The sequence below is a fragment of the Enoplosus armatus genome, chromosome 20 (assembly GCF_043641665.1).
Source record: "Enoplosus armatus isolate fEnoArm2 chromosome 20, fEnoArm2.hap1, whole genome shotgun sequence".
NCBI lineage: Eukaryota > Metazoa > Chordata > Actinopteri > Centrarchiformes > Enoplosidae > Enoplosus > Enoplosus armatus.
In genome coordinates, this window is record NC_092199.1 from 5,209,797 (window position 1) to 5,353,975 (window position 144,179).

General features: G+C 41.4%; 5 protein-coding genes across 6 annotated transcripts; all 5 read left to right on the top strand.

The window, feature by feature from the left end:
* Nucleotides 1-3,761: 3,761 nt before the first annotated feature.
* rpl38 (ribosomal protein L38) lies at nt 3,762-6,858 on the top strand. The gene is made up of 5 exons (XM_070927110.1): nt 3,762-3,790; nt 3,997-4,023; nt 4,651-4,711; nt 5,367-5,489; nt 6,789-6,858. The coding sequence occupies exons 2-5, from the start codon at nt 4,021-4,023 to the stop codon at nt 6,812-6,814; spliced, it is 213 nt and encodes a 70-aa protein (XP_070783211.1). The 5' UTR covers nt 3,762-3,790; nt 3,997-4,020; the 3' UTR covers nt 6,815-6,858.
* A 976-nt stretch (nt 6,859-7,834) lies between these two features.
* On the top strand, nt 7,835-59,552 carry ttyh2 (tweety family member 2). Of its 2 annotated transcripts, none has more exons than XM_070926758.1 (14): nt 7,835-8,258; nt 20,464-20,636; nt 28,634-28,745; nt 37,051-37,271; nt 41,468-41,563; nt 47,535-47,607; nt 51,012-51,081; nt 51,220-51,275; nt 54,074-54,166; nt 54,272-54,364; nt 54,770-54,916; nt 56,732-56,913; nt 57,015-57,093; nt 59,472-59,552. In XM_070926758.1, exons 1-14 carry the CDS (start codon nt 8,130-8,132, stop codon nt 59,550-59,552), a joined length of 1,605 nt encoding a protein of 534 aa, XP_070782859.1. In that variant the 5' UTR covers nt 7,835-8,129. The 2 variants fall into 2 exon arrangements, with proteins under 2 accessions (XP_070782859.1, XP_070782858.1); XM_070926757.1 differs by having other exon boundaries at nt 54,770-54,912; nt 56,728-56,913.
* Nucleotides 59,553-61,963: 2,411 nt separating this feature from the next.
* Nucleotides 61,964-93,413, top strand: kif19 (kinesin family member 19). The gene is made up of 20 exons (XM_070926756.1): nt 61,964-62,002; nt 63,701-63,781; nt 81,142-81,252; nt 81,360-81,447; nt 82,433-82,569; nt 86,358-86,483; nt 86,605-86,799; nt 88,431-88,577; nt 88,676-88,798; nt 89,104-89,260; nt 89,352-89,526; nt 89,885-90,083; nt 90,288-90,558; nt 90,744-90,868; nt 90,973-91,136; nt 91,236-91,338; nt 91,893-92,016; nt 92,372-92,760; nt 93,018-93,186; nt 93,286-93,413. Exons 1-20 carry the CDS (start codon nt 61,964-61,966, stop codon nt 93,411-93,413), a joined length of 3,051 nt encoding a protein of 1,016 aa, XP_070782857.1.
* Nucleotides 93,414-97,657: 4,244 nt separating this feature from the next.
* Nucleotides 97,658-100,178, top strand: LOC139303597 (uncharacterized). Its single transcript, XM_070927445.1, has 4 exons — nt 97,658-98,051; nt 98,419-98,619; nt 98,711-98,840; nt 98,928-100,178. The coding sequence occupies exons 1-4, from the start codon at nt 97,658-97,660 to the stop codon at nt 99,397-99,399; spliced, it is 1,197 nt and encodes a 398-aa protein (XP_070783546.1). The 3' UTR covers nt 99,400-100,178.
* An 840-nt stretch (nt 100,179-101,018) lies between these two features.
* Nucleotides 101,019-105,063, top strand: LOC139302880 (rap1 GTPase-GDP dissociation stimulator 1-A). The gene is made up of 5 exons (XM_070926510.1): nt 101,019-101,088; nt 102,864-102,971; nt 103,682-103,804; nt 103,947-104,072; nt 104,591-105,063. The coding sequence occupies exons 1-5, from the start codon at nt 101,019-101,021 to the stop codon at nt 105,061-105,063; spliced, it is 900 nt and encodes a 299-aa protein (XP_070782611.1).
* Nucleotides 105,064-144,179: the final 39,116 nt, after the last annotated feature.

Consider the following 144,179-nt stretch of genomic DNA (forward strand, 5'->3'; position numbering starts at 1 on the left):
GAGAGGATTTTGGGCCATAAGCCTGATGATATGGGGTCTAGTGGTTAATTGTACTCACATGACATCTTATACAATCAATTGTGTTTGTTTTAATACTTGAAAGCAGTAAACAGAAAATAACATTCAGTCCTGCAAATCTCTCCCATTACAAAACACAGAGAACTGGTGACTGCTGGAGTCCATTCCTTGATACACAGCGTCTCCCATTGTCACAGCGAGGAGCAGACGCAGTTCAACCCCGTATGAGCGATTACTCGCTGCCCTCTATTGACAGGAAACCAGAACTGCAATGGTCAAAAATGATATTCAGAATCAGGCTGGGCCTCTACAAACAGCTCGGCACGGAGGATCACGTTTGTTGCTGTGCAAGCAAATGGAATAAAGATCATCCCGGTGCAGAAGAGCTTTAGTCAAACCGAGCATGGTCATTTGTTGTAATCCATGAGGCTGAGCTGATCCTCCCCATGCACTTTTACTGTAATCCATCCGCCCCTCACAGATACGGATATTCAATAAAGATAACAAATAACAGTGGATGATAAAATATAAATAGGAGAAATACAGAAAAGGCACACGCTCACTTACACACTCATACACATGAAATGTATACTCAATGTATACTCAATACACTCATATAACTCATGTTCTGTCTGCGTCCTGTGAAACAGCTCAAAAACATACTTAATATTGTTTTATCAGCTTCATGCTTTATGACTTTTCCTAATTTCATGACAATTGCTTATAAACATGATTTTGAACCGATGACGTGAAGTCCACTACAGAAACTGGCACATTACTTCTTTTTAGGGTCTCAGAGACCATAGCTGTAAAACATAGTTAAATATAATATATGTGCATATGGTCTGTATCTGTGGTTGATATTGACAGTACTTTTTTGTGGCAAATATGTCTATAAATATCCTTCAGTACTTTTCTAAATATTGGGTTATAACAGTCACATTAATAATTATTCTTATACCTAGAGCAGTGGGACCCCAAACAATAAGAAGTATAAGATCAGTATCAACAAAATCAGGTTGAATCACTTGAATGAATAAATATTCCATCCTGTCACACACTGTGAACAGGGATCAAGGAGAGTGCAGTAAAGATCCAGCATCCTTTTATTGAAGGTAAGAGTTCCCCTCAGGTTCCCTCAGCTATGCCGAGGAGCGGTGTGCCTGATGTCAGTTGGAAAAATAGAGTATAATCTTCTTGGCAGCGAGGAGTACAAAGCCATGCTGAGATAAACTGTTCATTAAGTTCCTGTTATCGTGAGGAAAATGGTTCAAGACTGTAAACAAGTATACAAAACAACAAGGAATGAAGGGATAAAAACATACAATCTGCAGTGCGGAGTTCTAGCCTGTGCTTGTGTTGCAGGTGAGTGCAGACAAGCCGTGGTCCTCCTTTGAAATCTTGAACCATTAGTGAAACAAACCGCACTCCATCTTTCACCTTGATTGACATGAGACTGCTGAAAATTTAAAAACCAGAGTGAAACGTGCTCAATATCACAAGCACTGATTGAGTATCTAGGGGTAGATGGCCTGTGGACACGGGCAGACAGGTAGATAGTAGGTTAATTAAAAACGACTGATCTGGTGTTTCCTGTCTTTATGAATTAATGCCATGTCAAAGTAGATCTCCATGGAAACGGCCAAAGGTGTCACTCAAACTTTAACGACCAAATGTGCGCGGCCCGCGCAGAGCTCCTGGTGTGAATTATTGACAGAGATCGTCCACCGTATTTGAAACTTGAATACTAAAACAGCAGATGGAGCTCATTAACGAACTCAGTTCCAGGAGAAACATCTAATGCCAATCTGTATTCAATAATGTAGTGAGTATATTGCCTATTCCTAGGACAAACATTACCTTAAGTTAAAGAAAAGTAAAGGAAACTGACACCCAGTGCAGAGGTGTGTTTCACAGCATTGACTATAGCAGGATTGGCCCATTAACTGTTTTTTGGTCAATTATTTTTGCCAAGTTGTAGGGATAATAGATGTGAATTTCTTCTGTGTGAACCATTTATGTACTTAAAGCCTTATTATGCTGGCACCTTTTAGATTTGTCTGTCTTAACTGTAAAAGATAATTGAACCCATAAGTCAGCATGTACGGTTGTAATGTGTGTTGTCTCCGAGGTGTCTCGAGCAAATCTTTTTTGAGCAACCATAATTCACAGTTAGTGTGGAACTAAAGAAATTCGTGCCAGAATATATAGAAGTAAAACAGACAACACAGCAGTCGTGCAGAGGAAACAAATTGGGCCCCTGGGCTTACAGCCTCTCTGTAGCCACAGTTCCTTCAGTTTAAGAAAAGAAAATGAGGATAGATAGATAGATAGATAGATAGATAGATAGATAGATAGATAGATAGATAGATAGATAGATAGATAGATAGATAGATAGATAGATAGAACCTGCTGTGTGAATATAATCCTTTTTAGGAGAAGTTTATTTCCACCTTTGCCTTCCTTGCTGTGAAATTTCCTAGCAAAATCTAGTGTCAGTTCTGAAGAGGTTTTATTGTCCATACAAGAGGAGCTATAATTGACTTTTGAACCAGCTCAGTGGTACAGCTTTTTATTGCCTGTGTATTTATCCTCTTCTACTGAATATTTCACTTCCACTGTTTACTCAGGGTCGTAGCTGCTGAGGGTTTGTCCTCTGTATTTACTTCTGGGCTGGTTTACTGACCTGAGCAGGAGTTTATGATCTAAAACTACACAGAAAGTACACTCTGATGGGGTTTTTTCTTAATACACTTGAAATTAAACTATTTCAAGGATGATATATATGTGTAAATATGGATGAAATACAGCCATTACATCCTGTTTCCTGATGCTTGGTCATTTGACCTCTTCTGGCCTTTTTGGGCTACATGAATAAACTCGGCTTGACTTAACTTGACTCGAGAGACAGGTAAGGCTCACAATACAGACCCAGCAGGGGGGATACAGTGAAAATAAACATTGGCCAGTGTTACTATTCAAAGACCTCAGTGCAAGACAAAGGATGGAGCGCACAAACTGTTCCTCAATCCCACCAGGAAGGACTGTTCTTGCAGCTTCTCTTGTCATCCACTTTATGAGAGAATATACTCTGTTTGGCCATCAACATGCAGTATGTGCTGTACCAGGAAAAAGAGAGGGTGAGGTTATATGATCACTGTTCACTAAGGCAGAGGATCATGAAACAGTCTATGGCATATTGGTTCACCAGAAGAGCTCAATGAAAAACAATGTAATGAATTGGAGGATGACAAAAGCTCCTTACAGAAGGTAAGGAATTGCCTTCATACATAATAATCATGCTTCACAGGCATGACTATAGGTATTCTCAGAGCACTATGTCCTGTATGATGCATGTTGTGTTGAGCTGAAGAGCTCATTTTTATCATCTGTGTTCACCAACTGAATAAATTCATAGTTTGACTGTGATATGCCAGAAGCAACAAATTATTGAGGCTGAGATGAACTGTGGGTGAAATTATCAGGACAAAAACAATAAGAATATTAATATATCAACATTACACTTTTATATGAAAACATATATTTCTATTTTAATGTGAATTTTGGTGATGCTAGAGATATGTACAGAGTGGCAATATGTAACACTTATTTATAGTAAACTATTCTCTACGCAAATTCTCTTGATTGTACATTACAACGGGTAATACGCGTTTTCTTCTTAACATTGGCCCTCTGTTCTCGCCGTAGCGCCGTATAAATGCTTCCTTAACCGGAAGTTCCACCCCTTTTCATCCCCTCTCCGGCAGACTGAGTGAGTTTCACGTTCACACACAAACAAACTCACAATCTCAATCATCATCCATCCTCTTAAACTCTAATATTTACATCAACGTGTCTGCTAAATTAAAAGTATTTCTTTTAGCAGCTATATTACGAGATAATGATTTGCTTCCCAACACTTTTCTTCCCGTTGTTATAACCCATAAACTGACACCGTCTTTCTCTGCTCTTCCGCAGCGCTCAGTCCGCTGACACGGCAGCATGGTAAGGACATGTTCTCCTTTAAATACAAGAATGGCAAATGTCTGCTTAGCTGATTAGGTCGTATTTTATGTATGTTGGCATGTCGTAACTTGAAGTGTGTGCTTATGGTGCTGGATCAATCGACAGATATGCTATTAAGCAGCTAGCATTTGTGATTAGCATTAGCTTAATGCTGCTAGCATGGGCCACCCGGCTCTACAGCCTGTTTCTAAGGTTAGATGTGTTCATCAGCCCATAGCAGTGTTAATTAATAATATAATTATGAGATACTGGTGTTAATAACTCCAAAACTAACCATAAAAATGATGGAAGCTGTTCCGAACTGCTGCAGACTTAAGTTATCTGCAGTTAGCTATGAGTGGTTAGCTTAACGTTAGCATGAACCATCTTATTACTTGAATAAAGACATGCTTCTGCCGTCAGCAAGACGTCCAAACATCTCAGGCTGATGTGCTCGTGATGCATCACAGTCTTGCAAGAATAATGATGGACCTAGTGCTGAGTTTCGACTTTCAACAGAAACCTCAGTTCCACCGGTCCCCTAACATCACTTCACTGCTCAGTGTCAATCTGTTGGTCCTGTTTAGTTGTCTGAATATTAATTATGCCTGCTGTTTTTATTTGTAGCCTCGCAAGATTGAAGAAATCAAAGATTTCCTGCTGACAGCCAGGAGGAAGGATGCCAAGTGTAAGTTAAGCTAAACTGTCTCCCCTGAGTTGATGTAAATTAAAATCATGTATGTCTCATATGAGCATGTTTATATGTGGATATGTAGGTTACAACTTGCATGTTTCTTGCCACTGCAGGAAAATCAAACAAGTACATGTGAGCTTTGTTCAAGTTAAACCTGACAATGTTTATGGGTCTGTAATTTCCTATGACGTTTCCAAATAAAAACCATGTGATTTGGCCTTTCTTACAGAAGAAAGGAGACAGTGTTGATTTTGTACTTGAGTTATTACAAGTAATGGCTAGTCTAACCTTGAGCCTGGAGTCACTGCGCAGCATGCCAGCTGAATATGCCAAAATGTGTCTACAGGCAAGCATACAAGTCAAGATATATGGAAAATAAAGTTTCCCATGTTACACTGATAATGGATTAACTTTCTTGGCCTTAAATGGAGCTTTTTTCAAGGAAAAGCCTATTTTTTAATAACAAGCTCTGCATTTCAGAAGTGTATCAGGAGACTCATTTAAAAATGATGGGCCTGTAAAATAAAGCCTTTTGGAAATTGTACAGACACTCACACATCCATCAGTGTCACTGGGAAGTTTTAAATTGTGATTGTAGTCCAAGATGATGTCTCCTGAGTTGAATCTGAACTGGCTTGTCTCCCTCCAGCCGTAAAGATCAAGAAGAACAAGGACAATGTTAAATTCAAGGTGCGCTGCAGCAGGTACCTGTACACCCTGGTCATCACAGACAAGGAGAAGGCTGAGAAGCTCAAGCAGTCCCTGCCCCCAGGTCAGTATGAACAAGAACTCAGCTTATGAAGGCTAAGACAAAACAGTCTGGAAAATGCAGTCTTGGTTCAAAGTGGTTTCTGCATCTACATAAAATATGTACACTTGACTTTGAACATAGTCTTGGATTGTTCTGTTTTTAAGAAGTTTGCATCTTGTTCACCTGGGTTTGATTTAAAGGTACCCTGTGGCGTTCTGGACCACTAGGTGCTAAGGGCATGTTCCTATGAACATCCCTGAATTAATCTCATTTCATGTGCAGAAGGACTGTGTGGTACATTTCTGATGGTTACAACACTAATTGAAGAAAGAATGTGCCCATATTAAAAAGAAAAAAAAAAGCTCAAACTGATGTAAACAGGGTTAGGGTTTTCAGAGCACTCATAAAAACACATTGCAGATGTTTTACAATGTAGGAAATGGATCCGGTATGTTTATTGGGCCTAAGGAACATAACTAGAAGAAAACTGTATAAACTGTAGTTTATAATAAAAACTCAGCTGGGTTTCGTAAGCTTTAGACGTGAAGAGTCCACGGGGGGGTAGATGGTGAGGTCCTCGTGGAAAATGACTGGAAGTTAAAGCACAATTTCAGACAGTTTTTCGAAGTCTCGAGGCTGAAGACCACTGAAGCTCATTCATGAGCAACAGTCAGAATACTGTAAAAATGGTCCAATATGTTAAGGAGAATAGTCTCATATCATTGCAACGTATGCCAAACGAAGGGGAACAGCATTGTATCCGACCGGGCTATGGACGTACACGGTGTATAAAATATTTGAACACCACAGCGGTTGTGATTATCTACTTGGATGGCTTTTTGCATTTAAAGATCACCTGTGAACCCTGGTGCATGTGGGGTTTGGCAGTTGAATCTTTCATTCTGTTAATCTGAATGAGTGTGTGACAGATGTTTCCTCAGATTTTAACTGTTGTATAATTTAGGTGGCTGTTTATACATTATCAAAGTGAAACAATGAAGAGGGTTTGAATAGTGTGTGTGGGCTAAAACTGCATCTGAAAATTATTTTACATTAAATCTTGTAGCTTTTTGAAACATTTGAATCAACTTGCTGGCCATTTTTAGGGTAACTGACTGAAGCCTGTCTGATGCTCAATGAAGGCAAACGTGTATAGTATTTCTCTTAACAAGGGATTCTCAAACGTGTCCATTAGTGAGAAGTCATGACATTCAAGTTTACGCCTACATCCACAAGAGGGGGGGAAATAAGGGTCCCTGTCTTTGCAGGTGTGATGTTTTATGCCAGAATATTTTTCTCACCTGTTTTCTTTCTTTGCAGGTCTGGCTGTGAAGGAGCTGAAGTAAATCCGTGATGTACAGAGAATTGTAATAAAAAATTGGAAAACTCAGTTATTTGTCTGTGGTGTATTTTCATCCCATGATTCAAACATGATGTATTAGAAAAACAGAACTATATCTTAAAGTATTGATCGGGTTTGTGTGAAGTCGCCTTGTTAAAGTAGGACAGGTCATACATGGTGGTTTGCCGTCTTTCAAATACCTGTTAAAGTGAATGCCTTTTTAAATAAATTCCATTTACTCATTTGTCCAGCATATTAATTTGAGCCTCTGTATACTGAACTAGTTCGGCCTCCCACTGTCAAATGTGTGTATTTGTAAAATGTATACAAAAGTGTTTAATTTACGACAGGCTCGTCTGAATAAGCGACAGCGAATTAATCCTGTTACATTGTGTAGCAAGTATATATAAATACAACAAGCATAAAACATGCTATTAAAACATTAGTATATGCATGCTCCTGTCTGGATGCTCATAAAACCAGTGAGGACAGGATCTACATGGTGGGTGAACAGATCTGTGAAACCCCTGTTAACTGGGATGAAATCCAGCAAACAACCAATACTCTGTGGTTTAACTTCACTAGTATAGTTACTGAGTGTCTGCAAATATAAAGACAGCTGCACAGAGACTCGACGCCCTCTATTTTTAAAAGAAAAGTTCCTGTTCTTGGACTCGGACGTCCCCTAAGAGGACAGGCGTTACACCCCTGCTGTAGGTTAAAGTTGTCTGTATCTGCCTCAGTTGGCCACTAGGTGGCAGTGCAGCAGCGAATTCCGCAGAGCGACTAACGGACCGACACTTCAATAAAGAAACATGTCCAGATTAAAATGATATCACTATCACAGTGAGCGTGTGTTGTGTTTACGTTTGAACAGTCTTACCTCAGACAGTCTGGGTGTTTCTAAACTCCTCAGAGGGGCGTCTTTGCGCGCCCCCGTGTCTCCCCATGTCCTATCAGCGCGCGTCCCCGCCGGTGACTGTGTTGTGTGTTTGGAGCGGCTGTCGGTCGGATAGGAGCTGCGGGTCCACACAGACACGGAGACATGGGCGCAGTGTGATTATCTCCTCTTTCATGAAAAAAACAAAATCTCTGTCGGATTCCACTTTGCAACAACAACACTGCTGTCTCTGCAGGACTTCTTGGACGTCTTCTCTCATGTGTGGCTGAGAGTGTGTTTCCACAGACGAGCATGCTTCTATCATTGTCTTTGTTTGATATGAGACGGGATTAAGATCTCCGGCAGCGGACCAAGCGGCTCGCTTTAGTAAAGGGAGGCTAATTTAGGCGTGTTGCCCAACTTTTTTCTCGGGGCAGGGATGTCTTCGGCTCGGGTGGATTACATTGCGCCCTGGTGGACTTACTGGCTTCACAATTTTCCTCATATCAACCTGAGGTTTCAGCCCATTGACAACAGCTTCCAGCCTGAAAATGAGAACTACCAGCAGGTCAGTAGAGGAGGAAGATGGGACATGGGGATTTATCAGGAGCCCAGTTATCAAGAGCACAAGTAAAACAGGGACACAATATGCAATAAGTACCCAATAGTGAGTTTATAATGCTGTTGTGACATGTTGTATCTCTCTTTCTATAATAATCCTTTAATATACCATTTCCCTGTGGTATCACTGAAATCAGTTTATCATCATTATGCTGCCTTCAGATTCAGATTGCATTTTGCATTATTGATGACAAAAGTGGCCCATAATGTCTCTGTGGGTGTCATCCAGTGCACTTCAGTGGTAGACACCTTGAGAGCTATATCCAGTCCCATAGACCAGTGAACCAAGTCAAAAACGCTTGGGTTACTGATGCTACCTGTTTTAGGTGTTGTCAGCCTTTACTCCTCTTTGCAAAAATGCTCTTACACCATTGAGTCACTTGTTTTTTTTTTCAGTGAATATTACAGAAATGCTGTTTGCCACCAGAGACAGAACATGCACATCTTGTAAATGCTGCGTTCAATCGGCCTTGTTAACAGTTTTCATTTATTTTAAAGTGAGAATGATAAGTTGTCTTTGTGTCTGTTGGACAGACACAGAGAGAGGACCAGGAAGCACACACTTGTGGGTGAGTCTTGGCAGAGATGTGTTTCACCCATGGGAGTGAAACAGTGGTTCCTATCTAACTCCAGAGGCGGTGACAGGACTGTTTCACACAGTTTTGAAGCGGGCTGGGATCAACGTTGGATGACTAATGACCTGCATGTGAACACATGTCAAGTCCTATGAATGTTTTATTATTTCAAGGTTACAGCTCAGCCTCTGCCAGTGCACGTAGGTACATCATGCTGAGAATATATGACATTAAAGTTAATCGCTGCAGCGTTGTAGCACAGTGGTTTTCAGGTTGAGGTCAGGGGACCTTCGGGGTCGTAGGGAGTCGGAGAGGGGCCTCATAAAGATGTGGAAAGGGACAGACAGCGGAAGAATTAGTTGTGGGAAATACTGCAACATATAAATGTGTGTTTTCAGTCAAATGTAAAAGAAAGATGAAGGATAAACCTGCAGAAATCAGTTAAGTTTAGACTCATAATGCCTGGAGGAGAGGAAGGACACCATGCACTAGTATCACAAAAGACTACAGTGTCAGATATCACTTGATAGTACTTTACAATCACTCCTTCACTTTTTCCACCATCGACTGTACAAAAATATGGCCAACAGGGTGGAGCTGAGGTGGGGCAAGCAAGCAGCAACTGCTTTGATAAGCTTTAGTAATGTCAGTTACACTGTAAAACCTAGCTGAAGTATGCCAACATTAGCCACCATAAGCTACTGGTCATACCAGACCAAGTAAGACTGCAGCAGTTAAACCCCTGTGTCCTCATATATATAAAAACTCCTTTTTCACAGACGGTATTTTGACTTGTCATAGCAGGAAAAGCACAGTATAATAACAATATACTGAACACAATGTTACTTTCCTTTTAGCTCATTTTTGGGACTCACCCACCTACGAGCATGTGGCCCTCAGCTGCTAAATGCTCCATCATGTCCGGAGGCTAGCCAATCACAGCACAGTAGGTTGTTACTTATCACAAAATGGTCATTGGGAAATAACATGAGCAGGTAGCTCACGTTAGCTACAAAGATTGTAAGCTGTCTTAGTGTCTGTGGCCCAATACCATCGTAAACCACTGGCCTCAACATTAGCTGCGATGCTACCTTTTGCTTTTAGCTCCTTTTAGTGCTGAGAGACGGAGAGAGAAGTGAAGGAGATTTTTTCTTCTCGTGCTGCCAGTTTCCATTCTCCGTGGCACAGTGGAAGTAGAGCCGGGGCCACGGGGTGTGGGGAGGCAGGGTGGTGGAGTCTCAGCAGGAGAGCAGCACTTCCTCCTCCTGAAAAGACTGTCAGCCACAGGCAGGCTCTCAAATCAGGGGTGGGAAACCCCCATCATCGCAACCGTCAACTTCTCTTGTTCTCTATAACTTGTTTCTCTCACTACCTCTTCTCTGACACAGCCATGCTCTCTTTTATCTGTCTTCCACAGATATAGGTCAAGCCCTTCATGCTCCCACGTTGTAGCACAACTTTGTGCAAAGCACCAAAGCTAATGACACAATTTCAAGCTGATGCAAGGACTATTTAGGCCATTACATTCCCTGTCCTTTGTGGGCTGGCGAGCTTAATTCTGATCACCACCTTCTCTTTTTGGATTGCATTAGTAGCAGTGATAATATGCTGTATATGCAATGAAGGGATGCAGATCTGAGAAAACAGGTGATGTATTGCCCCCTGGATGCACTTGCATAGTTGTGAATTATACGTGAATTATTCAGGGCTGGTGTTAATGCTGCTAATGAAGTGACTCATATCATGTATAATCAGTTTCATATGGTGAGCATATTGTTGGTGCTAGTAGCAGTACTGTAAGGCAGTAAAACTTCTATTTGTATTGTTTTGTTTTGTAATGCTGCAAAGCATTAAAACATTCATTCACTGAGGTGAATGAATGTTTTATCCAGGTTCTTTCTGCGCTGGGATGATTAACAGCCTTGCAACTGATATATTTGCAGCGTTTAGTAGTAAAGAATTCAGCTTAACGAAACAAAAATTAAGCTTTATAATCGAGCCGTGTGTAATGATAGCCACTCTTTTGTAAATGGATTTCTGTATCGATGTTTAGATGTCTGCTGCTGCGGAGAGTATCGAGCAGCCATGCCTTTTTAGAGGAAGTGTAATTGGCTGGTTGTAGTGTGGGCAATCCTGGTGAATTCCTTTTGTTGGCTTTGGGCCAATGAATGTGATGGAATGCAAGGGGTTGTGATCTTCCACTGTTCTTTGTCTACATGTGTTAGTGAGTGTGTGTGTGTGTGTGTGTGTGTGTGGTAGTAGGTTCCTCACTCGCTGTTGGACACTGGTATTGTTAGCAATGGAATTTCCATCAGCTGAATCACCTGACTTGGAGTTCTTCCTCTAATTTCTGTCTACTGACAATAAGCAAGCTATTCTTCTTTATCTCACAGTCACGTAGTTTTGGACAATCTCATCCAGTGCTGCTCAAAACCGCAGAGTAAAGGGTTCTGTATGCTTGAAACGAACTACAGTAGGTCATACGACTTGTTGTCTGACTACTGCTGAAGGTGTTTGTGTCTGTGCATGAAGTCTGCCTTTATAGCTGCATCACACTGCCTCCCTGTGTCTCTCTAAGAGCTCAGGACAGTCTCTCCTCGAAGGAATACACATGAAAAGTGACGAAATGTCTGTGGAGAGAGGCCTACTTCCACTCCTCCACCTGACCAATCCCTGTGTGAAGTAAACATGATAATTGTCTGTTTGGGAAAGTTATGAAGATTGTCAGACACAGACTCGTCCACTCCGATTCCGCTATTGAAAAAGGGGTTTCAGGAAGATGTTAGAAGATCCGATAAGCACTTTGATTTAAGCGTGCCAAGGCCTTTACTGACACGCCATCGTTGTTGATGATTGCTTCGGGGACGCACATGCTCCTCAGATACTCTGCTGATCTCCTCAGCGATCACTCAGCCCTCCTCAGCCAGGTCTTTCTGATGTGTTAAATAGTATTTCTCTGCTCCTCGTCTCCCTGCCCCGAGGCCTGGAGGAAAGCAAACATTTAAAACTGAAAAAGCTCACCCAAAAATAGGACAAGGGCATGGTTTTTCTAAGATTTATGTGTGTGTGTGCCCGTGTGTGTGTGTGTTGTGTATTGAGCCAGACATCATGTGTAGGTCAGCAGGTCCTTGTGCTTCTGACTTCTCCTCCCATTTCCTGCTTTGTGTCCATCACATGTAGTGCTGTTCCTCATGCCCATCCAGCCGAGGCACGCTGACACTATCCGAGCAGCCGGGGTCACGACGTTAAACTGGTGAATTTGTAGTTATTATAAAGCGTCTGAGTGACATAATGTTAGAATGTAATGCTGAGACAACAAGTAATAGGGAACAAGGGGGAAATGTGCATTACAGTGTTTCTGCTTCTGTTTGCTTCATGGTGTGTTTATGTTGTGGGTGTCAGTCATTTTGGCCTCTGAGTCGGCAAGCAGTGTTATTGCTATTATCAGGGCCAGCTCCGCTTTTAATTTAGGGGAAAATGTTTACTCACAGTGATGTATCTTATACTAATGAGGTCCTTTTGATGAAAGACAATACAACCACTATTCAGAGGTCATAGCTGGCCCGTTTTTTTTTTTACGATCATTAAATATTTTCCTATTATTATCTGTGGTTGACACAGTAATTACTGTAAAGATTGTGGATGTATACTCAATGCATGCTCAGTCAAGCACAAGAAATATCAAAACACGTGTTGTTACGCTATTGCTGAAGGGAAATGTGCCATGTTCTGTACTCTCAGTGCTAAAACATGGAGCTGCTGTAGTGTAGTGTGCTTTATGTCCTGAACGTTAGAAAGAATGCAAAGCTTTTGTATTTTAAGGTAGAGATTTATCATGTTCGTGCTTGTGCTTGATGCAACTTCAGGTTTATAGAACTGACAGCATTAGATACTCAGTAAGTGCAGAGTTTATTGCAAAAATTAATCAGTTTTATTACCTTAGATTTCACACTTCCTGTGTATAATTACAGACGATTAAAGCACATTTGTCTGTCCCCCAGCACAGGAGAACGAAGACTTAATAGCGGCACAATTTGTCCTTGACGGAGCAGCATCCACTTTTCTTGTCTCCTCCACTGATCATTTTAATGTCCAACTCAGACAAGTTTCTGTTGAAAGCTTTTATCTTGCTATTACCGTGCATGGCCTAGAATGATACGGGATAAATGAACAAGCCACAGACATACTATTCAATTACAGGAGCAAACACACACTCTTAACACACTTGATCTTTCTGCTTCAGTGGCTCTTCTTACAGTGATTCCTCGGGAACAGTGTTCCACCCGGGTGCATGTAAACAGCCTCCTCCTCCTCCAGACCTTTCTGTTTCTTCTGTTGTCTTTGTTTTCCCCGTTTCTTGCTCTCTCACTCATTTTTCTGCGGTCATCAGCATTTCCTTCCCCTTCCCCTCTTTGTTTATTGATGTTAGACCTTCCTATATCTAAATGGATGTGCTATTGTGTGAGAGCCGCTCAGGTGTGGAAGCCTGAGAGAATATGTGTGAAGTCATGAGGATAAAATATGTATTTTCCCATTTTTTGAAAAAGATAATGTTCTTCAAGTGATGCACTTACTTTGATTGCACTGCAGCCATGATTTCCTACTTAAATTACGTTTTTATTTCATTTGTTACATTTGGAAATATTCCTCATTTTGTGATCTCAAATATTTGATTGTGTCTTTGCAGCAGCCCATCGTCACATAATGCTGTTTGTTACAAGCAGTTTCTTTCTGATTTTACAACTGAATGCATACGCTGTTGTCTTAGCTGTGTTTAGTGTGTGTGGTAGAAAATGGAGCATGATGCATACCAAGGGCTGAACTATCACAACCACTCTTGATTGCATTGGATATTTACCAGCTCCTATTGACTCCTCCTCTGGAAAATCAATCTTAAATCTGTTATTCTTGATTTCCACGCCGCTTGTCCCACCTCAGCCTCTCTCCGTTTGTGTGAATGACTGGGTAACCTTATTGTTAAAACAGTGATTCACCTCAGCTCAGCCTCCGCAGCAGTCATGATGTCTTCTTTTTTTTTCTCACGCAGCCACTACTTAGTCCTCGTTTGTGTCATGCATACACACAGAAAGACGCACTCACCAGTGTCGCCTCTGGCTCTCCAGAAGGTCATTAACCCCAATCTGTCTCGATAGTGCTTGAAGCCAGTGATTAGCATCACCTGATTGGCTAGATTGTATGGCCAAGGTCTGTACTAATAAAGCATTATGACCATCCCTCATGCTGATCTTACAACATTTAAACAGGATATGGCAGCACTGAATTGCTATCCATGGTGCTGCAGGGTTTATGATTGTTTGTGTCATGATTTTAGTTGGTGATGAAGAGCACAATGAGAATCTTCAGCAAGTCAGATCAAATGCATGTACCCACCAAAGCTGCGTGAACTGGGACAAGTGGATTCACGCAGCCACATTCCCCCTCCAGCAGAAACAACAATGAAAGTCTGCTCTTCCTTGGAAGTTGGAGGGGGTTGGGTGTCCTTTGTTGTGGGGGTGTAGCATCAAAATCACGACCCCTGACTCCCCTGAGGGAAGGGTTTGGGCTTTGGGTTCACAGAGGGTGTCAAGGAAATAGGGAGATAACACACTTCACCGCACTCTAAAGATGTCCCAGTAAGCATGGCCTCCACAGAGGCAGTTACTTGACAGAGATTCATGAAGGTTGTTCAGAAAAACAGGAATAAGCCAAACATTTCTCTTTACCAAAAAGCTGAGAAGAAAATCTTAGGAAATGAGCAAGCACTACACCTCACAAAGCTCCTGAGACCTTCAGTTTGTAAAGGCAACAAGGCAGTGCAGCGTAACAGATTTAAAGGATCCTTTAGCAACAACGCCCCTTCTTCCTCCCTCTTCCTCCTCCTCTCATCCATAACTCATGGGTCGCTTTGCTGGGACTTAATGGCATCCCAGCTGTGAACATGGGCAGGCCCAGCCGAGTGCACTCTGCCGTAAAGAGCCCTGGTCCCTGGGGCGTTCACCCGAGTGTCAGAGTGGGACAGGCAGCAGCGTGGGGGAAGACAGTGAGCCGGACTGCTCCATTGATCTTTGGGGAGGGGGGCATTTCTTCACTGTGATGCCATTTCTCAAGGAGCTCTGCAGCCTACATTCAACCCTTCATCATACAAATTCATTATGTAAGTGTTGTATTACACTGTGCAGCAAGTTAAATGTATCAAAGAAGGAAACATCAGAGGAATAACTTCACTATAAGCTTTCTTAAAGGAATCTGCCTTCTGTCTATTTTTGCTCTTTAAAGGGGAACTCCAACACATGAAGATCAGTTTATCATCATGTACTGAAAGCGGTCTTACAAAGTCTCCTGTGGCTCTGGGGGAGCTTTGTTAAGTCTGAGAAAATAACTCTGATCACGTCATCAGGGTTATCTCAACTCCAGCTTGGGGATTTTAAATTTCAGTGGAAACCCAGTGTTACAAACTGGGGGCGAGGGATTTGAGTGGTTAACAAAAAGTTCCAGTATGGGAATTGTAGGATCCAGTATTTTTGGAGCTTTACTCACACTGCAAGTCCTCCAACTTTATGGACGTTCAATTCTAAATCAGAGAGAGAATTACAATAGTTAAAAGATAGGTATAATGCTAAAACCATCTCTACTGATTTCTAATAGCACGAAGAGGCTCCTGCTGCTCACTAGTCTTTGACTTTTAAGGTGGAATTTCTTTCTTTGCCCATGTCTTCTTCCCTGTCTAACTGACCTGACACCCGTTTAACCCCTATCATGTTGCAGGAATGTCACTGTCCATTCAGGCCACCTACACACACACACGCACACACACACACACACACACACACACACACACACATATATATTGTACATGAGTGCACACTGTGCCTGGAGACCTTCTCCACCTCCGCACAGCTGTCTGCCACCTGCTGTGGAGAAGCCATGCTTGCGGAAGACACTTCGTGGCGCTTAGCGTGCATTTAGCACCACTCCAAGCTTGTGGAATTCCTCTGTTACATGCCTTACTCCTGCTCAGCAGATGCACTGTAACAGATGGAGGTCCTTTCCATCCCTATGTATTAATTATGGTCACTACATGTGTATTAAAAATTGATTTTTAATGGGCCCTCAGCATAAGGCACGAATTATATACCACTCAGACTCTTGTTAGTTTGCATCTGCCTTGACATACAGCACATCGTCCATCTCCTCTGTTTTCTGTCTCTTTCCATTCTGCTCCAATAAAGCACCTTTATTTTTTAACAGCGGAGTGCTCATCATGAGGTTATATCCAGGTCGGAGTTACTGGGTAAAACATGCCATACATGGACACTGAACATTTGAAAACAGTTGGAAAAGTTGTGTGACTGTGAAGCTTTAAATATGGACTTATTTAAATGAGGCTTTTGTATTGGATTTAGCACTAAAATGATTAGTACTTCAATCAATTATCAATCAGTCAATCGATTGACAGAAGAATGGCAATTATAATCAATTAATTGTTGGATTTCTTACATTTTATAGCTCTATTAATTGAAAAAAATCAAAGATTAGAATAATAATTACTTGTAGCCCTAATTGGATTACATTGGATGTACTTCATGAACTGGCAGCTTTGCATTTTGTAAAGTTCACACAGGGGCCACATGAATATTTGGGAGTCACAGATGGCTCAAAAGTTCCTTTATAAGATATTCCTTTTTTTTTTTTAACTTTCAGAGTTCACTTATGTGTCATCCCTTAGACGTCCTGTGGGCCAGAGCACACGGCTGATTTGTCTCGTCACGCACTCGTGTGTTTTTTTCATTTTTTGTACGTTACGTACAACAATGAGATTCTTAGGTTTGCTCACTATTTTGGGAAAATCGTAGCATTATGCAACGTTCCAGCCTCGGGGCGAAACCATCTACAATGGGCTTGTAATAGGAGAGAAACTGGGCCGTGCTCTGAGTAATAAAGAGTCTGTCTGAGGTAGCCATGTGGATGAGGTAGCTGTGTCTTTGTCTTCCCTTTACCGACACGTGCGAACACACACTTTGTCATTCGTTTCCTTCTTTTTCTCTTTCACACTTTCTCATCCACACCCTGCCGTCTCACTCTTTTCATTAACTACAATATTCCCTCCATCACTCTGTCACCCTCTCTTCCTATTTCTCTTTTTTTTCTCCCTCCCCCTCCACATCTCAGGGATTGCCTTTCCGCTCAGCTAGATCTTCCTTCCTTTTCTTTCCTGTGTCATTGCCTCCAGCCTCATGCTCACCCCACCCCCTGTCTATAGGGACAATCGGGAGGAAACAAAACAGAGAAAACAGTGGAGTGGGTCTCTTGAGTTAGGAATGAGTAAGTAAGGAGAAGGGTGTTAACATATGGAGTCTGCTTTTATGGGAAACTACTTAGATTTAATTTAGGTAGCAGTTAAGTGGTCAGACCTGCCAATTTGATTTTTACCAAAGAGCGAATGTGTGCACACTCTGGTCGGTAAAAGATAAATGGTGTTTTTAAACTTAATGGAAGGTTGGAGCACTTGGGAAGGGATGGCTCCAGGATGGGGTTGTGGTGTTGTGTGTGTGCGTGTCTTCGTGCACGTTCAGTCTCTGTGTGCGACCTTCCACTGAATGGATGCTACATAATTCAGAAGCCATTATTTTTGAGCCCTACAACGAAGAAGAAAGGACAGTAGATAGAGAGAGTGATAGACGGAAAGAAAGTGGAGAGCGTTGTCTTGGCCATAACTGCTTTAAAAGCAACCTTGGAATAAATGTTTCTCCCAAAAAGAATAGATTTGTGAGTTCCCTTTTAAGCCCCATGCAATTCTTTAATTATACAATGAGTTTTGAGTGGGCCCAAACAAATGTGCCACTAAAAGATAATATAAACCAAAAGTTTATTCCTTCGATGGTCCATGTGAGCCCTAAGGAGCCCCAGCCAGGACCCTGAACTGTCTTCCATTTTCCTCCCTGGTTCTCCCCCTTCTGCCACATTCCCCCCTTTCTGTGCACTGCCTGGCTGCAGGGGAATCACAAGACAGAGGCATGGCAATTCAAGCAGGCCTGTCACATGCTGCTTTAATTCTAATAGGCTGTGGTAATTCGCCCTTTCACTCATCCTCCCTCCCTGTCGCAAGGGCACCAAACTAACCTGCACGTTACCATGACGATAAGAGCCACTGGGTGGCCCAGGGTTTCGACCCCCCCACCCCACCCCACTCCCTTTTCTTCACTGTCAAACAATCTGAGGCCCCATCCCCCCCAACGTTCATATTATCCACCTGCGCCCCACATCTCCTCTCATTTACTTTGTTCAACTCAATTACACCTAGTTTACGCCGACTCTCATCACTCGATAAACCCCACCCCGCCCCTCAGAACGAGACAAGGAGCTTCTCCCTCGGTCTCTTTGTCTCACCTTGGTGCACACTGCCATACATCTGTCTGAGCACACCCATTAACGCATTTACAATCCCATCTCTTAAACTGCGGCGCTACATTTCCGCTCATTTCCACACCAATTTGATGGGGCACTGGAGAATATGAGGAAGTCGAAGGGTCAGTGAGTGGAGATTGCCCCGTCCTTCCTTTGACACCTCTTCTGCATTTTCTTTATTCCTTTTTTTTTTTGTCAGCAGATGTGCAGCCTTCTACATGAAAGGCATGTAGCCGTGAAATGGGACAAGATGAGGCACCTCACCCCAACAGATGGAGCTAGGGAGAGGAGCGAGAGTAGAAAGAAAGACTGTGTTCAGGGGGAAGGAAGCAAATGATAAAAACAACGATTCATGGCGTAGAAAGTGCAAAATGAGTGAACGCACACAATAATGATATCTGTATATATCTTGCAGTTGTATTTTTGCTGTTTTATTAGCAAAGTCTACGGAGGGGGGGTGGGGGGGGTGGGCTGTGTCAGATGATATAAACAGCTGTTTTGAGGTTTCTGGAGGATTTTTCAGTTTGCGCTTTACCTGGCTCTTTTATAGCAGTCGTTGACATAATCCAGCAGATTCTTCCATTTTTGAATTTTAATCCTACTACTTGACTTGTGGGACACATAACATCACAGCATGAGAACAGATGGCTCAGCACCAAAAAGATTTCAGACAAACTAAAAAGGAAGAGTAAAGGGGGAAAAAAAAAAGAAAAAGAGAGGGACCGAGCTTGAATAAACCCATCTGCTCACAGATGGATGCAGAATTCATTTGAGGCTGTTAGGACAGTCTTGTTGCTATTTTTGTCACGGCACTCACATCTCTCACAGAAGGTGGTATGGGGGCTAAAGAAGGAATGAAAGGGAGAAGTAGATGCAGAGATGGATGAGGAGGCGTCTGCTCTCCTGCTGGAGACTGTGGATGCAGCTGGCCTTGTTTGTGGGGTTGGTGCAGACAAACTCATATTGTGGTTTTTTTTTGTGTGTGTCTTAATACCGCACTAGTCACAGTGACTGTTGACTATAGTTTGAAATTGTTTGTTTGGAGTCACAGAACATCCTCAGCCTACATCATGATGCTCTGCTAATAGAGAGACATTTAGCAGAGGACAAAGGGATCGGCTTTGTAACGGCTTTTTATATGATGAATTGCCTTTTTGAGATTTGGTACAGTGGGACAAATGAAATAAAAAAAACAACCTGTTCATTATCATTAGAACAAACACTATAAAGGCATTAATTCGTCTGTGGTCATTCGCGTGGTCCGGTGCTTCATGCTAACACGGTATGTTAGCTTAAATTATCACAGGGAGCTAGCATTGTCATATTAGCACATACTATAAGAACGTCTTAAAGGCTAATTGGTTATTTGTATTGAAATACTGTATCTCTTGGCCACGTGAGGGTAGAATAACTCCAAAACAATCTGACAAACACAGAACTTGACATATTATTGCTATGGCTAACATGTTACGGCTAATGTGTTAGCAAACAGTTGCCTATTTACAAATCCAGCAGACACAGAGCAGCATTAGCATTCATTTTGAGTTGTGTTTCTGTTAAGATTCACTTGTTTTGCTCTTCACTAAATCCTGGGAAAAGATATCTGTGTCATAGCTGCTAGTTGTAGTTTGTACTAACAAAACAATTAGTTAAAAGACACTAAAAAGCCAGGTAAAAGACAAAAAAGGTATCATTACTCAAGGATACTCAATGCAGGTATTGTTTTGTGTATGCATGCAAACACGACCAGCTTCGGCATCAAAACACTGTTTACACATTAATAGTAATAGTAATAATGATCCAATAATATAACATTCTTGATACAGCCATTCTTCTGTGTAATGAGTAATTTTACTTTTGATACTTCAGTACATTTTGCTTATGTGTAAGTATTTTTACATGGTGATGCTGCATGCATTTTAATGTACAGCACAATTTGTAATTAAATGTGCTACATACATGTATATAATATAAAACTGCATTGTTTTGTCTTTAACAGGTAACTGAATCAACAGACACATTTCCCAAAAACTATGTTACATAAAACTTGCTGGGAAGCATTAGTCATAAGTGACCCATTTCAGGTCAAAGTGGTTGTTCGTAGCTTAAAGCAAAACATGAGCTGATACCACTTTTTGTTTCTGACTCCCCCTTCCCTCTCTCTCTCCGTAGTCTCTCATATTCCTGGGCTGTGTGGCGGCTGCAGGGCTCGGCCTCAACCTGCTATGTCTGGCCATCTACCTGAGCTGCTTGTGCTGCTGCCGCAAAGACGAGGAGGAGGAGAGCAAGAAGCCCAACTCCTGCTGCGTCACCTGGTCCGCCGTCGCTGCCGGCCTCATCACATGGTGAGAGAATCAAGACGCGAGACGAGATGTTATGACTAACGGCTGATTATAGTGCCCACACACTCTCTGTTGATGTCTGCCACTCTGTGTGTTTTCCCATTTTCTTTATTGGTCATTCAGTATTCCTCATGGGGAGCTGTAAATGGCGCGATGTTTTCACTGCAAAGACTCTCCGTCTGTTTCTGCACATTCTGTTTACACACATGAGATCCAAAACTTATAAGTTCACAGTGCATAGGCTCTCTGTATATTTGTCCATATATTGTATGTGTGTTTGTCTGCCTGTCTCTGTTTTCCCATTTGTATTCTAGAGGTGTTCAGGGTCTCTCTTTCTGGTCTACATACCTGTCAGTCCACCTCTCTTTTGGAATAAGCTTAAGCTTCTATTTGCAGTTCTGCAGCTTTGGTTTGGGTTCACAATAGCATTGGCAGCCTTCTTTATTTTGTTCCTTTTGATGAGATCATTCTTTGATCTGTCTCTGCCAAGTCTCTTTTAGCCCTGTGAGACATTGATCAGGTTGATGTTGGATGAAATCTCTCTGATAACCCTTACCCTTTCTACATTTTTGTATGATTTGTGATTTAAAAATGCAGAAGGGAGAAAGGTTTTTGATTTTTACGAGCAGTGCTTTCCTTGAACATCAGTCTGTACATGTTACCATGCCAAGAAATGGCTTCTGGTGTGGGGGGATATTGGCACAATCATCTTATAATTCACCAGCTCTGGCATTAAACAAAATAGCATTAGTTAGCATTCTGACTCTCCCTTTGTTGTGGGAGAAACCATCCTGATGTGGGTGTATTATGAATATTCTGCTGACAAAGCGTGATCATGCATTACTGCCTGTGACAGCCAACAGGCAGAGAAATCTCTTCACCTTGGTGCCTTGAACCTCTGAATAGGACGCGCCAACTCAGTCTGCAAAATAAAATGGAAAAACAAATGTAGGAGGATAGGTTACCATACAGAACACGATATATACGTTTGAGACAAATGCAATAATCACTCTGCTGAGCAGCCTACAGTACTGTATGCCACTTTAGGCACAGACTAACAGACAAGAGAGTATATTATAGGGATTATTATATACATTTCATGTGAAAAAATAAAGTACATGAAGGTCATTATATCCTACCACTTGTCTATCACTACAATTTAAGTCTTGATATGAATATTACACAGGGCTTGAAACAAAGTACAGCTCAGAAATTATAATGGATTTTTTAAACTCTTACTATACTTGTAAATAACATTTCCCCCAGCTTAATGCTCGCCTGAACTAGCAGACTATAAAGTTGATCAAGCGTAACCTATTTATTTTGCTTCAATAAAAAAAACCCTCTTGTTTATATCACTGACTGGATAATACAACCTAAATATTGGAAAGCAGGTTGCAGGTTACTGAAGGGGAGTAAAATTACAGTTTTCATTAGTCCCATTAGTATAGAATTTGCGTCACCATCACAAGACAGAAAAAAAGAATCATCTATAATAAATTTCAAGCTTAAATCTCATGTCTTATGCATGAGGAATGAGTTCAATTAACCACTTTAAATTGTTAAAATGAGACTATTTAACAGGAGGAGAAATTATTCCTTATTTTGAAGATGATATCTGACCCAGTGTTACACCCCCCTGATTTAACAGCGGAGGAGTGATGAAGTAGATGCAGTGATTTGTTTTGGCTGGAGGCTGCTGGATCTCATCAAGTCTGTGGTGAACTGAAAACTTTCCTGATGTGAAATGACATTATGTTTAGCTGCGGTAAAGATGAATGATATCAGTATTATAGCCTTTAGCTGGTACACAGACAACCTAGAGCAGTCTATTATTTTTTACTTAGATCCAACTTTTCATACAGTAAACATTCTGCTGCCGTGTCAAACTTGAAAATCAACCCTTAGTGCTGCTGACAAACATGAACCTCACCACCCTCAAACTACAGGGGCAAAGGTTCACCTCCAGTCTGTTATAAAATTACCAACAGAGTCAGCACTTACATCAACAGATAGAGCCTATTAGGTCAGTAAATGAGATGTGCCCTACCCACAAAGTAGCTAATTGAATTTGTTGCCAGAGGAGTGGATGCTTTTCTCAACCATGTGACAGTCATGTTTAGCAACCAGTGGGTAATATTAAGTTAAGCCTCGAGCATTATCGCACATCTATCTTTTTTCAGAGACGGTTCATTGTTAAACACACATGGTTGTGTAAAATATCTGGAAAGCTCTGCAGCAATGCAGGCTAAAGCTGTTCTGTACCATCTGTAGGTGAATCCCAGTGATGCTTTACATCCCCTTTCTTCTTTGTTATTTTTTTGTGCCACTTCCCACATCGACAGAATGCAAAATGTAATAAAGTGTAGATAAAAAAAAAAGAAATAAAAGAAATGCTTTCCACTAAAGAATGCCTTATCCAACAGAGGTTTTAAAAGGAAACATTTAAAATATGTAGCCGCCGACTCAATTCAAGGCTAAATGCTGGTCGCTAAAAGCATGATGACGAGCGTTCTGTATGTCAAATTGTCTTTGAATCAGTATTTGGAAAAACAGCCCGAAAACAATTATCATATAACACTTAGCGTGATGTCGCACACATTTATTCAGTGCCCCCCCCCCGTCAACCAGTCTTCATTACGTGATATTTAGTTATTTATGTGCAGTTTCTTGAAATGTAGAGTGACTTAAATGTGGCTGCCCTCGTCACATTAAAGATGTATGTTGCAAAGAGTGAAAATACAGCTGCAAGCACCAACTAGCAGAAGCTCAGGACTATGGGAACTGTTGTGTAATGACATACAGTACATTCAAGTCTTGTTGCATTTTGACTTGACAGATTGGTTCAAGTTATTGGGACCTCTTATGAATTGATCGCCTGGATTAGAAAATGTCTCTCAGCCTTTTTGGTTGAAAACAATTCATACCTGTACGATATGCCCGTGTCTGTGTATTACAAAATTTGGTGTGGATTCAAAGAGCTTTCGTGGCTCGACTTGATGAGTTGTAAGTGTTAATATTGTGAGATGAATGAATTTGGAGGAAACATCCTTTGGGAAATCGACTCTCCTTCATGTGATTCTCAACTTTGATTATGTCAGTCTACTGGTTATACCAGAGTGATTGCCCAGTGGATTTAGGATTGGACTTGGAAACAGGAAAACACTTCTCTTCACTATGTCCTCTTTTGTTTGACTTCCTGTACCTCTACACTCAGTCTTGTTTGTCCTCCTCTCTTCCTTTTGTCCCTGGTTAAAGTCTTGCCGTCCTCCACTCTAATTATGTTTGACGGTGGCTGCAGCTGATACGCCGTGATGTCCATCCTAATTAACACTGGTGAAACCAGAGCAGATGTCACTCCGCCGTGGTTGCAGCCCTGCCCATGGTGTAGCACATGAACTGCGTAATTATACTGTACTGTAAGTGATAAAGCTGCTCAGAGGACATCTGGACTGATGGTTTTGTTTATATGAATATAACCATGATATAGTTTGTAATATATTAATATAATAGTTTGGTACTGATTGATTTCCAAAGCAGGTTGTACAAGGTTTACAATTTATGTATGTATTACAATATATTATTTGTCTAGAAGGTCTTAAATGTATATTGAAAAGTTAATAGTGCCCTTAATTCCTCTCAGTATAGTGTGTAAGATGTCCGTCATCTTAAACATTATCTGTCAGTTATTGGTCATAATGAACAGTTGTGGGACAAACATTCAATTCAATTCAACTCAAAATACGAGAGGCAATTTGAGGAAAGCATGTATGCAAACCCAAAAACCCACAAATAATTAATTTACGCATAAACCAGTCTGAAAAATACTAAATAGGATTACCAATCATTTTAGAGCTGAGGTTAACGACACCTTATAGTTGGTTCTTTATTTATTAATAATAAAGAATTAATTTAAACTGCATTCAGTGAAAGAGGTAGAAAACGTCAGTGCTCTCAGATCTGCTCCAAAGGAGTTTAATTCACAAAGGCAGTAGATACACAGCGCAGACCTTTTCCCTGTGTTTCCGCTGCTTATGTAAATGGTTCATCGGAGGTTCTTCTTTCCAGGACGCTTGAAATATTTATTTGTATTTGTTTGTTGTGATAGGTGTCTGTTGCCGATCAGAAAGCGGAAATGAGAACAGAGGACATAAGAAAAGGAAGAGAGAAAGAAAGAAAGGAAGAGAGATAAAAAGTCTGTTTACATGATATCAGTGTCCTCCGTTTGGATCCCACACAGAAATGCTTTGGCACACCAAAAGCTTTTCATAGAATGCCTTCAGTATCAGCAGTAAAATTGTACCAGCAGTAGTGTTTTAAAGCCCTCGTTGACTTTTTTTAGGGTCATCTATTTTTAGTAACTGACAATTTATAACTTCAGTTTTTACTGCATATCAGCCTAGTTGGCTAGTTGGCTATTTTGGAAGTTTCCTAGCTCTGAAATGGAGATGTGTGCATGAAAAATTTAGAAAGGAGCTATTTGTCTTTTTATATTATGGGCCTACTGCATATTAAGAGGGTTTTTTGGGTTGGCCCTTGCTGAGACTTCAGGAGGGCAAAGGAAAATATGAAATTCATCTCTATATTTGTCATCCCAGGGGAGTCATCGCTGCCATTTTGGGGCAAAATCTCAAATATTCAAGCATGTCTGAGTCTATTCATAGTGGCCATGGGCATTTTTCTGCTGCAGGCTGAAGCTTTTGGTTCCTTTTTTGAATTCCCCCTCAATGTCTTTTATCCACTTTTTCATTTATCAACATGACAGTTCGGACTTTAGCTCAGTGCATGCCCACTCAAATCCAAGATATTCTTTCTCTTTGAATTAGACCGTAGATCAAGGAGCGCCACTAAGAGAACTGGAAGGACAGAAAGAGTGAAAGAGGGGTAGAAAAAGAGAGATATTCGTTCCCTTCGCACACGCCTTTCAGTCTTTCCAGGTTCCTTATATTCATTAAATTATAGCCTTATAATGTTTGCATAGTTCAAAGAAGTCCATGTTTCTCCCGGCTGCTTTTACCCAATACATTTTCTCTATTTGTGGCATTAGAGGATCTGTTTGGACACACACAGATGAAAGGAGAGCAACTCCTGTGGTATTTTTTCTTTTGTAGGTGATGTTATTTGGTGGGAAAAAAACAAAAAAACATCCAACAAATAAAATATACCAGTATATGCGTCATCATCAGTGGATTATTATTAAATGTGGGTGCATGAAGCAAGGCAAAACTTATTTGTTTTCTGTTGTTTTTCTGTCTTGCTGTGTTTGTCCCATTGTCTTGCTCTCTGCTTTTATGTCATATCATTTGTTGTAAACTGTCTGTCTCCCTGTCTGCTTATATACAGTATACACTGTCTGTCTGCTTGTATTACTGTCAGTCTGTCTCTTTTGGTCTGTCTATATCTGTCACGTCCTGTTTCTCTCCAAACTGATGTTTTTTTTTTCATGTCTACTCTGTCTTTAATGTACCTCCTCCCGTTCTCGATGCCTCTCCCTGAGGGTTGTGTTAAAACCTGCAGAGTGGGAGGTTTACCTGCAGGGGGTCAGTTAATGAGACGCTGTCCTTGTTGTACTCATTAGGAAAATAGCCCCTGTTGTTCTGCTCCACCTGCACAGCTACAACAGCTCTGCCAGACTTCAGCGATGAAGCAGCATTGACCGTCGATTTCTAGTCACTCTTTTCTGCTCAACGGAGGAGTCCACAAGGTTAAGGATACAGCTCTGGTTGAATGGTTGAAATATAGCTAAAAGTAACATTAATGGATAAATGGTAATAGCTTAAAGTAATGGATAAGTGGTTGAAATAGTCAGCTAAGAGTAATGAATACATGGTTGAAATAAATGGCGAAATAGCTGTAAGTGAATGTGGCGATTGACAAACCAGAGAAAGCTGTATTGATGTTTTATGGTTTATTAGATAAGTGAAGAGCCACCCAATTAATGATGTCATAAAATATTGATAATACATCAAACGTTAAGTAGCCATATACTGTATCTGCTCAACTCTAGGGAGTGATATGGGTCCCAGTTAAGCACCATTCCTCCCTGTTTTATATCAACTGACATTGATTATCAGATAATGTAGTGAGTCAGTGTGAGCCGGTACAATCCAGTACGACAGCTCTGCAATAATGAAGCTTATATAGCTGTGAGTCCAGTGTGTTGATTCATCTCTATTTTCTCATTTTATAGTCACCAGATCTCAGACCAGTTAAACACTCATGGGAGATTTTGGAGCAACATGTTAGGCAGCCCTGTCTTCACAAACACAGAATGGCGTTCACCCCTGCAGTAGTGACACTTGGAGAATCTCGGCCGAGGAGCCTTGAAATGTTGAATGCTTCAGAAATGTAAGATTTACTTCAGGGCTGTTGAGTTGGATTGCACTGGAGGTGGTGTACTTGATAAACGGGTGACTCAAGTGTATAAAGAGTTTCCCTCAGGAAATGTCAGCGGAGGTACTAAGCCAAGTCATCTCCTGACTCTTACTGATCCTGACTGCATCTCTTTTCATTATCAGTTTAGTGTGATGTGTGACTGTGTGAGGGTCAAACCAAAAGCCTTACTCATCACAGTAACTTTATGGCCTTTGCTGTGTCATTTAGTGACTCGTTTTCCCTGAAGAACAATGTTTTATTTCATAAAAGGATAATAATTTACCCCGAGGTTAGCATAGGTGGCCTCTACCATAAAACACAGCTGGAAACCCTGGTATTTTACTGCATTGGGAGTGTTGTTTGTTTACCAGTGAGATCTGCGACCTTCAGTACGTTACACTAGCCTCTAATATAACATGGACATCAGTATCTTTGCAAGAGCTTCTTGTCCTGTGCCTTTAGAGTATGTTGTGAGACATTATGTTTCTACATCTGATTTACTTGTGGGGTTTGTGTAGAGAATGATTTTGTAGCTGCTTGCAGATCTCATCATGTGGCAGTACAATGCCACGGCACTTTGGGGAACAAAGAAGCTCAGAGAGACTACTTAAGAGTGTGTGTTTATGTTGGTGATTATTTTGTTTGTGCTGATGCTCCAGCTGAACAAATGAAATACTTGGATGACTGAATATGCAAAAGCGGTTTCAAATTATGCACACACACATTCCAAAACACTGTATTGTATCATTTCTGGTTCAAAGAGTGTTGTTTACGTAGAATGAACACAGAAATACAAACAGTTTCTTGCAGCTTCACTGCTCTATAGATACAGTATATTTGTTTTTCCTGCTGTAGTAAACCATTCAGTTCTGAGGTTTGCATAAACCTGCCCATCAAGTGGGTTTTCTGAACACAGATTTCAGTTTCAGTCACTTAGCTTATTTTATCACTGTGCAAAAAGTTAAAGAAGCATGACAGTCCTTGAGTTGGACACAGTGGTTAAAGGTGCAGCATAAAAACATTTTATGGAAGAAAATGGTGTGTCTCTGAGATGCTCCCCCAAGTCACACACACACAGCAACTCTGCCTTTCCAATCCACTGCCATTCATTCTGTGTGGATGAATGTGTTTACCTTTTGCCAATTAACTATTGAATGGACAAAATCACATTTCTGTCTCCTTTAAGGGATTGTCCCAAAGTGCCTCGTTACCTTCGTGCTTTTTCCTGTTTATCCAAAAGTCAGGGTTGATGGAAAATTTGACGATACTGCTTTATGATAATGTCCAAATGCCAGGGTGAAAAAGAAGGCATGAAATATTCATAAAGTGTTGTGTAGTTGCTGTTGTCTGTTTGTGCTGCATTCCTTATAGGTAGTATATCTCTACTGCGGGATGGCACAGTGTTTTAGAACAGGAATAAAATCTTTATTTCTAGGTTGTTATGCATTCATTTATGAATTCAGCGAGGGTTCTAATAATGGCTTTGAAGCTGTCAAACTTTGAATTCAGTGACTGAAAAGGACATCTCCTTGGACATGCAGGATTTACAAGCTGCTGTTGTACTCTGCACCTCTCATTAATTTAACAAAGGCTTACCTGTCCCTCCATGCATCTTCTCTCTGCAGCGTTGCTGTGGGTGTGGGTTTCTATGGCAACAGTGAGACCAACGATGGCGTGTACCAGTTGACCTACTCCCTGTACAACGCCAATCACACGCTGGGCGGTGTGGACAGTCTGGTAGGTAAAACACTGACCTCCACACATTAATGTCTTATGATGAATGTCCCGAAAACCTCGTAATGGTCCTGTATGAATGAAGTGGCGCCATGTTTTTAGTTTGTAAAAACAAACTGAAAACATTCAGTTCAGTTTGTGCTATTTCGTGACACGTACAGTTTATAGATGCGAGACCCATCTAGCTAGAAACAAACAGCTCTGAGTGAAGGCTTCAGAAAGGCTGCTTGTGATGTGTTCACACACACACAAACACACACACACTCAAGAGAGGAGAAAATCCCAGAGGACTCAATTTGGTATGCCTTTAAATGTTTTTATGGTCTTTTTATGGCTTTTTACCGCTACACACAAATTGACAGCATCTCCACACAAAAACTCTTTCCTCCCAGACAGACAACTCTCTCACACACACACACACACACACACACACTCTGTCAACCTCCCTGCTCCACCTTCTCGCAGCCGCTGTGGCCTCAGCAGAAACAAAGAATAGTCCTGTCTTTCTTGTGCTCACTTTAGCTCAGCATGTGTGCCTGATACTTTTCTATTTTTATCTTCCTCACTTACCATCTTAGTGACGCTCATCACACAGACGCCCAAATGCAACCAATGACAAGGCATTTTTCTCCTTCAGTCAAGAGTTAAACTCAAAGTCAGTTGGATATATTTCTCCATCTGGATTTTGTACCCACCAATGTTTTTGAAATAATGTTGACGTTAATTACCTGTCAACACTATTAGTGAAAGTACTTGGCAATTTGGCCTGGCAACCTACATTTTTGTGTAGTCATCCAAGCTGCACACTTGACTTCCAAAAACACGTAACAGCTATGAAAGCAAGATATTCAAATGTGTCATTTTAATAGTGAGCAGGGACCTGAAAGAATTTAATAATACTTGTGACTTAGATTTGTCTTAAATGACTTGAGATTTCTCTTGACTGAACTGAACCATTGCCATTGCAGACTGACTTGTGTCTTGCCTTGAGTCTTGTATAGATTGACATGAGACTTCTGCAAAATTGACTGGGGCTTGCATAGATTGACTCTAGACTTGACTTTAGACTTGTGTAGATCAACCTGATACTCGACTAGAGACTTGCATACATTTACGTGAGACGTGAATATTAACTTGAGACTTGTACAGATTGAATTGAGACTTGACTTGAGACATGTAAAGATGAACTTGAGACTTGTAAAGATGAACTTGAGACTTGAAAGTGTGACGAACAACATATCGATAGCTCTTTTTCTGCTGTCGAGTTTGCACATTTGCTGACGGTGTGACCAGCAGTGGCCCTGCGATGGTGTCAGCGCAGGCAGAGACCCTGGGTGACCTGCTGTCGAAGAGTGGGGATTAAGTCTCCATCTGTGTTAATGGAGATTAATGTGGTGGTATGTGAGCCACTTACTGCAGTGACTCTACATGGCCTCAGTCATAAACACTTTGCTAAGAGGGTATAGAGCCCACAGCACACACTCTCTGCAGCACTATGTTGATGATGATGATGGAAAACGATCTCAGATTTTAATGGAGAGTAGTTCTTAGCTTTCTGGCGCTGATTGATGCACTTTATAATTAATTTAAACTGGAAACATGTAAGAACTCTGTGAGATTACTGATGCTGGAAGATCAGTCGAGCTGCTGCAGATTGTCACTTGGGATTAGTTCTCACGTGACGTGCATTAACCAGCGAACATAAACCATAAACATGTTAGCCTTTTTGTTTAACTGCATTTAATCAATTCAACCACGGTTTAAGCTTGTATTACCTTAATACAGAGATGTAGATACATCTCTTTGTCATTTATAGATTGCATGAATTGTTCACTGATTATTCTTGTAAAGCACTTAGCCACGTTCATTTCTCAAAGTCATATTAACAAGAGGAGAGAAATCATTAACATATAGCTCATCTGAAAGCTTGTCAGTGTGTTCCTCTGAGATGTGTGAACTCGTACAAACACATAATTGGACACGGTGGTCTTTATTTTAGCATCTTATGCATGTGAGTGTGATCGCCTGTGTGTGTGTGTGTGTGTGCATGAGAGAGTTCATTGCGCGCAGCTATAGACTGTTAAGGAGTCTAGTTCTTGAGTAGGACAAAGAGACCAGTGTGCCACACACAGTTCCCAGTCTCCCCCCACCTAATCAACCATGAGCCCAGGAGACAAAGCCATTTGATGGGGAAGAACAAGGAGCAATGCTTGCCTGTCTGATTGGCAGAGTCAGGATTGAAATCGGTATTGAAGTCATTGACAATGAAGGCCTCACTGCCATTTGGCCCACACAAATGCCTTTTAGCCCGGCTCCAAGAGAGTTTAGAAGTGAGTTCGCTTCTAAAGACTCAGTATATAAGAGAGGAAAGGAAGGGAGTTAGACTCATTATCAGTAGATGTTTTTTTTCTTGACTGCTGCTGAGACCTTGATTAGCTACGGTCTGGAATATATGCTTATGATGTGTTTATGAACACAAACTCACACACAACGTCTTTCATACTGAGAATGTGAATCAAACAAAGCACTTGCATACTGAGTGAGCTGCAATTTAGAGACATTATTTTCAAACAGGGATGCAAAAAAAGGCTGTAAAATCTGGAAACTGGCCAACCAGGATGCTTTATCTATGCTGTAATGGGACTGATGTGACATTTGAAGTATTTAGCCACACTAATAATAACTCTATTGTTTGGAGATGGGTGTTGTGAGAGGTTTTGGCAGCCAGCAGCCGCACAATGGACTGAGTCGATGTCTGGGTCAGTCACTGAGTATTTGGCCAGAGCGTGGCTTGGAAGTTGGCCCACTACATAATTACAAGCATGCATATTTCCACAGCATTCTCGTAAGAAGCTTTTTGTAATAATACAAAATGATATGGTATTCATAATATGTGGGAACGATTATGAATTGAAAAACTGATTTTTGTCTTTTGGGGAGAGGTCGAAAGGTAATGAATTTGAGAGATGATAAATGTTGCCACAGATATTTAACCTAGGTCTCTTTTGTGTGGGAGGAAACCTGTACAAAAATGTTGGTTTTGGGGGTATTGTTCATGAGTGTGAGATCAACAGACGGATCAGTGCAGTGCAGGCAGTAAAGCAGGATATGGTCATTGCAAGGGGTTAACTGGAGTCCCACTGTAGTAAGTCGGTGTAAGTTATGATTTATAGTCTCAGCGCCATATTTCTCCCATTGATATCACCACCACAACACTAGCTGGACGTATTGCATATGATCCTGCTTTAATTACATTCCCCACAGTAACTGTGTTTACATTCTTTCATTTGCTTTTTGATACAAGCAATGATGGGAATGTCAGCCTTGTTTTTGTAACTGAATACAATGCAATTTTGTGCAAATGCCGTATTTATGTTGTTTCATTCACTGTTATAAAGAACGGGGGCTGCGGTAAGCAGAAGGGTTGCAGTGGAGATGGCTTTGTTCCTGAAAGGAGAAGATAATGATGATTATTTTTCAAACTTGCTTTATGTTGAGTTCAGTATCATCAGAAACTCGTGGGGGAAAACACAGGCAGCCCATGCTCTCTCCGCATGAAATCTCCATAGCTGCTGTAGCCCAGACGTGTAGGTATGTTTTTGAAAAGGTTACAGAGCCCATGCATGTAGATATGGCATAACCCCTTAACACAGAAGTATGAATTAAGCTTAATGCTGGTATCGTACCAGACTGTCGTGGTGAAGAGGGAGCTGCTTAGCCTGGAGATGAAGCATGCGATTTAGCAGTTGATTTATGTTCCAGCAGTCACCTACAGTATGGCATTGAGCTTTGGGTACTGACCAAAAGAATGAGATTGTAGATGCAAATGGCAGATATGAGTTCCCTTCTCGGGCTGTCGGGGCTCATGCATATGGACTATCGTGGAAAACCTTAAGTAGCTCGAAAGTAGAACCGCTGTTGAGGTGGTTGAGGCATCTGATTAGTATATCTCCTGGATGCCTCCTTGTAGAGTTATAGTTCTAGACAGGTCCAACTGGGAGGAGACCCAGAGGCAGACCCAGAATACGCTGGAGGGATTACCCTGGCATTAGATTCCTCTGTACGTGACGAAGAGCTAATTTTAGCTACAATGGATGTACTTTTCCCTATGTAGTAAAGTTAAATACGTTGATAGGAGCAGATGATAGTGTTGCAATCCCAAGTTTGAATATACAGTGCCTTGAGATCCCCCAGAAAGAGCTGTACGATGTGGCGTGGAAAAGGACGTCTGTGCTACCTTGCTGCCACCACAAACCAGACTAGGATAAGTGATGGAACTTGATAGATGTAGTAACTTTAGCTTTAGATGTAGTAACTTTAGCTTTAAAACAGAGAGCAGGCCAGGGCATTGGCATCTCTCCCTCAATGTGTTGTAGTTTAGGAGTCTGGTGATTCTTAAAAGAAAGACATTTGTTTACATTCCAGGAGAAAAGACTCTTTTCTTCAGTTGTTTAGGAAATAGAAAGTACTCATTAAACAGCTGCCTTCCTTGGGTGCAGATGTAAAGATCTCTTTGACATCTGGTTGTGTGTTTTAGTATGTGTGCTGGGAGGTGCGATCCAGTTGAGATATAATTAATGGACACTTTTTCTGGCTTCCTTACTCTCACATGGGCAGCCTTCTAAAATTTAAGGGAAAGTACTAACGCTGGGCCAGAGGCCATCTCTGTAGCCAAACCACTCCACCTCTGGTGGACCGAAACTACAGACATTCATAGTTGAACCTGCTTGTGTGTCAAAGTAATTAGACCTACAGCAAACCAGTTTTAGCGTGACAATCCCGCTTCCTTCCTTTGGTCAACAGTCTTTGCTGTGTGGGCCAGAGGTTTTCCAAAGGTCTAGATTTAATGTCTGCTCAGTATGTCATCAACAAACCCATAAACACCTATAAGTCCCTCTGCAGGACAACCTCTTAAAAGCTCTGTGGTCATCAATTATGAGAGGAAAAAAGGAGGTAGGAAAGAATATATTTTTAAAGAGATGTTCCGCCGAGCTCCGTTACTCGGCCAGCAGTGGTCTCCGTCTTTGAGGTGACCAAGCACCTGAGGCACTTCAGACCCATGTTCCATTTCATGCTCTACCTCCCACATTCAATTTTAATTGAAGAAAGTCTCTTCACTATCAAGAAGAGACAATGAGTTAGAGCAGGAAAAAAAGGTGTAATCCTGTATCTTAACCTTTGTTTTAGAAATATGCTCATCGGTCATCATTTATCACAGAATATAGTGGAAGTGATTCTTGGATGCTTGCTCAGCAGCTACATTGAGCACATGTTGTTTCGTAGACTGAGTCAGTTTCAGCCATAGAGTGAGAGCTGTTTGGAATTGGTTGGTCATTTACAAGCTATACAACAAATCCCAAGTTAGGCCCCTTTGGAGACTTGAAGCTTGTCAAAAGGAAAACTTGGAACACAGCACTAGAATCCAAGAAGCAGAAAATTTTTCAAAAAAACGACATGAAAACAAACTTTGGCAAGCAATCTCTCTGTTTCAGCCCAGAGGTGGACACTCTGGGAGGTTTGCATCTTAAATTGGAAATGTTCTTTCACAGCCTCTCTCTGTTTCGTGCCCTCAGAGTCATCTCTGAAGCATCGCTTTCTCCCAGGATGTGTACCAGCCCCAACAGGCTTAAAGATAGAGGTCCAATTCTAGTGAAGGAAGTTGGATTTATATTCTGTGGAGCCTGAGACGCAGTATTGTAATGTTGGGGACAAGACACACACAGATAATTCAGCAAAGAATCTATTTCCCATCCTAATCTTGCTATATTAACTCTCGGATTATTATGTAGTATTGATAGTAATGTAATTGTTTTACGCATATAATGCAAATGCTTAGTTCTTAGGATTGAGCCAATACAAGAAAAGGATGTGCGACTAACTGACCATACCAACGACAACCTTTACATAATGCCCACTGATCTATATTTTCTTCTCTTTCCTTAAGCTAGAATCTACATTTGATATTTGACAGCACTTTGCCACTTTGTCAGCCCAAGGCCACTTGTCATTTGTCACAGTTACGTAATTTATCTGGATTTCTTATGTTTCCTTGTTTGTTGTTTACCCTCCAGCGTGTAGAAATGAATATCCCACGGTTAAATAGCTTTGCACCAAACACACTTGTTTGCTTAGAGGGATGTGTTAGGCAGAGAATGCTTCTTCATGCCCTCAAAACATCAGACTGAGATAAAGACCAAGAAGACTGGGGCTGGGAATCGTATCTTCTTGATCGGTGCGGATCACTTACACGGTGAAGATCAGACCAAGACGAAGGAGAGATTAGCTGTATTGGCTGTCTCCCCTGGCGTTTTAGATAAGATTCTCACACTGGAGGCAAGGATAGATACATGCCTTCATTTCTCATCTGCAATTTCATCTGCTCAGTCTGAGGAGGAAGCAGTTCGTATGAGTGATCAGATAACAAACTACAGAGCACCACAGGACTGTGAATGTGATCTCAGTGGCTGCTCCAGTATGGTTCTTTTTTTGTCATTAAAAATGATAAAGCCTTTGTGTGTAAGATCTTGATGGGATTAGACATTTTTCAAATGATTCTGAAGGCACAATATTTTGTTGTTGTTGGAAAGTGAGCCAGTCTCTATATGTTGCTTCAAGTTTATTCATTCTGCCACTAGGGGCGCCAGAGGGACTCTTCATATTATGAATATAATTGATTTTGTCATTTAAAATATCGATCATATGTGATTTCTTTTTCTTTCTTATCTTTACGGACAGACTATAGTAATTCATTTCCAAACACATATACAAGGTGCAGTGGTTAGCACTGTCGGCTCACAGCAAGAAGCTTCACACATTCATCGTCTCCAGAGGATGAATCCTGATGACTTGATGATGATGGTCCCCTGACCTTTTATTTGGCTCCACCATGAGGATGATTTTGAGTGAAATATTCTGAACACTATTTGCTACAAATACTATTAAGTAAATGTTGGCATGTTAACGGACGAAACTGATGGTGGACGATGGTGAACGTGGTAAATATTACTTGCTAAACATCGGCATGTTAGCATTGTCACTGTGAGCAGGTTAGCATGCTACTGTTAGCATGTTGCTCAAAGCCCAACTGTGCCTAAGAACAGCCTTACAGAGCCGCTAGCGTGGCTGTAGACTCTCAGTCTTGTTTGCAGCCGTCTGGTGTGGGCCGCACGTTGAATGCAAACCCAACTAATTACTTCCATCCAACCGCTCCTCGCCTCAGCTCCAGCAGACCCAGTCCTTGACAAACACAGCAACAATATGAGTATTCTCTCCTGTGAATGCCAAGTACCCAGAGCTGAATGAAAGCATTTATTACCCTTTTTAATTATCAAATAGCAGGATGTCTCTGTGAATGCCATTTCCCTGTCAACAACCTCTCCCTTCAAGCAAAGCACAGAGTAATTAAACCCATGGAAATGGGTATTGCATGAAGAGGAGATGTTCGCTCTACAAATATAATCTGGTCTTGCTGTATATGGCTGACAAGGTAATAATCTGATGTCTAGAAATAAATCAGTGTGTATTACTTTTGTTTATTGTTTGCCTTAGAGGATCAAACTCCCCCTTGGGGAATGGATTAATGGCTTAAACAGGTAAACAAACTGTCAGTCTCATTAGTGAGGTATCAATTTAGAAAAAAGTCTGACGAACAACAGCAGTCGTGGAATACAAAACTCCAGTAGATCTACTATGGACTCTCACTTTTGGCAGTTTTCCAAGATGAACTTTTTACTCAAAAGGGACTTCGTCTTCACCGACACCCACACTCAGTGGTCCAGCTCTCCCACACTGACCGCTCTCTCTGCTCTGCTGCTGATTGGCAACACAGACCAGCCTCATGTTTAGGCTAATCTCACCAATGGCCACTTTTTTGGACCAAAGCCACCCACACATGTGCAGAATAGTCTGTCAATATATTATTGTTTTAGTATAAAGGTGGAGGATAGAAAGGTGGAGGCATTATAATTTCAGAGGTGTTTTTCAGTTGTCTGTCTAACACACTTGTGAAAGAACAGACACTCTTCTGTTTGGATCAATACAGCTGTCAACACAGCCTGCACAACGGCTCATATTTAGTCGTGACACAACACATATTTTTATGTTCTATTATGTTTTCCAAACAGGTCGCCTTTCAACCCTAAACCTCTCTACACATTAGGAAACGCTATCATCCAGTTTAATTTCATGTTATATATTTTTTTATAATTCTAAACTGATATGCTGACTTTCGTGCTTGATATTCCACTGCCAACTCCAGTACTGTTGAACCATTCATCTCACCCCCCTCCTCTCCTCTTGTGCCCTCCAGGTGACTGGCACCATGGGCAGCATGAAGAGCGGCCTGCACCAGCACCTCGCAAGGCTGGACGAGATCTTCGCCACGCGGGGCGACTACGTGCAGACATTGCAATTCATGCAGCAGATGGCTGACAACGTGATCAAACAGCTGCTGGGCCTGCCTGACTGGGAGGAGGCTAAAGTGGACCTGGCATCCATCGCTGATCAAACGGCAAACATAGAGTACTACAGGTGAGGAACAGAAAAATACACGTGTCGGGCGTGTACAGTGCAGGGTGGCTAGGAGCTCTGTTCTCTCACAGTACTGGTGTTGCTGCAGATGTGCAGGTTCCTAGTTAAACAGGAAGAGAAAACCGCCTCAAATGGAACCCATCCAGAGTTGAGGGGACAAAATTCAGGAAGTAGATTTTCTTCAAAACTTAAAATGTTGTTTACTGTTTCCATGAATATTTTCAAAGGTTTAGTGCAGCCAAACTTTTGTTGGAGGCAAAAATGTACACATGCTTTTCAAAATGCAAATCATCTTCATAAATATAATTATTCATACCTTGGGAACAAGTAGCATCTTCATTCATAGCCATCCTTGGTGGTGCTAGTTTATGTAGGAGACGACGTCGAAGCACGAGGGAAGATGGATGCTGATTAACCAGGAATGATATATCATGTCTCTTTTGTGGCTGCAATCACTGAGCAATTTGTCAGTTGAACATTGAGTTGAATAGATCATTCATGTGTAGGTAGTTACATTCTGCACGTTATGACCTGAATATATCACATGATATTTAGTGTATGGGATGAAGTAATGTGGTTGCATGTGTGTATCATCCACTTATGTGTATGTGAGGTCCGTTGCAGACATGGTTATGTGGGACGTTTGAAAATAGCCCTATTAAATCATTACCAGTCATTGCATCAACACTTGCACTGCATAGAGCCCAATGATAGATGAGGACAACAATCTTAACAACTTCAGTGTGGTAAGAAGTATTATCCTTGGTCTTGTCTCATTACCATTAAACTCATACTGTTATCACCTTAGAACAGAAACAGGCCCATTGCCAATGTTTTCAGTCCTTGTGTAGGCTTGATGGTATGTCTGTGGAGTCCGCAGTAACAGACAGGCTGGTGTTTTTGTATTGATCTGTAATGTGACTCTTCTGCTCTGCCGATAATTCGATACCCCACATTGCTCTGCATTAATAGACCAGGCAGACTGAGAGAGGCCAGACATTATAAGCTGTTAATGGACTCATTATCGCTGCCTCACCTCCCAACAAATATTTTGTATGCGGTCGGGCACTTGTGTGTGTCTGTGTGCGTGTGTGTGTGTGTTTGCATCTTTTTGACTTAGTGTTGTTGTTGTCACTGTTGGCTGTCTGTCTTCAATGTACTCATCCTGGAATATTTTGTTTACTCTTCAAGCTTGCTCACAGTGTTTGCTTTACTGAATAGAAAAAAAAACATTCCTTTTAATAGGGACTAGACTATATTGTACTATTTAATCTATCTTTATTTATTATTTAATCTCATTTTACATTTCACAGTATAATTGGTTCTCTTTGTAAGTTTGTAAGAAAAGTGCTATACCAAAAAAGTATTTCAATTTTTCCAATAAAATGCTTTACAGAGTGAAAAAGGACATCTGGAAGACAGATTATAAACACTTAACAAGATTAAGTATCTGTTTGATTGACAATAGCCGGAGATTACTGATTGAGCACACGTAAAATGCACATAAACAATCATGAAAGAATTTGGTCTTGGGTTTTCTCTGGTGGGAGAATGGGAATTGGTCAAACAGATCCTTCATCTCAGTTAAAGGTTGGCAAACATTTGCCTTCCTAAAGTTCAACTAGATAGAAGATTATGCTCCGTCAGGGTGACGATTATGATTGCTATAATAATATGCCTATGATATCTCTGTCTGGACTTATAATGAGCTAAAATACAATACACACGACAAGAATCTGCCTTAACATGTCTGTACACCAGATTTTGGTTTTGGTTGCATTTTGCAGTATTTTAGCCTCTGTAGACTGTAGCACAGTGGAACCAACTATACCTGAAAATTCAAAACGCGAAACAGATTTACGTAGAATGTATTCTGCAACTTTTGTAATTTACTCATCAATATCAAATTGAATTAATTATAAGATTAAGCATTTTTGAAAAATCTTTTCACGTAGTCTTTTAAACATTTATTTAAAAGACTAGATTAGTAAATTAATAAATAGTCCACCAAAACAGCCAAGCAAAAAGGTCAAAGGGTCAGGGACAGACGAGACCACAATACCACCAGATTAGAGGGATACAAACAGCAGATTCATACTGCAGGTTATTAAATCTATTTCTTGTTTTTGTTTTGTTTTTTTACATTTTCTGCCGAACAGAATACAGTAGTAAGTAAAGTAAATCAGTAAAAACAGTCAAATTGAATTTATGGTAAAGAAAAAATAAAGGAAAGTAAAAGGTGTGATTTTATGGGTTCCTTAATGGGGTCCCTTAGTTAGTGTGGACCCTGGGTCAGCTGCCCCCCCCCCCCCCCGCAACCCCATAAAACCTGCTATTGGTAGATTACGGTGACCTCTGACCTCTCAGCGAGGGAGGTTGAATAAAGAGCATTATCATTACCAACTTTTTAAAATGAATCTAGCACTTTTGGAACTGCTCTCTACTATCCGACACAATTTCTTCTACTTTTCTATTATACATAAATGTAACCCCCATCCCTACGTGTCTCTGCGCTGCACTTGGTTTGACTCTAATTGGATTAAGATAACACAGGCAAACACGGTGGCAGTGTCACCCGAGAGCCTCCACGTGCATGTTGATGTCCCAGCTTCATGTACTGTACCCTGCCAAGAGGGGGGAAAGATGAAACAAGGAAGAAATAGCAAGGAGGTGGTGGCAAGGGAGAGAAGGGCAGTGGAGAGAAAAAGGGATTGAAAGGGAGAGAGACAGAGAGGAGAGAGATTAAAGAGAGTGAAAAGGAGGAGGAGGAAAAAAGAGAAAGATGGAGGAGAGCATGAGAGATGAGGGAGATGTGGGAAGGATGCTGTAGAGTGACGGAGGCACAGATGGATGGGAAGTAATGAAAGAATGAAAAAGAAAGTACTGTACAAAATGAACATGATGTTGGAGGAGATATGATGGAAAAAGAGAGTAAGATGAACACTGATGGAGATAATATGAGAAAGAATGACGTGACATTGATGAGATATTTATAGATCAATAGATCAGAGTGAAAAGATGATATAACTGCCCCTCCCCCCAGCTTTTTAACAGCATACAACATTCAGCCATATGGATTTGTGTCCATTCATTATTAACCATCTGGACAGGTTCTCTGCGTCCGGTCGCAGACTGACCGCTGCTCCCACAACAGATGGATACACTGAGGAGGGTAGTGCTGGACGGGAACGTACCCTCAAGCATCAACACACACTCACGCACACCTCAGATGACAGCTATTGCATGTGTCTGTTGAGGTGAAAATAAGTGGGACACTCTCCCCTTCTGGTTTCTAGCCCCCACTTGTTTTCTCCACGTCAGAAGGGCTTTAATGACTTAAAATTCTGGTTCATCACAACTTTCTCTGTCAGTTATGATAACATTGAATTCAGCATAGTGATTGACCCATTAATCCCCTTTACTTGCTGTTCCTATGCTTTTATAAGCTGCCTGCACATACGCAGTTTACAATGATGATGGTGAAAGATAACCACTCGAAATTCTTAGTAAGTTGTCTTTGGCTGACTTTTTAACGTTTCCAGCTGACTCCTTTTAAAACGTGTCAAAGGGGTAAATCTCCATAATGGCTACATATATGATATGGTGCTAAAAGACTGAGGCTAAAGTTACGTGTCCCAGGCAAAAAGTCAGCATCCTTAGCAGCTGATGGTCCATGTAGCAGACATGACAATAAGAAGCAGCATTGTTCTCATATTGCAGGGTAGCTAGTTAATCTTAGTATAATAGCACAGTATTATAAATAAAAATATAATATAAATGCTATTTCATTTTTAAAAGGATCTGAGAAATATAACACTGTCTTGGGAAACAAAGTGAAAACTCCCTCAAACCAGATAAAGTATGACTAATACTTCTACTACTGTATGTGGTAAGCCAGTTAGCAGGGCATGCTAATGTTCGCAGCTCAAGTTAGAGCAGAACAACACACTGCGTAATCCATTTCTTACACTTTTGACTGTGCATGTTGAGAAATCCATAACTTGACAGATCTGTGGCTAGTTACCGTTGCTAAGCTATGATTGCGCAAATGCTAGAAGGAGTAATGGCGAAAACTACATCAATATGACCCAGGTTACATGCAACTGCAATTTTCCTTTAGCCAAACTCCTCTTACTTTGCCAAAACAGGCATCCACTCGCAGCAGTTTAATTTTCTGTCTGTGTGTGTCTCTGCAGGTGGCTCACCTACCTGCTGCTCCTCATCGTGGACCTGATCATCTGCCTGCTGGCCTGTCTGGGGCTGGCCAAGCAGTCTCGCTGGCTGCTCACCACGTGAGTCTAATACTCCCTGTAAACAGAGCTATTTACCGAGAAACAAGAGCCATTTTTTTTGTTTACAAAGAAAAGAGGCAATCTGTTCCATTTTTATGTTTTTTTTATGTGGGATTTTTCTATGCTGCTCAAATGGAAAGAAAGGCGGAGAGTGAAAAGGCAGAGGCAGGATATATGAGAGAAGAGGTGGATTGGGAGATTAGCAGACTAAGTAAATTACGACTAACTGAGAGACAAAATACATTCATTTAGTTTTTGTCACATTAGTGCCGCAGCTGCTGCTACAGATTCAATTTTGTCCAGATGTTACAACATAGAACTGAATGTGCACATTGTAATGCTCACTTCTCCAAAGCAAACACTGGATCGTTGCTGGTACATTCTCATGACTACTTAACGTTACTCTACTTAACTTCATGTAAGTATAAACTGCATCTAAGAGGCTGAAAGTTTTTAAAAATGTAGTTTCTACCACCACTGTGGCAGTTACAACCTCTCATCCACATCTTGTTATCCTGATGAAGATCATTCTTTATTTACGAGTGCCAAATAATCCATGCTGTGCTTTATATTAATCTTTTATACCGAACAGGCCCAACAGATATGATATATTTTAATGCAGAACGAGATGAATTAGTGTGAGTAGGTGTAGACGGAGGGAGCTGGAGGCAGGACTTGCCTCTCTTTCTCATGGGAAATTGTCATTGAAGGCAGCTTAGTATTGGAACACGTCCTTGTACAAACACTGCCCTGCTGGCCCTGTTGTATTTCAACGTTTGCCTTTCAGCATTGCCAGCGGTAGATTGAACTTGCTCAGAGTGTTGGGAGTCTCACTAGCTTTGCTGTACAAATTGGATTGGAGACCGGAGGAGAGATGGGAGCGAAAGTCATTTGATATTATCAACAATATAACTTCCTGAAGATTGTTATTCCAGTTTAACACTTGACCTTCAGACATGAATTACATTCGATAACAGACACCACGTACTGTCATTAATTATTCAGCTTTGTATTTTTAGGCCTTTTATCAGATCAATGACAAGAAAATATACATATATGCAATTAAAACGTAACATAAAAAAAATGATTGTCACAATGTCCTCTAGATAAGAAACAATAATATAAGTTTTTTGGGCTTTTAAAAGGAGGTAGGAAGTGCTGAAAGAAATTTATATGAAAACAGGATGTTGGAATGACAGAATTATGGCATAGAAAAACACTCCCACACTTCGTAATACATGTTAGACTGAAAGATGATATTACGGGTGATGATACAAATGCTGTACTGTATGTACAGTGTATATTTACATGCAGTGCCTCCGCTTTTCATTTAATCTCCTTACATCTATAGCTTAAGTGTATCCATCTCCACTGGAATGTGATTTTTTTTTTCTTCATCTTGTAAAGGAGCTTTCACACGGCATGAAATCCACCCGGCCTCCATTCATCCATCCGAGCGTCACTCTGTCTCTCTCAATCAGTCAGTTGAGGTTGTGAGCTGCACTAAACTTGCCCTACTAACCACGAACCCACTCCCACTTCGTCCTCCCACCCCTCTGCGCACACAAGATGAGTCAGTGTCAAGAGTGTCTGCCCTCCCAAGGCATGCTCTCTTCCAGTAGAGTGGACGTGGTTGGAGGCTTTCGGGAGCAGATTACACTCTGGGGGCCTACAGACTTTTCCTGGTGCTTATAACTGGCTGGCTCGGTGTTAGCGTGACACACAGTAACAGCTTAGACCAGAAGAAACGCCCACATGTTAGAGAGGGAGAGACGTCGATAGACCTCGCTGTCAGCAGTTTTTATTTGGATTTCTTTTTGGTCTGTTTCTGTTTCTGGAGGGGCATGTTGCTGCTGAATTTCTACAGTTGTAATTTCCTTTTTTTTTATGCTTTGAGCACCGCAAAACAAATTTCCATCCACCTCCATTGTATTGGGGTGGAGGCAGAAATATAAAAAAACTGATATCTCAAAACCTGAGTACTTAACAGAGCATCTATTGTGCAAATTGAATTAAAATATCATGATGTAAATACAGCATGAGCCTATTTCCAAGCTTAATGTTACGGATTGCAAGACTGCATGTTCCCTTCGTGCAGAAGAAAGTAAAGGAGGGAGGAAAATAATTTCCCTGGATGACAGAAATCATTAGAGCTGTCACGAGCAAGGACACATACACCAAGAAGAACAGTCATTCACAGTATTGGAAGTTTACTGCCTGGACAGTTTTGCAGGGGAAGCCAGAGCTGTTCAGGTAACCTCAAATGTCCCGTTGACTAACACTCAAAGCTTGGGCCTTTGTAGTTCTGCATATATACAGTATAAATTACCTTTCAACACAGTATGCTAAGTATGGCTGGGCAATTCAACAATAAAGATAATTATTTCGATATAATTTACCTCAATAGAAATATAACAAATATTTGATAAACGTTCCATACACCCATACACCGAAACGGGAGAGCGCTAATGCACCTTAAACACGAGTTGCCACCCGCCATTGAACAGAAGAAGAACAGCCAATCATGTCGCAGGAATAGAGGTATGCTTACAGACACAGTGGCTGACAGGCTCGTAGCTGAAGAGCGACACTGAAGAAAACTCACTCAGGAGCAAAAATCTGCCTTTAAACTTGAAAGAAATAATGATTTGACATTTATCGTGATAATTAGCAATATCAACTGTTATGAAAACATTTCCGTGAATAACATTTTTGCCCAGCCCTATAGTCAATATAACACTCATTTATCCAGTAAAGTCGATGTGTCCGGTGTTTTCTTGATAGTTAAGAAAGTCACAATCTGTGAGAAAGTCGTCGTGATCTGCTCAAGACACGTAAAAACAATATAATGAGGCGCGACAATCATAAGGCAGAATTCTGACATCCGTATGAACGTTTATGGATGCCCTCCATATTCATCCAGGCTATTAGGATAAACACTTTGATCAGCTGGAAGCCTGATAACAGCGAGTCAGACTGCTCTCAGCACATCTTGAGAGGGCACAAAACTAAATGCACCGGATATTTGTGGCAATTAGAACTTGAGAGAATGATGTGGTTATTATGACAAGCTATTTCCCATGTCTCTCCTGCAATTCAGTTTTGAGGGTCACATCACTTTCATTTCACTCGGTTTTAATTGACACATACAGTATGTGGTTTGTATAATAATGTATAGAGCCAACTTCACTGTCCATATCTTTGGTATAGACTGGATTTAACAGCAGTTTGTAGCAAAATATTTCAGTTTTTTCAGTTAAGTAGAAAATCTACTCCCCACACTGATTTAATTCAGAGTGACTTCACCTCATCCTTAGTGAGTGTGTTTACTGGCATCATCTGCCCTGCTCTTCGGCCTCTGTGACTTCTTCACTCGATGTGCTTTGCGTCATGTTTACACCCGATTTCCTGCTACTCTGTGTAGCTTTGCCCACTAGAGCACAAAACTAAATATAGTCTCGCTTGGTTTGGATGTGACCTGTCGGCACTGAGGAGGCAATCAGAGGGCATTTCTCTCTCTTGCTCGGTCACCCAGTGTCATAAAGAAGCTCCGGCTGTCCAGTATCACACACCCTACAACAACAAACTGGCATGGCCTGGCACACACATAGGCCAGTGGTTTCCAACGTGTTTGGCTTATGATCTTATAAAACAAAGCAGTGTGTGTTCGTGCCCCTCAACACAGCGCATGGCCTTAGTGTGGACAAAAGATGGTGACCACTTCAGCCAAAGGAAATTGGGGCTTCCTGCTCAGTTTGTTTTATTTGAAAGGTTTTCAGAAGCCTATGGAGGTGAAAGTATTCAGTATTTCATAAGAAAATAAGCATAAATTAGAGAAAAGTCAGAAATAATGAACAGAATTGTGTTTAACAGCCTTTTTTTCCATCCCTGTGATCATCTTGTGATCACAAACAAGTAGTGGACACACATTAGTGAAAACAACACACAGAAACATTCAGGGCACTTGTGTATTGTTCTCAGAAAAGATACTTTCCATACAACTGTATGCAGGTACATACAGACATTAGTACCACTAAGACAGTAGAGCAACTTTTGCATTTGTCCTGTTTTTTTTATTTTAAATCAAGATAAGGACTCCATGAGGCCTTGCTCTCTTTCCTATCTGTTTCCTAGTGAAGTGTCGGGGCTTGTGAGGGCTCTGTATCTGAGAGAAGGAAGGAGACAGACCACGAGAGTGAAAAACTGATAAAGAGCGAGGCAGAAGGCAGAGAAAGAATAGGGGGGAGAGAGAGTAAAGAACTGGAAATAAAAGATAAGGGAAGAATGACTAAGGACAAGTGGTGGCTTGTAAGTTCAGCGTTGGGAGCTCAGTATCTTCTCAGCACATTGTGAATTGGATTAGCCAGGGAGCTGGAGAGTGCTGAAAGATGGACAGGGCCTGGACACGCATACCCAAATAATATTTAAACCCTGGTGACATGCTGTGAGGGGAATATCGGGAAAGTGCCACAGTGGTCGAATCAACAGGAGCTTATTGGATTTTCTGGAGATTATTTCACATAACGAGAGCAGATTTATGACAGGACCAGTGTTCATCTTTTAATGGGTATTGATCTTTTTCTAACATATTTTATATACACATCACCGCTCCCCTGCATGCAGGAATTCTCACCCAAATCTTCCCATCTCTCTTTCCCTTTATGGTCACATGTCTCTGATGTCACTCTCTACTACTATGAGATCATCAGGAAGGAAGCCCACTGTAAAACAAAACCGCATTTGTATGTCCTCATGGGTGCAGGGAGCAGCCATCCACCCAGGGGGCTGTAATCGAATGAAGGCCAGCTGAGCGTATATGCTCCGATGCTCCTCCCTCGGTTCATGAAGCCGTGGCACTGCAGCTGTATGTTAAGGCTGCAAAACAAAACATGACCTCTGACTTTTTCTGATGATGACAGGGCCAATGAGATCACCACTCCTGGTCCTCAGGGCTCATGCTGTTTCCTTTCAATAGCAGAGGCTGGTTTGAAAATAACTCCATTTGCGTCACTGTACTCCCTCTGTTGGATGCTGATAACTACATAAACAAAATTCCACTTTTTTGCTTCAGTTTTGAGATTGTCCACACATTTTGTCATCTGTATATATTATAGATTTTATCCTGCATCTTACGACATGTTATTTCTTCATCATGTCTTATGAAAAGACCAACTTAAAGCAGCTATAATAAAAAAGAAGTGTCCTGAGCGCTACAGAGCTTTATAGCGTCTCATGTTGTTTTGATTTTCCCAGCTTTACATTTGATGTTTTGGTTCACTGTCACGGCTTTCATCAGCATCTTTTTTGGCAGGCAGCTTTTTTTTAGTGAAAAAGCTTTTTAAAAAACCCACTGTTTGCTACCTGTCCATCACCAAACAGCAGGCAGACAAAGTTAACGGCTAGCCTGTGAACATAATGGAGCATTTCACAGCTAAAATGACAGATAATTTTTGTCTGTGTGGAGAGAAATGGGGCTAAAAGAGAGTGAATATTGGACTTAATTAATTTAGGTGGACACAAACTCAAATGAATGCTAATGTTGCTCTGTATCTGTAAATGAGCTTCTGTTTGCTATCAAGTTCGCCTTATCATCTTAAAAGGTGAAAATATGTCAGTGTTGCTGTATACAATGTGTTTCTGCTGCCACCAAGTGGCCAGTTATTGCAGGTTTAAGTGACAAGCTCTAGGTACTGTCCCAGTTTTCTAATAATGTGATTTAAGAAAGAATAGGTGCTCCTCCTATAATCAATACAGATGATTGGAAGGAATGTACTGCAAAGTGGGACAAGTGACGCAAATCATTAATCATTGTGTTTCAATTGGACAAATGACTTTTCTTCATTTGGATAAATGGCAAGCTTTTCCAAGCCATCATGTCCTGGCTGCTGAGGCTTCAGTTAATCTGCATTTGATTCAGTGATTATTGCACTGAGTTGCACAGTGACCTTGCTGTTGCTTTGTGTCCTTGCAGGATGATGGTGTTTGGAGTGCTGACGCTGGTCCTGAGCTGGACTTCTCTGGGAGCTGACCTGGCCACTGCTGTGGTGAGCTGCTTTTCCTCACCCCTCACTGACTGGTTTACCCCAATATAAACTTGTGCAAACTGGTCTGCAATCAATTCTTGTCATGCCTGACAGTGATGAAAAATGGCTTTATTTATACGCACACTGCACTTGAAAAATGTCTTTCAGTGTGTGTGGGGGTAAGGGCGAAAAGATGCCTGCCTGCCTATAACTGCATGTGTATATGAGTCAGCTTCAGAGACACGTGCACCTTTTTACCAAAACATTAACATGGGATGCAGCTGAATTTGCATCAAGCCTTTTCATCCAAAATATTGCATGTATAGCTGCTAATCAAGCCTCACTTTTTAAAAGTTTAGATTATTCTCAGGCTAGAAAGAGCCCCCACAGCCATGCAGTGTCATCTAAAATGGTTTTAGCAAGTTCTCACTGCCCAATATCAAATTCTTCTGATCTTGGGTTTGTCTTTCTGTCACCTCACATGCTTTTGATCTCTCCTGTCAAACAGCACACCGCTAAAAATAGACCGACAAAAGAGAAAAATCCCTAACACACACCTTGTCAGCATGATTATAACAAGCCTGAATAACTTCATTCAAAGTCAAGGATTAAGACAACAGTAATCCAATAGTAGCTGAATAGGTGAATCATTGTTCTGTTATGGTCAGCCAAACAAAAAGCCACACACACAGAGATACATTTGAAAGAGTGCATATCAGATGGATGAGCACACTCTACTGCCTCTGGCATGTGTGCTAATTTTTTTCTCAGGTTTGTTGTTGGATGTTGTGCTCGGGCGGCAGATGATTGTTAACGTGTGTGAATTTAAGTTGGAGATAATGAGCACTGGGTCGAAAGCAGCAGGATTGGTCTCTGGTTTTATCTTCCTTTTTTCATCCAGCAGTTTGATGTCTCCTTTTTCAAGTCTATACTCTGTCTGTGGTCTTCATTTGCTGGATCAGTGGTTGAAATCTTGTGGATTCCTTGTGATAGCAATGCTGAGACACGCAGTCCAAAAACCAGGCGAGCATGTTGTGTACAATGCTGAACTTTTCAACAAACAACACACAGATGATTTACAGTTCAATTAGTCTGCTACACTATGGCATACAGGATGCTGTGTGCAGGTGGAAATGTGGGTCTAAGGGTCACGCTAAAGGCAATAGAATAACCTTCTCTGAGGAAAATGAATATTAGTTCTGTAAGAAGTTGAGAGTTTGGGCTAAGGGTGGCCCTCTTTAGGCATGTTTAAAGCATCCAATACATTTCCTGGTCTATTAGATTTTCGGTTTATTTGAGTATGAAAGTGATCTATCCTTAGGGGACCATGAATATCTGCCGCCATCAATCTGAATGCTTTGTCATGACTCGAGTGTTTGTCAAGGGGACATTTTTCAATATTAGAAATGATCATCTGGAGACGGTAAATATCCCTACCAAATGTATTCTCAGTCTGGACAGTATTTAGAGATATTTTACTGTAGACCAAAGTTAGCTGCATTGTGGCTTCAAAATCCCCTTCGCTCTTCATCTCCACTTGAATGAATGAACTGGCTTTACAGAAATCATTCTCACAATTTGTCCTCTCAGTGTGTGTTACAAAAGCATGGCATTTACGTCAACCTGTTACGTAACCTGTCTGTTGCGTGGTGTCTGGCCAAGGCTGACCCTGGACTGGACTGTATGGTTGACGTGCACTGGGCCAAACGTCACCGCAGCTTGAAAAGGCCTGATAATTGCTCAGGCAGCGATCCAAACGTCCTTCTTCGTTTCTGTGTGCGAATACATGTGTGTGTTTGTGCCCATGCATGTGAGACCTCTCAGTTATGTGTTAATGTGTAACCTGCTTGCTTGAAGGTTAAACAGACACTGCATGTGGGACTCATTACAGTCTGCACTGCTCTGAACCACGAATTACACATTTTTAGCCATTATACATGATACTCTGTCAGGCTGTTCATTATTTACTCGATTAATCATTTAGTCATTTATTGATGTCATTAAAATATTATATAAAACAGAGAAAAGCAGCAAATCCTCACATTGGAGGGGCTGGAACCAGTGAATTTTTTGCATTTTTGCTTGATAAATCACTTAAATGCTTAATCCATTATCAAAATTGCAGATCAATTTCTGCCAATTAAATGATGGGCTTATGGTTTCAGCCTTGGTACTGTGTAAGAAAACATAAATCTGTTGTGCTGGTTTGAATCTTTTTGAGAAAGATTTTTTATTTAGTCGTTTTTGGGGGCTTTCAGGAGCTGCAGACTTTAGCGAACACTGGTCAGCCATAAGTCCATTGCAGGGCTAAAATAAATCGACATTCACACCTGAGGGCAACTCTCCACATCATCTGGCTTTAATGGTTTTGGACCAATTGAACTGGAGCACCTGTGGGGAACTTGTGTGTGAGCGGGTGGCCACTTAGCCGTCACATATCCCAAACACACTACTGCCATCTGACAATGTCTGAAAATCACTGAAATGCTTTCTTCACTCTGACTGACCTCCTCCATCCTGACTGAAGGCTGAGCGTGTGATAATGTGTTTGCCACTGCAGCCATTCTGCTGTGTCCCACTTTAAATGAGAACAAGTTTTGTTGCTGAGCTCTAATGATGTCAGACAACCAGAGGAACAGCAGACCTGCATGGCAGTGTGGTGTTTCAGGGTGTAGGCAGTGTATATGTGAGGATCTTCGTGTGTGGCTGCAGTCTGTGTTGACAGGTGCGCATGTCAGATGTGTCTGCATGGGAATCTTTAAATTGTGTGTGTGCGGGGCTGCAGTTAGATTAGAGCCAAGTACATAATAAATGAATGTATAATGAATGCAGCCTTTTCACAGAACTCTTAATTACAGACAGTGTGTAGTCAGAGCTCTGCATTCTCAGATAATCAAAGCTTCCCTCCAAGAATTATAACAAACCTGCTCCTGAATTGCAGAGCTCCTTGGCGTCCCTCGTTTCTTACAGACTAGCTCGGGTTTGTTGAGGAACTCAGCTTGCTTTATCTCATCTGTGCGCGGGGCTCATTAGCGTACCCCCCAGAGGAGGTTAAGCTACACGGAGTGTGTTTGTCCTGAGCCCAGGGGACTTTTAACATTCATACAGCACAGTTCGGAGGAGACCACCGCTCCTCACTTTTGTTATTTTGCCAAGGCAGGTTTCTTGTTAGCACTGTGCGGTGGAGTGAAAGTGGTTCTGAGTGACAGAATTGAAAAGTATTCCTGTCTAGACATGTTAAAGAGCAGCCTCTCTTTATTTCCCTTTTTGTGATCAGGATGATCAAATTAACCATTAATATGAGATACTTAGTATTTGACACTGGATCTTTATGAATTTTTGTTTTTAACCTACTTATTTCATTCTTTTCAGCTTTGTCTTTGTTTTCTGTTCACTGCTCTTACATGTCTCCTGTTTTATTTCAGGTCACAAGTGATTTCTGTGTGTCCCCTGACAAGTACCTCCTGAGCCAAACAAAGGGTATCATCGGTGCTGGTGAGTTTCAGCGGGAACAACATGAATAATGTTGCATAAATGGAGGAGTAACTTTTGAGAGCATAAAGCTGTGGCACTAATTGCGCTAAATGCATTTAATGAGCTTCCTCTGCCTGTCTGTGTCTGTGTTTTTCACAGAAATTGTTCATTACTACCTTTACTGCAACCAGACTCTCTCCAACCCCTTCCAGCAGGTAGGAAACAGGATGCTTTGCTGAGCTCCTACTGAGTGTTCACTGATGCATTGGTTTGATGAGTTGCAGGTTAAAACGGGGATTCATGTGGTTGAAAAATTGAACATTTTGTAGATGTTTAAAAGCAGGGCCATAGCTGCCACTGAGAACACTTAAATTTTGCTTATTTTACGTCAACAAAATAAATAAACAAAGAACTAGGGATGGGAGTTAAACAGTACCTTACTTGTTTACTATGTTCTGACACCTTTGCTTTTGCATTAATCAAAATAAACAAACTGCTCCACATATCAGTGTTAGATAAAAGGTTTTGCCTAATTAAAATGTTATAAATGTAAATGAAATATCTGATTAGAAATTAGAAACGGGCCTAAGACGCTGGCCAATTATTCAATACCAAATTTGATAAACAGTTGATAACATAATACATTTCAGTCAATTTATTAAGCGTCAATGCCCTTTAAAAGGGGGAATTTCGACACCAGAATTTTAATGTGAAGGAGGAACATGTAAACCTTTATTTTGGGAAATAAAAATTACAGAATTAATATTAATATAAAAGAGTATAAATGAACAGTTAACTGATTAAATAAAATATGACAATTTACAAATAATTGGATTGGCCCCAGCCCTGCGTCTAGGTTAGGAAAACAGTTGTTTAAGCAGCAGGAGCAGGTCCTTACTACATATTAAAATATAGTTATTTAAATGCTGTTGAATGAAATTGTTTTATGTGACCTACATGTTTTAAAACTTCAACTTTTTACCCACATTTTGCTTACTTTTAACCTAAATGTTTAGACATCTTTTGGCCTGTAATTCACAAAATCATTGCTCAACGGGGAGTTCATTTCTCTGCCCATCAAGCCTCATCTTTGTCAAGCTCTTTCTCTCCGTCCAGCCCTGTCTGTCTGATTTACATCCTAACTTCACCTAACAAGTCTGGCATTCAACACTATCGCCTAGGTTGTCACCATTAGTTTTCTCTCTTTCTCTGTCTCTTGTATTTCTTCTTGCTTTGGCATGTCCAAAGCAAACAAGCCAAAACATGCCAAAATGTTACAAAGCTGCCAAGACAACGGCTATGAAATAACAGATTATAAACCTCTCTTCGGAGGTTCTGTGAGGTTCCTCTTCAGAGAAGCAGAGTAGAGATTGTGGGTCACATTACTGACTTCACCGCTGACATCAGTCGTTGGTAAAGTCCTTTTCTGCGAGCTCTGGCCCAGCGGAGCTCAGATCTTATTATCTGGCTCTAGTAGACATGCCCTGAGGATAACAAGGGCACAGTAAGAGAGGGCAGACAGCTGTCACCCCGCCTGGTAAACAAAGTCAGCACTCTTTTCTCTGCCACACAGATACCCAACAGGTGCAAAGTTCACAAGCAAGCTGGCAGATGCAGGAATTCACTCTGATTGGCAAACATACAAGTTCTGCCTCTGTTTCTCTTTCTCTCTTATGAGTCTCTCTTACTCTCTCATGTATTTTCAGCCTGAACCGCAGCACTGCCCTGTAGTTCTGCCCTCTGTGCCCTTGTATTTCATTGCTCTGGGCTTCACTCCTGCGTCAACTCTGCTTCTTTCCACGGCTCTTTTTCTATTCTTATCATCGTCTCCTCTTCTCGTTTTCTTGCTGTCCTCCTCCATCTACTTTCTCTGCCCTATTTTTACTTAACTTGTCTCAGAACACGCTCACCTAAGCTAAAATAAAAAGCTAGATCTGATCAGGACATTGGATTGTGCAGCAGAGAGCAGTTTGGCCATGGACAGCCATGCAGATCCAGAAAAAAAAGTCAGATCAAAGGAAAGCAATTACATTTATGGATGGTTGAGGTAATTGACCATATCCTGTTTTAGTGTAACATTGGGTGGTTTCTAGGCTATCCTTGTTAGGTTGGGTGACTGTGAAGATACAATTTTACTTTGGAGATTTGACAGATTAATTCATTTATAGGTATGCTTGAATGTTAATTAAAAAGGTGTACGGGGCAGAAGGTGCTGTCTTTCTGGTAGGATGTGATTATCCACTTGCATCGTACTGAATGTGGAGGCTTATTTTGCCCTCTCTTGGTGAGAACATAAACCTACACCACCACAATGACAGAAACCACAGAATGTTGTAATGTGGTAATAGGATATTTTATCAGTTTGCCGCCCTACAAAGACATAACAAAGAAATATGTTTGGTCAAAATTGAGTTAAGACCAAAATCTGATTTTGTGACGTGTCTTCTGAAATGAAAAATATGTTATGCTATAGAAATGTGCAATTTTATTTTTTTAAAAAACATAAAACAGAGGTAAGAACCAAACCGCAGTGACGCTAACTAACTAGTAAATAAGGTTTATCTTAGGCTAGCTGTGACTGCACTCCAGCTAGCTCAGTTACTTACACATACACATACTGTTCTATGTTCCTTTATACATGTTAACTTTGTGACAAATGTCCATATTTATTTGATTTTTATGGTTTCTTATTAACACTCAAGGCTAACTCTGGCCCACTTGTTGCTTTTGCTGTTAATTTAGCTGGATTGTCCCTTTAAATAAACTAACTGTAGAATAATTTCCATTATATAGGTTATATGCTTTCATTCATGTGGTTTTACTTTGTGGAAGGACAAGAAGTCTGCATATGCTTTTAGAAAAAGCATGTACATCATGTCATTTGACAACAGCCTTGAGAACCCGACTCTTTCATTATGATGCCTCCCTTGAGACTTCCATTAAGATCAATGTTTGCTCTTCATTTGCATGCAATTTACTCTGCGTGCGTTCAAACACACTGTCTTGTTTGCAGCCTCTGACCATCTTCCAGAGGTCCCTGACCACCATGCAGATCCAGATCCAGGGTCTGCTGCAGTTTGCTGTCCCTCTGTTCCCTACAGCTGAGGTATCACACACACAAACACCAAGCTGTGACTTTTATGCTGTAGTTTCTCTTATATATAAGTGCTTACGTATTTTTCGGTGATACTGTATGGTGACCTCTCCACAGAGAGACCTACTAGGTATCCAGCATTTGCTCAACTCCTCGGAGGCCAGTCTGCACCAGCTGACCGCCCTGCTGGACTGCAGGGGACTCAACAAGGTTCGTTCACTGCATCCTAATTGGCATCACAGCAGCACAACTAGGTCAACAGGAGAGTAAGTGACCACGCAGGATTTCAGCATCAAACCGAAAGTGGAACTGGGAAGAGAGCAGAGCAAGACACAGCAGAAAGAATTTGAAATTTAATGAGATCAACTTTTCTAAACTGTATTTTTCTTACTGCGGTTTCTCGCACTGTTGAACAACTGCAGTGCAGTTTACATGAATAATGTGGAACATCCCACTGAATGTGCATGACACGAATGACGTATATGTAGTCCTGGAGACGACACACTCCGGTGCTCCAAGTGCTTTTTCATCTTTGCTTCATATTGTCTGCTGTGAATGTAAATATGACAGTAACAGCCCCCCTGTACAAGCAAATTATGTGTTTGATCTCTTTAGGACTACCTGGATGCAATGGTGGGGGTGTGCTACGACGGGGTGGAGGGTGTGCTCTACCTCTGCCTCTTCTCCACCCTGGCAGCCTGTGCCTTCACTGTCATGCTGTGTGCCATTCCCAGGGCATGGAGACAAATTGCCTGCAGGTCAGTTCTTTCTGTCTGCCTGCCTGCCTGCCTGCCTGAGCGTCCTCATTTCCTCATCCTGCAGCCATCTCTATGCAGCTCCTGTATGAGCCAACCAGTACGTGTGTGTGTGTGTGTGTGTGTGTGTGTGTGTGTGTGTGTGTGTGTGTGTGTGTGTGTGTGTGTGAATATGTTTTACAATTTTAGACAAGATGTTTTGCTACAAATACTAATTCAGTTGTGTGAGTGCAAGATGTCAGGCTACAAAATACCTTTAAGTGGCTAATAATTCCTTCTTGTATTTCAAACATCACTCTTTATAAATTTAAAGCACCATAAGGCTGATTTTGCACAGTTTAACCCATTCAAATATACAGGCATTTATATTACCAAGACATACTATAGTTTTAGATGAATTTCCTGTCCTCCAGGCTTGCATTGTTTTTGGTCTATTTCAGTTAACAATGAAAATAACATGCAGAGAAACTTGTGAGAGAAAAATTATCTATCACAATGAACAATTCATCACCTTTGTTTTTTTGACAGTTACATTACCATCATGTCGTACTGCAGGTGTAAGCAGGGGCTGTTTTGAAAATGCTTCTTGTCAGGACACACTGACACTCGAGATGTAAACTACCGAGAAGCAACTCTTGTAATGCAAGAAACAATGTCACCATGTCCATGTCTGTTTTCTGGGTTTGATTTCCTGACAGTAGAGCTTGTTAATGCTCATCAGCAGCTGACTGTCACATCTCAGAACCTTGAGCTAAGGAAGAGTCCCTGCTGACAGCTGTATTACCATACATTGATTAAAAAAAAAAAGGTGGTGAAATGTCGGCTATGATGGATCACATATGCCAAGAAAGTTTCAAGTCTCTGTAAGCTGATATTCATACCGTACTACAAGAAAACGGATGGCTTCCTGGAAATGGTCAGCAACAATGAAACATACTGTATGGGGGGTAAAACGTTCAAAACTAATATTCAAGTTTAAATCAGACTAAACCAGGGGTTTGCATTTAGTAATGTCAAGATATTATTGATACACCAACATAAAAAAAAAGTTAATATTAATGGATTTTGTCACTCCTGTTATTATTCTGTCTTACTTTGATTTTGGGGATAATCAATCAATCAATCAATGGGGATGCCTTAAATTTTGGACCTACAGTTCCGGTAATGCTTTGGGGGTTATAAACAGGAAGTACAATGTTGCCATGGATTCAGTGAGTTACGCTGTAGGCTACAACTAGAGCCCCGTGTTTTAGCCCTATATTTGTTTACATTTCTGCTAATTGCTGCTAAAAACTAAACGTTTGCAGAATAAAACTATTAGCAGTTTCCCACTGATGTACAGAAAACTGGATTAATTTGAAACTGAGGAAAATGTGAAAACGTGATGATTCTCAGGCAAGTCTTTTTTCCTATGATTTCTGAGAGAATTCATAGATGTTTATTTGTTATGGACATTGGAGAAAATTAATAATAATGTGTAGTAATGTCACACTGAATCTAAAAATATGTGTATCATGTGTGTAGGTTCAGGTTTGAGTGAGTAATGACTCAGAGAGGAAGTCGCTCTGAGTCATAATTGTCTCCATGAGCTGTGTATCACAGCCACTGCTGCGACTGCTGACCATGTTGTTAAGCAGCCAAATCAGTGGGCCAAACTACAATAATTAACTTCCCGTTTTGAGAACACGGCACGCACCAGTCCCTTTAACCTCACAGCGTATCTTTGCCTCACGTCTTCCCTTTAACTCTCTCATCCATGCCCCCCTTGGGTGGCACACCTCACAGTTGTGTCAACCTGATGTTTCTCTCCTCCTCTAGAGAGCGAGATTATGACGACATCGATGAGGAGGATCCTTTCAACCCGCGGGCGAGGAGGATAGGCTCCCAGAACCCCAACGTCACCAACATGCACAGCTTCTGCAGCTACAGCAGCAGCATGGGCAGCCAGAGCAGTCTACACCCGCCCGCCCCAGCTGTCTCCAACGCCCCCATGTCTGAGTACATGTGAGTGGACGGAAATAATGTGTGGAGCAAAGTGTGATGTCTAAATTTCACGTGTTCATAATTCCTCCGGCATCTGAGTAGAGACTTCTATTCTTTCTCAGGAACCAGACAGCTCTGTTCGGGGGAAATCCGCGATACGAGAACGTGCCTCTGATAGGACGAGGCTCTCCACCCCCATCGGTGCGTTGGGTCCCAGAGGCCAAGTCCTTCCTATGATGTCACTTCCCTCTGAGCTAACAGAGAGATTTAGCCTTTAAAGCACAGGAAATAGTATTACTGCTGATTATTTCATTCATATTTTCACTGGGTGGCTCAGCTCACTCAAATGTTGAGCCATATCTAATAACCTTTTCTTAATCAACTTTTTAAAGGATTTCTTAAAGGTATTAATGAGATACTCTTTATTCGCACACTGTGCCTTCTTCTGCCCTCCATAACTTACAGGAGGCTGACTTACAGTACCAAAGCAAGGAGAGGAGAAGTAATGTAGTTAATATTTAATCATGTACTGAACATCATTTAGCCTCTCTCAGGCCAAATTCCCAGGAGGGAGTGACACGAGTCTTAACCCATAAACTCACTCACTGTTGACAGTAAAGGTTTTCTTCCTCATTGAATACATTTACCCCCCAGCTGGGCCAGTTGTCTCCTGTTACTTTACATCACGGAGATAAAAATAGAAACATTTTGGATTAAATTTTTATTGGGCACAGCCTGTTAATACCATGCTGCACATTTGTGTGATGAAATACAGCAGTTCAGTGCATTCGGCAGGTATCTAATCTACTTTAGATCCATGTTTTGTAACCCTGTTTTTAAAAGGATAATTTAGAGAGACAATGTTGTGATCATCACGTCAGGAAATACAAACCAAATACATATTTATATTTCTGATAAATTGCATATATGTTGTTATGCGTAGAGGTACAAAGATCAATACATTTTCTACCTTTTATAATATTACCAGTTTTAGTAGTTTGTAGATGAAGAAAATATCATGTTCTTTTGCTTATGTCATCCTTCTCATTAACCTTCAGCTCCGACTTGAATTAACCAAAAATGTGATGTACTTTGCCTTATGACTTCTTTCCTAATTAATACCAGCAAGTAATGTATAATTAAATTCTCCCTCATGACTACAACTGCACAGCACCATGCAGTAGTCTGCGGCTAACAGCTTCTTTTATATATTTTTTGTTTGTTCGTTTGTCATGTGTATGTTTGTTTGTTTGTATCTTTCATTTCTATATTTCCTCTTTTTTTTAATCAACTTTTGGAGATATACTCTCAGCAGTATAGAAACCGAGTAAGTCTTTTCTACTCTTCCTCAGGATTAACTCCCTCACTTTTCCTCTGTTGCATCTCCGTCTTTTACCTCACATCACTGTTTGGTTCCTGTGCAGTTTTCCTGTTTGGCATGGCTTTCAACTCACAACCTGTTGTCCTCATTCCAGAAAGTCTGTTTGAGTTAGTGAGGGTTTGTCTGCCCCTGGTGTTCACGGGGTGGTACTGTAGTTATGTCCCTGGATTTCCTCACACTTAGCCTCCCTGTGCATGCAGTTCTGCTCCAGTCATCCAATTCTATAGCTTGTACTGCCACAAGGTGTTAAGCACCAGGCGTTGTAGTGCTATAGAATTCATGTTATTGACAGATTTGGAGTGATGTTACAGTTACTGTTAATGTCAAAGTGATTGACATGTTGCTAATATTACATTTAGTAAGTAAGTAATGGATTGATTTGTTTGAACAAACTGTAGATTACATTTGTTATTTGGGAAGGAATACCCCGCAGAAATTCTATCTTTTGAGCACAAAACACAGCACCTGTAGGCTTGAAGGTGGCTTGCTTCTTTGTGGAAAATGGCAACTGTAATTAGCTTGGATTCACAGCAGTTATAATGGATTCCAATGGCGACCCAGAGTCATGTGAAAATGCATCAAAACAGAAGCTTCTTGCTTGTTGCCTGGCAGTGGTGGAGAGTAACTAAGCACATTTACTCAAATTAGTACTTAAATACAGTAACTTAAGTGCTAATTTGGTACCTCCATTTCAAGCTACTTTGTACTTAAAGTCCATTACAAGATGGCCCTAACCCTAACCCTGTTTCCAGTCTTTATGCTAAGCTAAGCTATTGTCTCCTGGGTCCAGCCACATATTGAACAGACATAATGGCGTCGATCTTCTCATCTAACTCTCGGCAAGAAAGTGAATAAGTGTATTTGTCTGAATCAGCAGCCACCATAACAGAACTGTATGTTCAAGTAGCATATTTAGCGATTTATTGGTGAACCAGCCACATTGTCATAGTCTGGGTCGCTACTGGAATCCATTGTTACTTCTGCGAGTCCAAGCTGACTACAGTTGCCGTAGTGTCTCTACAGGTGGTGAGAAATTCGTACTCAAAAGGTAGATTTTCAGTGGAATATTCCTTTAAACCCCATGACATTTTCTTTCTTTTTAGCTGATGATTAGGCTCAGTCCATACCTGTGAAACCTCACCCTCAGCTCACATTATTAGCTTGTAATGTTTTCTGTGTGTTTACCTTTCCTCCACAGTACTCCCCCAGTATGAGGGCCACCTATCTGTCCATGACCGAGGAACAGAGAAGACACTTTGGGAACGACTTCCAAGCATAGACTTCTTTATCTGTCCAAGGAGGGAAACAGCATCACACACTCACACACACACGTTTAACAGACAAAGAGTGTGTTGCTATTCCAAGCATCACAGAGGACAGTGTGTAACATCTCATTAGTCCAAGAATCCAGTCTGTGCAGTCTTGGGACCATGGAGCCACATCTGTACTGGTCTTTGTGTGTTGTACACTCATAAATGATTAATCACACTTTTCTGTCATTTGTGGGGGAACTTGCTAAATATCTCTGACACATGCTGTCGAACTAAACCTGCTCTTAATACGTTGTGTTCCTCTGCTACCTGAAGTTAGTCGTTAGGCTGTGTCATCTGTTGGTGAAGCATTGAGAAGGTAAAAAGATTTGACTGTCTTTATGTACCTGAGTTTTTCTGTTGAAACTTGAAGATGAAACATGATTAATAACAGGTGATAGAAGAAATTGTGAGGATTTATTTTTCACTGCAGTAAAACATAGCAATGTGTTGAGAATAATGTAAAAATACAATTTAAAATGATTACATGTTCAAAGAGATTTTTTCTCAATCTTACATCCAGGTTTCCAAAGAGAAACGTGAACATGACAGCTGATGTAAACATGGCATATTATTTCCTATGTATTGTGCTTCATGCTTGATATTTGTGAAGCACAAATCCAGCACTGGCAGCACACAGCAGGAGGTATTGTTGAGGTATAATTTATTTACATTCACACACAGACATGCCTGCAAGTGAAGCTTTATGTTTCTAAATCTCCTGGAGACGAGACTACCTTAAGACCACGGCTTCTGTATATAAGTTGTACAATAACAGACTCATTCATGATGTGGTTTTATTTGGATTCTGTTTAAACAATGTGCCATTTTTATATATATTTTTTCTAGTTTTGTGTGGCAATGTCACATAGGTTCACTATTTTTTTTTTGTATTTTCTAAAGGGCCATTAATTCATGATCTCTGCATATCTAATCCAGCTAATACAATGAAGTTGTAGTTTCTGTCATAACTTGGGAAGCTGTGCTGCTCTAACCATGATTAATGAGAATATTCAGGTAATTATTTTCATCAATTTAAACCATCTAGACAGTACATGTTTATATTGACTAACGATAATTTTTCTGTAGGAATTTAATACATGCAGTTTTGTTTATTAATTATTTTGTTTTGTAAGTGTAATTTCTTTCAGCATGTTCCATTGTACAAGCACTGAGAGTGGTGCTTAATTTTGTGTGCGACCCCAAACTTCGGGGTCTAACTGTGAGTTGAATAAATCTGTTTTGAGTACAACTTGATGTGTGTTTACTTTGTCATTGGGTTTTTTAACATACTGTAATCAATACCCATAACTTTGCATAATATAATATCTTGTACCCAAATACTGTAATTAAACATCTTTCCTCACAAGATAAAAAAAAAACATACTTTTTTGTCACCACCTTGTGTCACCTTTTTTTTTAATTCTTTATCAAAAACCATTATTATTATTTTTATGATTTAAATATCTACCTTGTGGCCAACACGTTGTTTGAAACTGTACACACAGTAAGGTCATTTTTTACTTTTCCAGCAGATGTCAGCATAGTCTCACAAAAAGTGCTGCTCAGTGGCAGCTGCCTTAATTCCTGCAGAAAAAGCTGTTGTGGTTAACTGCACCACAATGTTTTCGGTTAATGTGGAACACTCTAAGTCTAAACAATATATAGTCAACAGCTATAACGTATATGTGTTTACATTTGTGAAGAAAATAACAATATAGGAAAAATACACATATAAGAAAAAAACAGACTAAATTAAGATCATATGATTTTTTTCTGCCGCAATTCTTTCTATCCCACGTAATGAAAAAGACTTGATACCCTTCGGTTTTATTTTCTAATCGGAAGTAGCATTGTTTAGCTAGTTTTTTTACTGTAGCTAGCTCGATAACTAACTGATCTCCACGGACAACGTATACGCACGCGCGCGCGCACACAGATACCCTCAATAGAGGCAGAGCGGCGGAGAGGAGCAGGAGAGACGGGGAAGTGACTGTAGCAGGTGCTGCCGGTGTTACCCACCTCTCTCCGGCTCTTGAGTCATTCTCGTGTTCGTGTTTCTAACCTGCTGAGTGGGGAAACACACAGGACGACCGGCGGAGCGTCGACGACGCACTTTACAGAAAGACTAGCCGGGACTCGGCTCGAGGTCGTTAAGTGAACGTGAGGCTGTTAAGCTCGGTGTTAGCTGCTGCTGTTATCCTGAAAAGACAGTCGGAGAGAGAGAGAGAGAGAGTCCACTAGTTGCTGAGTGTGTGAGCGAAAGGGCTGCAGGTGGTTTTCAGAGTAGCTGACATGCAGGTACCGACGGTGAAGAGGATGGTCCAGTGTCCCGTCTGCCGTTGACGCTTATTATCCTTCACTCTGACCGAAAGTGACCATGAAGGAAGCGGGGGAATCGAAGGACCACCAACTAACTGTGAGTTCAAACTACAGACTGTCCTTTTAATGTTGCTTCTAAGTCCTGGGTCGGCAGGAATAAAATTAAAATGGCATTAACGGAAAGCTTTAACCATGTAATACAAAGATACAAATCCAGAAATCTGTATTTTTGTACGGTCAGTGGCCACTTTATTAGGTACACCACTACAAAGTCTACTTTTATGATGCCCATAATGTTCAGTTTTTGTTGATGTTTTATGAAATGTGTTAATTGAGTTATATGCTTATTATTGAGGTCATAGTTAAAGGTGGACTGCATTATATTGAGAGGTGCTGTCCTTCCTATTTACATATATGAATGGGCAGAATATTAGGAACACCACCACCCACTATGACCTCAATGGTAAAACTATTTAACACCTCTATGACTGTGTCAAAAATAGCTAAACATTATAGGCATCATAAAATAAGAAGTTATGGCAGAACAATGTGCAGGTGTACCTAATAAAGTGTATTTTTCTGAAGTTTTTTTCAAATAACTAGATGTTTCTTTTTATATTTCCGAACAGAGTGCATTGTTGGTGTTATAAGTTAGATTTCCATACCCTACACTACCTGCACTGTGTTCTGCAGAACATATCTGAATAATTTAAGTGGCTGTTTCAGTTGCCTGGCCTCTCTCTTGTCCAGCATGTAATACACTTTCTACAGGGTGCTGACAGAGAGAGTACCTTATTATTCCCCCTTTGGTGCTTTGGTAGAACTAAGATGGATCAGTATTACTATTATATTACTATTACAAATGCCCCAAACATGCTGCAGTGTGTTCAACAGTACATCAGAGTTGTTCTTACTAACTGCATATGCCTGTGAGTCATATGCATGGCAGCCTCTGGATACATGACACCACTTCTGTGATTGTTGTTATCTGTTTTCTTCCCATTTTGCTGCCATTGAAAGCTTTGCTTCTGGTCTCTGAATGTTTTCATGGAAAGAAATCATGCAGGGGTAGAAAGTATAACAATAGGGTATCCGCGTCGGACTGTATTAATGTAATAATACAATGTGCCACTCAATTTGTTTCTGCCAAATGCTATCAAGTGTTCATAAGGGAAGGCTAATTTACCCTCTAAAACTACATATGTCTGTTTCACATTTGAGATGAGTGTTGCTGTTTGTGGGAAATTTGTCTCTTAATTTTTGCAGGAGAAATTGACATTAATCAAGCTGTGAAGTGATTAAGAGTGGAATGTGGGGTTGAATTATCAATTGTCAATCCATTCATCCATCCATTTTACCATACCCATTTATCACTTCAGGGTGCTGGCGGCATGTAAATTATTATATTACCAGTCTGCCACAGAGAGAACACACATTTATTTACATCTATGAAAAAAAAGGGTTTGGTTTAAGCTTAGAATGGAAAAAAAACCTTTGCTTGACATATAAAAGATGCAATTTTTGTACTGCACCTCCTTGAATTTGGGCTTATATGGAGAGATTTGGGGTTTTTTTTTTGGGGGGGGGGGGGGGGGGGGGGTTGCACCATTACAGACTCACATCCTTTGTAAAGAACTCACTTATTGCAGAAGCTAGAGTACTCTTGCACTGTCGGTGTCGTTCCTACCCATCAAGGCAGAGTTCAATTCATTTTCTAACCTGTAATTTCAGTAAATTGAATATCTCTGTATTGATCAAATTTCAAGGACGACTAAATTCAGTCTGTGTGCTGCAGGTCGCCTTGAGGATCCGACCCCTCAGTGATGCTGAGCAGGAGGAGGCGGCTACAATCGTGGCCCACAGAGTGGATGACCAGGTGAGATGGCTGTCCTTTATTCTACAGCTGTGTGTGTCAGTAACCTGTTTACTGCTGTGCACATACAGTATGCATGCACGTGAGTGATGGGGTCAGAACCCTCTTCCTGCCTGTCATGAGGCTGCACAGATAAGGTATCTGCAGGGACCTCGGTAAAGACAACAGCTCTTTTTAAAAACCAACTCGTTTGTAAAGCTCAAATGTCACAATTCATTTGTAAATGCATGCTGGATGACTCACACCTGTAGCAAAGAAAGTGACCTTTCTAACGACTGATAGAAAGCCTCAAATTCTTTCATAAGCAGACGGCTGAAAGCTTCACCATAGTGAAAGCCTGGGGTTTAATTGGACAACAGCAACTACAGAGCTGTGTAATCAATCTCTTTGTATGTCTGTCTGTCTGACTCGAATGATAAAGACTTACAGCTAGTTGTTAAGCTAGTTGTGTTATGCGAGTAGCGTCTAATGTAGACTCAAGCAGAGATGAGGAGCGGGCTACAGAGGTCTGGTAATCAAGAAAATAATCAGTAGATTAATCGATCATGAAAATAATTGTTAGTTGCATATTTCAATCATCTAATGTGTTGTCATTTGAAAATAGATAATACTAACAACTTGATGCCCGGCTCTGTTCACTCTATTCCCACTTGTATCTTGTTTTTTTTCCCCCCACTCAATATGAGATGGCTCTCTGATTTATTTGACAAGTAAACTGCTTTGAATGGAGCCATTATGCTAATTGTATTTTCCATTAGAGTGAACCATGACAGGAATGTTTCTGAATGAACAGAATGTAGATTGGCTATGTTTTCCACAGTTATGCACAACGTCAGCAGGCCTAGTCTTACTCATATATAAATTACACCTGACATGAATTTTGGATTTATTTATCCTAGCCATAGGACATAACATTAAATTACTGCACTGCTATCACACAACAGAGGTGATCCTGTCCTGAGAGCAATACCACTGTGCCCAGTATGTAATGAGGTTGTTACCATGTGACCTCCATGAGGACCGTGTTTACCAGCAGTCCTTGCTTTTGAACCGGTCCCTCTTGGAGACCGTTTAGCAGTACCAACGGTGAGTCTGTGATGATGATGATGATGATGAACATAGTGCAAATGATAATGAGCATCGTGACTGCTGAGGTGTGTACTTGCTCTGTGTGGGCCGATTGAGGCAGTAGTGGGCATACTGGTGGTGGGCAGCTTTTCTTGATTAACTGAGACGAAGTCAGAAACATGACAGCATAGCAACAGCTGACATGGTGACTCAGACTTGACAGTGACCAGTGCTGGAGGGAAACATTATATTCATGCAAGGATGTGATGAAGAGTGTTTGTTCCTGCTGAAGGATTTTACTAGAGAACACTTCCAGCAACAGATAATCCATGGCGCTCAGACCTGACTTGTTTGTCTGTCTTCTCAGAAGTAATTCAATTACACCTAGTCTTAAGGACAACATCAGCACTTCTGCCTGCCATGACATCATTAAAATAGGCTTGGACACAGGGGATTACAGCATGGCAGTAGGCAGGTAGACATGGCGCTGACACAAGGCTTTGTTATTGTCTCTAGCTCAACCAAACCTCAGCTAGAAAAAAACATGTTTTTGTGTTTCTCCTGTTCAGCTTTAACTGTAGCGTGTTGATTATATTCCTGAACAGCACAGGTCATACTGTATTATGTCTGAAGAGAGAATTATGAGCTGACAGATATGCTGTATGGTCTCTATGGGGTTATATCAGGTTGACTCAGGCACGTTCACAGCGAAGGATTAGCAGAGCTTACTGCAGAATACACACTTGTTATTGAGGCAGTGGTATTGTGGGAATCTGCTGTTTACCTGTGTCTTGAGAGAGGCTCACCTGGGCTGCCCTGACATGAATGGAGGGGATATAGTGAGGAAGGTCACAACAACACAGGGATAGTGTGAGATTATAGACCACGGGGTGGCTGAATCTGTTTACCACAACTGTCACTCCTGCCCTAGCTGTTACACAAGTCCCACATGAATATATGCAGATGTGTACTGTACATATAACTACTTCAAGCCAACACGCTGTCCCTCCACAATACACAAGACTGTGTACTGATTACTTTGTTTGTGAGACAGGCATGACCATATGGCCAAGAGGTAGTACTCAGACAGATTAGCAGGGTGCTGGTAGCTAACTTGGCCGACTGGGTGGGAGTACCCAGATCTGGCTCTCCTGGCAGAAAGCAGACAACTCGAAGCTGAGCTAAGCCTGCGGAGATGAGCTCATTGGATGGGTTTTAGCTCAGGTTAAGCCTTCTGCCACCTGCTCTCTTTCTCTCTCTGCCTTTACTCTTCCCCCACTGACAGCCTCAGGGGATCCAACCGCTGCCTTTCATGGACCACCTGTTGCCTGTTACGCTCAATGGGCTTTTCTTGTCCTTGAGTGAGTAGTACACAGGTCAGAGTTGTAGTGAAGTGGATTTATGAATGAGATATTAAATGGCTCAGTTTGAACTACTTTATTCAGCCAAGGTCATAATATGACAAGTGTCCTTCATTTTTTTCCCCAAACTGTGTTCAAGACACAGGTGGGCTTTGCTATATCTAAGCAGTAAAGCATAATTCTAGTGGAATTTCGTCTTGGAAACTGATGTACACCTTCATGGGAACAGGAGACAAAAGTGTTCTGGCTGGCTTCTTAATGACGCAGGTTGGGAAAAGTAAGAAACCGGCCCAACCAGTTTTGTAGTTAATGAGCCAAAATATTCAAACCCACCGGTATGGTGCTTTAATACCAGACTTACCTGACTTACTGTCAATTTATTTGAGATGATATCATCCGTCCTCATGAGGCTAACGGGAAAGCTATGTTTATCTCCCAAGGGATAAAGATCGCTCAACCTCGTGAATGAGACACCTGAGAGGACCAATTTATCTCACTACCGATTTCACTCTAACAAAAGACGTTGGTAAGAATTGAGAGCATACATTAAATAGGATAACTGATCAGAATTAGCTATACACTACAGAATACACTAAAAGCATGTTTTAGCTTACATCTATACAGATCCCAGTTTCCTTATTCCAAAACAATCTGTTTTTGAGTCAGTGCAGTAATCAAGCATGTTTGTAAATGTATTCATACGCTAGTAGATGTAAATATCTTGTGCGTAGAAAAGACTGCAGGATATATCTTACTTAGCCCTCGAACTTGTTAAGCATGTCTTTGGCAGGACTGGCCTGTCAGTAGCACACAGTGGGGAGTGCTTTATAGTGAGGCCTCGTCTCCATGGAGACACCTAGACAAGGTCAGGGCCATTGTTTGTTTTTGTTTTTTTATTCCTGATCCTCAGTGGTACAGTCTTCCATACGGGAGAATTGGTGTGTTTTTTTCATGTTTGCAGATGGATGGGCTGTGATAAATACGTTTTTTGATGGAACATTTGTTGGCAGGGTTGTCGATGCTATTTGGGGTGGACTGTAAGTGTAGTAGCAATAGATATATCACACAAAGTATTGATGGTGGCATTTCACGGTTATCTTTCTCAGAGCTGGAATTCTGTTATGTGCAGATAATGGAGGACTTAAAAGCCCTTCTTCATAACAACAAGAGGAGGGGAGACTTAAAAGAAAAAAAAGATTCTTCTATGTATTCATGTCATGTGTTTACCTGAAGAAGAAGAAGACAAAAACAAACTGAGGCACGTGGTTCATTTTGATCCCAGAGAGAGAGAGAGAATGTCAGCCAGCAGGCAAACAAAAATGTGCCATTTTGCCTCTTGGTTCCTTTGTAAAGATCAAGTCCTTAAAAACAACAAGCAGCGTTCAGCCTGGTCCAAGTTCAAGTCTACTTGATGACAGTATACCACGAATTGGCAAATTTTCTGCCTTTGTTTAGTACAAAGCACCTCACCTCAAGTGCTCAGTGTAGAGTTTCCGCCACCCTCCACACAGGTCTGTCAGTGAAAGGAGATTTAAATTGCCTTCAGCTTAGAGGCTGCACTGTAGTTAGCCTGATACAGAAAATAAACTGCTGTGAATGAGAAAGGCATTGTACTCCAAACAGATTTGCAATGTCCAAACTGCTGTCAAATACAGTATGTGACATAGGAAACGCAGTGCTAAGAAAGTACATTTCCAGGCAGCAGTGTACTGAGGGGCAGTGAACAACAAGTGTGAAAAGTTCAAGTAGCCATCCTGACATTGATCGAAACTAGACTGAATGATTCATTTTAATCAATGCACCTGTTTCCCTGTGCAAACACAGCAAATGTGATTTCATTTGGGGAAAGTAACATGCATAAGAAATGCTCAAAATTTGCATGAAAAATGACCCAGTTGTCCCAATGTTCTGCTGTCTTAATGTTCCCCCACCCTCGGATGGATGGAAAATGTCTCTCCAACACCATCGTTCATTGGCATGATGGCCCAGTTAAGAATCTGGGGGGAAACGTGTAAAAGGGCACACTTTGTCCATGCAGAGTCTTTTTTTTCACGAGGCAGTGTTTAAATAGCTTCACAGTTGGACAAATAGCCATGTCCTTTTTAGCTGTGAAGATTTAACCTCCGCACACAGAGACAGAGACAGAAACGAGACCTGAACCTAAAATGGCAAGAAGCACAGAAGAGTTTATTTTGGGTCTCGCACAGAAGGTAGTCCTACTTTTCTGCAAAGCTAGGTTAATATGTCAACACAAATAGGCTGTCTGACCCCGGGAAGTGGATAATCTTCGCTTTCCTCATTTTCTTTGACTCCACTTCTCCTTCTCCTGCTTCCGAGTGACTCTCTCTCCTGATCCCCGCTCCACCCTTGAGTCTCTTTTACAACAAGGGCTATTGTGGATGGGTCTGTGCCTCCCTGCACTTCCACTCTAATCTCGATGAGAGGGCAGGGCGTGGCAGCTCACTACAAGGGGAAGAAGACTAGATGCTGGAGTGGCCCTGCTGTTAGTTCTTCTGAACAGCTTGTAGTACTCAAGTAAACACACTTATTATCCCCGACTAACCCCTCTGGGTGTACAGCAAGGCCTTTGCCGTAAGGACTAGGAGACACCTAGGAATCACAATGAGTTCATTATGCTTGATTTGATTAAAAAACAGTATTATGCAATACAGCTGTTACATAATAGAGGACATAATGCAGCAGGTGTGAATTGTTCATGCTGTGTCCTTGGGCATCTTCTGAGTCATCAGTCCGCAGGGAGGTGATGAAAAGGAAGGAACTACCCAGAGGGCTTTAACTGTAACCTCATCAACTAATTAGTTACAGGTTACGCAAGCATAACATATTTTCCATTTTAGCGGAAAAGCAAAATTGTGATAAGAGCACAAGTGGTGTTGTATACGTGCATTTGTCTGTGAATGTGTGTACACGGTTCTGTGCAACAGAATCAGGAGTACAATGTTCCCTGCTTCATCCGTGGCCACCTAATAGGTTACCTCTTATACAAGCAGGAAGCACAGGCCAGCCGTAGGGCCATCGATGTGTCTTTATTGGCTCTTGGTCAGAAAGACAGGCAGGGATTGGTTCCTTGTAACATAGCTAATAGGTCACAAGTTGATTCTCACAACAACCAACGCATCCTCTCAAAATCTCCTTAAGACACTGACAGATTGAACTGAATGAGAGCTAAAAAAAATAAAATAACAATTCATTGAGAATATGAAATGTGAAAGGAAGAAATGTACAAAGAGTCTGGTGAGCGGGAAGAGCAACAGGTGGACAAAGGAGGCTGAAGGAAAATCCGGACAAATAAAAGAGGTGGCGCAGGTGACAGACATATTTGCAGCTAGAGATTGTCTCCCATATGTCTTAGTTGTTAAGGAACTAGAGGGAGTAAGTCTCCAAGGGTGTTTTCTGTGTAATACCCCAGTCATAACAACATGTTGTTTGTCTTGTTGTTTGTCTGGTGAGGCTCATCCATGATACTGCACTGTTTATAGCTGGAAATTAGTGAAATAGTAACTAAGCAGGGATGTGTTACCCAACCTTAACCTTATCTAAAATGGTGGCAGATCGGAAGAAACTGATAATTTTTTAAACGGTTTGCTGTTTAGTTTTGGGACTGAATCCAGAAATATTATATATGCCAAAAGTGCCACCTCTTTTACCATGTCGTACCTTACCTCAGGCACCACCCACAAGCCAAGTTGTGTCCATATACATAGGTACCAATAGTAAACAGTATGCACAGTACACTAATTTTCATACTTGGGGTTAAAAGAAATGAATGTGCATAATTCTTCTGTAGTAACAGGAAATTATACATGATGTGTGCCTACGAATGTCAATTAAACTGGGACCTTGAAACACAACTAACAATTAAAGTGAAAGAGAGAAGAGAAAGCTAAATCCTTTTCTAATGCTTTAATACTGTTTGTTTCGCTTTCTGGGGTCTTCCAGGAGCTGTCTCACCACCATCTACATACAAAATTATATCAGCACACTCAAAAATAAAGCAGTTTTGATATGCATACTGACATCTTTAAAGGATACTTAATTTAGGCACTTTTCCTGTATGAGAATACTGCATACTCAAAACCCACTTTGTGTGTCTATTTTTCATTCATCCAACAGTTTTGCTTTCTTCGTAATGAGCTTTACAGTCTCATGGGGCTGCTCGTGGGTATTCTGTAGTCTGTTTTGAAGATCTTTTATCTTCAAAAAACAAGGTACGGGTTGTTGTTTTTTTAAGCCTGTGGAAGGTTCATTGTGTGCTGTGGCTGCAGAGGACTTGCAGCTACTTGGAAAAACACAATGGCTGCTTTTGTGTTTCACACAGATGACATCTCCCACTCTGTCTTGTCTGATGGAAGCAAATGGACTAATAAGCCTGAAAATAGCATGGTGTTTAGCACCATTCTGCTATTACTGATGTCATTATCTGTGAACATGGGCATGAAGTTAACTTGACACTGTACTAAATGGATCTTGCACAGCATGCTGCTGCCTCCTTTGAAAAAAAACCCTCCAGAGGGCATTACTTACCAAAGGTTCAACACCTTTTTTCTGCCTTTAATCTATTACACAACAAAACAGCCGATAATGGGTTGGGCAAAAATGTTCATCTGATACAGGTGATACATATTCAATCTCAATCAACTTTGTCAAACTTACTTACTGGCTTCTATTATATGTATTTACTGTTTGAGTTAAATAGGAATGATTAAAAGCAGAACATAAAACCCACTGCATAAATTGAGATATTCAATTAAAATAAGAGACAACAGACTAATTATGAGTTTTTAAGTTGATTTAATCTTTTAGTATATCAGCATATGTGCAACTGTCCTCATTGGGCCATTTGTATGAATATTGCAGCCCCTTTACTCCTGAACTGAGAGTATTCTTCATCTGTCTTGTCTGCCATTCTTTGTTATTGGAGTCATCTGTGAATTAAAGTAACAGGTAGTTGAATGCTGTCATTGTTTTGATACTGCAGCTGTAGTAGTTTATGAGGTGTGATGGGACCTGATGTTTTTAAAAAGATCATCAAACTTTCTTTTTTTTTCTTAATCAGAATACAGTAAGTCTACTCTTTTGTTGAAATGCAAAAACATCATTCACCATCTTCTTCATCTTATCAGTCGCCTAGCAACAGTGTTAAGAACTTTTCATATAAAAATTGGAACCTCACATGTTTCATTTGGAGGCAGCAATTATCTTGGTACAGATGTTTCAGCAGACTCACACAGCTGCACTGCTGAAACAACTGAGCCTTCATACTTGTTGCAGACTCAAATTCCAGCATTACAGCTGTTTATCATTCAATATCATCATTATTGTTTTCACTTCATGGGGACTTGTTATGAACACAGATGCATGGCTAGAGTAACTGGAAGATGAATACAAATAATGTGGTCTTAAATTCACAATATCTTACCTTATATTTTAAATTTCAGGGATGACAGGAATGTTACATATCACACTTCATTTTGTAGCGGGCATACAGAAGTATTTTGTACAAGGACACATATGAGCTTGAGTAAAGGCAGGCAGTCTCCACTTGGCTTGATTTTAATCTGAGATTTCCTTCTTTGACCTCATTCTTTTGTGCCAAAAGCACAGCCGTACAGCTTCCTCTGCGCTCTTAAGTTGTTCCTCTGGCACTGAAATATTCCGACTGTGGCTTGATGTTGACCCACAAAGACCACAGGGCTGTAACTTGATTCTGTGAAGTCCGTGTATGTGTGCATGTCTGTGTGTTGTTGTCTGGGTAATTGGTGATTGTCCTAGTTTGTGTGTTATGGCCGACCTCCGGCCTCTGGCCTCAAGGCTACCTCTGACCTTTAAAAGACAACAGCCTGTGCCAGTCTCTGGCATCCAGCTACTGAGCTTCACTGCCAGTTGCTGTACCCTTGGATGTTTGTTGTTTGTGATGGCACCAAGTGGATAAGTAATAGATTTGCTGGTAATCAGACTCATTACCTCCAAGGAGGTTGTGCTTTTGGTACTGTTTTTATTTAGTTTGCAGGATATCTCAAAACTTGTGAGTTAAAAAATGTGTTACTAATGCAATTTGTAACATAAGGAAAAGGTGTTTAGGTTGTAGTTTGGATCCAATAATTTTTGCACTTATTTGAAACAAGAACATCTGGCACATGGACACTTAATATCTTTTCTTACTTTATGTTGTGGGTGCCATTAATGCCACCCTGCACCCTCCACATTTTCACACTTAATTTAGATCTGGGGTTCAATTAATTGCTTTCATGGATGACAAATTGCTGTATTGTTCCTCTTATCCTTTGTAACCATCTGTGCCTGTGCTATCCAATAATACATCTGTGCTACGTGCCTTCAAAACCGAATTGACGAGGGCAGTGAACAAGAGAGAAAGAAAGAAAGACACACGATTTCTGTCATCCAATTCTTGATCTTTCAAGATCTCATGTTGCGTTGCGCAAGAGGCTGGCAATCCTATTGCAAGGACCCGTGTGTGTCTGCAGGTGCACATATGAGTGTCTGAGTTGGAATTACAGCGACCCTCGTCTGACTGTACTGATCTGGCATTCGTTTGTCACAGCCAGACGTCTTATGTAACCTCAAATGAAGAGCAGGCCTTGCTATCAAGCACCCTGTATCAGGTACACTCTGATCCAACACACACCTCCGATCATCAAGAGCCCCTGAAACGGGATATACAGTAGCATTGTTGGGGTGCAGAGAGGGCAGCTCTGAGGTTTTCTATCAAATAACCAGCCGCAATTGTGCCCTGTGGACTTTCCAAAGCTTTGGTTGCGTTTCTGAAAGAGCAGCTTGAAAGGTTGCCCCGTAAAGGTCACCGCTTAGACCTGATTGCTTTTTTTTGTGATCTTGATCCTTTGTTCTTTGCAGTATTCTTCATGCAGGACACAGATGTCATTGTTAAATGACTGCAGTTGTGTCATTGTGCAACCTGAAGATAAGGGAAGGGAAATGGTGAAATGCATGCAGAGAGAGGCCCAGCTGTCCACACACACACACACACACACACACTTATACAGATACTAATACTTGTTTCATATTATGATGGATTCTGTTGAATATCTGCACAAAAATGAAAGGAGTATTCAAGGCCTAGTGTAGATGGTCTTCATCTACGTGCTGAAAACATATTGATGGCTCATTGCAAATACTGCATTCACTGCAAAACATGCTTACAGTGGGAAGTCACTCAAAATATGTTTTATTTGCTTTTTGATTATTATGTGCTGCATAGGCACAGCAGTGCGTTGAGTTAAATGCTAACATGCTCACAATGACAATGCTAACATGCTGATGTTCACCATCTTTGTTTTTTTGTTTTGTTTTTGTACAGCTGAGGCCAAAGTGTTGGACAAATTAAAACTTTGACCTTGTGATGGTAATAGATGAAAAGTTAAGGGATCTCCAAAGTTATTACAATTCATCCAAACAGTGACATGAATGTGTGAACCATATTTCAAGGCAATCCATCCAATAGTTGTCAAGACATTTCAATTAAAACCTCAAATGTCAACCTCATGGTGACGCTAGAGGAAAAGTCAGGGGATCACCAATGTCAGTAGGATTCATCTTCTGGGGAACATGAATGTGTGAACCAAATTTAAAGGAAATCCCTCCAAAAGTGGTGAACCAACCTGAGGATATTCCTATCCATAGAGCCACTAGCATTTGGTGGAAAGTTCAGCCAGTTGCACAATGATCAAGTGATAATTTTTAGTGTGAATCCAACTATTTTTCTAAAGGATTTTAAACAATGTGAAACCAGGCGTTTTTGAAAAATGAACTGTGCCATTTTCTCATTTATACCTACCACCAATAACCAAGTGTATTTTCATGCAGATCTAGATCCAGGTGGAGATATCTAAAATTCTAAGTATTTTCTAGGATTAAAATAATACCTTGGTGGAGCTCTTCTCTTAATCTCTCCAATACATGCATGGTCAACCCTATGAGCTTGATAAAAGAGGATGTAACCTCATGACCTTTTGAAACCAGAGCAATAAAGACAGGACACAAATGTAAGCAATAAATCGTGACACCAGTTTGCACAGGTGGTTTGACGTGCTTTGGCCCTATCGCTCTGATTCAGACCCCATCTGCGTGTTTTTGTTCAAAAAGGACATTTCTTTCTCCATCTGCTGTCTTGTGATGTTGATGTCTGGTCTTTCATATTCTTCTCTCTTTCCTCTATTTGGTTTTCTTTTTCTTAATTTCATCAGTCTTTATTTGTAGCTGCTGTATTTATCTGCTCAAGTGACTGTTTATTGTCTTGTTAATTACACTTGAAATGTTAAACAAGATGTATCTTCTGTTCTTACCCTCTGGCAATGACAACAGATGGAAGTCTGTTTGTAATGATCATGGAGAATAAATGCTGTACTGGTACAAGACAGGAAAACACTTAATTTTGCTTCTAATCAAACTATGTGTTATTACAGTGTGAGTGGCGGCCAGTGAACTGTTGGCCCTTTATATGATTGAGATTTCCAATTGCTCTTTTGTCATTTTATTAGTTATCCGAGCCACCATTTAGGTGTAATGAAACCAGTGTCTATAAAAGCGGTTGATGTCTTCACGACTGCTGACTTTTGTTGGCCGTCTTGGCAGCATTTGCCACTTGGCACACAATAGTGGAGCGAGTCAGGGAGAGCCAACCAGGGCAGGCTGGCTTGTGAAACAGTACCACATCCAGGCTTTGAATTATGGATCCACGGTGGGAGCTAGCAGTGCTATAATCAGCAAGATGGCCAACCAAGTCGACCCTGCTGCTTTAACGACCAGAACAGCAGGCCCTGTTGATTAGAAAACCCATCAGCCAAGAATGGTGCTGGGCAAGGGTGCTTCATCGCACCCCGCTGCTTTTTATGGCATTTAGATAACTCCATCACGCTAATTGGTTTCATGTCGCTGCATAAGCAAGCTGTTGTTTTGACTTTGGCTGATCCTTGTGAGGATATGAATATTTTAGGAGCCTCTTTTTTCATAGCCATGGTGTGTAAATTCACGCTCTGACCATTTGTTTTGTCAGCCCCCGGGGTCACGTTAAATTGAGCCAAGCCCTGCATCTAAATATAAAGTGGGTGTAGCGTGTGATGGCCATTGTGAAAGGGGACAGCATGATTAAAACTGCTCAAAATGACACCACGTTTACAGAGGCTGTCGACCAGGAAATTACTTTCCTTTTCACCTCACGCAGTCCTCGGGTCCTTCGGCTTCTGGCCCGCTTGTATCAAAATTGACGTCTCCTTTAGTTGCATCTATGAATTAGTCAGCAGACAACGAAAAAGTGGTGGATTGGTCCCAGTGGAAAGAGCAACAAACCCAAATTTAAACCCTAGTGGAAAATCTGACCTTGACATTACTCATTGAACTGGACCACAGTTTAGAGATTTCTTTGTCTGCAAATGTTCTGATCTTTCCTGATATTTGACAGATCATGGTTAACATGCTGAACCAGTGAACTAGAAATAGAAGTGCACATAGAGGGGCTATAGGTCAGACATAATTAACCACCATCATGGACTCACACTGTTTCTATCTTCTGTCTGACGTAGTTTCAACTGTTAAATGATTACTGATCGAAGTAATTCTCTGCCAAGTCTGGCATTTAACATTGGAAGGTCAGACGATTAACAATAGGAGGTTAGAGAAGCAGATACACTGGCAAAAAGACACATATATAGCTGATAAATGTGTTGTTATGCCTGAGTCTTCAGCCGATGTCCCAGTAATTAATCATCATCATCATAATTACAGCTTGCCCACCACTTTGTTCATTAACAGCGACACCAGAACCAGTGAGACATTGCTATTTATCTTATCACGCTCTATGGTTAATGTGTTTGCTGCATTGTGCCAGTTGTGTTTGCAGAGTGGTTGCTGTGCAGCTGTCCACTGACTCACAGTCCAGTTTTAAGCCTGTTGGATTCATGACTCAGGTACAGCAAATAAGAGGGACAAATCGATCAGCTTTTCTGAGGCTGATTCTGAAGATGCCCACTGCCTGATGACTACAGTAACTGACAGTTTGATGAGCTGATCTCTGTGTTTAACATATCCTACTTGGATCTGTGGCTGTGTGATATGGTTGGCTAGTCCCTGTGGAAATATATCATAGGCTTTATCCAGAAATTACTTGGTAGTGCATGTGATGACATACCTTTTGTCAATTGAAGCAGATTACATAACACTTTGTAATAATATGTTCTTGTACTACAGAGAACGAGGGCTGCAACTAACGGTCATTTTCATTTCAATTCAAGTATTTTCTAGATGCCCATCTCAAAGTTTTTGAAAATGTTGTTTTGTCTAATCAACAGTCCAAAACCTAAAGATATTATATTGTCATAAAAGAGTAAGAAAATCTGAAAATAGCCACAATTGAGAAGCTGGAACAAGTGAATCTTTGCCATTTTTGATTAAAATACTGCTCAAACGATTAAAATTAATTGATTATCAAAATAGACTCTTACTAATCGTCGCAGCTCTATTAAGAACTGTTGCACTATAGATGATGTGTATGTATGAATGATCTGTATAAAATCAAGAGAGTTCCTGCCGCCTGAATGTTTTTAGTGTAAAAATTACAACAGACGGCACATACACCCAAGCACAGTGTGAGGGAGTACTGGCCTCAGCTCTCGTGGTCAGTCATGCCTCTTGTCACCCTGCTTGCACAGACTTGCTTGTTGCAGAGGACATGAAATGCTGCTTTCTTAGTTGTGTTCTGTTTCCATGCAACTGTGTGAGAAAGAGAAGATGTGTGGGATCATGGTTTCCATGAGACTGCCCTGTTTCTAAATGCTCCTTAACCTGTTCTGTACGCTCAACAGCCAAGACTGACCTGTACTTCACCTCAGACTCTTTGTTTCTTAGAAGCCTCTTAATTGAACTCAGAGGACCGTCTACTGTGAAGGGCACCCAAGTTGGCAGTTTAAACTCAGGGAGGTTACCTGTGCTCCATTATTGGCATCAAAGCCCTGCGGCACATGCCCGGACATCCAGTCTTATATTGCCACACAGTGTACTGTCATTAGAGCCAGCACCTTACAGTCTTATCAGAAGACTTTAAGAAAATTAGGGGTATAGAATCTGCCCAAGCAACAGCTGCTGTGTGTGGATGTTCATGGGTGGGGCTGTGGAAGGTACTGTAACTCAAGAAACACAGATGACAGATGGGACAAGAGGTGTTATCAACACCCTTGGCCTTTAATGATTCTCCGAAGTGCATGCACATGGACAAAACTGTGCATGGATGCGCACACTATTTGATACCTACAATACATGCAATTATGTGAGAGCATTGTTGCATGCTCATCAGCTTTCTCAAGGAACATAATGACACATGCACACACACAATTACACACGCACACACACCATGCATGCAGTGTTCACACTAAGCTGGCTACGTTTTCTCTCAGGTTTCACCTTGCAGACACGCTTTCATTGTCATAATTGACATCACGAAACTGCTCTGCACAGTGGACACATTTGAAAACACCCATGTCACATTTTAGTGTGGATGATGACATTGAAGCTTTTCCAAAACTATGTTGTATGTCGTCATCATGGTTGGATGTCTGTGCAGAAGAGTAAAACGTTCTCTTGCCTCCAGCTCTGCTATGCCGGTGTTGTCATGATGTTCATGTTGTCAGATGACTTTATGAACATAAAATACGGACTTGATGGCGGTCTTGGTGCGGCAGTGCAGGAATGACTGTTTGCCTTGGTTAACAGGCGCTGTATGAGCCAGTATCACTGTTACTACTTTATACTCCTGCAGTCTGACAACAGAAACACGGAAGAAATATGGAAACAGCTAAATTGTGTCTTATGCTATATTGAAAGTAGAGTGGGAGGTTTACTGTAAACTGCTGAGACCAGATAGTGCTTTCAGATGATGGTAGTAACTCACAATTTTGTTGCCTGCCAACTAGGCTAGTGACAAATTACGATCAAATGTACTATCAACGATTTAGGAGATGATTTCTAATGCCCCTGCTGGTTTTAAGATGATTTATGTATGCTTTGTTTATTGTGCGTTGGGTCAAAATGTATTCATGAAGTGTATAAAAATCCTAATCAGTCTGCTGTGGTAATCCAGTAGTAATTTCCTAAATATGTGTTTTACATTTAGAACTGGAATCGCCTATAATATTACATAAAATAGACTCCCTCTCTTCAGTGTATTTTCTGTGTCTGTACTTTATACCATCACACATATGATAGTGGGCCCCTGCAACACATGCTGTCTGTCAACTGTGGTTGATGCTCTTACAAACTGCTGTGAAGTCACATTTTGGGAAAACAAAGGCTAATTAGGCTGAAAGGCACAAGAACAAAGTTTCACATGGTTTAACAATGATAGAACAATCTGACAATGTAGATGACAAATTAATTCTTCTGACTATACTCATGTTGGTTCTGAAGGTCATCAGATTGGCCGAGAATAAGTGGCGTAAGTGCCTCTGACCTTAGGTGCTTCTGATAGTAAGAGAAGTACTCCCTTGTTCACAATATCTTTCCTGTGAAATGCGATCAGAACTCCTACGTCATTGCAGCTGGACGCAGTGCAAAGAAAAAGTTAGAGGAGAAGCAGGAAGTTAAGAAGATGAGGAGAAAGAGGAGGGAGGGAGGAAAGATCGGAAAGAGAATAGCATCAACTGCTGCACATGTTACTCTTCTCCTCACGTGGTCTCCTTGTGTCCTGAGCCCAGTTGGTCCTCATCTTCTTTGTGTGCATGCCATAGAAAAGAATAAACTCTTTTCAGCATGAAAATACATATGTGGAGCCCAGTAACGGAGTGACGTCCAAGGACAAACAAGTAGCGGTGTTGCATTCATTTCTCCCACCTCTCCATCTTCCCTCCCTCTCCCTATCTCTCCTCTTGAATTTCAATTGAGAGGCTTCAAAGTGAGCGGCTCAGTGGTTGAGGGGGTCATCAAACAAGCCGGGTGCTTCAGCGTAACAGGCCTCAGAGGACTCTCCAGGTCCACTGTTGAACGGAGCTGAAAAACCTGGCAAACTCCCAGCTGCTGCATGGCTGTATCTGAAATAAACTCAAGGGTCCTCTGTACCGTCTTGTCTTTTTTATTGTTATTGACTTTTCCACTATTTTCATAGCATGAGATTCAAACCCACAACACTATGAGGGGAATAATTTCCTTTTAGCTGTGGACAACCGGTCAAGCCAATTGCATCCCCTCTGATTCAGTGACTTGTCAACAGCTTTATAATATTTTCCTCATGCTGTGCCGTTTATGTGAAGAATTTGTCCCTGAAATGTTCTTTTCGAGAGCTGTGATTTACTGATGATTGTAGGTTAGGCTTAGAATTTGTCAAACAGCACAACTGGAACAGTGAGACATCTCAATCTGCATGTATTCATGTACAGCGTGATTCTACTTCTGACTGTCACATGCACAAAAACACATTTTTAGCAATCGCACCCTGCCGCTGGTCTCTCTCCTCTGGATGCTACATGAATGTCCTTGACATGTGGGCTGATGGTTGGGTCATTATTTTCTATAAGCAGGATTCACAGTGTGGCAGATGGCTTGAGTGGATGCCCATTTGCGCACATGCATGCATACTATGAAGTGTCCCTGATCTGAACAGGGGCTGTTTTTGTCAAGGGCAACCTGTCATACATTGGAAAAGACAGCTTTCATTGACTTTTTTATGACATTTCTTACAATTATTGGTAATGAAATGTTGGAAGACGAAATACTGACTGAAAAGTGGAGAGTGGCACCTAAGTTTACGTTGATAATTTTGGTTTATTGGGACATTACTTTTCTGTGTTCTGGCTACCAGTGAGTTTCTGTTGTTTTCGTGCCTCTTCCTGTCTGATCTGAATACACACAATTCAGTGTCACCAGACTCATTTAAGACTGCACAATAGATCTTTAATTCCCAACCAGGGGTACGTGATTGTGGAGTAGCTCAACTAATGTGAAAAAAATATGAATATATTAAATGTTAGAGTATAATATATTAGAGTATTAATTGGTAAATTATGATTTGGCCCACATATTTAATTTTTGGAGGAAAATAAATACACAAATATGATAACAAATTGGTGTGAGGCTGATTATGAGTGTATTTGTTGTCACAATAACCAATGAAGTAAGCTAACTGCACAGAACAGCACCAATCTAAGTCAGTTAAGGTGGTTCCTTAACACCACCTTGTGAAGGCCAATTAAGAAGAGTGCAGAGAAGTCGAAACAGATTCCTAAAAGCATTCAATAAATACTTAAAATGTCCAGCTTCTGCCACTACAAGTAGTCGTTTGAATGTAAACTTGACCAAACCTACTGAAAAATATAAATTAAAAAGAAACCGGGTCTAAACATAAACAATTTCACAGTCTTAATAATGTAACAGTATCCCCTTTATATGATTAATACTGTTAATAACATCCAGTTTAAAATAAATTCAAATGGAACATTAGGAACATGACGGGGTACTGTTCGGGCTGCAGGGGTACATCAAACAAACAAAAAATTGGAAACCGCTGCAGCAGATAAACCTGCCAGAATCTGACATCTGCATTTTGTGTTAACTAGCCCTGACAGCTGATGCTCCAGCTGTGCGCTGTGCCTGCTTTTTTCCCTTTTGCAGCTATTGGCTAACAAGTAATAATCTAAACTAAACAACTAATGATAACAGTAGCTCCCATCGAAAGTATAATTTTCCGATCTGTGATCCGTTTAATCTCAGCGGAGTTTATGGGACTGTAATTTTGTATTTCAGTAACGTTCCAACTGTTCTTTAGGTCATTTATTTTTGCCACATTTTCAAGCCGAACCTTAACTTCGTGACTTAACACCCACTCATACTGTGTGCCCCTCTTTTTCCATCCTCTTGTCTCTCTTTCCTTTTGTTTGCCTTCCCCTTCGTCATTAGATGGTGGTTCTGATGGACCCCATGGAGGACCCGGACGACATCCTGCGTGCCAACCGCTCCAGGGAGAAGACTTACATGTTTGACGTGGCGTTTGACTACTCAGCCAGTCAGGTCAGTCAAAAATAAAAGTTAAAATAAAACAAGAACTAAATGAAATCTAAACAAATGATGCACAGCATGCGCACTTGAACCCTTAAAGTTTTCTTCTTCTGGTGCAGGAGGAGGTGTACCGAGCTACAACCAAAGGGCTGATTGAGGGCCTCATATCCGGCTACAATGCCACCGTGTTTGCCTACGGACCCACAGGTTTGTGTGTGTGAGATGAGACAAAGATAACTAAGCTCCTTGTCTGAATAGAGGTGTGTCATCCCCCAATTACATGTTTTAGTTTTCTGGTGCATAATCTCTGGTCAGCCTCTCTCTGAGCAGCACACTCTGGGGAAAGGGTGAGACATCTTATTCGCATCTGTTTTGCTTTTTAATTGTAGTGCAGATCTGATTAGAAAATGAGTCATGCTTTAGCTCCCACGTTTCCAGTGAGTAGGGACAGATTGTCCAAGACTATTTGAGCACCATTTCTCCATCAAGTTGCCCATCTGTCTCACTGCCTTCTGTCTGTCCATCTGTCTCAGAGATTCACAGCTCTTTGTCTCCTCTCGTGGTGAAGTAAGCAGGGGTTTTAGCATGTGTGTGTTTATGTGTTTGTGCAACAGTGTGATCAGGCCAGCCAAGGACAAATTAAGATGGCACATCCCGAACGTTCAGTTTTTGTTTTGTTTTTTGCTGAAAACATCAGCGTCTGCAAACAGCACTGATGAGAGCGGAGAGAAAGATCTACAACAGTAAAGTTATGCACAGAAAATCAAAACAATGAGCTGAAAGACATTAAAATCCTCCAGAGAGCTGGGGGGAACTACAGAGTAGGGTTATCATTCTCTGTCCCTTTCAAATTATACAGTCATCCGTTGTTGTATTCCTCTTTCTTTTCAAGACAAACAGTTGGCTTTAAAAAAACAAGGAAAACAATGTCATGGACAGCTGATGACAATGTACACATAAACCCATAAATTTAACAACAATATAGGGTAAATTATGTGGAAATTAAACAGAAGTCAGCCACGTCTCTGGATAAATAATCTAACAAACTGTGGGTGTTTCATCCCCCTTTGTAACAGCACTCAGATCCTGCCTAGAAACAAAGTTAGTTAGTTATCTCCCTGAACAGATCCGATATAATTTGAGCATGACAGGCCATACATTTTTTTCCTTAAGTTTTCTTTTCTGTTTTCAGGTTGTGGGAAGACATACACCATGTTGGGGACAGACAAGGAGCCAGGCATCTACGTTCGAACGCTGAATGACCTGTTCCATGCCATAGAGGAGACCAGCGACGACATGCTGTACAGCGTCTCCATGTCCTATCTGGAGGTCAGGATTTCCTTTTTCTACAACTTGTCTCCACATTTATTCTCCTCACAAGCTCACACAAACATCTAGTCGATGCAACAGTGATGACACATCTCCTGATTACCCTGGAGTGGGGCTTGAAATGTTATTGCCATCAACTTGATTGCTTACTCAGAGTTCAAAGAGTTTCTTTTGATTTCTTCACATTTGAATTGTCTTTATCCATCTCTGTTTCTGTCAGCGTCACAATTAGAGGTTCTTCTCTCCACGTCATCCGTTCACACCGATAAGATCTGAGGTTGTTAGCTAATGCCAACTGCAGGCAGATCCTACTGGTGTCCTTTTACTTTTGCCTGGAGTTCGTTTCACATCTCTAATGAGCTGAGCTGGCATCCTTACCCACAGCCACAGACACAGATGAATAGAACACGTTACATCCACACTGGTATATGTGTGTTTTTATACGGCTCATGTTTCTTTTATATCTTGTCGTGATGCTTTGTTTATGTCTTATATAAAGCACTCTGAATTGCTTTTTGAATTGTTGTTGAAAGGTGCTGTACAAATACACTTTGCCTCCCCTTGCCTTGTTAAAAGGCTCACTGCTGCTATAAAAACCTTTCTGAAAATAAAAAGTGGTCGTCAGCCACAGAGTGTCACTGAACCATCATTAAACCATCAGCTGACCCTTATCGCTGGCCATTTAGCAGCTTTGGCATGTTGTATTGTCAGTGGAGGCAGTTAGTCACAGAGAGGTGTCTGAAAGGTTGTGCAGCAAAATGAAGCAGTCATTTCACACATTTATTGTGTTTTTTAATTACTTTTCTTTTCTTTTGTTTTATTGTGTCTTGTTTTTGTTTTTTTTGTCTTTCTTTCTTCTCCTACAGCCAAAAGATCACCGGCTAAAAGCGTCGGTGCCACTTGAATTATCGGATATTTTCTCAATTTATATTCCAAGTCGATATAAAAGTAGTCTGTTGTATGGTATTCTTTGAAGTACAAAGACATACTATTGACTGATGCCAAACACAAAATGTAGGTTCCTGCCTTTGTTTAGCTGGCTATAGGCTGTAGCGTTTACACTGTGTTTAAGTGCAGCCTTTCTCACAAAAGATATGAGGTGAAGTAAGGCAACGTGAGGCGATGCAAAGCGTTAAATCACTCAGGCTTTGTTAGCATTACATCTTTCATTTCAGCCTTTGGATAGAGTTGTTTTTTGGGCAAAGTGGCATGAATAGAGACTTATATCTGTCTCTTATCTGTTACTTCAACTTGCAAGCTTAGACAAGATTTACAAACTTTGTAAAAGGCCACAGTAAGTAACCAATTGCTTTTGTTGCACAGAAGCCTGCAGTACTTTTAGGTGTGGAGTGATCTGTGGTCCTGTTGGCTGAGTGACTATCTCTGCCTTTGTCTCTGGATGATGAACCACAGATAAGACGGCGGGCTGATGACGGCGGTTTATCTGTGTGCCTGCTGGCTGTGGTTCCAAACCTCATTACTGAGAGGCAGGTACAGCTCAGACTGTGTGTTTAATGACAAAGCCCTTAATAGCACTCCATACAATGGAGTTGGTTGATAGCAGTCACTGAGCCTGACTGCTGTAGGACTCACATTTGAAGAGGTCGTTTTTGGCTTTCCTTGACTTTGGTCAATTTGAAATGAGTATAGTCGTACAGAGACGTCTTGGTGTATATATTCATAGTTCTGAATGAAGTTGTCCTTTTGAAAGCCTTTTCAAGTTATCTTTTTACACTTTTCACCTCACACATAGCAGCTACTTTTTTTTTTAAATACAGGAAATATTATATCATGTGAACCTTGGAAATTGACTGCCTCATTCAGAGTCTTTTTTATGATTTTTAGTGAACAATTTGTCCATCATAGCTTTTCTCCTAAAAGTCGTGGAGATGGCAGCATGAATATGAAGACAAGATTTGTTCAAAAACGTTCAGCTTGTCAGGAGAGGAAAGGGGAGACAAAGAGAAAGGAAGAGCAAAGTATTGGGAGAGAAAGAAAAGAAAGGAATACAGAGAGAAAGAGGAAGATGACGAATATAACCTTGTATAAAAAGAGCATTAAACCTTCAGCTGAAAATGAAAATGGCACAATATAAGCACTTGTTGGGTACAGACATTGAAATTACATTTTGTGTCTTCAGTGCCAAACGCTATCATTATGTGCAATGATTGACAATGTTATTGAAGCGTAGCTCTTTAGTAGCACTTGGGGTGGGTGGAAGTGAAACATTTTCCTATTAAAATGCCAATCATGGAGTCTGGATGTTCTCTGACCTGTGTTGTACAAGTCTTGAGGATGAATCCTAACACAAGGCAGTTTGTGTGTGTGACGTGTGTGTTTGCTGTTTCCAGGGAGTAATCTGTTGCCACCGCTGCCTCGCCACAAAGAGGTTAAACGCCATTTTACAGCCTGACTGAGCGATGTGCACACATCTGCAACTTTTCTCTCTTTCACACGTGCACTCTCTACAGCACATGCACAGAAACACATACAACAAGTAAAAATACATATACACGCATGTAATGCATGCACACAGTGCTCCCTCCTCCTTCTCTTTTATGTTTATTCTGTTTTAGTTCCCAACTCTTCTCACAGTAACTAAAAAGGTTTCTCCTCCCATTGATTGGGAGGAGAAACCTTTTTACAGCGTCAAGGATGGCAATGTAAGTCTGTTGGTCATTCCACCACTTTTGTCCAGACTGAAATATCAACAACTATTGGTCGGGTTGATACACATACCCATGATGACCAGAAGATGAATTCTACTGACATTGATGATCCCCTGACTTTTCCTCTAGCGCTATTATGAGCTTGACATTTGTGGTGTTGACATTTGTGGTCTCGACAACTAGTGGATGGATAGTCATGAAATTTGGTACAGACATTCATGTTCTCTCAGGATGATGGTAAAAACTTTTGTGATCCCCTGACTTTTCATCTAGCACCACTATCAGGTCAAAATTTGGATTTGTCCAATTGTTTTGCCTGCAAAATGAATGACATTCCCATCAGCCTCAGCTGTAGTTTGTGTTTAGCGCTAATTATAAATGTTAGCATGTTAACATGCTATACTAAGATGGTGAACATGGTAAACATTAGACCTGCTAAACATCAGAATACTAGTATTGTCTTTTTGAGCATGTTAGCATGCTGACATTAGCATTTGAGTGGCTGTAGACTCTTAGTCTTGTTCAAACATCACCAGTACAGATGGAAAAAATAATAGAACAAATACCCAACTGTCAGTGTCAGTAAAAGCACCCCCCTTTCAGAGGTTGTGGCTGGGGTTCGCTTGACAAATAATAACGGTCTGTGCAGCGTCAACCTCCCGGTGATTTGTCATCCAGTGGTCACTTTCCAGGATGTCACTTCCTGCATTGAGCTTTTATGTGGGTTTAGGGGCTTTCGCTGCGCCATCAATGTCAGTACAGAGAAGTCACTTGAATTTTCTTCTAGTGAAAGAAGAGCACTGATGACAGCCTGCCACCCAACAAGCTGTGGTTTCTGAATGACAAGTTGCTTAAAATATAGCACTTGATGTTTATGTACCAGGTTTGGGTTTGTGTAGGAGGCCTGAGAGCCTGAATGGAGCCTTTTCAATGGACATAAACATCCTCCCAGGTGATTCATGTCTATTACTAGAAAAGGACATAACTTAAGGATGTCGAGCAGCAAAGTAAATGCAACAGTTTACCTGACTTCTACCTGACGTTTCCCTGAGACATTGTACATTTTTATTGCAGGTGCATTCAGCTGACGGTTTTATATTTCTATCTGTGTCTTTTTAGATCTACAATGAGATGATCCGTGACCTGCTGAACCCATCCTCGGGCTTCTTGGACCTGAGGGAAGACTCTAAAGGAGTGATTCAGGTTGCTGGCATCACGGAGGTGTCTACCATCAATGCACAAGAGGTTAGACAAGCTAGCTCACCTCACCGTGCATGACACAACATCTTATTTATTTCAATCAAAACATTGAGATTTCATCCAGCACAACTGCACACATACAGACCTCTTACCTTTGTGTTCACAGATCATGGAATTGCTGATGAGGGGCAACAAACAGCGCACCCAGGAGCCAACAGCCGCCAATCAGACGTCGTCTCGCTCCCACGCTGTGCTGCAGGTGGCCGTCAAGCAGCAGAGCCGGTGTCGAGACGTCCTGCAAGAGGTCCGCTTTGCACGCCTCTTCATGATCGACCTCGCCGGCTCTGAACGAGCAGCACAGGTGTGTGTATATATTCTCAGGAGGTGTTAAAATAGCTGGAATTATGTTTAATTGGTAGTTATACATATTTGGTGTTTGTGTATCTAGGTGTCTGCATTCACTTTTGTCAACTATTTTTCTGCCAAACTCAGGTTCAAGTTCAAAGACTTGGCTAATGTGCCCCATCATATACACTGCTTCTTTTAAGCCTGTATGGACACATTATACACACACATATATCCTCAAAATGACAAGGGGCTGCTTTGTGAGTGTGTCTGGACTTAACTGTAGTCTGCTCACTGGGGATTCTTGGCCGCGTATCTTTACAACAGTCCAGATGATTGAGGTTCCCATAAACCTCAAGAGACTTTAATAAAAGCCTCTTTATATCTGCCATTATGGCCCACTGTGCAGTTTATTAAAGTAATACACCAACCTTTTGGCAAATGGGATCACGTTGTAGTCAACACAATGCTTTCCAGATTCACAAAAGTAAAGTTAAAACTGTGATTGGCACTGGTGGAAAGTGCTTGTACTTTACTTGAGTATTTCGATTTCGTCCCACTTTATACTTGTACCACTTACACTCCACTATATTTATTTGACAGCAGATTTTCTGAAGTAAAGGATGTGAATGCTTCTTTCACCACTGGCGATTTGTCTTTTTGTCTGCACATTGACTCCGATCTTCATCCTTCCAAAGAATTTATTGACCCAAAGTGTTTGTATATTCCTTCAGCCAAGTGGATTGTAATCATCATGTCGTCACTTTCCCTTTCTCTCTCTGTTGAATATTGTCCCTGGTGTCACGCCGGGGTGGTCGATACTTGTGTGGAGAAGAGCAGGGCTGCATTATCAGACAGGAAGAAAAGACTATCTGTGAGCCGATTCATTTTCTGGGTTTTATTATTGCTTTGGCCGTCTCTCTTTTTAAGCAGTCAAGTGAGGTTGTTAAAAAGTATTTGTTCAGTTTGTTGTTAGCAGTTTTTCAAGTTGAGTCTGCTTTTGTCGGTCTGATGAATGGGTTGTCATTGTCACCCTTGTTAACACTGCCACGTCCTTGCACGCCATGAGAAAAACATGCAAACAGTCGAGTGAGAGAGGGCACTCATTTACCATGGAGATGTTTTGAAAGCCATACTATTGATGAACAGCACATGTGGCGGTCATTATTGAGCAGAGCAGAGAGTTGTTTGTCACTTGAGGCCACAGGGAACATTTTCTCTGCCTCTAAAGAAGAGGAGTGCGTGCGGTTAGTGAGTTGTTTTAGTATTGATGGACCAAAGGTAAAAGTAGGAGGTAATGCCATCTCCTGGGCAAGAGTGGAAACATGAAAACTACTCTGAAAGACACAGCCAAGAACCTACTTGTTCAGAGGTTGGGGTGCCCTGGTGGCCAAGGGGTTTAAAGCCCCTGAAAATTTAGTTTCAGTTCTTTTGCTCTGTAACATTAAATATTCATGACTGAATAGGAAACAATCAAAGTAAAAAAAAAAAAAGCATCCTCAGGTATTATTTATTAAGAGGTGTTATTCTCCATCTGCCTCTCGCCTCGTTTCTTATCAGTTGTGTACTGTTTACTCTGTAATAAAGGCATAAAATGTCCAAAAATACCTTTTCTCACTCGTATCTATCGATCTGTCTATCTGTCAGACTCAGAATAGGGGTCAGCGGTTGAAAGAGGGGGCCCACATCAACCGCTCACTCCTGGCTTTGGGCAACTGCATCAATGCCCTGAGTGACAAAAATGGCAACAAGTATGTCAACTATCGAGACAGCAAGTTGACTCGACTACTGAAGGTACAGCAATTTAAGAATTTATAGGGGACCAGCTCCAGCATATCGTAACTGTATTTTGTGATTCAGATATTAATTCATTTGATGTTGTTAATCGACAGGACTCGTTGGGCGGGAACAGCCGAACGGTCATGATAGCCCACATCAGCCCCGCCTCAATGGCTTTTGAGGAGTCTCGTAACACGCTGGCCTACGCCGACCGTGCCAAAAGCATTCGAACACGGGTGAGCTCAGAACACACATTTCATCTTTTAGCCTCTTATCTGCCTTTACTACAGTTGAAACAGAGATGAGTGGATATCATTACTTGAAATTATACTTCACTATAAAATAGGCTTTCTAGGCAATGACATTACATTTTGTTTTAAAATTGTAGCTTTTACTGCAGATATATCTGTAAGGAAGAGTAGATTAATGCTGTGCTGTAGTTCCTTCCAAGAATCAAATTAACGTTCTGTGTGACATTTGAGTCCAGTGTAAATATCTGTGTATTGTTTTCTTTGTCTTGTCTCATCACTGTGTGCTTCAGGTAAAGAAGAACCTCATAAATGTGTCATACCACATTGCTCAGTACACCAACATCATCTCAGACCTGCGCTGCGAGATCACACGGCTCAAGAAGAAGATTGCAGATCAGGCGAGCCGCCAGCTCAACTCTGACCGGGCTGACATCCGCCATGTCCAGGGTAAAGTCTTGTCCACACCGCCTCCTCCAGTACATGAAGAATATCTGCCAAATGAACCTGTTTTCTAATATTTGTATTCTACACTACACAGCGGAGGTCCAGGCCCACTCCAGCCATCAGAGTCGGGCGGAGATGGACCAGTTGAGGGAGCAGCTCCTGGATGCCTTCCGCCAACAAATGGAGATCAGGAGGAGCCTGATGGAGCTGGAAAACAGCAACATGGAGATCCAGATCGACACTTCCAAACACCTGCTAACCATTGCAGAGTCAGTGTTTAAGTGTTTAGCATTTCTATCTGTCTATAATCCCCTGTGTGACATTCAGGAATCCAGTTAGTCAACACTGACTTACAGTATGTGCACCTCATCTTCAAAATGTGTCTGAGAGTATTAATTATACCAGCTGTGTGCAAGGTGTATTGAAAAGCAAGTAACCGTAGCAACGGCTTTGTGCTACATTCAGTTAACTCTCACTGGTGAAACCTTACCGTGGCTTATTTGAACTGTGTGCATTCAAATGAAGCTTCAGAAACTGATGATTATGACTGAACTGTAGATTATAAAATCAGATGACATATAATGATTGCTGGCAGTTAAACATGTTTGTGTATTTTTTCTCTCCTAGCTGGGAGCAGGAGCGGAGTAGGCGCAGGAGGAAGTGGCGGGCTGAAAGGAGGAAGGAAAGTGTCAATAAGGACGAAAGCGAGAAGGACTCTGACTCCCCGGAGTCTCCTCCGGACAGCACGGAGACCCAGCAGGTGGCTATGGCCCGAGAAAACCTGGTTACCCTGATGGCTGAACAGAAAAAGATCTACAAACAGAAGGTAGGATTCTTGATCTACTTTTTAAAACTAAGGGGAAATGGGTCGTGTGCTTTTATTTGTTTCCGTAGAATATAAAAACAAAATACTTCTGATGCCTTGTAAATAAATGGAGGCTTGGCTGTGATTTTACATGACATTTTTGATAAATAGAAAAACAAAATGTGCACACATCTTAGACCGTTCTTTTCCCCTCTCGTCCTCAAGGCGTTGCTTGAGCGCAGATTTCTGGAGCTTCGGGATCGGGCCCGGCGCTTGGAGGAGCTGCTGCCTCGGCGGGTGAGCTCAGAGGAGCAGCGCGAGGTCCTGTGCCTCCTCTGCAAGGTCCACGAGCTGGAGATCGAGAACGCAGAGATGCAGTCCCACGCGCTGCTCAAGGACAACGTCATCCGGCAGAAGAACTTTGTGGTGCAGCGCTTCGAGCAGCACAGACACCTGTGTGACGAGATCATACAGCAGCAGAGACAGTTCATTGATGGTGAGTGTGTCAGCCTATCAGTCTATCTCTATTCCATATCTGCTGTGTAGGTCCTCTCCACAAGTCTGGTTTAGAACTGCAACGATTTTTGGATTTTGATAATCTTCAATCTTTCAAGCAACAATGCCAAACATTTGTTGGTTCCAGTTTCTCAAACGTGAGATATGTATGCTTGTGTGTTCCAGACCACAGTCTGCTGGTACCTCCACACCTCCAGGAGCTGTATGATATGTACATGAGGGAGCTGGATGAGAGGAAACTGGACAGAGCCATGGCCCTGGATAAGGTGACCATCAGAAACACCATCAAGGTAGCCCCTGCATGACAAATCAGTTTGACACACTAAATTATACAAAAATATTGGTGGCCTTGATGAATGATTATTTCTAATAAATGCTCTGCACTCATTTCCAGGAGGGCTCTCTACCCAAGATCACCCTGCCCGGTCAGGGTCGTGACAACATGCAGGACATGGACTCAGACCAGGAGAGTGTGCGCAACATGTGCTCTGATAACAGGCGAGGCCAAGCCAAAATTCGTAGACACACTTTGCCCCCCATTCTGCCTGAGCCTGAGCTGTAAGTTTGTTTGTTTCCAAATTAGAATTTATACAACAACTGCATTTAATGTCATAATAACAGCGAGCATTACTTGTTCTGTCTCTTTCCCCGTGTCAGGGACAACAGAGTTTTTAAGAACAGCCCTCATGCCAGGCAGATGAAAAACTCGGCTGTGATGACCCCGCCTCCGATCCACATTAACGGGAAGGGCAATAGAGAGGTGAGGACAATTCTAATAGGCAGTGTTTGCCATTGTTCAGTCCAGTTCAGTAGCTATCCCTGAGAGGTGCCTCGTGCTGTGAATTAATACAGTCGAGTCAGGTGTTGCTTCAAGCTCTATGGGTTCCTGTTTGAATTAAACTCACACAGATATTTCACTCTGGTAGAACATTTTCATTTTCAACCCACGCAGCTCCATAAAAGAAACTCCAACATAAGCTGTAATAAGTATTCACTCTCAGCTCTTGTGTTCATTGTTTTTACTCAGCTCTCCATGTTGAAATGTGCAGACCAGCAGAATTACATCTTTGTTGCAGGCTTGAAATAACATTACCTCCATCTAATCTTCTCTTTATGCAAATGTATCAGGTTTGTGACTCATAGACAAGATGATGTAAGAAGAGTCACGAGTGCTAGAATCCAAATGCCCTGTTGAAAGTAAAACATTTCATTTCGGAGAGGCACTGAATTGATTAAGATGATACTCAATCAGACCTTGACTGAAAGCAGTGAATGTCTGATCACAAAGTGGCACTCTGCATCTCCTGTTTGCAGCTGCAGCCGCTGGCTCCTGAGAGCTCTCTGAGCTACAGCCATCTCAGCCACAGTGTCAGCAGCCACCTGGACTCATCACCCGAGAGCAGCGAGGCCGGCGCTGATATCCCCCTTTCACGAACTGGTAAGATGTTCTAATAAGTGTGTTCACAGTGTGTGTTAGTGGAGGGACAGCTGGGGGTGAAATAATCGTTGGGCTGGTGTGTGTGAGCATATTCAACAGTACATTTTCTTATTTTTTTTAATCTGGGACAGTAGTAGGGTAGAGGAAACAAACAGTACACACTATTTTTTTCTGATGAGTCAAGTCGGTTTTATTTTTACAGATTTGCCGCAAAAGATTTTACAATCTATACAGATACAAGACCCTCTGTCCTTAGACCCTCAATTCGGATGATTGTGCTGTTTATAAAATGCCCAAAATAATAATAATGATAATAATAAAGTAAAATAACAAAGATCTCCCTGCGTCTCCACAGAGCGGCAGCAGATCCTAAAGGGGGTCCAAAACATTGTAGTAAAAGCAGCCCGTCGACGCTCCAAAGCCCTGGAGGTGGATGCCTTGCGGTTACCCCCTCCCCCCTCTCCCATGGACCCCAAGAAGCAAAAGAGCAGCCTCTCTTTGAGCGAGGCGCCCCCTAGAGGTTTGCCAATGCGGCGTGGCAGGCAGCCTAGCCCCGAGCTCAGACACGCCACATCGGACGATAACCTGTCCAGCAGCACAGGTGAGGGGCCCGGCCTGCAAGTGACCTGGACACGCCCACGTAACCGTCAGGTCGCCACCAAGAACCAAACGCCCCGCGAACTGGACTTTGAGGCTCGCCGCAAGAAGAGGCGCTCGCGCTCTTTCGAGGTCACTGGTCAAGCAGTAAGTACTTAATAAATTCTGCATGTTTAGTATTATTATTGTAACATTCCTGAGTATTCATTAAGTACTGCATCTTGTAAGCTTGTAAGTGTGTAAGTGATTTTCAGGCCACTAAGGGGAAGAAGTTGCAAATGGCAACTAGCCTTGATATACTTTATCAGCTTATCACACAACCCACAAAATAGTTATCACAGGACTAAGCAGCACCTTATTGGAGAAGTTTGGGTGTTATAATTTCTTCCTCCTCTCGCTTGCAGCTGCCTCAAACCAAGACAACTACAGCTCAGAGGTTCCGTCCTCTGGACAGCACATCAGACCCTCATCTCCACAATAACGTACAGCCCCAGGCTCCCATGCTCCGCCCCCAATACAGAGGGGTTCCACCTCTCGCCAAAGTCAGGGCACCTCACAACAGCCAGCAAACAGGTAAACCGCTGTCACTGCCAAATGTAGACTAAGTGGCATTCCTCTGTAACAATCTTTTTACTGAGCTTTGTGTTGGGATTTCTCCGTCTCTCTCTCCAGGCTCAAATCCAGAGTCCTCCGCAGCCCTCATGAATAACTTGAAGCGAGGGCCCCAGCTGCGGCAGCCCCAGCCCCTCCTCTACATCACCACCACAGGCACCGGGGGCCAGCGCACACGCAGACACTGAGCCGTTACCCACTATTATCCTCAACACCAGCACTAACACCTGAAGCTGCACCTGGAGGGGAACCGCCACCTCTGACTGAAGAGCTGAGAGCACCCAAATCCATTAAAGTGAACAGTTAACCCCCTCAGTGACTGACATTAGGCAAGATTGTGAGGCAGTATGACGGAGACTAACCAGACAGTAGCTGGATTCCTCCACACAGGTCTCCTCTGTGCTTTGTTGTGGACACTGAGCGATGGCGCTCTGAGACCTACAAGCCTACAGAGGCCAAAGAATGCTAGACATACAGTGCGTGTTCTGTTCTGTCAAGTGTTTCCACTTTAGCTTGTTGTCGTGCTGAATTATGTTATCGTCAAGTCAGGATGGTGTCAAGCTCACTGTGAACGCAACACTGTACTAATGTTTGTGCATTATGAGTATATACGGTTTGGTAATTATCAGTGCTTGTTATGAAGGCCAGCAACTGAAACATCAAGCTAATTGGGCTGTTTATGGGGCTCAACCTCACAGTAATGATGTAAATGAGAATCAAGGGAAAAGACTGGCTTTATTGTACAAATGACAACAAAGCTGAGAGGATATTACACTAATGGCAATGTAAAGACTGTAGGAAAAAATGGCCTACTGTCAAATTGTTTCAGCATCATTTTTTTGTAGTGCTGTTGTTTCAATTCCACACCATATTTGAGTAAAAAAAAAAACATCTTGATTGTTGTGCACTTCTGGATTCAAACTCAATGTTGTATTCTCACACGCCCCGGGTCTATGCCTTTTCTTACCCAAACTTCACTGTTAAATGTCATGTCTGTTTGTGTAGATGTATAGCAACACAGGTTGCTTTTCCAGATTAGTTGGCTGTATTTTTGATGAATTATTTAACTGTTGCCTTTTCTTTTATGTTGTTGTCGTTGACATTGTTTTCATAATTTCTACTTTCTATGCTTTATTTTGTACATTTTTTTTAATTTGTACCCAAATAAATTCAAAGGAGATAAGAGAAAAGTTTCTTATTTTCCGTTGCAACACAGTTCACTGGCTGCAATAAAAGGCAACCAAGATTTATTGCAGCCAGCGGATTGAGTGTTGCAGGAGTGAGAGACAAAGATACAGTTCATACGGTACAGCATTGCTGCATCATCCGTGCACATTAGAGAGAAGAGTCTTGCATCTGTAACCATGGGACGTAATGTGACAAACAACTGCATCAGGGTTCAAATCAACACATTAATGAGTGCATCAAGTACTTAACCCTGAAATTGTTTTTACAGTTATGTCATATTGAGTTAGTGTGAGACTCAGATTTGGATGTGTAATATCCTAAAACTCCACTAGATGGTGCACAGTGGCCATCTTTGTGCAGAAGATAATTGAACTATCCAGCATCCAAGCTACAGCACTCCATCTGATGGACCATGTCCTACTGACGACACGTATGTTTCTCCTGAAAGAGAAACTTGAGTAGTTAACTGTGTTTGATTTAGCATTTGTAATTAAATTTTGGGATCTTACTCATTTTGTACAGATTTCTATGGCTGATTGGAGGTTACATTTATTATTTTACATATTGTATAATAAGCAGTTTTCTGTGCCATTCAATTTCCTATAATTAGATTATACTCTAGGACTATTATGTAGGCACTAAAAGTCTGGTTGTGTGTGTTTGACCAGTCTACACAGCGGTTGAAGGGTGATTTGTTGGTTTTCACGACACAATTGTTGGCAAAACCATTATTTAAGTGACGAAAAACTGCTCTGTGAATATAAACCTTTCTGTAATACATACTGAAAGCTCAAATTCATTATTTAGTTGGCGTATGTCATATGTCAAAACTCACTGACATGATTGATGAATGCTCCAAGTAATGATCAATAATCAGTTATAATTATGTTAGTAACTACTGCCATATGTCAGTTAATTATTGCTCAGTGTATCCTAATATTACATTTAAAATGATTGTTTTGAGGCCCTTGAGTTTGGAGTCGTTAAGTCTGGCAAGGGCATCCACCCCTGCCCAAGAAATAATAATCACAGATGCATGTTTACATTTGAGGGGTAAAAGTCTATTTTTGTTCCAGATATAAGGAGGTTTTAGTTAGCAATCTTCAAGATAACCCAGTAAAACTGACTGATTCTTGCAGACTCTGTACCAATTGTTTAAATTATTTCTCAGCCTAAAACAAGTAAGTATATCCCTCTAAAAACGCTTTCTTTGTTTGCGGCCGACAGTATCTCCGAAAATGAGATAAAAAGACAAACAAACAAATGAATCAGTAGAAGATTATGTCCCATTGTATTTGGATGAGACTGAGTCGGAAATACCGCCTCCTCTGTTCTACTGACAGCGTTCTTGTCCAATGACAGCTCACGTGTTGCGTGATTGATGTGTCAATCGACCAGTGAGCACTGAGATTACGGCTCTCGAGCGGTAGTGCACGTAGAGCTGATTTGCAACCCGCCGAAGCAACAGCAGAGAAGGAGGAAAAATGTCGCTGGCTTCGACGCGGACCGTTCTAGGATCAGTGTCCTTTTAGGAAAAGTCAGACGGCAATTCGGTGAGTGGGACAGCCGTCACTAGTTGCATCCAAGGTTAGCGGTCAAATTTGGTCTGTCCCGTCCAGAACCGTGACTGTCCGCTACAGTTTTGCCCGTTTTGTGTAACGCTTCAGGCCTATTGTACAGAAACGGCCGCGCCTGGCAGCCATGATGTTAGTTAGTTACGATAAATGTAGCGGTGTTGATAAAATAAATTGTCGTTAGTTGGGTAAAAGTCAGTGTTTTTTTGTCACGTAGCTACAAGCCCAAATTTACCACTATGGTAATTAAATGTTTCTAAAATGGCAGGTGGTGAGAGGAAAGCCTGTGTTTGGTGTCATTTTGGAAAGTTATCAGTTTGCACATCAGAGATGCCAACTCTGAGCGCGAGACTCAAAGCTGTTTTTATCACGCGCTCCTGCACGCCACACGTATTCCTCGCCCTTTAAAAAAAAAAAAAAAAGTTGACATGAGTTTATTATTTTGCGATCACTTGGACAGACACTCCTACTGCTTCTTGTCCAATCACAGGCGCGTCCTCTCAGAGCAGCAGTTCATCTGTGACGGCCCGCAGACAGGCGACAGTAGCTTCTGTTGACACCAAAACTTTGACCTTTTAACTTGCTAGCTGAGGTTTTTGTAATATGTAATGTTAGCACATGCTAATCAGGCTTTACTGCCCTTTGCTTTGTTACGAAGCTGTGCATCTGGATGGGTTTTGCGCTGTGATGCCGGAATCACATTCCTCTGGCCTCTCTTTCATTCAAAATATTAACATCAAAATATACTTAAAGTACCAAAAATAAAAGTAGTCATATGCAGAATGGCCCATTTCCTTATTTCCTATAGTAACAAACTGATCTCAAATATATATGTATTTTATTGTTACTAGAATATACTTACCATGTCCAACAATTTACAATAACCATGTTGGTCTGTTAATCCTAATATCATTCTTCCATGACTTTATTATCAAATTCGTAGGAAATTAACTGAAATACTTTTACCTCATAGTTTGTTTTTAAGTGTCTGAAATTATTAAAATTGTATTAAATATGAAAATGTGGACAGATGTCGGTTATGTAGGACATGTGTAACAAATGTCATCTCTCTGGAGAGATTAGTAGCACTGACATCGGCTGTTGCTATGAATCTGCTCATGTTTGTCCCATTTACAGCCAGATGCCTGTGTACTGTCAATAAAGTGAATTCCCACCATATGAACACGAATTTCACCTTAACTACCCAAAGACATAATTTAGGTTATAATACATAATAAACATATAATACATTTTTATTCCCCTAAATCTCCCAAACCAAAACCAGGAATTATATTTCAGTTTCCCTAACAATTATTCAAATGTTTAGAAAGTCAATTACAAAGCTAAAAAAAAAACATTGGTACTAACCATGTTTTTTCTTTTTGTGTCTTTCAGAATGAAACTTCTGCTGCGGTGTTGCCATGAGTGATTATAAGCTTCATGAAACTGTACAAAGAAAGTGAAATATTCTAGCAGTTTCAATGTGGGAGATTTTACCTTGACTGTAGAGAGAGTCAGCTTACGTCCCCCTTTTGTCGGGTCAGCTTTAACCGTTTAAGAACAGAGGAGTGTACTGTAACACTACATGGGCCTCTAAGGTAACCTGATCTGATAATTAAAGCCTCTTGAACCTCGTCCCTCAGATAGAAAGGTAAAGTTTCAGTGAAGACATGGACCCATCTACCAGCATGGTGGGTCTGGATGCCCAGGGGAACATGGTTTTCACAGTGGTAAAACCAGTTATGGGCATCTTTCAGGTGTCTTCAGAGCAAACGGGTAGTGTTGCACAAGGGGGCATGGGGCTGCAGGGTTTATCCGAAAACACATTGATCCTCCCTCAAGCGCAAGGCCAGGCTCCGCTAGACCAGAACCAGGTGGAAATGCACACCATGCAGCCTCATATTCAGCCCCAGATGCAGGTTTCTGCCCCAGTCCAGACTGAGGATGTGCCCCAGAATCAGGACCCGCCACCAAACTCAAGCACCAATTCAGAGTCAGCTACCCAGATGCCTTTTGCAGAGGTGTCGTCACTCTTGGATCCCAACATGAAAGGATCTAAGGCTCGTAAGTGGCCAGTTTGAAGTTATATCAAACTGCGTAAGCTTTGGGGTTGGGTTACATTTTGGTTTTGGTTCCAAGTTGGTAAAATATGAGACTTGAACCTTCTCTTTTTTTATATAACCGAAGAGCAACGTACAAAACATTCAGATAGTCATTTAGCTCAAAAGCAAATGTATAATCTTGAGTTCTTGAATTTCAAGTTATTTCAAACTTCCATCTTTTAAAATTAAATAGTTAAGTTAAATATGATATAATATAATAAATATGATAAGGGACTGATATTCAAGTATTGAAGTTTGATATTCAGATTTGATATGATGAAGTGCAGTCTGTGCTGATTCACCTCTTCATGTTCTTGTGCTCATTTCAGGGAAGTATCTCATCTCGTATGATGAAATTAAACGGCGCCTGCAGGCCCCAGAGAAGATGTCCCTGCGCTCCTTAGCAGCCTACACTCGGGTCAGCAGAGGCCCGGCCAGCAAGAAAACTCTACTGGAGTCCCTCAATATACTCGGCCTCACGCCAAGCACAACTACCTCTGTATCCTCCTCTTTCTCCAAACTCACTGAAGGTGACATAGACGTGTGTTAGTGTGGAGGAATGTTTACATTTGATAAGAGACTAAGAGACTAAACAGTGTTTTAATCTGTGCATGTGCATAGGCGACACCGGAGCTTTGTGTGACGATATGAAGGACTTTGCCCATGACTACATCGACTACAGCAACATGGCTAAACAGCTCATCCCCGAGATGAATACAGTTCAACACTGGTCCAAAATTATTGAAACCAAGTACGTACTGTATGTCCTTGTTATAACATGGCATTCAAGCCTGTTTTTCATGATAAACTCAGTAACAACACTCTCTTTTTCTCCCAGGAACCACCTTGAGGATATGAGAAAATGTTTCAAGGACCCGGTCAATAGCGGTGCGTTTGACAACGTCACTCATGGCTTGGGTCTGGGAATGTTGGATGTTGCACTGGACATGGTCGTTATGGTAATTGAACAGCAGATTCGGATCCTGTCTGGCGCAGCAGCATCAGACCCAGCTGACTCTGGTCCTCCAATGCGGCGCATTCGCAGGCGCCACCGCAAAACCCCCTCGACTGACAACGAGAAATCTCTCAAGGTGCCTGGAGGGGTCAATGAGCAAGGGAAGGTCATTTCAAAAGGCAAGGCGCGAGGCAGAGCCAGGAAGAAGATAAGGCAGGAAACTGGAGCTGCTGTTCCTGTGGAAACTAATGCAGAGCAGTGCAAGCCAGATGACGTGGAGAATAATGTCCTTACCCTGGTTTCTGTTGGATATGAGACTGTTTCAAGTGGTCTCAATGCAACCGGAACTGTTTGATTACCAATTACCAATTATAGTCCCATTCAAAGGGATACTCAGCGTCAGGACAGTCTCTGCACAAGTTGAGTTGGGCTGAGCTGCTGTGAAGGAGATCGCAGTCGTGGAGAGCTCAGCACCAACGTATAATGTCACATGTTAAAGACCAAGTTAAAGGAATAGTTCGACATTTTGGGAAATGCACTTATTAGCTTTCTTGCTACGAGTTAGTTGAGAAGATTAAAACCACTCTCGGGTCTGTATGGTAACTATGTTGCTGAAGCCAGCTGCCGGTTAGCTTAGCATAAGGACTGGAAACGGGGGGAAACACCTATGCTGGCTTTGTCCAAAGGTAACAAAGTCCACCTACCAGCAACACTAAAGCTCACCAATTAACAACATGTTAATGAGCTTCAGAGGTTCTGGTAGGCGGATTTTGTTCCCTTTTGGACAGAGCCAGGCTAGCTGTTTCCAGTGTTAATGCTAAGCTAAGCTAACCGACTACTGCTACATATTTACTGTACAGAAATGAGAGTGGTATCGTTCTTCTCGTCCAACTCTTGGCAAGAAAGCAATTAAGCAAGTTCCCCAAATGTATTCCTTTGAGTGAATCCTCCATTTCTTTAGTAGCAGGTTTTGTATGTATGTAGTCCAACCATATATTATTTTTTTATGCTATCAGTGAACAGACAAAAATCCCCACCAATGTATGTATAAAAATAAATGTTGCTGAGAAAACCTGTTCATGCAAAGGCACAGCCCGTAATGTGGAACAGAGAAAATCAGAGGTCTGAATTATATATTTTTTGCTGGTGGTACAATGTTTCCTGTTTTCATGTTGTATTTATTGTTTAGATTTCCAGTTGAACATCTATCGTTCTGTACTAGATTGTCTGTTTGTACTGGAACCTCAAGAGTTGAGTTAAGTATAAAGATATAATTTTCATAACTTCTTTGATTCTGTTATTGTCTTGTGATAGATGTGCAAGCTGTGCCTAAATTCGTTGATCATTGTTTTAGAAAAGGAAGTCGGGGGTAGATCATTTAAAATGGTTAAATTAAATCAGACTCTGTTCAACATTTAGCATTTTGGGGAAAAATGCCGTCTAATAATACACGCGATGCCAGATGCTCACCTGTCTGTGTTGTTGTTTTGGCTCAGATTTTCTAGAAGGTGAAAGGCATTGTGGGAGATTTTGGCGCTGTAAGAACACACTCAGCAGAGTCAGCCAAGTGCTAATACCTTAACTGCACACACACACGTACACACACACAGGGAGCAGCTTTAGTGAGGATTTGCTGTGTATTAACCCTGAGAGGGGACAGAGAGCCAGCTGGAGTACAAGGAAGACGGACGTGTTCAAAACATAGACAGCAAGTTTATTTTGCACAAAACAAACAGTGCAAGATGGGCAGGGAGTGCAGCAGTGGGGTTCAAGTGAGATGCAGTTTTGGTTTCCTCAAAGCAACAGCTAATGACTCCAAAGACTGGCACTAAAAGAAAGAAATCTGGCAAGAGAAAAGGCAAAGGAAAAAAGTGTTGTGCATTTTGCATGAAGATGTCAACCTGAGAGAGTTTCACCACCAGCTGCCCAGAGACGGTCGGACGGAGCAGTATGGGACACCACAATGTGCCACTCATGTATACGTACTCACGTTCCCACAGGGACAAACGCAGATCCAGTCGACTGCAGCCCTACACACCAAACGGTGAGTGGAACCGAGTCAGGACTGATGTTTTACAGTGTAAATGATCTGACATGAATGTGGTTGTGATACTGTTACTCATTCAGAGAACCTGCACACTTTGTTTCAGTGACGCTCATGCTTCACGTTCACACATGGGACGTGCCGGTGCGACCAGACTTGAATACTGTTGGCCACTGAGCAGCTTAATTAGACAAGTTAAGGGTTAACTGTCTTGTTGGAAAGCACCTCAGCAGTAGTTTTTGATGGGGGAGGGGGGGATACTATTAATTCACTCTCAAAGGTTCAAACTTGTGATATCATTTGCGCTTTAAAGGTTTTGTTGAACTTCCTCAAATGCAAATGAGACTTTTAGATTTGTTAATGTATTTCATTTCTGTACAATATGAAAATCAATTAGCAGACTCTTGAAACTTTCTTGATGAGTTCACAATTCAAGCAAGTTTCAGGAGTATTTTCATATCACAGGAAGTGACTGGAAACCAATTCCTGCCCGGAACAGTAGAAAGAAATACACCGAAATGTGTCAAACACAGCAGCACAGTATGCAGACTCTTACATGCTTTGTAGTAAATTGGCTAAAACATTCAAAATCACTGGTATATAATATGCCTCCACATGCTAGTGTCTTCAGTTAATGGTGAAGTAAGAGCTGGGAATACAGTGACCACCTCTAAGTTAACTGAAGGACCTCTCAAAAGAATTGGGCTGGCGACTGGAGGGTTTTATATTTGCACAGATCAGCTGGGAAAATCTGATGAGAAAGTGCTATTTACTAATGAAGTGTCCTTGATTAAAGCACTTGCCATTAGGCTGGTCGGGTCAGCAGCTCACAGGCAGCTGTCTATAGTATGGAGCCCTCCATTACCTCCAGACTGGTGCTGCAACTCAGCTTCATACATGTTTTAATTCATTTCCACAAGAGTTGGAAATTCACTAAATGGAATGAGTGCCAGAGTGAAACATAGTAGAATTATACTTGGATTACTACACTTGACAGTTACCCTATTGGTATGGCCCCATCCTGAGTTTACGGATGGCAGTATTGGGCAGTTAGTCTATTACTTTGGTCCAGACTGAAATAACTCCACAACTGGACTGCCATAAGAGTTTGTACAGAAATTTGTGGACCCCAAGAGGACCCCAAGACGTTGGTGACTTTTCTTCCACCGCCACCAGCAAGTTGATGTTTGTAGTTTTGAGTGAAATGTCTCAACAACTATTGGATGGATTGCCATGAAGTTTGATACAGATACACAGATACAGATTCACGTCCCCCTCGGGATGAACTGATCCCTCAACGTGTCATCCAGAGCTTTTCATCATTAGGTCAAAAATGTGTTCAATACTTTCGTTTATGACCAACTACCTGCAAACACAACACTCTCAGCAACCTCTGCTGTACTTTGTTAAGTGCTAATTAGCAAATGTTAGCATGCTAACACACTAAAAACTAAGGTGGTGACAATTATAAACATTGTACCTGCTGAACATCAGCGTGTTAGCATTGTGACCATGTTAGCTTTTAGCCTCACAGAACCGCTGGCGTAGCTGTAGATTTTAGTCATTGGGTTTAAACCTGAGAGAGCAGAGGCTGACATCTCATTGTTTTGCAAGTAGGATGTGTGGGAATAAAGTGCATCTTTATACACTTAGATTAATTACAGGGTTCTTTACACCTATTCTTATATCCTACACTCTCATATAGCATCCATACCTGCTGGCCTTTTATTTGTGCCCCATTTCATGACTCTTAATATGTCTCCATCTCCCCACAGACAACCTGAACAATGCATTAGGGGCTATCAGAGTCCTCGGTTTGGAACTGATTGAGGACGAACTTAAACCACATCTGAACATAGTGCTGATCAACATTAAAGAGAGGAGTGAGTTCATTTTACAGTCTTTTACACTGATACTGTATCTCATTTCTAATTGTATTATATATCTTAGGCTACGCTCTCCCTCAGGTGTCAGCTATAACACTATCTGCTCGACAGCGTTAAATATATCACAATGTGTCACAGGTTTCATGGTATAATGAGGAGTTTCAGGGTTATTTTTTGTGTCATAGTATGTCTTTCATTTGATGTGATTTGAATAGCAAAACAGTTCTGCTGCCACGTGCAATTTACATATTTATGTGTTTCCATAGAATATCTTAAGACATCATGCCTCCCACTCCTATATCATAACAGCTCCTCATTTTGAATGATAAAACCTGTAGCGAAGCTCCACCGGCGAGGGATGGGGAGCCGGGGGTTGAGAGGATGAGAAAGGGATCAGGTGTATGACAGTTGTAAGTCCCCGGTAGACGTTAAGCTGTATTTGTGTCTCCTAGCAAGAGAGCAGCAGGGAGATAGAGAGGCAGAGGAGGTAAAGGAGGGTCAGAGTAAGGCTGAAACAGACTGCTCAATAATTAAAGGAACAAATCATGTCGATTGAAAAACTACACCTGCTACAACTTTATGCAACATGCAACTTCATCTTTAAAGCCAGATTTTTTTGGTTTAGGCTTAAGTGATTATAATATGTTATGTTTGTTGTGTATTTGTATGGGTGTTTTGTTTACATGTGTAATCCCACCTGTGTGCAGACAAGGGCGCTCCTGAGCAGGTAGTGATCAGTGGGATCCTGCCCATTCTGGCCCTGTCTCTGAGGAGAAGAGGGCCTCTCGCTCTGCTGACCGCTAAACTAGTGGCTGAACTCGCCAGGGAATGTAAGTTATTTACATGTTGGTCTATCATGTGTTTCTTATTCATTATGAGAATTTTATTCTCCGTTATCTGCCCTTAAATCCTGCTGGATCTTCTTTTTTATCAGTGTAGTTTTACATTCATTCATTGATTTTTTCCTGCCAGCTGTGGTTCGTAAAGGTTTTGGCGACTCAGGTTTGGTTACCGCTCTGCTGTCTGTGCTGACCAGTAAAAACCAAGAACTGCTCCTTCACGCTGCAAGAGCCATCTCACGCATGTCTTATGACAGCCGTAAGTAGAGTAAACCAATAAAAATTGCCTCCTGACGTTGTAGCTTGTGTCGTAGTGCATTTATTTATGAAACTATTCCCTACAAGATGTGAAGCATTGTTTGACATCAAGTCAAATGTTTTAAGTGCAAGAGAGAATTTTTCAGAGAAGATGGATCCTTTTTGGCAAATAAGAGTAAAGAAAACTCTCAAGAAGGCAAAGTTTTCTCACACAGGTACGTCGTGGATATGAAAGGCAGAGCTCTTGGTAAAAAACACAAAACAACAGGTAGAGAAAACAAGTAAACCATCTTTTTACAATAGGAACCAACATGGTTTATGTGTTTGATTTAGGGGAAAATAGTCAAGTCACTGCTGTGAGACAGAGGCTGCTTGTCATTTGTTTTCTTGCTGTTCAGGTTCAGTGAGGTTTATAAAAAGAAATGCTAATAATACCAGTAAATGTGACAGTATAGATGTGCTACACACTGTAAACAACTGTTTTCTGTGCCTCTCTCTATGTTGCTCTGTCGCCTTCAGCTAAGCTGCAGGAACTGTTACTACGTCGAGGTGCAGTGCCTCGTCTTGTTGCCATCCTGCTCCGTTTTCCTGATCAGGAGGCCCTGGAGGAGGTGTGCCTTCAGGCCCTCTGTAACCTCAGCGGCATGGGAGTGGCAGAGGAGGCTGGAATGGTCTGGGAAAGAGGTGCATCTGTGAGGCCGGGGGAGTCAGTTTTCCACGGCGTCTCTCCTCACACCTGTGGGTTTGCCTCCTCTGTGACTCTGGTGTGTGTGTCTCAGTGGGCACCAGATCAGTACTCGGTCAACATCGAGGTTTTCCAGCGCTGCTCCTCCTCTTTCTGGAACCTTCACGGGAACAAACGGACTGCTCGTTGGTTCCCGTTCTCCGGCTTGGGGAACTGTTCAAATCTGTACAAGGTGATCAAGTTCTCTACAAGGAACATGCCCCGAACCAAAAGCCTGAAGACTCGCGTGTTCCACACTTTCCTCTGACAGCTGAAATACTGCGAACATGGAGGCCTAACCTAACTGTCATACAAAACTCTGAGTGGATTACTACAACCCCTCTAATTACACCACCAATTATTGGTACACACCAAAACATCAAGGTAATGTTAAACCTGGACATGCACACATGCTTCCAAATGTCTCTCATCTTCTCTAGTTCACTTTTATCTTACATTTTTATTGTTGGCTCAGTTTGTGAGCTAGAAAAGGACTGTTTTGTTCCAGAAACTTTTATAACTGCCTTCTTAAGGCAAAATGCAGTCAGTTGCAGCTCATTTCGGTGATTCAGCTATTACGGGGTCCTATGCCACACAGTATTGTCTGTTCTTTGTGGTGTAATTGAATCAGGGATAAAGAAAATGCTATAAATCAATGACAATTATGTATCTAAACCTTAAAAAATGATGATTTGTTCACAAGTGCTTGAAATAATTGATTGCATTATTGATAAAGTTCTTTTCTACAAGTCCATCAGTTTCATTCAGTTTTACCCGACATGTTTGATTACTTGGATATCTTTGACGCCCACTTTCAACAATAAAATACGTTGACTTTTAATGTGTGACATACTATGACATAAGCGATAACATTGTTTATGCTCTGTTCATTTATACACACAAATTATTGATTTGAGGGTACAAATGACTATTTATTCACAGGCTAATGGCCCTAGTCTCACACTCACAAAATGTAGTAGTAAATTTAGTCCCACAGCCGCCATGTGTTGTCATAAGCATTATTCCTCGACAAAAACATCCGCTAACAAAAATGCAAATATTTCCTTAACTGTTTTTTACACACTGTGACTTTTATGTGGTCTGGAACAGCCACGTGCAGCCTTGCTGAACCAACTTCATTACTTTAGTTTAACACTAGATGGCATGCACGTGCTTTGTAGAAACCTTTGTAGTTTTTTTCTACAGTTCAATATAAAAGAAATAGAGCAGCCGTTTTTGACTTTGTACACGTGCCGACACACATGGACTGAATCTAATAACTACAAGCTGCCTGACTGCACATCTCAGTGGATTTTCTCAGATATTTACATAGATTTAATTGGTTTACTTTCCCTTGCTGATATGAAAGCGGTTTGTGATAGTGCCTAAGTTAAATTGAGTGCTTGCCCTTTGACTGAGTATCCGTTAAATACAAATGCCAATACAAAGATAGACACAAGTGTATCCCCTTCTCAGTCTTCCTCCCATCTCTCTTCTTCTAATTACCTCTCTTATTGGTTCCATTCAGCTCCGGGCGTCCAAACGCAGGGCCATGTCCTCTAATCAATCCTAACTTTATTACTCTGGGAGCCACTTAAATATTTGATGTGATAGAGATGAGGCTTCGGAATTATTTACAGGTAGACAAGAGGCGCTCACACCTCTGGTGGAAAATTGTTCACTTGTTAAAGTGGACAAAAACATATTTACATAAGAACGTAACATTTGTCTGAGATGGCGATAAACTCCAGGGATGATGAAAAGACATTTACTCAGGTGAGTTTTTTTCCCGTGTGTCAGAACCCAGAAACAGTAACCAGAGGTGAGAAGCTCAAACTTGTTAAAGGAGAGCTGAAAGGTCAGTCAGCGAGGATCTTATCTCCTGTCAGCAGCAGCGCCTTCACTTCTCGGGCATTCTCTGTTTTTAGAGGGTTTTGGACAGTAACGATGTGCACATGCTTGAATTATACAAACACGTGAAAAAAGAAGCATTACAGTGAATATTAAGAGATGTAAATGTTTGGTTTAGTTGTTAAACAATACTGCACATTCGATACTTAAGATAAGAACGCGGAGTTGACAGTGTTTATATTGGTTCAGCCCCAGTTTGTGCCTCTCATGTATTGCCATTACATTTACAGCGCTAAGAGTATTTACTCTTCAATCTTGAAAAATCTTTGAAAAAAAGAAAGGTTATTTCCAGAATCCTCAAAGACCAAAACATATTCCATCTGTTAAATGATAAAAAAAAAGATTTATAACCCGTTTTCCAAGTTGCGTCTCTGAATCCAAACAAAGATGGTTCATTCACTGTTTTGCTAGTGTTCATTGAATAGGTGTAATCATCACACACATATATGGGCTAACAGCCGGAAATACAGTCACAGTTAGAGAAATTGGTTAAAAATCTGTTTTATTGTGCAAAAGACAGAATATTATTCATCCACAGGAGCTAGCTAGCTGTTGAGCTAGCTGAAGAGTGGCTGATGTGGCATGAAAAAAATAAAATGTGTCTCTTTTCGTTTGTTTATATATTTTACACAATTACCTCATTATTGTCTCGTAATGTCTCTTATTTATTCGATATGGAAGACTTTGGAGTTCCACATGGCGCACTATAAAAAGACTGAAAGCTTAAAAAGAAAATCAAGGAAATATATTTTTTTGGTAGCTGTTGCCTTCGTCTTTGCACAAACACGTGACGCGTCAGACACATGAAGTGTTTAATCAATCGCTCCACTTCCACTCTGTAATAGGAGACGCAGGAAGCCTGCATATATTACTTTTAATATAAGACTTATTAATAATGCATGATGAACTTTGCATTATATGCCCTCAAACCCAGATAACATGGCTGAAGACTGTTTTATTGCTTGTCTTTGCAAATGAGTCATTTAAACTTTAATCCTCTTGTTGTTTTGTGCAGAAACAACTCCATATAATTGCATTAGGATTTCACGGCGCTGAGATTTCTAATTACTGCTTTCGTCATTTCTCTATTGTGGCCTTCGGGATTCGTCGCCTGCAGCATCCTTCAGCGATAGACGACAACGATCCACCTTGTTGACTCACAACGCACACTTTCTCGTTTGATATGGACACACAAACAGGCCACAACATATGGCAGCAAACATGGAGACACAGAAGGGACGTAATGCTGTGATTTCACACACAGACAGACACATATATGGACACAAACCAGCACATACACACAATCAGAACATGCAGGAGGGGTTTCATTTCAGCAGACAGTGAATCACTTTGATAGATCCTTCCTCAGGGGTTTGCTTCTTGTCTTTAGATATTGATTGTCAAGCAGATACGTTAATGGACCCCCGATTCTCTGCCTCTCTGGCAACACGCCGCCTTCGCAGCCCACCAAATTCTCACTACTGGACCTTCTATGACGGGTCGATGGCAACTCTCATCAGCGGAGATTCAGGATTAGCATTTGCCAATCGATGCCTCTGTCAAGTGCGAGTGAGTTTTTGGACAGATCCACCCGACTGTCATTCTTACTGGGGACAGTGGTGGTCTCGAGCTTAGAGAGTTCAAACCTAAAGCCAGGGACAGTGACATCAAAAACCATGGCCTTTCATGTCATCTACCATTTTCCCAGAGCTGACACAAGTAGCGGGTGGATGAGCTGAAACAAACAGTGATCATTTCATTCAGTTTGGCTGCCTGGTTCTGACAAGTGCTTTATTTGATCGAAAACCATACATTATGTAACACTAGTGAATATATTAAAAAAATGTTTTTTCACAGGCAAAACTTCAGTCTTCAGTCACATGAGCCTGATTGGTGCTGGAGATCCTCTGGCAGGGCTCTAATGGTTCCAAAATCTCGACACTAAAGGTGACCAGGCCTTTGCAGGCCGCAGGCAGACAAACTCAGTGTGCTCTTAAAATGATTTTGTCTTGATTTATATCTTATGTTTGGATTTTATTTTTGTACTGTCTTCATATGGGCCCACACTAATTGATCGCTCCTTATTGAACTGGCATTGTACAAACTGGTATTCGTGACTCTACAATGTATTAATATGATGCCATTTGTAGAAGTGTGGTTTCTCTTAATTCAAACACATCGTTACAAAAACTGAGTTTCCTGAGTAGCACTGAGAGAAAAACTTTTTCATTCCTTTGCTTCTGTCACTCAAGGCTGGACGGCCTTGCTAACAGCTCTAAAGCTCGATGAAGAACTGCAACATCATGTTGTTGTTGTTCTGTTGGCTTCTGCCCAAATAAACCTGTAATGACGTTCATCTGCTGTACAGTAGCCTTGTGTTTTTCCTAAAAATAATGCAGTGCCAGACAGTCTAGCCATGGCCATCATAAAGCATCAACAAAAGTGTGCAAGGATCCAGTGTGACTCTACTCTGACTCACACGTGAGGCTTACATAACACCACATATGGAAAACTGAGTCTCCAAAATGTTATTTTTCAATTTATCTGCATGAGACACAACTTTCCCTTGGAAATATGAAGCAGTGGAGTGCTGGTCCCCCGCTGACTGCTATTTGATTCTGAGGGACTGACACCAAAAGTTGATGTTTTCCATTGATGTTTTAGTATTTTCACCTGCATTTGAAATATCTCAACGTGATTTCAAATTGTTTACTCCCTAATAAAACCCTGGAAACGGCATTACCGATAGCTAATTGTTTTCAGTGCTGCTGTATTTTACAGTGGCTTCTTCCTTTTATTCCAGCGCATGGAGCCAATCCAAAATTTCAATCAACAAATTTGATAACGATCAGGGAAATTAAATTAAGCTCGACCTGTAATGACGACAGTGAAAACAGTCTCCAGTCTCAGCCGAGCGCTAACACACCTGTGGTTGCCCCGTCACGGTGTGATGTGTACCAGGTTATGACAAGCAGATGTTAAACTCAACAGCAAACACCAAAGAGCCCACCACGTCCCAGACAGCTTATTTTTACCCAGGGATGTCAGAGAGCTGAATGGTCGGTTCAAACGCCGGCTCCTTCACTTCTATTTCTGTACTGACATCACAAGCGAACGCGGCACAGATGTAGCTCTCTCCTGCTGCTCTGAGCGACAGAATAAGGCTAGTACTGGAACAGGCAACAACAACCACGACCAAACACCCAGGCTGTGCTTCAGGCGTGTGTGTGAGTGTGCATGTAAATGTGTGCATGTAGAGGCGGGTTAGTGGGAGAGGAGGCCATCTGTCCTGGCCTATTACGTCCATCACAGGAGGGCCTTTCCACTCACTCACACACACACACACACACACACACCCCTCATAGATGTTGTGGCTCATAGATGGTGTCAGAAAGGACAGTGCACGACTAATTGTGGACGTTGTTTTCACGCACGGCGTTTTTGTTTAATGGCTGTTCTGAGGGGATATTGCATCTTGACTTGATCAGCGGGGGAAAGTGGGAACACGGCGAAGGGACGGAGGGGAAGGGCAGAGCGGTGGCGCACAGAGATGACACGGCAGATGGTTGATTGGAGATTATCACCGTGGGAGGAAACACCAGGAAGCCAATTAGGGGAGGGGACTGTGACGCGCAGACGGTGGAAGGACCAGTCAAAATTCTTCACGCTTGATTCTATATTTCAGGCTTGAGTGTTTATCTTGAGGATGATTATTTCCCCAAAATACACCCTCTCATGAATACAAAAAAGGACCAACTGAATCATGTGCAATGTTAAGCAAAAATGACTCGATTTATGTATATATTATGATGTTGTTTGTGTAGATATAGTTGTTAAAGATATGTTTGTGTGTGTTTATGAGTCCAAACCTGTGGAGGTGTGCAGCGAGTTCCTTGAGCTCCTTGAGCTGCTGACTAAATGAACAGTTTGAACAGCTGATTATAGCTGAGACCTCTGGGACGCTCTTTTAATCAATGATAAAACGACAGGAAAGAGTGTGTGTGTGGGGGTGGGGGGGGGGGCTGGCGAGAGAAAAATAAGAAAAGAGACAGTTACAGACTGAGACTGAAAGACAAAGATAGAGGCAGAATGTAAGATGAGTCACACGCAAAGCAAACAGAGAAGAAGAAATGAAAGCAGCCGCAGCAGCCAGACAGGAATGAAAATAGAGAGCTGATGTTGACAAAAACATCAAAATGGTCCTCGAAGTTTCTTTTCAACCTCCCCTGTTTTCTCTCCATTTACAATGTTGTCTTTCATCTAATTTTTTCTGCTTTCTGTGCCTGCTTCAGTAAAAGTATCGACTCACTGTTTTCCCTCCGCCTGTGGGTACACAGTACAGTATGTGTTGCTGTCATTCTGCTGAATAGTGATGACAGTGTTAGTAAGCGTTGCCTCAAAATGACTACAGCTCCCCTGACAAGCTATACCTTGGACAACTCTCTCTAGAACAAAAGTTCTACTAAAATATACTTTATATGGATGAAACAGACACATAAAACATTAGAAAGACCAAACAGCTGATGGCAAGATGCATACATCTGAGCTGCGGCACACCTGTTGTAGAAGTATCAAGGCTTCCCTGGTACCTATGACTCACCAGGAGTCATAGGTACTCACACAAAACAAACTCTCTGCCTTTCATTTAAACCAAAGACGAGAAACGTAATGGAGTTGTAAAAGGTTCTGAAGCAGGCCAATTAGTTTCAACGCGGAGGAAACAGGACTTGTCAGTGAATGTGTGAAGGGCAGACGGAGAGAGTGAGAGTAGCTGTGAGAGGGAAGGGTTTATGCTAATATGAGTCTCATTGCTGCTACTTGTCCTGGATATGTAAGGCCTGGAGGAGGCAAACCTGAGAGTGAAAGCCACACTCGACCCCTGGAGAAGCACTTTGCCTGACACTGGGATGATTGACTGCGCTGCTGCTAAGAATATGCAAATTTACTTAACTTTTCCACGGCGCAAGGTTCATGTATAGCTTGGACTAAATTGGACAATTAGCTTTGGAAGAATGGGGGTGGCGGTGGCATAGAACATAAATGAAGAAATTCAATTCAATTAAGTACAGATAGAGAATGAATGTTAAATTGGTATTATGCAGTTTTGACCTGTAGGGCAATATGGTGATCTTTGCCCTTGCATTTACACTTAAATACTACTATTCAACCTGCTCCACATTAAGCTGCTTTTATATTATTATATCCACATTAAGAGAATCATACTGCTGTCTAGAGCATGCCAGCAGCTCTGTGAGGCTGCACTTGGACATTTAAGCTTAAGTGAAAAATGTAACCTCATGGTGGCGCTAGAGGAAGAGTGGATCATGGATATACAGTAGCTGCCCAATGTCATGGCAATACATCCAATAGCTGTTTACATTTCACAAAAAATAAACAAAAGTTTTAACCTCACCGACAGGCCATCCCTAGAGCCACTCTGCTAGCATGGCCAAAAATGCTGTGTTCTGTGTTCAAGCCTATAATCAAAAGGTATTATCAATAAATCTTTTCCCTCCCAGTCACAGCGTGACTTGTTGAGGCTTGACTGATCGAGGCCAGTCTGAGCGCTGCTCTTCAACAACCCTCCCAAGCCTAATTAAGATACTCGGCTGATTACAGACGTGTCTGATTAGGCTGTTCATTATGTCTGCCCAGGGTGAGAGCTTTCACACCGGCTGCAGACGATCTTTGATATCATTGAGCGACACCGGGTGGATACAAGCTTAATGGAGCTTAATGGAGCACATTTTCACTCTTTGATCCCTCTTGAAAACATCATCAATAAGTATAGGTTCCTCCTGTTGATCTGCAAGCACTTCTGAATTAGTTTTTCCTGCTGTCCGCGCCTCCCATATCTCTCCAGATCGAAAGACAAAGCTGCCAGGCTTCCCTTCTCGTCCTCCTCCTCCTCCTCCTCCTCCTCTCCTCTTATTTCTTCTCGTCTCGCCTGATCTGTCAGCGAGTGTCTCCCAGCCATCACTCTGTCTGACAGACGGACTATCTCTGAGTCGTCAGTCACTCCACCGCCTCTCTGCAGCCGTCATCTCCTGCCGGCAGGGACACCCCCTGCAACACAGCCGTCACACTGCAAATGAGGAGAGGCCCCCTGTCTCCTGGAACAGGGGACACATGAGAAGAATATTTCTACTGATTAAGGAGCCTTTCTTCTCATGTGGTCATTAGCATTGCTATCAGCGGTTGTAAAGTGAATTTTAATAGTCAGGATGTGGTTTGACCTTGGATTTGGAGAGTGTATTTCTGCTTTAATCAGATGTAACACACTCTGCCCCTTGAACTATAATAGCCAGACTCCTATCTGACGCATGACATTTTAAATATGGTCTTTATTTATGCAAATCCTGTTCGCAGGAAGTAAAAACTTAATAATTTTCAGGTTCAGAGAGCAGATGATGAATATATACATTTACGTTGCAGATTGTCTGATCACACAAGAGAGCTTTAGTTCCAACACTGAATTGTCATAAATTAATAAATACGACTGTAGACAAAGTGAATCTCAAAAAAGCCAAACCCTAAAAGGAGGAAAGTTCTTTTGGGGGAATCTGATTGACACAGAGGAGTAATATATAGACACATGTCAGTGACTGGCTGAGACAAGAATTGCCTGTTGGTTTGTGGAAAATTATATTTTTCCTTCAGCAATGAATTTTTTTTGACAGAATTAGAAAAGAAAAGTTGGTGCAAAAAGTCTGTGATAATAGTTTGGATTTCCGGGCAGTTTGCCTTCAAGTTGTGGAGGTATGAAGGAGCTCTTATGTGCCACCTCGGGAAATTAATTCAAGAGGTAGCTTACAACAGGCGAGCAAAACACAGATGTTTATTCTAAAATCTAAAAGTCACATAATCTTCTTCAAGCATTCTGGGCTGATTGAATAGCTGCAGATACTGAAATTACCAAGAAGCACGAGATACAGGTTGCTATCCAGTCGCTTAAACCACCTCAGGATGTTGTACGAGGTTCATTCTAGCTGAGGTGGACTAGGTGCATTAGGGCCCACAGATCTGCAGCTTGTGCAGAGGTGGAAGAAGTATTCAGATCCTTCACTTAAAGGTACCCTGTGGAGTTTTCTTGTAAACAAACAATGTTTACATTCTCACCAAAATGCATTGTGTTTATCCAAAGCCGATTTTTAAATATTTTAAAATCCAGCATTGTTTACATCCATGTTTACTTGCTTTTGTTGGTGCATTGCTACATTGCTAACCACTTGTAAAAACACAAACTACACAAACTAATAGTGGTCAAACTCCACAGGCAACCTTTAGGTAAAAGTAGTAATATAATAAATGTGAAAACACAATGTATAACGATCTATAATAATGCATCATATTTTATAAGCTCGTCCAGGCAAGAACGTTGATATTGGACAATTCTGCAAAACCAAGGATGATTCAATGACATTTTTTACACGTGCAGTGTGAAGTTATATGTTTTGTATATGAAATCTTAATCTGTAAAGATACTATAGTTTTGAAATAAATGTAGTTGAGTAAAGAGTACATTTGCCTCTAAAATGTAGTATCTCTGCATGAATATAAGTGTATAAATTGCATCTGGACTAAAGATATTAGTCTCATGATATATCAAATGTATATCGAGACATTGACGGGGCTTTGACTCTCGTGGTGGTGGCGTGGTGGAGCAGCAAAACAGCATTCACTGCAATGAAAGCAAAAATAAGTAGGTTGTTCAGCTAGCAGCCTACAAAGATAATCAGGTGAGTTTACTGGATCATAACCAAGAGGTGGAGGTGATTAAGCTTAAGCTAACAGTATTAAATATTACAAATATTTCTGCAATTTTATGGGTAACAATATGCTATGCCACTTATCATAGGTATCAGCAACTAAAATGACAACAAAGAACAGGAGAGTATTTCAAATTAAAGTTTCTTTAACCAGCAACAGAAACATACAGAGATCCAAATAGGATAAAAACTCTGATAAAGCAAGACCAGCTGTGCTTTCTTGAAAGTTTCCATTGCAGGAACCATATTTGTTCCCAAATTGGTTTTCCTGCCGTGTTTTGTCTGTAGGTTATGACACTCATGTTTGTGCCTGGTGGGGATTATAGGCTGGTGGAGTTTGCCAAACAACATCTTTGGTTGTGCCAGTGGAGTGTCCCTCGGAGGCGACTTCCATTTAGACTGAGGCAGTCAGACAGAGATGTGAAGTTATAAATGTATTTTCCCTCGTAGCATGACAGATAGCAGCACGGGCACTTGAAAAAAAGACAACAGTACGAGGGAGGTGTGCATGTGTGCGCGTATTAGCATGTGTGAATGTGTTTGCGTGTGGAAATAAACACAGATCCATTCTCGATGCAGATATACCCACTGGTTATCATGGTTAGTAATGTAAGGCTGTCTTTCTCCTCATTTTCTGTTTTGCCCTTTTCCTTATTTCTTCCCTCCAGTGCCCCCCCCCCCCCCCCCCCCCACACCCCCAGCCCCCCCCCTCCCTTATCTCCCCAACCACAACTGTGTATATGTACTGTTCATTCCTGTATTTTCCTATACAATAGGCTCGTGGAGATAAAATTAAATTGTAAAAGGGAGACAGAGTGTATGCGAAATGCTAAGCATAATGTAGCGCAACCTCAATGCTTCACTATATATGTTTTTACTGATGAACCCAATGCACTGGCACGTGGCTGGAAAGAGAGAATGATGCTCCAAAGAGTAGCAGCATTGTCATAGTGTTTCTGAATATATTTGGCTGACTTTACGCTCTCTTTCTGCTCTTTTCCCTCTCTTCCCTTAAATTGTGTCTCTCGTCAGACACTGTTTTTCGGTATCCTGAAGTAAACAATGTTGGTCACTGCTCCAGCTCGTTCTCAGCCAATAAAAGTAGCTCTTCTGACAACAAGTGAACGAGTGAATAAAAATAGCCACAAACTCACCAAACACAGATGACAATTATTTGGTGTGGTGCGTTGTTTGAAGTGGCATCAAGTGCAGTTTCCAGTCCAAACATTCAACATTGCTGCTCACACAGATGCCCAAAGTGACCTTGCTCTGTCTGTGTATACACAATGTTTGTGTGTTTGTGGCTGAGCTTTTATATATTCTGTGTGTTTCCTAGGATGAGGGTGTGATGTTTGTGCTCGGATGATGAGGGAAGATGCTGCTTGTTTGTGCATGCAGTGATGTAATGGAATATAAATACTCATTTTACACAACTTATTAGCCTAGCATACATTTTTATTATATGAAACAGTACATCATAGTAAATTTTACTGGCTACACTTACAATCAAATAAGATAACCATCTCATTAAGCCATGTACTGTATATGAAACCATAATTAGCCACACAGGGAATCTTCGACTAAACTAATTCCTGTCAGAACAATTACATCTAAACATCCAAAGAAACTTATAAAATGTCTCATGCAGCGTAAATGTGATCCATATGTTTCAAAACACTTGCATTTTTGCCAAAATATGACTAAATAGTTAGCTTGCTAGCTAAAACAGCAAGCTGTTTAGCTGTAAACAGCTCACCATGCTACCTAGCAAAAAACAGAAGCTCTATTGTTAGTTTAAAACATTTCAAATGAGGAAAAGCATTTTTTATTCATATTTGTGGAAAACAGTGTAGCCTCTAGCCTCTGGGAGGTTGTTTCCCATAGCAATGGTTGTGAGCTGTTGCTAGGAGAAATGCTGTCAGTTGCTGTTGTGCGCCACATTGCATTAGTTATAACCCATTAATGATTTAAATTTTTCTATCTATTTACAACATTCAACACTTAGGAGGACCCATGGTGCTGTTTAGTTTATATTCCAGTCAGTCAGTGACAGCTAGTTAGCCTAGCTTGGTGACGTTAGCACTGAACACTTTACTTTTCGTGCTAGAAGTGAAGTAATAACAAACTGCTCACAGATATTGCACTAATCAATGGGTAACGGTGTTCATTAAATGCCACTAAAAAACAGAAGTAATAGATAAACAACAATATCAATATCAAAAAACTACCACGCTTATCTATACATAGTAATATGTAAGATACTATGGAGAAAGGCTCTGTTTCAAGGCTGTATGCTTATTTTTTAGCGTAGCTACAACTGTCAATGGGATTTTGAATTAGGTTTTACAGTCTCACTTTGGTTTCACTTGTTTTTGGTAATACAGTCACAACAAACACCAGGGATACATATTGTTTTTAATTTCAGTTCCTACATACACACAAACAAACATAGACTTGTGTGTTGAGTGTTTCCATAACGACAGCCACTAGTTATCAGCATCTGTCTCCTTGCTGTATCCCTCCACAGATCCCAGACCAGCAGTCCTGTGCTGACATTGAGGCCAGCTGTTTCCTGGCGGTCTCCTGTGATTAAGAACAGAGGACGGGTGGGATGGTGTTTCCTGGGCGAAAAAAATATGAGAGGAGAAAAGATGGCTGTCTGTCTGTCCGTCCTCACGGGGCCAACACAATACTTTAATCATCTCACACCTATCCTCCATTTCATCCCCCCATCCCAGATGCCCAAAGCAGCCAGCCAAAATCTGAAGATCATTTTCATCTCTCCGGTTCTCACATTCCCTCCATTTTCCCTCGTCCTTCTGTGTCCTATTTCTCCGTCTGCTTCTTTCTTCCCATGTCCTTAACGCTCTTTCCATCTTGTTGTCCTCTCTGTTTATTACTTATTGACCACCTCTCTGTCACTCTCTGTCTCTCTCACCCGCTCTCTCTGTGTCTCAACATGGTATCTATGAAGACAAATGTGACCCCAAGGATGCATGGTATCTATTTTCTAGCCAAAGTCAATCTGCCACCATGTAACGAGGATAGATCCTCCCTCAAAAGGACAGAGAGGAGGAGGAGAGAGGGAGAGAGAACAGGGAAGAGGGGAGAGAAAGAATAACTGAATAAAATATCATTAATATTTTCTGCACAATCATTGGCTCTGTCAGATCATCAGTCACAGGACCAGCTCAAGTGTTGTGAGTGCCTCAACATAATCATAAGAAAGTTCTGGCTTTCGGAAATTAGTTGTATATAAATGCAATTTCTAGGTGACATAAACTAGGTCAGTAAACAATAACGTACGTTTACAACAAACAGTCGTAATTTAAACCTGCATTAACTAATTTATTCGGCCACTTTATTAGGCCACAAGTCGTGTTTCTGTCCACCTGATGAATGAAAGTCTCTGGCTCTGTTTTTGGTCTAAACCAACTCCTGAAGGAAATATTTGGCTCTTTAGCAGCTAAATGCTCCGTTATGTTCACCAGCTAGTCGCTAACTTTGCCTGTCTGATATTTGGTGCTGGGCAGGTTGCGTACAGTCGGTTTATCAAAGCTTTTTAGCTGAAAACAACGAACATTGTACATCGTTTTTTCTCGTGTTCCCAGATCTCAGCAATTACTGTATCTAGCATACAATGTTTATAGGGATGAATCAGTAACAAACTAGAATTATCCTTTAATGAGCTTTGTCTATTTTTTCACTTTGTTGTATCAATCAAGTGAACATACAGTGCTAATGTTAGTGAATGGTGCTTGCTTTAATAAACATAATAAATGGGGTGTGTGTGTGTGTGTGTGTGTGTGTGTGTGTGTGTGTGAAGGGAGGAATGAGCAGCAGACAGAGGTTGTGTGTGTGTGTGTGTGGTGTGTGTGTGTGTGTGTGTGTGTGTGTATTCTGTGCATGGCAGGGTAATTCATTCTGTTGTGACAGTAATTCTGACGGATTGTATTGATTGGTCCCTGATGGAGGATGAGATATCAAGCAGAAGGACACTTGTCTCTGTCCGTCTTTGGCACTCTCACTCTCTCACACACACACAGACTCTAGAGGCCACATCGGTGGATAGAAATAGAAAGTAATCACATAGTTAAGTGATTAGACGACAATTTCAGTCTTCAGTCTGCGAACCATTCTTTGCCTTGCCCTTGTAAAGTCTACCGTGTTTTAACGACTGAAAAGGGAATTCACTGGCAGCTCACTTCATCACTGCTCTGCAGAAAACAGCCTCTCTTCATTCCCTGGATATGTTCCGCTGCAAATGTGGTCCATTTCATGTCAAAATGGCTCATTCGAGGAAGCTGTCTTTAAAGGATTATTCTCTGACAATTCTGATTCATGGGTTTGTCGGTCTTCACCTGAAAAGAGGATATGAACGAATGTGATGATGTGGGTCAACTACATGATAAGCCATGTCGGTGTCAGGACAACCTCAGCGGCTGAGTGTGACGTCTGACCATGTGGCTGTCCAATCAAGCTACATTGCTCAGGTGTTGGGTGTGTTGCATCTCTGTTTGCACAGGTTGGTTCAGACCTAACAGGTTCCACTCTTCTCATTATTCTGTAATGGCTCTTTAATTGGTCTTTTAATGGAGCTCTTTTTTTTGAGGATCTAATTGGTGTTTTGCAGCGTAGCCAGCAGTCCCCTCCGCCTGCCAGCCAGAGCGGGGGTCCTCAGGGCGCTCTCAGGTGTCTGAGCTGATTGCCTGCCTGCCTGTTTGCTCTCAATCTGTTAGTGCTGCGGCCATGCTGGCAAGAGAGGAAGTGAAATTGCAAGAGAACATTACGTGTGTGTGTGTGTGTGTGTGTGTGTGTGTGTGAGTGTGTGTGAGTGTGTGTTGCTTGTGAAGCCGTCGGCATGGTGCGCCATCCTTCAGGCGGCACCACGACAGGACCCATCTGCCAGCCAAAACAGAGGGACTGGTCGGAGCAACTCTGGCACAGACTGGCACAAACACAGCTCACCTCACCTCTCCACCTCCCTTTTAATAAGCCTTCTCTCAGTCATCCTCCTCTGCATTCATCCAGTTATTACTCTCCATTGCTACCCTTATTCCCCCCCCTCTCTGCTGCTCGTCTTCACCTCTCGGCTCTCATTTCCATCCTCCCTCTTTGAAAAGCAGTGACTTATCTGGCTGTCCTCCGAAGCCTCTCCTCCTCTCACTGCAAACAGATGAGCCTGTCTACTCTGTGTTTAAAATAAAAAAAAATGTATAAAGCACACTCTTAACTGAAATCTATTTTTGACTCATAAAATGATCCAAGTTATCTTTTATTTCTTGCATTAAATCCTCTCTTATATTCATCAGTTACTCCCTTCATCGCTCCCACTGTCTCTCTCTGAAACAGGTGGGTGGATTAACACAGAATTCCTATTGATTTATCTCACTGAAAAGGCGAACTGCAGTGGGTGTTTTGCAAACCCATTAGTGTTATATTATACCTGCAACTTCAACTATTGACTGTATCCTCTACCTCTGCTGGTTAGACCCCTGGAGGACAAATTAGAGAGTCAAAAGTCAAAGGTCATACAGGTGGGTGACACCAGAGTTGGGAATAAGCTTCCTGATAAAAATTCAAAACAATGGTATGTGTGTGTGTGTGTGTGTGTGTGTGTGTGTGTGTGTGTTGGCTTGTCTGGCCCCAGAACGGCTAATTGGGATGTGATTATCAGCCCGTCACTGTTGGAGTGTGACTGACAGACTTTCTCATCAGGTAGCAATGAGTCATTCACTCAAACAGCAAACACGTGCAGGTGCTTGTCCATAAAAACTCACAGAGCTGATTCATAGTTAAACAGACGAAACGCAAACGAAACGCTAAAGAAACGTACATAAAGAACACAAAAATACAAGGACATACACAAACTTGCGAGGGCGTACACACACAAACACACATTATTCTGCTTACTCCCACCTGCTCTGTCCGTGTTCAGCCATGCGGGAAGTAAATGTTTTTCCATGAGCTTAGTTTATTGAGGGTGAGCAGGTTCAACCTTTAACATGTTGACAGCAGCCGCCAGGGGGCCAACGTACACATGATAGACAAACCATGATGCTTTCAGGAGGACTGTCCACCTGGAAACACCGCAGGGAGTTTTCACGGACTTCATTTAGCCACGGTGACGTTATGAGGGTGCCACCAAACACTGTCAGGTCTGGTTTGTGGAAGTGAGGCCACTGTCCAGTAATTAGCAAGCTGCTATAGGGGCAGACTGTTGGGACTGCCAGCATGATGCAGCATGATGCTAATTTTCAAAAGTGGACTGTTCATGTTGTCTGCAGATTAAAAAATGTACCTGAATGTCGGCAATGGAACTGTAAAATTAAAGCTGCTATAATCAATATTTTTAAGTTAAAAATGGATCACATGACTGTCTTCATGAAAGGCATCGCTAGTACTTAGAGAGTTATTACTTGATTGCAGCTCCCCACAGCTCTACAGAGCTTTATAGCTTCCTTTAGCCCAATATTTGGGTTTTTCACCCCACAACTTTATTGTTTTGGTTCACTCTGAACGCTGTCGGAAAGCTGTAATAACTGAAAAAGCTATGAAAAATCTGCAACCTGCTCAGCATCAAACATCAGACAGGCAAAGGTAGCGACTACCTGGTGAACACACAGTAGTGGAGCATGTAGCAGCTAAAGAGCCAGATATGTCCCTCAGGAGAGTGAAAAGGAGAGTAAACATTGGACTTACATTTACCAAGTGGCCATGCTGTGTAAACAGGCAACTTAAAAATGTATTATATGTTCATGTTACGTTCATTTTTGGTCATATTAACAAGTGTATTCCAGTATTTACTGGCCAGATCTACAACATTTACATAACGTCATGATTAGACAGGATTTATTACAACTTTGGATGTAGTATGCAGTGTGGTCTTCTTCGTACCGTATGTCACATCACACACACACAAACACACTCAGGTCCGGCCGCATGAGATGAACGGGCTGTCATCATTAAAAGGACATTATCCATAAATTAACAGCCATATGTTCCTGTGACACAGAGTGTACATACTGTATGCATGAGGGTAATGTGTCCTTCTAATGAAGGTTGACATGAAAAAGACGCCTGAGACGAGTGTACAGGCCACACAGACTGCAAGAACTAAAACCACCGGAGAAAAGACCCAAAATGCAAAGGTTTATGGGAGAAGGATGACACCTGTTAGCTAACAGTTATTCATGTTGCATTTACTCAGAGAAAGTAAATTACAACTCAGCCTCAGTGAGATCCATACTTATCCTATTACCTTTGGATTGAAATGATACACTGGATAAACGTCTGATGATATAGGGGGATTAATGGAAGTCTTGCGATGTCTAGGACTAAGGGCACAGCTACTTCGCTGAAGATTCGGGTATTAACAATTCTGTAATTATCATTAGTGTCATTATGTCCCTTCCTTTCCTTTCTTCCTCCCCTCACCACTCTTGCTCTTCCTCCCTCTCCCATTGGCAAAGTGTAATCATCTGAGTTATCAATCATGGCACACTGCCTAAGGCACAGCACTGTAATACCTGCAATGACGGAAATGATTCATATCCACAGCTTGCTCATTATATCAACACAGACGCCTTGCACTGGCTCAAACATTTATTCCCTGATGCAAAGTTGGGATTTTGATTAAGTACACAAGCAATTCTTCTTTATTTATCTATGGTGGGGAATAAATGTTGTAGTGACTACTGCAACAAGTCAGAGTGGTTTGATAATGCACAATAATATTATCTTCTGTCTGAGGTGCATAATGTTCTTCATTTCAAAGATTGTGTACAAACACATTTTTCAAATATTAATGCTCAAGTTTTTATGAAGTATATATTTAAAAAAACCTCTTTCTGAATACCAAATCCTCAAGGCTCACAGATAATTCATTGATTCCTGATAAGTCTCCAGCACACACTGAGTTTGCTTAATGTCTGAAAAAACATAATATCATTGTACAAATCCCTACAAACCAGATCTGATCAAAGAAAATCACAACTTCAAAATAACTTTTAAAGGGTTTTATGGGACTGGATGTGCTGCATATCATTAATAATAACAACAAAATTAATACGGATATCTTAAAGAATAGAACTGAAAAGGCTGTTTTTAAATACGCTCAACAAAACCACAGAGCTCATCCAAATCTCTAAAAACAGCCTATTATTAATGGCAATATTCCTGTGTGTAGTCTTAAGCATATGTTGGCTGTAGAATATTCATGTACCAACAGTATTATGCAAAAGTATCATGGCCTTAGGTGGTGTAATAGCCATATGCAGAACGCTGGTGGGTATCTGCTGTCGACACAGCAGCAGCTTGCAAACATCGACTGTTAGGCGAAGATCCAGTTTAAAATAACAGTTCTGATGTGATTGTTTGATGTCTGAGAGTTTGGTGAAGTGCTCCACATACTGTACAACTCTGAAAAACTAAATCTGAAGGGGAGTTTGAAAGTTGTCCCACTGCACCGAGAGGTAAACAGCACTTCTGTAACATGCAGTGATGGAAGAAGTACACAGATAATTTACTTTAATTACTTGATTTGCCTGGGGGCAGTGGAACTAGCTCCATACACAACTATTTTATTACTGATGTATTAACTTGGAAAGAGCTACTTAAAGTGTTTTAGATGGCCAAGGTGGAGCTAATTTGAACTACTTTATATACTGTTAAGTAGTCTCATCTGTTGTATGCCGATCATATGTTTTGTTTAAAACCTTTATCTGCAAAGTCAACAGAAACTATAGATGTCAAATGAAGTATGTGAAATAAAAAGCACAATATTTCTCTCTGAAATGTAGTGGAGTAGTATTAAGCAGCAGAAAACTGTACATAACTATACAACTTAGGTACAGTACTACAGTAAATGTGGATACTTTGTACTGGTGACATGAATATAATATACATCTTTGGATGCCAAATTCGATCACTAAATAAAACAAGTTAAATAAAAGAAGGTTTCATATTACTGGACAGAAGCATCAGAGAAACAGACTTTGAATTTTTATCATCCAGCGAAAGTCAGTCTCTTGTCAGCCTCAAGCAAAACTGTCAAGACTGATCTTGTAAACCGGTCTTGATGGACAAATTGTTGCTATAATTGGACTAAAAGCTGTGTACTAGTGCATCTCCATCATAACAAAAACAGGACAAGAATCAGCCAGAGGTTTGTTTGTGGAAAGTCGCTGTATAAAAAAACACCTCTGAAGGCTTCTTTGCGCATGACCTACTACCCTAATACCTTACTCTACTTAGCTCTGTCACTTTGATCAACACCTCATCTTACGCTGTCAAACTCTGACCTTGGGTGTGTGTCCGCCGAGGCTGTTTGTCTGATGGATGTTTTTTGCGAGACACCGGTATGGATGGAGGGCTGTGTAATGGAGGCAGCAGAGGTGTTGTAGTTAACAGGGCAGAGACTTATTTCCTCCACACCTTCATAATGAATTGACAGCATGAGCACATCTGTGTGAGAGTAAATGTGTGCACGATGCCCCTTTTCTGTCCCCATGAAGGGTTGCAGTCAGTCATCATTGTCCTGGGTGGCCTATATGACAACAAGTGTTATGACAAAGTGTGATCCCCGTCTGTCATGCATTCATGTCATCTTCTTATCTTAAGACCCCCGTCCCCACCACTTACCAAGTGAATATAGTGGAGCATTTAGCAACTAAAGAGCCAGATGTTTTCTTCAGGAGCTGGTGGAGAACAAACCAAAGCTAAAAGGCCAGTGAGTGTTCGACTTACATTCCCCAGGTGGCAAGAAATACAATATAAATGCTAATGTTGCTCTGTGTCTGCTGGATGTGTAAACTGTTTGCCATAAAAACCTTGTAAGCTGTGATATGATACTGGCTGTGAATCTGTAGATATTTATCTGGCCCCTAGTGGCCAAAAATAAAATAATGCAGCTTTAAAGCTTTTATGGCAGAGCTTCCATGAATATAACAACATGCAAGAGTTTTTAGCCCTTCGCAATTGGATAAGCACATTAGCACAGAAAAAAAAACCTCCCTGTGAAGGCTGACCTCTAAAGCAGGTTTCAGGTCTCGGCTGGCATGACTTGAAACCACTGGCTGTCTAGAACGTAAACATCAAATATAAGCAAGTTTTAATCGTTGGGCTAAAATATGCAAACTGGCAGTATGATCGTTTTAAACTCCCCCCACTGGCTTCCACTCCTTCCTCCCCCTCCTCCCCACCTCTCTCAGTGGTCTCATACAGTCAGTCATCAGCCCTGTGGTGAGCTCCAGGTTGGAGGTCATGTATCAGGACAGGTGGGGGGTGCTGTTTCCGGGAAGACCCCCCCTTTAGGTTCCCATCTGTCTGACAGTGGGGTCGGACTGATCTGTCCCATAATCTGTGTGTGCCGAATGCAGAGCAGGGAGCAACACTGATTAAGATCACCCATGTGGATGCTTATGGGTAGTTGCGTGTGTGTGTATATAACTACAGAGATGTTCCTCACTTGGACGGGATTGGTCAGTTGTTCAAATTCCATATACTGTACATTCAGTAGCAAAGGTGGAGGTAGCGTGATGTTATTCAATGACACGATTACACAAAGCAAATGACCAGGAACTCCCGTTCATTCTGTTGTTTTCCTCCAGACCCCTCTTGTTTTCCTCTTATCTCTGTACTTTCATGACGTGCCGTCTTACAGGATAAGTGCACATTTTTCACTTTTCCCCCTCGTATACAGCAGTGGGTTTTTTTTTCACTCCAGGTACTGGCAAGGGACAAGGATCAAAATAGACCACAATGTCACAGCTGAAATTACAGGTCGCAAACAAAGCCGCCACGCCACCAAGCCCCTTTCACACTCTCTGAGAGCTTTTCAGTCTTCAGTCTGGGCATCAGCTTTGAAAAATACATCAGCGTTTAAAAGTCGGACCAGGGATCAAACCCAAAACCCTTCACACAGGTGCTGAATTCACAGCACCACAGAACCCTTCAAATATTACTTTATACATCCAGATTTGCTGAGACCTTTTAGAGTGTTTCTTTCTTAAAGATTTTCAGGGGTCACTTATATTGTTGGCCTTGAAAATGTACTAATGTAGATGGGGAGACATGATCCTATCGCTCAGTTCATATGCAAGTAATTTACACTTGCTAATATGTTTTGTAAAGTAAATGTAATGCAGTGATAACGTTTGCTTCCAAAACAGGGGGAAATTCATCTGGCATCGCCAGAACAATTCACAATGCAAATTAGTCTGGAACTTCTTAGTTCATTTTTGATTTCCAAGGGCTGTTATCAACGGGCATAGACCAAAATGCCTCTGGACGCTATGACCAATCAGAGCAAAGAAACGTGTGACGTAGCACTAGGCTGCTAACTAGGTAGCTAGTTCCAACATTTAATTCATATGGTTTCAAGTTCAACATAATACACAGAAGTTTGACATGATGTGATTTAGAAGCGAACACTTACCATTTGTACATAACGTGAACTACCATCCAATACTGACGCGATAGCAGATTCAGAACGTTCCACATCAACGGAAGCCATCTTGAATGTTTACGATCTGAATCAGGCCGGATGGAAATCTGTCTTAATGGGAGGGGGGCCAGACGTATCTGCCAGAGCAAATAAAACTTGAGCTCGCAGATCTGTCTGGTTTCCAGGCTAGGCAGTACTGTTACATTATACCTCTTTAGAGGTGGTGGTTGGTGGATGCCTTCGACACTGGAGAACATATTCTGTCTCATGCACCCAGCTAGTGTTTACTTTTTAAATATTTTACTTTGACTGCAATCTTTCCCTATCCTTAACCAAGTGGTTTTAGTTTCCCAAACTTAACCAAACGTCAACCATAGAGATAGCAGATCAGAAAATGCTCATATAATTTGTTTCTGGAACAGTCACATGGGTCACTTTGAAATGCAATGACCGACTTTGTTGTGTTGGTATGAGGACTTCAGTGGTGACTGTGTATGTACTTGTACATGGGCGGGAAATGAGGCAATATTTTATAGTTTTATCGATGTAGTTTTGTCCTCTGGGACGAGCAGCCTTGCTCCGAAGTGGCTTTGACTGTATTTCTCTGTCCTGTCCTGCACATGAAACGATCTCATGATTATTCTCACCTTACTGTGTGTGTTATCATGTGTCTAGCTGTATATGTGTTTGTTAGTGTGTGAATGTTTTGTTCTCTCTCTGTCATTGGGGAATGGCGGATTTGTTGTCTAATCTTGAAGTTGACATTTATTGCTTTATGGTGTCACGTATGAAAGGACAAAGAGGAGAGACTGAGAGATTTACTTTATCTCTGCCTATGTAACCAGTCCTCTAATGGGACAGAGGGGTCAGTGCATGACAGACGTCCATTTTGACCCCATTGCTTTTGGGTCGCACGCAGTAGCCGCTGTAGGATGCCTTGTAAGTGGATGACACAAGATGGGAGGACAAAGTCAGAGAAAGTCTGAGTGGAGGACAAAACTGGAGGGGGGTGCTGAGGGAGGTGGAAAGATGAAAAGAAAGACCCACATTATATTTAGCTCAAGGGATGGCAATGTTGGTGTGTCCACCACTTTGGCCTAGATTGAAATATCTCAACAACTATTGGATGGATTGGTGTAAAATTTGGTACAGACATTCATGACCCCCAGAAGAATCCTATTGGCTCTGATGATTGCCTGACTTTTCCTCAAGTGCCACCAGCAGATCAAACTTTTCTCTTATTTTGTGGGGTATCTCAACATCTACGAGATGAATATACACATCATTTTGTACAGACATTCATGGTCCCCAGACAATGTATCCTAATAACTTATTGTAACACAAGGAAATGGACTCAAATGCATGACTCAGACATGGGTTTGTAGGTAAAACAGTCTTTACTAGAAGCAGACAAAGTCAGGTACACAGGATATCAGTCAAAGAAGGCAGATAAATCCGACAGGGAGCAGGCAGAGGCATAGTCAGAATAAGGTAAGTCAAAAAAACAAAACAGGACACAAAGAAGAATGCTGGAACGTTTGACACGGAGGACAAAGACAAAGAGGGGAGCACACAGACTAAATACACCCAGGTGTGTGTAACTAACAAGGGACAGGTGAAACTAATCAGGTTGGGGCAGGTGATCAGGCTGGCGGGAAACACATGAGGGCAGGAAGTGATGTGTCTGAAACGAGAGGACATACTGTCATCCTGCGTGTTGTACAACATACAACACGCAGGATGACAGTAAAACAAGACTAGATTAACGAGGAGGACGAGACGTTATGAACCTGTTTGCTTACCACTGTTGAGAGAGAAAATGTAATTGTACTACAAACGCAGGGTTTAGGGTGAAGGGAAAAAGGGTTTTGTACTGAACTGAAGTCTTTGTCATTGAAAAGTTGATCTGTTAATTTTGGGGTTGCAACACATGTAATAAATAATCCTGAGAAGAGCTAGCTCTTTATGTGTAGAATTTCAATGTGATTATAGTGTCTTCAAAAATGAGCACTACCATTACGAGGTGCCAATGTCAGAAATGTTCACATCCAACTGGGCTTTGACTTGGCCCAAGTCGCAAACCAGGAAATAACTGATCATTCATGATTACTTAATGACTTTTAAATAGCGTCAATTAACTTTGCTTTCTAGACTAGTTTCCCCTTCTCAAGTAAAGCAGTACATCATGTTCTTACTGCACAAAGACTTCATTGTGCCCCCTTTAGTAAAGTAAAACATCGTCCTACCAAATGACAAGTAGCGACTGAGTTTGAACTTATTTTACACTGTTAGTTCACAAATGGCTCAAACCACAAACTCCAAAAAACGAGAGAAGAGAGAGAATTTTGGGTGCCTTGTTGTAAAGTTGATGACTTTAACATGACAGTTGTTTAGAGAATAGCGAGTAGGCGGGGTAGGAGAGTGAGTGCAGAGAAAGTTTGAGATAGATGGTGTTTTATTTAGAAGGCAGGGGAGACAGTTCTCCTCATCTGTCGACTGCTGCACCTGTTCTCTGTTCACAGCAACCAAGCAGGACTGACACTCCATCGCCCTGTGTGAAGCCACTGTGGGGAAGGACTAGAGAAAACGCTCTGTGTTTGACTCTGTGTGTCGTGAAGCTTGTGTGTGTGTTTCCTCCGGTTCTGCCTCAGGACTCTGGTGTGTTGGGTCACTTTGGGCTCAGTCAGTTTGTGTTTTAGAGGGAGGAATAACGCAGGTTAATGTTAGAACAGGAATTTATGGACCCAACATCCAAGGGTCACATGGGTACAGTTAGGAACTACTATTTAACAGCCCTAATGTAAGGTAGTTTGTTTTTTGTTTGTACATCAATGCGTCAAAACTGCTGCAGGGATAGATGTCTTTTAAATTAGACTGAAAGTTTTTAATGGTTCTTTGTGGTCCCCAAAGAAACACCATGATGCCATGACTGCCCACTTGAACACAAATCTAAAGCATAGTACTTACTAAGCACATTCCTGCTTCCAAGAGGATGAACCCCTTTTAGATTTTGGCCAGTCCACAGGTTTCCTCTCACACTAAGTTACATGAAAATTTCAATTTTGCACAGAAGATATTTAATCTAAGAGGCAGATTGTCATGACATTTTCTGAGCTCAATCATGCTCCCAAGAGGCTAACCCGTTTTGATTTTAACAATCTCATGGCCTCTCCTTTAGTGCCACTCACAGCTTAGTTATTTTAGTCCCACTACAGGCAGAGTAACCCCAAGGGGCTGACACTTTTGGACGTGTTGAATCTTTTTTATGCAGAGAAAATTGTTGTGCTTGCTGCTCGGCCCCTTCTTCTAATTCATACAGCCATTTAAAGTCACACCTGGGAGCTGCCCTATACATCTACTGTTACCCATCAGCCCAGTGGGCATCTCAGTGGTGATTGTGACTGGAGAGATCCCCTCCTATACACCCCAGCTGGCGTGGGCATTGAAGCTGGTGATAAGCCCACTTCTCTCACCTCTAGGCAACAGTGACAGTGTTGCACACACATTCATGTTTGTGTATGTGTGTAGAAACATTATTTTTGTTTGTATGTGTGTGATCAGGCTCAGAGTTCTGTTTTTTTGGCAGCACAGGAAATGTTTTGGCTGTGAGCAGCCTGAAGAAAACAGACCTGCCAAAGATAAAAGCCAGGCAGCTGGCGTTACACTGCCACATCTCAGCTGTCTCTGATCGCTTGGTGAAGATGGTGTTATTTGTACTCGTGTGTGTCTGTGTGCAAACACTCAAGGAAAACTCGATATCACCTAGATTAGTGAATTTGTTCATCATGTCAAAAGTGTGTGAGTGTGTGTATGTGTTGGTTTGTCAGTATGGCAAGCCCAATAAAGTCATGTCACTTGTATTTTTATAGCCCATAATCACACAATATATTATTGGAGCAAACCAGCAGTTTAACGGAGAAGTTATGTTTCAAACAGCACCTTCATCAACCTTCTGCAGGGATGTAATACTCATCAGTGATTTTGTTTTTCATTACACCTGCTGTCACAGTGCACTTTTATTGTTGGTATAATGAATAAAAACAGTTTTCATTGTTTTCACATGGACTGCTAGATCAGGTATGGGTTTTTGATGCTGTGAGCCCGGGAACCTGTATAGCTGAAGAACCTCTGTGGTACATGTAAGTTAACATAATATGTTGTATAACTGCATGGTTTTGTATTAACATTTATAAGCACTGTTTATGAACTTCCTCGTCTAACGTTCAGTTAGTCTGTCAGGTTTCCCCAAGTATTGCACCCTTGGTAAGGGGAGCAAGGTATTTAATACTTTGCTCTGCATACACAATGGAAGAGTGCTGTCATCTTCTTGAACACATTCAGGTCATATTGCAGGGAGGGCTCATGGAAAGTATGTTCAACTGTTAACACAGTGGCAGCTCACAGGAGCGGACATATATATGTGAGTGTTAAACAATGTTGAGCAGAAAAACGTGTTCTTTCCTTCTTTTCAGAATATAGTTACTGTAAAATAATACTCTTCATCACTCTCCTGTCCCCCACAGCTTCTTTCTTATCTCCTCATTCGCTCTCATATTCACTTGCCAGCCTGTGATCGTCTTCTGATCTCGCTTAACTCCTGTTAAACTGCAAACATAGCCACTGTCCCTGTAGTGCTGCTCTGTAGCAGCTCATCCACACGTTACAAATGTGTTTGACCCTCTGCGGAGCTTCAGACAACACCCTTCTTTGTTTTCCTGTTGCTTTTTCCTCAACGCAAAAGCTTTAACCTTGCTTTGCTCCCGGCTCAAAGCCCTTCTGAACTATTATTTTGTGAAAGGTACAAGGTTCTGAATGTCTTGTATTGATTGTGGGTTATACTTAAATCCTTAAAGCTTGACTGTACTTTTTGTTATTTTTAAAGGTACTAAATATTTAAAGAGATAACAATTCATATCTATACTGCCTGAATTATCAGGCATGTTATATTCAAATATCAATCTATAATTCCCCAGAAGAATTACATAAAAAATTGTGATTACTCAGTTTCCTTTTTTGTTTTTTTCCTGCATAAATTATTATTTTGCTAATAATAGTTTGGCAGCCAGGCAGACAAACTGCAGTACAGTAACAGGGAGATTAAGAATGTAGATTATTCATTGGATTTACACTTAATTATAAATAGATTTGAAAGTTAAAAGGGTTTTAAAACAAAGAAAAAAGTGAGTGTTTGAAACCTCAACACTGGGTGAAAAGATGTAGTTGAGTCAATTGTTGGTAATTAATTGGAGTGAGGATGTTGGCAAATTATACTAATTATACTTAAATAAGTCAGTCGATGCAGATTACTCCTCGTTCTATAGAAATAGATTTGTGTGATAACGATCTTTATAACTGCCACTAACCAGCTTTAATACAACTGCTTCAACAGCTACTACAACAACCCGTTAAAACTACGCAGTAGTTAGACTTAGGCAACATCATTTCACAGCACCAACTGTATAAAGAGCAGCTATTAGTACCACATTAAGTTTATAAAAATGTTCCTGACCTTTTCCTCTCCCCCGTGTCTCACTCTGTAATGAAAACTTTAATTCAATAAAACGGCCAAGGTCGATTCTCCCCTCTCTGCACTGCGCTGCACTGACCTGTCATATCCCCTCATACCACTGCACATATAGCAGCACTCTTAAACACACACACACACACACACACAGTCGCACAGCCATTAAATGGTCCCTCCTAACCTCTCACATTCTCCACAGACAACAAACACAACTGTATGTAGCTTTGGTTACAAGGTTAAATTGTCCTTCTACTGATGTGAGGGCTCACATTTCTACTCTCTTCGCCACCGTCCCTCATCTTCTTCTCATTCACACAAATAACTACATCACAGCTCATTTCTGTTTTGGCTACCTTTTAATAAGACCAAGAATCTACGTTCATGCTAACGGCTCTGTGAGGATAAACTTAAGCATAGCTGTGCTTTCAGGCAATGACAATGTTAACATGCTGATGTTTAGCAAGTATAATGTTTATCATCATCTTAGTTTAGCGCGACAGCATGCTAATATTCACACTAAGCACTAAACACAAAGTGCAGCTGAGGCTGACGGGAATGTCATTAGTTTTGTCCATTCCATCCAAACGTTGTTGAGATATTTCATTCAGAACCACAAATGTCAACCTCACGGTGGCGCTAGAGGAAAAGTCAGGGGATCATCAAAGTCCTTAAGATTTATTCTCTGGGGAACATGAATGTTCATCACCCTGATGAAGGCGAGATGGCCGAAAATGTTTGGTGAATAATGGTGAATAATGCATGGTGTACTGCAGAAAAGTTGTGTGACGTGTTTTAATTTAATTAAATATTTAAAGCGCAGACTCGCCGTGTGTACGTTTTCAACGTAAGAAAGTGACTTACTGACACATATTTCCATCCCTACATTCCTTTTCATCCTTTCAGCTCAATCTCGTATTAATCAGGAAAGTTAAACAATGTTTATTAAATTCAAATTCATATAATTAATGATCCCCACAGAACCCTATGGAGAAATTACTGACTTCCTGCAGCTCTGTCACTCGTAATCATTAGCAAAATTACTGCCAGAAACAACACAGAGATGCAACTTTTCACAAAGAAAAACGTGGCCGAGTTAACAAGCAGGGTGAAAAATCAACACTACCTAACAGCCAAAAGCCGGTGAACCTTGGCTGTCACGTACTACGTCTGTTACCACAATGCCAGGCATTTCGGCAGGTGCAATTCCCAGTCCACTAACCACTCCGGACAAGTGACAATAAAGTTACTTTCACATTTTCACCATATTTAATTACAACTTTTTGCTTTTTGCTTAGAAACAGGATATTAAGTCTTTTGATGCTGAACATGATGTAAAATATAGCAAGTTTTTCATAATTTTGAATGTTCTTTGCAGGTTCTTTGGAGAGATCAAGACATTTCATATAATACTAACATTGTCTTAATTTAAATCTTTGTGATTTTAAGATAATTTAGAAGCTTTATTTACCTATTTTGCTCAGTTCAAGTGTGATCTGCAGTATATGAGAATCAGTTTTGCATGTGACAATGTATGCGCGTACGTTTGTTCACATAAGGTTGATTCCTTCCTTCCTCCTTGTTTTTCGGTCCCCATCCCATAGAAACAAGAGAAAGATGATGAACAGAAGAGGAGGAGAGAGATGGACGAGTGATGTTCCCATTACGGCTTTGTTCATTTGAGCCCCGGAGGAAAGAAAAAAGGAAAGAGAGAGAGAGCTGTAATAGACCGCTATACATTTCTGGACAGATGAGAGGAGTCTGAGTACTATTAGTCTGGGTCTGCCCACAGGAAAGGAACATTATAGAAAGCAGGAGGAACATTACGACTCACTTCATGTACAGTAGATATATTCATATGAACTTATAGTTTTTTTTGTATTATGAATCTGTTAACTTCAGTGTGATCTAAATCTCCTGCAGGTGAAAAAATTAATTGCCTTTTTCTCACATCTCTGATTTTGCAGTCAGAGACAAGACACGACTGGAAGACAGATGAAAGGCTACTTGAAGGACGACGATTCAGGAGATACTGTCAAACCCTCTCATTGGCTTGACACGTGGCTCTTCAGGGGCCACATACACCTGAGCCTTAGCGCGTACATGGATCGCTTTTCATGAAGAAGGATACGGAAAGTACTTCATGTCAGTCAGTCAGCAGAAGAGACAGCGCTTTTAAAGCGGGAGGTGTCGGGGTCAAACATCTTCAAACGGTTGATTATTTTTAGAGGCAATTATGCAGATGCGTTTATCTCTGTTTATAGTAGGTAGATCTGTGTAATGGTTGACTTTCATGGCCTTGTCAAAGCATAAATTAAAAACCATGTAGACATAAAGACAAGTTAAAAAGAGACCAAAGGGTAATCATCAGAAATAGTGCAAAACGTGTGATTGGCCATGATCATAAAAGTTAATCTGGATACAATGTAGGACGTAGAAAATATGTGTTACATTTATTGTATGTATGTGGGTAAAAAATGGATATACATATATATATTAGTCACAACAACCTAATACTAATGGACACTTTTGCCACTATTGATTACTTTTAGTACTTTGTTGCCTTTTGAGCGTTTTCTAAAGTTACTGCAGTTTAGCATCTAATCAGAATTGCAAAAAGCATTAAAGTGCAGAGTAATGTACATATGCATAGAGGTAATATATAAATAAACAGTTAAGGGGTATATATGAATACACTAAGATGTAACAGTGTGAAGAGTGTGAAATGAACACGCTTAGATACAGAGTATGTGATGTGCAGCTGAGGAGGATTTGGCACTTCTGATAGAGTAACGAAAGTAATGTGACGAGTAATATACCAAAGTACTTTTTCTCCTGATTAATTAGCAAAGTACTGTAGTTAGTTTTTCAGTAAGTAATGTGCAGTAATTGAGTTAAATGATTTTCAAGTAAAGTGGCCAACACTGTTGTGAAATAGCAGTAGAAAGTACTAAATAAAATGAAGATACTCATGTTAAACTACAAGAATTTCAAAACTGTACTTAAGTACAGTATTTAGTTACTTTCCCCCGCTGTTAACAACGGACAAATTCGGTAATCATTTTGGTGTTTGCCTTTGTTTTGTTGTCTAAATATGTTTGGTAAACCTGGAGGTTTCATTTCATCTACTTTTCTGATCACCCGTGTTGCTGCAATACCGGACTTCACTCTCGCATCTCCAGATCTCAACAAGGTGTTACAGCACTGATGGCCAAAGCTGCCAAAATAGAGCAATTTAAAAAAACAAATTTCCCTAAAACAAACCTCTTTGGTTCCCGAAAGTAAAAATATAGAAAATAAGGTCAGAGAACAGAGATACATCAGCTAACAGGGATGAACATTTGAGTGTGCATGAGAAAACACACACACATTTAAGTTTAGCATACTTTTAAGGCATTGACTTAGATTCGCTCCCTGGACGGTTAACCTAACCTTAACCCCAATTACTAACCTTAACCTAACAATTAAGACAGAAACCACTTCAATTCATGTTGAATGCAGCCGCAGTAAAAATCAAATGGGGACACCAATTTTGTACCAAATTAGACATGCTGTCCCCACTTAACTGGTCAAAATTACCCCAGAAACCACACACACACACACACACACACACACACACACACACACACATACACACAGAAATGTCCAGGTATATCATAGAAAACCTCCCATGAGCAGGGTTTAGTTTGACTTTCATTTCCCAGCTAATGCATAGTCCCATTTTTTTTTTTGTTCCTGAGGTTGCAGGGCACAAGAGATGGGGAGGGATGTAGAGCGTGAAGCCATTTAAGTGGGTTTGGGAGTCACACTGAGGTCTACAAACCTCACAGAGATATTCATTACCTCTCCTGCTCCCACCTCCACTCTCATAGAAACACACTGTGTCCCTGCTGTATGTACAGAGGCATGCTGTAACAAATGCAGTCAGAATACTTTTCTCCTGCGAGTTTGATTATTTGACTCAAAAGGTAAGCAGTGAAACACGCGATACACTTGTTGTAATACAATTAGAACTGGCCACAGTCATTAGGAGTAGAGGTTTTTACCTTTATAACTTTTTTTCATTGGAAGAATGATGAAACATTATAGCTTTAAAGCATTAACAGGTTTTTGAGTTTTTGGTATTCAGTGTAGGCTACAGATGCTGTACATTTTGGTCGGTACCACAATAGCACTGCACAATATTGAAAGTTGAAACCCAGCCAGCACCTGCAGACAGAGTTCTGGATTAAACAGTTTTACTTTCAGGTCAATCTCTCTCGAAGAAATAAAGAAAGTTATACGAGATAAACAGGAAGACGCCTTTTGAAACAGACCCAGACATACCGGCAGTGCATAATGTGATTACTGTGAATTAAAGATTATTAAATGCTGTGGTGCAATTACTCCCTTACTGTGTGAGTGTTTGTAATAGATGAATACATCAGGCTTTATTTAAACGCAGTGAGGCGAATGGCTCTCTCATCAGAAATGAAATCAGCATGAATAAATAAGTAAACAATCAAGAACAGCCGGGGCTCTGTGGCGATGAGAAGCGCCTGCTCGCTGGATATTAATCGATGGCGGCGGTTTCCACCTTCGATCCGGTGTTGTTTAACAAGAGGAGAACAGCAGCAGAAGATTAGTGATTTCAGATGAATCCTGCTTTCTGTCTGGATTTCGAGCATTGTTCACTCTCAATTGCTTCCCTGCTTCTTTCATTCACTATCTTCCCCTTGTTTTCTCTCTTTGCCTTGTTTGACCCATTTGAGGGCCTCCTCTGTCTGCTCTTTCTTTTTCACGCCTCCTTTCTCTCCCCTGCTGCTGCTGCTCAGTCCCTCTTATCACCACGTTGTTGTATCAGGTTAGCGGTCGATGGCGTGAGGTGACAGCAGACAGGTAAAGATGAATGGAGTCCTGGCTCGGCTCTGCGGGCTAAGGCGGCGCTTTCGCACACGGATCACTGGCGGCGCTAATTCAGGCACAAACAGATTCACAAGCACACAAAGAAAGTAATGAAGCGTGGCTGATTGGACAGCGCAGACAGAGTCCCCGCACACGCCGACATGCACAAACACATGCTAACACACACCAGTGATACCTGAAAGAGAGACACATGCACACATTAGAGATATAAAAAGGCTGGCAAGTGTGCAGCTCTCCAGTGGGGCGTGTGCATGTTCACCTGTCAGAGCTTCACGGTGAGCTGACCAAGTGTGTACATCTATCTCCTCCTCCACCTCCTCTCCTCCCCTCTTCTCTCCTTTATTTTATCTTCTCCTTACCCTTTGTTTGCTGCCCTCCCCTCTTTTCCCCTTCCCTTTGCGATCCTCCCATCTATCTCTTTCCTTTCCTCTCCTTTACTTTCTTGTCGTCTCCTCTATTCTCATTTCCTTTTGTTTCATTCCCTCTTTTTCCTCCTCTTTTTTCATGTTGTTTTCTTTCCTCCCCTTTAATGGTTTCTCCTTTCCTTTCCTGTTCTTGCCCTCTTCTCGTTCCTCCTTTATTTTCCTTTCCCTTCCTTCCCTTTGCTCTCCTCTTTTCACTCCTCCTTTCCTTTATTGTCCCCTCATTTGTTTCTCCTTTCCTTATATCCTGTCTTTTTTCCCTTTACTGTCCTTTCTCCTTTCTTCTCATCTTCCTCTCCACCTCTCCTCTCCTTTGTTTTTCTGTCCTCTACTTTCCCCTTTTCCTCTCCTCCTTTTCTCCTCTCCTCTCATTACATCCAAACCAGTGAATCTGGTTTGATCTCTGCCTGATGGTGATCTCTCTCCCCGAGCGCTGACAGGTACAATGGGCTTCAGGTGCTCGGCTCGGCGCCCGATGACTCAGGGAGAGTGATCAGAAAGTGCGATGTTCTCTGCTCTGTAAATGAACGGGCTCAGATATATGGAGAGAGGAAACGAAACAAGCGAGCGAGTGCAGGTGAAGACGAGGAGACATGCCAGAGAAAGGAAAGTGAAGAAGAGTGTATGTATGTGTGTGTTAGAGAGAGAGAGGGATTAAAGCCTAACAAGTAGAGACAAAGACACAAAATTACTTCAGTTGATGTCTCTTTCAGTGAGTCAGAGGTAATTGAAGTTTACTACAAATTGTGTAGATTCACTTTCACACATCAGTCTATTTTGTTACAGTGCATATAGTTTATATATAGTTATCTTTTAGAGATATAGTTAACATATATGCAATAAAGCACCTTTTGAGACTGTCCACGCTATGCTGTCTAAATCTGAAAACGTATCTTTACATTCGTACGTCAAGTAGAAAGTACGTAGTATGAAAGTATTATCAGCAAAATGTACTTAAAGTATCAACAGTACTCATTCTGCAGTCAGTGTTTCTATATCTGATGTTTCTGGATTAATATTACTGCTGTAGATGTTTAAGGTTGAGCTCATTTTAACTACTTTGTATACTGTTGGGTAGTTTAATCTACAGCGATGCATCGTCTTCTATAATATCATCATATATCTGTCCTTTGAGAACCACGTATCTCAAAAAAGTCAACATTTCATGAGAATAACAGCCCTGTTTTCAGCTTTGTGATGATGCATTTTCCAGCTAATCCAAGGGGGGATTTAAATAGTTTATTGGGAGAACTTTCTCAACCCATAAAGGGTATGGGTAATGGGTAAACACTTACTGTGACTACGTAGCCATACTTACCAATGGTAGAAGCACAAAAACCAAGGAAATCTGAGCAAGTCAACAAAATCGGGCAGGCAAAACCGCCATAGAGCCGCACTCGGCATAACCCCAGTGTTAGCGTGGACGTAGACTCAAGCTGACCTGGTTTTAGCAAGCAGGTGGAGGTTTGTGTGTGTGTGACAGATTGTAAGACGGAGAGAGAGTCTACCACACGCCTGAAACTCACTCTGGAGAAATTGGTCTTGTTTCTAAAAGCAGGGATACTATCTTCCCTGTTTTACACACACACACACACACACACACACACACACACACACACACACACACACACACACACACACGGGTTGAAAACTCTATCAGTGTTGTCAGAGGTGGTTTGTGCTGACTCAGATAAGGTACACCCATCTTATCGTCTCCCTTAAAGCACAAACTTGTCCACATTCATCTGCTCTGCTCACACACACACACACACACACACACACACACACACACGTTTGTGTAAGGCACGACCTTCCACAAACTGTACTTATCACCTCTTCTGGACTGACAGCTCTCATCCCTGAAATCATTTTACATTATCAGCTGGTAAAGGTTGACTTTGTGGTGTATTGATCAATGAATAGGGATAAAATTATTACTTTCCTTGGAAAACAGTCAGAAAATGTAAATAAATAAAATGAAAACTAACTTAAAATTACATGTACAGTCACTTTATTACACTATTGCACTAATTGGTTCTATCCAGTATTTCTGCCCTCTGGACCCAAAAACAAATTGGGCAGATGGTGAAATTTACATCATGCGAACCCTCACAGCCACACTGATGCGGCAAGCATGAATTGGACTTTACTTTGCTTTCAATTTCAGCAGGTAAGAAAGCTGCTCCGGGTTGTGAGAATGAAACGTGAGCCGGTAATGAGAGTTACATAATGTAACTACAGTTCTACGAAGTCTGGATGATCGTCAGATGTCATATCGAGGCATTAAAACGGCTGAAAATAGGTTGAATTTGAGGGCCATCTTTTTATTTTCGCAGAGCAATTTAACGCTTTCAGGGTTTATATGACGAATCAACACATTAGGGAAGCTGCAGGGTGAGAAGGTAAGTGGAAGGTCACATGTACAGTTTCTGCAGCAGTGAATATGTCCTTCCCCTCTGAATCGCCTTTGCTCCAGAGTTCGACCCCTGTGGTGAACTGCGTGCACTTTGCAGTGATTCACGAGGAAAGAATTTCTTAACTACTGGTTGTGTAATATTTAAAGATTTTGACAGCTTAGAATAAGTATCCAGCTGTCCTGAGGAAGTGTGTCAAATGCATTGTATAACAGGAAATCAATGTCAAACCCGGAGGCAAAAAGTTATGTCTAAAATGTTTGGGTTGACATTCGGCGCGTGTGGCCGCCCGCTCAGACAGAGGAGCATGTGTTCGTTTCACCAACTAAACAATCACACATTTCCCCTGCCATTTATTGACTGAAGTCTAAAAAACAATTCCTATCAAGAATAAGGATGAGTAAGAGAGAGAGTGTGTGTGTGCCGACAGACGATGTCTGCGGTCCTGATGAAGGTCTCTGTGTCCCTGTACCCACTGGGTCGGAATCATCGCTACAAACTTCTAATAGTTGCTGCTTCCCCGCTGATTTCCTGAGGGGTACCAACTGAAATGGACTTTACTCAACTCAGGATACATCATATGTCTTTTTTTCTTTTTCTTATTTTCTCTTCCGGTCTAACGGTGCTCTTTTAGAGCACCTTGTAACAAAGTCATCTATATGTTTTTGGTCTGCAGACACAGTTTATCATTGTGTGGCAGGTCGAGTCATCATACTTAAACCTGCAATAAGTGATTTGTTTTGTTTGGAAGTTGCTCATTTGAGGACAGTCTCAAACTGACCTTTACATTGTTAAAATCTACAAAGACTAGACACGCCCAAACAAATTTCAAAACAAAATGCACAGATTCTTTAGAGTTGACAGTCAGGAGGAAGCACATGCTGAATGAGGAAGAACATAATCATAACATATAATTGTTGGGCCAATTGTAGAGAATCTGTTTTTTACTGGATGACTGCTTTTCTTTTGGTAGTTACACACAGGAATTTGTGTACTCACCTTTTGAAACATCAATAATCACAGTCTACCTATATTTACATTTTATTTATTTATTCATATATCCATTCAATACTATGACTGCCAGGACTAAAACATCTAGATAGTCATGAATGTATGTAGGTTTCAATAATCTTAAGGTCTAAACGTTTAAGGCAGGAGAAAGACGGGTATTTGAGTAGAAAAGTCTCTTCTGTTGCGAGCATCTCATCTCCAACTGAGAATCCATCACACGCTGGTAAGTTAAAAAGGGTCAAGAACTTTGAAAACCATAAGTCTCCATCACTAACATCCTAACTAATATCTTCCTCCCGTCTCTTCTCATTTGGCGGTCCTCCTTTAGGATAGCAGACGGTTGAACCTCATTTTAAGCAGAGCAGGAAAAGACCCAGAGAGGGGTAAAGATCTGGCTGATAAGAAGTCTGCTCTTGGCTACTGGGTCAGGAGGGTGGGACTGGTTAATTAGAGGGCTATGGTTTTGGCTTCTGTAGCCTGCAGTGTGTGGGTATTTGTGTGTGTGTCTTGTTGGCAGACCAGAGGATGTCTGTTCGCACTGTGATGATATGGCATGTGTGTGTGTGTGTGTGTGTGTGTGGCCTGGTTCCTTGGCTGTGCCGTCGGCGGCTCATCGTGGGGTTTTGTTAATTTGCTGAAGTAATCATTGCCAAAACACCCCAGGAGCTGTCACCTTGGAAGGACAGGAGGAGAGGCGACAGTGTGTGCTTTATAGTGTCGTTCACAGGACGTCAGCAGGGCGACACCCGCTAATCACAGCTGCGGCTTTCATCTGATGACCTGCAGCATCTTTTCACGCTGAAATCAAGATCCTCCAAAGAGCTGATTTGTCTCTCAGGCGCGCACAGAGGACTTGTTGTTCCTCTGTTGTTTCTGGTCGCGGCTGCATCCTCAGACCGATGATATATAGGCTGTGTGCACACAACCCAGACCTGGATGTGCCACACCAAAATTGCTCCCCGAAAAACTCATTGAGAGTCTGGTGCGCCTCCGGATGGGAGCCTCTGGTCTAATGGAGATCTGTGACAGTTTGAAAGGGATGAAAAATTTGTCTGATCAATATGAAGCTGAGGAAAATGCCACATGAGGTGCACAACGTCAAACCACATCGTCACCCTCCAACTGTGTCTCCTGGAAATTACGTTTATATTCTGCAAATTTATTTTTCACAAATACATTTTAAGACACATAATCGCAGAAGTCGTAAACATACGCCTACCAGCACCTCCAAATCTCTCTCATTCACTCGCTTTATCTTGTGCGCGACTTAAGCAACATTATGCAAGAACTGGTATTTTATGCGACTTGGCGCCCCTGCAGTTTTGGGAATGCAGTTCACCGTCATGGACATCTGTACACGTGCATTTGTTGAAGCTAAAGGATTTTGATTTGGCGGGCTGACTTGGCTTACGATCAAAAACTAGCCTTTTATTTCGCCTAAAAGCCAGTCCAAGATTTACTCTTGTCCGGCCTCTTGCTCAGTCACTCCCTCGTTTTTCTCTTCTTAGCTTCCTCCGTCAACGTCCTCTTCGGCCTCTGCCATGATGTCCGCACCGTAGACCCACGTGGGACGTAGTGCTGTAAAGCGTTACACACACAGGAGATCGTACCCGTTCAACCAAGTTACGTAGTGCAGGAACCAGCGTTCAGAGCACATAGTGGGAATGAAAGAGGCACTATTCTCCCTATTACAAGTCAGTGTAGTCTAAATGATATTGATATTGAAGTTATTTCAAGGTAAAATAGTTACATAATGTTGCTAATTTGAGCTTTACTTTTCCTCTAAAGCTATTTGCTGCTGTATAATGTAATGTCCTTTCTAGGAGACAGGGTTGTATTCCTAATCTGCATTTTTGACATGTGGAATAGTATCCTGTTTTATTGAAGAATTAAATGATGAGCAGAGAAATAGAACATTTATTTCTGTAATTTGACAAAAAAAAAAAAGACAAGATACAATCTGTCTCATTAAGTCACTTAGCTTCTGTTTAAAATTCCCTGACAAACCAAAATTCTCAACTTTACATCCAGACGTGATTATTTACATCAAAGCGTTTATTATCCATCATTGTCCCAGCTGTTTTGGAAGGTGGAAGGGAAAATTCATTTTTAAGAGCGAGGAGAGGAACTTTTCCATAGCGAACGTGCTGCGGACTCCATCTGTATTGTTCTGCTTATTTGATTTCCTTCTTCGTCGAACCAGATTCGAATCGGAGGCTCGGATCTGGATCTGGGCTTCCTGAATGGCCGAGCTCATTCCCTTCCCAAAGATGGGAGTGATTGTGGGAAGTGAGCCTGATGATTGCTGAAGTAATTAACGTTCCTGCTGGCTGGCAGATCCAATCGCCTCGTCTCGGATACGAGAGGAGCTGCTGCACACACACACTCGCACACTCGCACACACACACACACTCCCTAACACACACAGCAGATTCTCAAATTCAAAGTTTAATTGCGTACTGTAGCACAATAAAATGTGTCCTCATATGCACAGACAGCTGTCACACTCAGAATGCTGCGCTGCTTTGATGATTTAGTTAATGTGATAATGGAAGTCAAAACAACCGGAGCGGCTGTCATTTACGTCACGTTCCTGCATGTATGTCAGTGAAATAGTAATGATGTTGTTCTTTGGTGCTTGTGTGTCTCCCTTTAATAAGACTAGCAGTGCAAAATGGCACATTTTCAGTCAGGAAATGAAGACGTGGGATCTTTTTCTTTTTCCCCCAAATATTTTCCTGGTTTTCCTGCAGTTTATATCATAATCCTTTTTCTAACACACAAATAAATCTCTCCATCCCCCTCTGCTCTCCTGCTCACTTCCTACCTTATCCCATATCAGCTGTCCTAATATGCTTCCTTTATGCTGCCCTCCTTCCCTTTCACTCTCCTATCTCTCCCTCTCCTCCTGCCCTCCGCCTCCCTCTCTTTATTCTCTCTATCTCTTCTCAAAGCCACCTCATCTCCTTCCCTCCTCCTCTCTTGTAACTCATTCTGTCTCTCCTCCTCTGACAATTCTCGGCCATCTCCTTCGCTATCTAGTTTTTTCAAACCTCCTCCTCCTCCTCCTCCTCCTCCACCTCCCTCCACCATTGTCCCAAATATTTCTCAGCTTCTCTACATTCCTTCCCACATTTGTTTTTGTCTTCTTATCTCCTCTTCTCTCCTCTCTCCTTCCTCCCTCTCACCTATCAGGGAGGGCAGGCCAGCCTTTTGTCTCAAGGTGACTCAGAGCATCTGGAGTTGTTGCTGCGATACATGAAGCAATTTATTCGCAGGCGGGAGGTGTGAGGAGACCGGACTCCGACCCTCTGGTGACTCCAGACGTTGTGACCGACGACCCTGTCAAGGTTGCTGCTTGTTGTGTTGTTTATATACATATAAACGGCATCTGTGTGCTTAAACATCAATTGGCCCAAAACAATTAAAGAACAGACACAGACTTGGATAAAAGAGTTGAATGTCTCTGGTGGAAAATTATGAAGTGACGTGTGTCTGTGTGTGTGCGTGAGTGAATAAATGAATAATGTTTTAGCTTAGAGGGTGGTCCATGTAGACTCGTGTTCTCCTGACATGACTATTAAATCCCCATGCTGGTAAAGGCACCTAATTGTTCTTCATCTCTGCTTCTTGCTTCCCTCCTCCTTCATCTTGAGTTTGAGATGCTATTTTTCAAATATGTGCGTGTTTGTGAGCGCAGACGTATGTGAGAGAAATATTATTTGAATGGATATGTGTTCATATGTGTATATCAGTGTGAGTTGTGCTGTTAATGTGTCAGTCTCCGTGCGTGAAGTCTGCAGCCTGTCCCAGGTGCTCCATTGATGTTTTCATATGCACAACTCACATCTTTCATCGTTTGGCAAGACAGGCCCTACATCAATCCTGATGAACGCACACACACACACACACACACACACACACCCACACACACACACACACACACACACTGTGATCTGTCCAGGCATCAAGCCATTTGGTGACT

Excerpts from the sequence above, each read along its gene's own strand:
- rpl38 (XM_070927110.1), top strand. Across the intron at positions 4,712-5,366 it reads CAGGAGGAAGGATGCCAAGT|CCGTAAAGATCAAGAAGAAC; the intron begins GTAAGTTAAGCT and ends GTCTCCCTCCAG. Across the intron at positions 5,490-6,788 it reads CAAGCAGTCCCTGCCCCCAG|GTCTGGCTGTGAAGGAGCTG; the intron begins GTCAGTATGAAC and ends CTTTCTTTGCAG.
- ttyh2 (XM_070926758.1), top strand. The coding sequence starts at position 8,130 with ATGTCTTCGGCTCGGGTGGATTACATTGCGCCCTGGTGGACTTACTGG. Across the intron at positions 28,746-37,050 it reads TGGGCGGTGTGGACAGTCTG|GTGACTGGCACCATGGGCAG; the intron begins GTAGGTAAAACA and ends TGTGCCCTCCAG. Across the intron at positions 54,167-54,271 it reads CTCTGTTCCCTACAGCTGAG|AGAGACCTACTAGGTATCCA; the intron begins GTATCACACACA and ends ACCTCTCCACAG.
- kif19 (XM_070926756.1), top strand. The coding sequence starts at position 61,964 with ATGAAGGAAGCGGGGGAATCGAAGGACCACCAACTAACT. Across the intron at positions 63,782-81,141 it reads CCCACAGAGTGGATGACCAG|ATGGTGGTTCTGATGGACCC; the intron begins GTGAGATGGCTG and ends CTTCGTCATTAG. Across the intron at positions 91,137-91,235 it reads ATTCTGCCTGAGCCTGAGCT|GGACAACAGAGTTTTTAAGA; the intron begins GTAAGTTTGTTT and ends TCCCCGTGTCAG.
- LOC139303597 (XM_070927445.1), top strand. The coding sequence starts at position 97,658 with ATGGACCCATCTACCAGCATGGTGGGTCTGGATGCCCAGGGGAACATG. Across the intron at positions 98,052-98,418 it reads CATGAAAGGATCTAAGGCTC|GGAAGTATCTCATCTCGTAT; the intron begins GTAAGTGGCCAG and ends TGCTCATTTCAG. Across the intron at positions 98,841-98,927 it reads TCCAAAATTATTGAAACCAA|GAACCACCTTGAGGATATGA; the intron begins GTACGTACTGTA and ends TTTTTCTCCCAG.
- LOC139302880 (XM_070926510.1), top strand. The coding sequence starts at position 101,019 with ATGTATACGTACTCACGTTCCCACAGGGACAAACGCAGATCCAGTCGA. Across the intron at positions 103,805-103,946 it reads GGCTGAACTCGCCAGGGAAT|CTGTGGTTCGTAAAGGTTTT; the intron begins GTAAGTTATTTA and ends TTTTCCTGCCAG. Across the intron at positions 104,073-104,590 it reads ACGCATGTCTTATGACAGCC|CTAAGCTGCAGGAACTGTTA; the intron begins GTAAGTAGAGTA and ends TGTCGCCTTCAG.